General features: G+C 35.9%; 5 protein-coding genes and 5 long non-coding RNA genes across 10 annotated transcripts; 5 read left to right on the forward strand and 5 right to left on the reverse strand.

Moving 5' to 3' along the window:
- Positions 1-19068: 19068 nt before the first annotated feature.
- Positions 19069-82091, forward strand: LOC128230224 (dynein axonemal heavy chain 8-like). The gene is made up of 69 exons (XM_052942320.1): positions 19069-19152; positions 25913-26012; positions 26287-26437; positions 29545-29732; positions 30034-30160; positions 30644-30879; positions 31173-31277; positions 32433-32546; positions 32699-32761; positions 33048-33286; positions 33629-33749; positions 34005-34124; positions 34423-34622; positions 35332-35485; positions 35753-35916; positions 36277-36379; positions 36860-36964; positions 37315-37476; positions 37838-38062; positions 38385-38557; positions 38879-39057; positions 40378-40565; positions 40988-41074; positions 41196-41303; positions 42381-42515; positions 42937-43098; positions 46056-46302; positions 47168-47409; positions 47694-47834; positions 48365-48593; positions 48846-48988; positions 49333-49467; positions 49944-50066; positions 50640-50853; positions 51342-51448; positions 54970-55133; positions 55636-55828; positions 56818-56940; positions 57204-57334; positions 58193-58346; positions 58716-58880; positions 59221-59447; positions 59840-60062; positions 61019-61195; positions 62058-62225; positions 63059-63274; positions 64296-64433; positions 64619-64746; positions 66322-66490; positions 67417-67572; positions 67764-67919; positions 68725-68814; positions 69297-69389; positions 69624-69728; positions 70435-70573; positions 71703-71817; positions 72500-72690; positions 73290-73530; positions 74025-74227; positions 74714-74787; positions 75440-75592; positions 77399-77554; positions 77964-78080; positions 78455-78556; positions 79043-79203; positions 79564-79720; positions 80255-80407; positions 80978-81167; positions 81563-82091. The coding sequence occupies exons 1-69, from the start codon at positions 19130-19132 to the stop codon at positions 81970-81972; spliced, it is 10851 nt and encodes a 3616-aa protein (XP_052798280.1). The 5' UTR covers positions 19069-19129; the 3' UTR covers positions 81973-82091.
- LOC128230231 (uncharacterized) lies at positions 76292-77471 on the reverse strand. The gene is made up of 3 exons (XR_008260187.1): positions 76919-77471; positions 76534-76679; positions 76292-76421 (listed from the first exon to the last, which is right to left on the reverse strand). It is a non-coding gene; the product is annotated as an uncharacterized LOC128230231 (long non-coding RNA).
- A 1454-nt stretch (positions 82092-83545) lies between the features above and the next one.
- On the reverse strand, positions 83546-84425 carry LOC128238400 (uncharacterized). The gene is made up of 3 exons (XR_008261695.1): positions 84173-84425; positions 83788-83933; positions 83546-83675 (listed from the first exon to the last, which is right to left on the reverse strand). It is a non-coding gene; the product is annotated as an uncharacterized LOC128238400 (long non-coding RNA).
- A 250-nt stretch (positions 84426-84675) lies between these two features.
- LOC128238395 (dynein axonemal heavy chain 8-like) lies at positions 84676-89345 on the forward strand. The gene is made up of 8 exons (XM_052954289.1): positions 84676-84808; positions 85218-85334; positions 85709-85810; positions 86297-86457; positions 86818-86974; positions 87509-87661; positions 88232-88421; positions 88817-89345. Exons 1-8 carry the CDS (start codon positions 84752-84754, stop codon positions 89224-89226), a joined length of 1347 nt encoding a protein of 448 aa, XP_052810249.1. The 5' UTR covers positions 84676-84751; the 3' UTR covers positions 89227-89345.
- Positions 89346-90799: 1454 nt separating this feature from the next.
- LOC128238433 (uncharacterized) lies at positions 90800-91679 on the reverse strand. Its single transcript, XR_008261702.1, has 3 exons — positions 91427-91679; positions 91042-91187; positions 90800-90929 (listed from the first exon to the last, which is right to left on the reverse strand). It is a non-coding gene; the product is annotated as an uncharacterized LOC128238433 (long non-coding RNA).
- A 250-nt stretch (positions 91680-91929) lies between these two features.
- Positions 91930-96600, forward strand: LOC128238426 (dynein axonemal heavy chain 8-like). Its single transcript, XM_052954345.1, has 8 exons — positions 91930-92062; positions 92472-92588; positions 92963-93064; positions 93551-93711; positions 94072-94228; positions 94763-94915; positions 95486-95675; positions 96072-96600. The coding sequence occupies exons 1-8, from the start codon at positions 92006-92008 to the stop codon at positions 96479-96481; spliced, it is 1347 nt and encodes a 448-aa protein (XP_052810305.1). The 5' UTR covers positions 91930-92005; the 3' UTR covers positions 96482-96600.
- Positions 96601-98053: 1453 nt separating this feature from the next.
- On the reverse strand, positions 98054-99069 carry LOC128211879 (uncharacterized). Its single transcript, XR_008257353.1, has 3 exons — positions 98681-99069; positions 98296-98441; positions 98054-98183 (listed from the first exon to the last, which is right to left on the reverse strand). It is a non-coding gene; the product is annotated as an uncharacterized LOC128211879 (long non-coding RNA).
- A 61-nt stretch (positions 99070-99130) lies between these two features.
- Positions 99131-103852, forward strand: LOC128239260 (dynein axonemal heavy chain 8-like). Its single transcript, XM_052955827.1, has 8 exons — positions 99131-99315; positions 99725-99841; positions 100216-100317; positions 100804-100964; positions 101325-101481; positions 102016-102168; positions 102739-102928; positions 103324-103852. Exons 1-8 carry the CDS (start codon positions 99259-99261, stop codon positions 103731-103733), a joined length of 1347 nt encoding a protein of 448 aa, XP_052811787.1. The 5' UTR covers positions 99131-99258; the 3' UTR covers positions 103734-103852.
- A 1454-nt stretch (positions 103853-105306) lies between these two features.
- LOC128238455 (uncharacterized) lies at positions 105307-106186 on the reverse strand. Its single transcript, XR_008261707.1, has 3 exons — positions 105934-106186; positions 105549-105694; positions 105307-105436 (listed from the first exon to the last, which is right to left on the reverse strand). It is a non-coding gene; the product is annotated as an uncharacterized LOC128238455 (long non-coding RNA).
- Positions 106187-106436: 250 nt separating this feature from the next.
- Positions 106437-111106, forward strand: LOC128238447 (dynein axonemal heavy chain 8-like). Its single transcript, XM_052954378.1, has 8 exons — positions 106437-106569; positions 106979-107095; positions 107470-107571; positions 108058-108218; positions 108579-108735; positions 109270-109422; positions 109993-110182; positions 110578-111106. The coding sequence occupies exons 1-8, from the start codon at positions 106513-106515 to the stop codon at positions 110985-110987; spliced, it is 1347 nt and encodes a 448-aa protein (XP_052810338.1). The 5' UTR covers positions 106437-106512; the 3' UTR covers positions 110988-111106.
- The last annotated feature ends 29738 nt before the right edge of the window (positions 111107-140844 follow it).

The raw sequence follows: 140844 nt of genomic DNA on the forward strand, positions 1-140844 counted from the left end.
TTACTACAAATTAATTGATCACTTGTTGCAGGGGTCGACACTAACCATTTTCCCAAGGGATCCCGAAGGGACACCAACATCTGAAATCAGGTGTCCCTTCCTGAAATTAAGAGTCCCTTCCATTTTTTACATTTTTTTTCATTAATGAGCCTGTTTTAATATTAAATTGAACATACAAATCCAGTGCCTTTTACTTTTCAATTTGTAATTCAAGTATACACCATATTATACATGTTTTCAACAGCATGCAATGACAAGTTAGTTATAGCACAATGTCTCCCATGTGAACCTCTGGCAATGGCAGAGAGGAAGATTTGGGTCTTAAGTCGGTAGATTGGGTTCAAAAGTGGTAGAATGTCTAAGTCACACAATGGGTACATTGTAAACAAAAACTTGATGTTGTTACTATTTTTAGATTTTCGGAAAATACGCATTAAAAATGCCATGGTTCAGGGTCTTGTCAGATGTCATTGCTTTTGATTGAAAAACAGTAGGAATATTACATCTGGCTTGTGAATCAATCAGACTGCCCAACAAGTGTAGTGCATACTGGAAGAGCAGACAACTGGAAACTGTATGTTTATTTTCGCGCCAAAATGTCATAATTTTTTTATCCATTGATTAAAGATAAAACTTTGGGAATTTTATTTCTATAATGTTTTGATCAAGGCATAAAACAAAGAATGCTGAATAGTAGGATGGCTTCCCAGTAAACTAGTTCCGTAGGATGCCAGTCTTTTGTGCCGTAAATGTTACTGTAGCAACTTGATGGTTGCATCATTAAGGCATCAAAGTCAGCAGTTTTGGCATCTTTTTGGGCGGTTCTGACACGTGAGCAAACTAGTTCACCATAATTATTGTACCGATTATAAAAGTCCGTCACCTCTGACACCATAATTATTGTACCGAGTATTAAAGTCCGTCACCTCTGACCTTGTTGATAATGTAAACAACAAAGCGGAAGCGTTAACCCGCATGCGCACTGTGAAATGACCTGTTTATTTATAGATTAATGACGTAATTATAGTGAAAAGGTCAGCCATACTTTCGTTTTAGTGTGTGTGACGTATTAATATTAATATCTTTTTTACATGCACTGTCAAGAAAGTTAGGGGGACCCAAGTTTAGGTAATTAATTCATGAAACGCTATTTATTTATTGATATTTAGCTTTATCGGTCAAAATTTAAGTGTCCCGACGGAATACCGGACTTTGAAGTTCAGGTGTTCCTCCCGAAAAATTGGTGTCCTCGGGATCCCGGGACCCAGTTAGTGTCGAACACTGCTTGTTGTAAAAGTTTCCTTTTGGAGAGTTTCACTCACATACTGTGGTTTCACTTTGTCATTATTGCCTGATTTAAAATTAAAAAAAAAATATTTTTATTTTTTTTAATTCCGGGGGATTTTTATCTCCCGCCGGGAGATCGGGGGATGGATCGAAATTCCGGGGGATTTTTCCCCCCGCCGGGGGATATGGCATGTATGGGAGCACTCGCAAAATTTTGCGAGTGCATATGAAGGCAACTCGCAAAATGACAAATCAACTTGCAATTTTATTATTTGCTTTATTCCCTTATCATATTGTCTAATTAAAGTAGAAATTAACACCTAAGACATATTATGAATATTGAAAAGTATCAATCTTGAGTGACTCGACTACTAGAACTTGTTGATGGCTTATTCTATTTGGGGAGTATGGAAAGACTCGTCTGATGCTGGCAGCTTTTTGATAACAAAGCTGTCCAATAATTTGACATTGTTCACTTTGTATATTTACCCTCGCCATTGGGCAATTTAATACCCATTTGACAAGCACGCTACAGATTTCATTAAGTCTATAAGTATTGAAAACAATAAAAAAATAAATTTAAAATAAAAAAAGCAACAGTAAATGTAGCGTGGATACTTTGGACCATGAAATATATCGATCAACGAAGTCTATTCATTTTGACAGTTTGGCGGAAATATATTCAAAGGATGATGGGGTTTACATATAGTGCGCAAAAGCGCTTTATTTAGCCAATGATTGAGCTAGGTGATTACGTCATTCGTATTTACTTTGTATTATGCACGCCTCTGAGCATCCCGGAAAGATTCGAGAGAAAACTCAGCCTTTTCCGTATTTGTTCTATTTTTGAAAACCTACTTGAGCGTGACTCCGTACTGTCTTCTTTATACCGGTAGTGTAAACATGCCACTTATAGGCTGTTTACACTCGACTACATAGCGGAATTAAGTTCATGTTTATTCTACTTTCCTTTTAACATTTTGTGGTCTAGAAAAAGCCACTCGCAGAATTTTGCGAGCTTGAATAAAAGTCACTCGCAATTTCCAAAATGTCGCTCGCATTTTGCGAGTATGCGAGTCTAAATTCGAACCCTGTTAAATATGACCAACAGCTAAATGAAGGAGTTTGTATTAAACTATGTTTCTGTGTCAGATTGGCAGGAACCTGTGTTAGTAAAGCACCCTAGCACAGAGCTACTAATGACCAACTTTGACCCATACATATTTGAAGGAACCCATACATGATTAGTTTTGACCTAGATCTAAAAGAAACATTTTGCATTTATGCTCAGGGTTTGAATTTAGCACTCGCAAAATTTTGGGAATGCTTTCTGAGGCAACTGGCAAAATGAAAAATCAACTCGCAATTCTAATATTTGCTTTATTCCCTTGCTTAATCCCTTATTATAATGTCTGTTTACAAACAGGGATGGAAACTAACGGTTGCCCGTTCGCCCGAGGCGGGTTATTTTCAGATGGGGCGAGTTAATTGTAAGTTTTTTTGGGAACACGTTTTCTTTTTCATTTTGCAATTATTCCTGTCGTAAAAATGACAGATCAAAACAAACGGCAGACGATTGTTTTCGCTTTGAGCAAATGATCAATACATTCACCCCTCTAGGCGCTATTGTTATATCCAATGAAATCGCTCGATACTTATGCTCTGGCCCGAACAGCCAATGAAAGCGGTTGTTTTAGTTTTATTCTTTATTGTAAATGCGGCGCCCTAGTCGACCATTGTTGTGACATTTTATAAACAATGTGGCGTTTCCTAGATGGCGTGAGTCCTAATAAATGTCAACGGCAAACAGAAAATGATAAAAAAATCTACAATCATGAATACTATCAATCAAAACGTAACGTGAATTCCAAAACACCTGGAAGGAAAACAGACCATGGCTTCTTAACTCGCAAGAAAAAGGTATGCAGTGTGGAAAGTGTATTGCACAAGGATGTACAAACTCTTTTGTTTCGGGTGTTCTTCTCTGAAATTTGATAACTACTTTTTTTCAGTCGTGAATGATTAGTTATATGGTTTTAAGAAGGAAATAAAATTTAACATTGTTCTTTTCTTGCTAAAAAATATGGGCTCATAGATTTTAAGACGGGCAACCAAAACCCGATGGTTGGTTGCCCAGACGGGCAACCATGCTGTCAAAGTTAGTTTCCATCCCTGTCAAAGCGAGCATGTCATTCAGTTAACCATGCCTATTTCGATCGTAAGCTCCAAATCTATATTTAGGTCAAGCATTCACTTTTGTACAGTTTTTTTACTGTCAGCATATTTACTAGGAGCATTAGTGAATCTACTACTTGTGGATGGCTTATTCTTTTTGTGGGGTTTGAATGACTCATCAGGTGCGGCTGGCCGGTTTTGAGTAACAAAGCTGTCCATTGACATTGTTTACTTTGGTATTTGGGCGGAAATATTAAAAAGTTGATGGGGTTTACATATTGTACGCAAAAGCGCTTAATTTACCCAATGACTGAGCAAGGTGATTACGTCATTTGTACTTTCTTTGTAATCGGCACGCCTGGGAGCATCCCGGCAAGATTTTAGATTATACTCAGCCCTTTCTGTATTTGTTCTACTTTTGAAATCATTATTAGAGCATGACTCCGTACTGCCTACTATACTGGTAGTGTAAACATGTCATTTATAAGCTGAAACTCGTCTACATAGCAGAATTAAGTTCATGTTTATTCTTACTTTCTTTTAACATTTTGTCATCGAGAAAAAGCCACTCGCATTTTGCAAGTATGCGAGTCTAAATTCGAACCCTGATACTGTATATTAATATTTCTGTTTCAGATTTGCAGGTACCTGTGTTAGTAAAGCACCCAAGCACAGAGCAACTGATGACCAACTTTGACCCATACATATTTGAAGTGATCAAGGAGTCCGAGTATATGATCAAACGTGGCCTAGAGATACCTGAGGCTGCAAAAGTCCTAATTCACACCAGTGACCGACTCAGGTCTTTCTTTGAACAGATGAGGGTATGTTTGTTGTCTATGTTTAAATATAAGACCTAATTAAAAGAACATGAAGTGAAGTAAATAGTATAAAATTTTGGCTCATATTTTGAGATTTTAAAGCTAAACTCAAAAATATTGTAACATGCGACGTCAAACAAGCCCAACAGATCCCTTCAGAGAAAAACATGCTTGACACTGAAAGGGTCCGCTGGTCTTTATATACAGTAAATTCTCAATCCATACTATGAACGCACTTTCTCCACCTACAGCAGACCATTGCAATATATATCTCTAATTTAGCTCATAATTTGGGATATGTTCTTTAATTGAGATTTAAAAGCTATGTACTTCAAAATATATATCATATACTATCCTGAAAATTAGTCAAGGAATGATTTGGAATATGTCCAGAGAGTGTCATTTATCAACAATAAGTGATGTCAAAACTGTATGATTTTTGCAGATGCTCCTACTTGAGAACAGGCAGATCAGAAATTCTATTCCACCCATCTTTGCAACTCCATTGGGTCCCATTCTCAGGAAGGTAAGAACCAGCTATAATGGCATTTTGAATCTCTTGTATTTGCTGCACATGGTTAACATGAAGGGCTGTAAGATGCCTGTGGGATTTATGGACTTTAATAATAACTTCACCGGGAATGCTTATTGTCATTTCCTTTTTCAATGTGACTATTAATGCAGATTAAATGGTATTATTGTATAAGGCTTCAAAATTATTTTGTAAGTCTCAGTTTTCATGAGACATATTATAATTTGGCACAAACTCCTAGCTTTTGGAGAAGGGGAGTCCATCAGAATCCTAGTTCAGGCAAAACAAGACGGTTACAAAAAATAAATGTTATTTTGAATCTGTAAGTATCCTTGTGAGTTTCTTAAAAGAAGAACTTTGGAAGTGTATTAGCCTCGAACACTTCTCCCTCTTTGCTAATTCTCCCACTTCTTTCTTAATGATGTTTCCTTATTTTTCTTGAACTCCTAACATGTGTTATTTGGTAGTCCTTCGGACTTATGCTCCATAACCAGGTAGATTCTAACACTGCATGTACATCTTTTTTTCACAGGTTGACAATGCTCTTAGACCAGGCCTGTATGCCCACACATGGACATCTCTCAGTCTGCCAAACTTCTTCAGGGATGTCTCAGAGGAACTGAAAGACCTCCAGATTGTTGTCAAACAGGTATAAGCCTGTTTATATTCAAGCTGATCAATTACATGAAAAAATTGCTATTAAAGAACAATCACGAGAAAATCAATGTTGGAGAAATCCTGGTCAGGACCTCTTGGTTAAAATGTATGTAAATACTCACTGGTTTACCAATGCATTCACATCTTCAAACAGATTTCTTTAGTAGATTTTTCTACCTTGTTGTTTAAAAATAATGTTTTTCTGATCCATATTTGACAACAGCCATCTTTAAAAACAAGCTAAGACATGTTTCAATAAACAGAAATATGTATTTAAAAATCTTGTCTATATTTTCAAGACATTAAGGTAATTTAAGTAATGGCTGCATGCTGTAGGAGGTGAGTGAGATCATTCTGTTCGATCTGCCAAAAAAGTTTCCCTTGAAGTTTTCCCAATAAAAGGCATGTTCTTGGCATACATGGTGGTACATATTCATAGTAAATACTCATGTTAGTGTTGTTATCGTACAGGTAAATGACATCAAGGTGACTCGTATTGACTACATGCTGCAGGAAATCAGTGAGACCATGCTGTGTGATCTGCCAGAAAGGTCACCCTGGAGTGTGCCCACTTTCCTGGCTAACATGCAGGTACTATCATTTGCATATTAACTTGTCAGGATTCAAATAATTGATCTTTTGTGGGTTGGAGTAATTATTGCTTTTTTGACTGTTTGTATGCCCGAAAAAAGTATTGTGTATGAAATATACTTTGAAATGAAAACTATCCAGGCTCATCAAATGAACATTATTTGTTATTTCCTAAGGGCTATTCCAGTAAAACATATGTCCCACCCCAGGAAGGCACTTTCAAAATGGACCATCCCCATTTATCCCCATCCCCAGAAGTTTATTTGATGAGAAAAGAACCCCCTTTAGAATATTTTCTGAGCAAATTCGGACCCCCTTGAGAAGTTTATTTTTTTATACGTCTATATGCAAAGATTATTTGCAATTACTCTTTTGTAACTCTTTGATCAGGTGAGCTATATAGGACCTTATAGCTCACCCTAGTTTCTAAGCCAATCATCACCCAGAGATTTTCAAATCTTTGCTCGAATAGGTTTCATATAAGATCACATCTGCACCCAATAAGTTAATTATTATAACTAGGTCAACAGACATGGCGCGCGCCAAATGAACTTCGAGCAGCCAATGGGCACGCTGTTTACGGCCTTGTTCGATGATTGGCTTAGAAACTAGGGTGAACTATAAGTCGGTTACAGCTCATGTAATGGAAAATAACAAAACTTATTACTGGGCTTCGCTTGTAATAAATTTTGTTATTTTCCATTAATAAATTTGGTTATTTTCCATTATATGGACTATAACCTACACACCACGGTTCTCTTATTTCTTCATATGTTGCTATAAGTGCATATTAAGCCACATGAGGCTGCTTGTTTGTTCCCTTGAATCGGTGTATATTTCTTAAATAAAATTATTTGTTTTGGCCTTAACCTAACAATTGTTTCTTTTATATTCCTATCCAAGTATGGAAATAATTTTGTTATATTTAGCTCAAGGAACTGAAAATTTATATTGAATTAACACATGAACATGACCGACGAAAGATGTGATGTTCTTCCTGCATTTCCAGCTCATTTGTTGGACTAGAATGCTCGCAGGCTAAATGTGGATAACAGACACCTAATGATCCCAAAAGCTCACCATAAGCTAAAGTAATACCTATAAGTTTCATAGAACCATTCAAACATTAAACTATCAAGTGACAATCACTGCAATGTAGAGATGCCATTAAATGGGATCTATACTCCTGTATAACACTGATTTTCAACATCTTTGGTCATTTAAAGGCGGTCGGTTATCCTTACCCTCTGTTCCCGGGTGAACCAATACTAAGCCAAATCGCAGAGGTGGAGGCCTGACTCGAACTCGGAACCTTCAGGTTACTAACCTAGCATATTACCAGCTGTGTCATCGAGGCCTTCATTATTTAGATATTTCAAATTAAATTTGAACAAGAAAATGTGTCCATGGAACACGGATGCCTCGTTCGGCAGTCAGATGGATGGATGAACAGATGGACAAATGTAGGGTCACAAATACAAATATCTTTTTATATATTTAACAATTAAACAAAAGAACTTTAAACAAGTATAAAATCAAATAAACATTTAACAAAAATTATTTTTGAAGAGCATTAACATTTAATATCATATTAATAAAAGAGAATATTATACAATTAATTGTGTTTTTTGGCACATCAACTTAAATGTAGGTCATAATGTGTTTATGTGTATTGTATTGTACAATGTTTTCAAAGGTCATGTACTATAGAGACATGGAAGGCTTGATCGTATAGTAAAGTAAAACCTCAGGCACTTTTGTTCAGCAAATCTTACAAATACAATATCTAAGGCTATCGTAATTACTCAGTCTTTGGCCAGCCTGGCATTCACAAACAGTGTAGACCCTGATCAGACTGCTCCACCAGGAGCAGTCTGATCAGGGTCTTCACTGTTTTCCTCTCCTACAGATCATTTTGTCCAATTTTTAGCATAACAGTTTCCACAATCAATATCCAGAGTGGTCAAAGACTTTGAGTATTTACGGTAATCAAAAGACCAGTTCTATGTACCGCTGTGAGTAGATCATGAACTATTATATAAGAACTGCACCAAAGATGCACACATATTACATTTACCAGCCAACATACCAATACAGATTGACGCATCAAACCTGGTGAACATATCATCTGAGCAGCTCTGCTGTGGCTGATCTATTTGTTATGATTTGCTTAAAACTTTAAAAATATCAGTTTAAATCAAATTAACACTCGCAAATAATACAGAAATAAAATCACAGAAAAATAAATATTAAAAAGATATAAAACATAATGTAAATAAATTTCAATTCACACAATATAAATCACTTTAAAAATAATGATATGCAACCATTGGACTTTTTAATAAATATTATAAAGCAAAAAAAGAAAACCTTATGCTATGATTCTGGAATGAATAAATCAACAACCCAAATATAATTCCAACAATAAAATAATATCAATAGACCAATTATCATATGGATTTCATTGATGCTATAATAAATACAGATTACCAACGGACGGTGGGATACGAATCGTTGCATCGGACTCTCGGCGTACTTGGCGGAAACACCAGATCACACTTTCCGCGAGTGTGATCTGGTGTTTCCGCCAAGTACGCCGAGAGTCCGATGCAACGATTCGTATCCCACCGTCCGTTGGTAATCTGTTTATTATATGCCTCTATTCTGTGTCTAAGGGTTAAATTCACACAATAACATAAATTCTAACATGATACCTGACGTTGCCACTGTAAACAAAGAACAAATCTATTGTTGTTAATTCCGCAATGAATAACGGTTGACATTTTGACGTCATTGTTTACTTAACGACATCAATGGTTGCTATTTGACATGAGCTACAGTGGAATACGGAATCGGATTCCACTTGATGGAATACATGGTTCCATATTCCACTCTAGGAATACAAGGGAAAATACCCGATATCAGAGATAATAATAACCCTTTTAATACTCCATATACGCTTTCTTTCGACTTATCTACATGGAAAGTGTCAGATGAAAAGGATCTAGGCAAAAGGAAAGTGCCATTTTTCAATTGTATTAATAACATTGTAGGAAATGCTTCATTTTCCACAATATTTTCATTATAATAGTTGTCTACAGCAGAGGCGTCAAACGGCGTTTATGGAAAGTAAAAGGATAATAATATCTTTATCCCTTTACTTCATATACATGCCTTTTGACACCTCTGTAGCAGATGACCTTTGAAAACCTTTAAAATGGAAAATGGAGCATCCATAACTCCTACAATATTCTCAATACAATTAAAAAATGACACTTTCCTTTTTTCCTAGATCTATATTCGTCCGTTTCATCAGACAAGATACTTTCCTTGCAGATAAGTCAAAAATAGCACATGGAGTTAACGGTTAAAGCAATTCCTCAGGGTGACCGAAGTCTTAGAAATTGTGGTATTTAGGGTAGTTATTCCAATGAGTGTCTGAAGACTGAGTATAAATTATGGTGGTTCCATTTGACTGATAAGCACATTGTATAGCAGTGGTGTTCTGTCAAGTAATTCTAACTGCAATATTAGATCTGAATCAAATTATTTGGCACTAATATCCACTATCACCTGCTAAAATATAAAATAAATGCCTTCAGTTAACTCTTGAAATTGTTCCATTCGACAATACACAGCAAAACCTCTCTTCAGCGACCACTAAATGAAGGCGCATTGAAGCTTGTTTAATAGACTATTGCCTCCTTTGTGCAGCACAGACATCGTGCAGAAAGCTCCTCAGGGAGCTCTCTGCAAGACTTCTGTGCTACATGAAGCTTCCACCTGTCTTTAGAAATCACTATGCTTCTTCTTTTAGTGGTCTTTGTAGGATGATTCTACTGTATTTGCAGGCAACAATTAGCTTTGTGTGCTAAAGAATTAGTAAAACGGCAGAAACCTTGTTAATATGTTCAAGTTATGTGGACTAGTTGTATATTAATAAAACACAACTACATATTAATCCAAACAATCAAGGCATGTTTCAGCCATTTCCTTCAAAAACTGTTTATACAAGATATTTGTCAATCCTATCAGGTCAGTACTGTGGACTAATATTACAACATTCTGTGGCCATTTGTTTCAAATCCTTATCAGACAGTTTTCTGCTCTGAACTTCAGCTTCAATTGCCACGAGAATGTCTGCTTTGCCTGAAATACGACTATGCATAGGAACGCCTAATTTTACATGCAAAAGGTGCTTTAAATCCTTAACTAACATGTGCCCAATAAAAATATCTTTGAAGCGTTCAACTGTTTCCTTCTGTTTTAATTTTAGTCTTGCCTTTTCCTTTGTTTCCGTAATATATATTTGTATATCATCTGTACTCACTCCAATTAAATTACTAATATTATCCAATTCCGTTTGTAGCATGTCTGGTTCATTTTCCAACAGATGTTTTATATTCCTGGTCGGAAGAAAAAAGTCTTTCTCCGTTACCCATAGAGGTAAATCACCGGTTGTACTCTCAAGAGTTTCAATGGCATCAACAGTTTCATCATAAGACATATAATGGAATTCTGGGAGTCTTGCCATATTCAAAACAGGCTGGATTTCATATCTTTTAATTGGTTCACCTCGCCACTCGTCGTCAGGCCTGTAAGTCGCAAAGGCATAATGCATATTACTTGATGTTTTCGGATCTAAGGCATACATGTTCACATGAAATGCTGATATTGCTTTTTCCTTAGTCAAACTATACAAACTGCAAAGTCTGTCCCAGATTGGACCATTTGGTTTTATGACAAAGTTATTTTTTACATGGTGAGCAGAGGTGTCTTTCTCAAGAAACTGTTTTATCTGTGCTTCATAGTCCGGGTTAAATACCCATTCAGATATCTTTGGAGCAATCTCTGAAACTAAGGTATTGTTAGAATAAGGCACACCATCAAGACGATTTACTGCCTCAATTTGCGCAGCTTCCATATTACAACGAAATTTATCCATACTGAAATTTCCATCATCATCCTTCTCAAATTCATGGACCATCTTTGAAAATATAATGCCACTCATGCTTAAAGCTCTATTTGAAGCACAGTGCAAACGCTCTACGGAATGGTACTTTGATTGCCCTTCAGCCAAGCTGATACATTTGTATTTGTCTAAATTCAACAACCATCTTAAAAGAACAGAGCAGAACTTGGTAATTTTGTTCCTTGGTCGTTCATCACCACCCCCATCTACTGTTACAAGAAGCTTTGACACTAATTCACCATTTTGTAAAAAGTGGTGATTATGCTTGTCTAAAGATGCAATGAAAAGCAGTTCATTCATATGCCTAAATGCTGTTGAAGGTTCAAAATAATGCATTTTCACAACCGACACACCATTGCCCTTAACTCTTGTTTTTGTAACCCCCACCGTGCCAATAAAAGAAACTACTTCAGAATGTTCCGAAATTACTTCAACAAACTGGTATGTAGAGATTTGTAAAGTGTTTTCACAATTTTTCTCCCAGTCGTGATCAGAGTATCTTATTCTTGTCCATGATTTTGATGGTCGCTGGACAACCTCTACATCTGTGTGAACAAGAGCTTTATCATCCCTAGCTATTACACCACCAGTTCTACAAAATTCATTCAGAGCAAGCTGAAGGTCACACATAGCATAATGAGAGTTAATAGATGAATGTTTGTTCAAATCTCTAGTTGACTTTCTGAGACTTATATCTGGATTTATATTCATACCTTCATGATGTCTCTTTGCTTGGTTAGATTTGGATCTGTAGTTTTCAGTATAAGTATATGCAGCTGAAAGCAATATAGGAATTCCGAAAGTTTGTTGTAGTATTGACACAGCACGTGGCATATCCAGCCACGACTTTTTTTTCACAAACAATGTTTCACATATCAAACGTGGATGAGATTGCAATCCCTGTCCAGTACTGTCAAACAACATCAGCATACAAGATGCCAAATCTGGAAATTCTTCTCCAAACGACACACGCCCAGAGCCAGGCATACGACCTGCCCTTGAAAGCTCAATTTTCTCTTTCTTGCACTTGTACGAGGTATTGGATGATTGTCTCAATTCGACAAACTGATCTAATGATTTCTCCATTTTCAGCTCATTTATTCTCAAGCTTTTCTTTGAAAATTTTAATGAGGGGCAATGCCTTGACAAATATGTTGCACTTGTAAGTTTTGTCAAAAGAAATTTTAACAGATCCCTGTCTCTGTCAGATGTTGCAAACCCAAGAGCTGGGACTATGAGTGAACTAACCTTTTTAACAATTTCGGATTTTATAGAATTTGTATTCACAACTGGCCAGTTTAATTCTAGTATTAGTCTTTGCCATTGTACCCCTTCAAGTCTTCTAATAACAAAACTTACTGGCCCTTTTTCACTTGGTTGGTAAACAATTACAATGGGAAGGTTATTACAGAAGAAGTCTCTTGCACCATTTGAGATGTACTTTAGTCCTGGAATTTTATTTTCTTCAAAATTAACTTGCCTAAATTCAGTTTTACATGCATCTGCATAAATGTTCCAAAGTTCTTTAAGCTGTACACATTGATTGTATTCTATATATTCAGCTGCTAATAATATACCTATTGCTCTTATTCTGTTTTTCATATGTACTGTTTTATTTGAAACAGATTTCAAGTGATCCTTTAGAGCTTCTTCCCAACTTTTTTCACATGCTCTTGAGTCAAACCACATACTACTTTTATAAGCCATTGCTCTTTTGGCATCTCGGTTTATATTGAGGTTTTTTAACTTTCTTTTGGAATGCATAACGTCTTTCTCTGAATATCCAAGAGAAGACGAAACGTCTAGTAGTTTTTTGGAATGATAATCATGATTTCACTCTACTATAACTCCAGTCAGGGTCATGTGACCTGTACCAAATTCACAGAGGTGAAAGTTTACAACATGGCCATTAATTTCTGAAAGTTTGATAAAGATTTGTTGAATAATAACAAAGATGAATCCCGGACAGGGCTTATTTTGCCTACTTTAACACATCAAGGGGAGATAACTCTGGTCAGGGTCATGTGACCCGTACCAATTTCATAGAGGCGCAAGTTTACATCATGGCCATTAATATCTGAAAGTTTGAAAAAGATTTGTTCAATAACGACAAAGATGAATCCCGGACAAAAAAAACGGACGGACAGACGTGCTTACGAATGGACCCTTGTTGGGTACTTCCTTTGTCAAAAAATGTGTCAAGTACCCAACAAGGACAAAAGAATTTCTTGTTGGGTATGACGGAATGAATGCAATCTATTGTTCCCCATACCCAACAAGGGTATCCTCGTCAGCCCAGGCAGACAGACGGACGGACGGACAGACGGATAACCCGATTCCAGTATACCCCCCCATAACTTTGTTAAGGGGGGTATAATAATGGACAAACACTGTCAGATCACAAAAGCTTACTATGAGCACTTTGTGCTCAGGTGAGCTTAAAACAAATGTTCAAAAAAGATAAGATGAAGTTACCTATCGTGCATCTTTTCTACAGTACCAGCCGCACTGAGAAGGCGCTGAATCATAGTAGATTTAGCAGGAGTCTTTTCCACTTCCACTACCTACAATTGCACAAGGAAATTGCATGTTGTACAGTAAAACCTCTCTAAAGTGGCCACTCTTTAAACAGGTATGGATTGATTCAAAAACATGTGGTTGCTTAATGCAGGATGAAAGTAATGCAGAAATTTCTGCATTACTCTCAGCCTGCATGAAGCAGCTACCTGTCTTAAAATTATAAAATTAGTCGCCTTTTGGGTGGCCGCTATAGACAGGTTTGACTGTACTATAAATTAGGGCTGACTATTGAGGCCAATTTCAACTATCGCGATAGTATCACTATTGCTATATTACTGCTATTGCTGGATTACTATTGCAATACTATCGTGATAGTTGCAGACTTTAGAAATAACCAAATATTACAAGACACAAAATACAAAATGCTCAAACAGGTTTATTTTTACTGAAACTTCAGTACTCCAAATGCCCTGAACAAGTTATCATTATCATCGTCTGCCATGATCGCGAAATCACATTGCATGTATGTAAAATGGCATGGAATAAACTTCAGACTGGACTGCGAACATCGTGATATATTTCTAATGGATAACAGAAATTATACTGTCATGTACTTTAGACATTTAGAGACGTATTTCATTTCAAAATGTGTTTAATACAATATATTATTTGGTCTGCACCTACAATAAATAATTTCATGTTTCCGACAGCGTCCGGGTTTTAGTTGGACATTATTCGTTTATGGCTTGGCATTATAAAAACAAAACCGTGTTTGATGTGAACTGCAGTTGACATGACTGTTTGATATTTAAACAAAATAATGTAATGTTGAAAAGGTGCAAAACTAGTTTGTGATTTCAAAATAACATGAGTATTAAATAATCAAGTATTGCCCTATTTGTAAAATATTGACGACATGTATGAACGGGCTTAAGTCCGATAAGTAGCCAAGGATAGCAGCAATTGAAGCTATCGATAGTTTACACAACTATCGCGATAGTTATCGCCATTTTATCAACTATCGATATAGTAATCAACCCATGGAACTATCGCGATGCATCGATAGTTCGATCTATCGTTACACCCCTACTATTAATGCTAGATAATAAAGGTAAAATAGAGGATCTAGCAGGGCCAATCACATAAACACTCGCTAAACTGCGAGAAAAGCACAAACTGAACCAAAACGCCGACGTTTAACGCAAGTCACAAATGATATGCTAGTTGTCTCGTACAGTTGTTATACTAATGTTGCCGTGGAAATTCAAAAAACTCAAAAATACCTCAACTTCTTTTTGGGTTGATTCTTCTATTGCCGTTGTGTTTTCAGCCGGGTCTGAATTTTGACAGCTTGTCTGGAAGGTAACAAACAATCAACAATTAATATGAATTGAATTGGGTTTAAATACATTTTCAACACTTTTAGGTTTTTAATGACTTTTCCATTTTTATTGGTAAAAAAAGACCTCTGAATAATTCAGACTCTCAAAGTAGAACCACCATACTTCTGAAAGTAACTGGATTTTTTTTTACAAAAAGGTTTAACGAGCGAGCGGGCGTCAAACCCATGAGTTTAGCAGTGAGAGGCAAGTAATCTTGAGATTCATTTTAATAAAAGCAAAAAGCAATCCACCTGGCTATCACAATTATTTTCATATTTCTGTTGGCGACTAAAAACCACAGCTTGGATTTCATAAGAGACAAAAATTCTCACCAAGTTTGATGAAGATCGGACCATGAATGAGGTTATTAGTACAGTGAAACCCCTCAATACCCAACACCCTTCATTTAATAATGGGCTGAAAGTTCGGTTTTGAGTGGAATCAGGTTGTTGGTTGGGGTGTTGTTGTGGGATTATTTTTTTTGGGGGGGGGGGGGGGGAGAGGGAGAGGGGGGTCGCATACACTCTGACAGTTGCAGAAAGTTCTTGCTTCGATTGAGATATTTACTGCCAACAATCACTGCAGGGTGTATTTCTACAGCCTTGTTACTGGTTTTCAAAATTGCTAGTACCTCATTTTCCTTTTGCGAAGATGGCTGCTGAGGAGCTACAGTGTCTTCCTGTCTTGCTTCCTGTCTTGTGCTTTCTTGATTCTGACAAGTAACAAAAAGAAGTACTTACAATTTGAGATGTCCTTTTTTTTTTAAAGCAATCAATAACACTTTAATATTTCCATGAAACTTTAAAATCTCCAGCATGAAGGCTTGTGGAAAAATGATGTTTTGCCTATTAAAAAAAAAACATTCTTTCTTAAGATTAAACAAAGACACAGTTGTCACTGGCTAGGCTCAAACTCACTACCCTTATCATTCGGCAAATAGATCTACCTTTGAGATTCATTTTGACGAATAATATATCGTATTAAATAATCCTAAACCCTTTCACAGATAGGTATGTACCTGCCATATTGATTGAAAGTATATGTACCCACAGAATATTAGAATCTTTAAAAAGTAATATGCCTGGGTTTTTTTCAATATACCTTAGCTGATGAGATGAGAGCCCTTATTCGGGCTCTTGGTCCTATTTTGGGCACCAGCTCCTTCAGCTCATCGTCTGTAACGGACATCAGAGCTGGCCCATCAATATCTTCATCTGCATAATACAATTAAGTTTAATTAGTATAAATAGTCCAGGGTCTGGGAAAACAACAATATGAAACAAGCGGACCATAATGATCCTATATCGCTCACCTGACAAAAGACTCATTGCAAAAAAAAATACATAATAGTAAAGGCCTATGAGGAAAATTGGCACCGTCCCTGGTTGCCAATGCTTTTAAACATATCAGGATAACTTAAACTAATTTGGGAGAGGTCTCCCAAAAGATAATTTCAGTGAATTGTTTTTGTAATTGGACCAACAGTTTTATAGACGAAGATTTTCAAAGTTTTCAATATAGCCATATAAGGAAAACTCTATTCTGTGTCTAAGGGTTAAATTCACACAATAACATAAATTCTAACATGATACGTGGCGTTGCCACTGTAAACTAAGAATAAAACTATTGTTGTTAATTCCGCAATGAATAACGGTTGGCGTTTTGACGTCATTGTTTACATAACGACGTCATTGTTTACTTAACGACGTCAATGGTTGCTATTCGACGTGAGCTACAGTGGAATACGGAATCGGATTCCACTCAGTGGAATACAAGGTTCCGTATTCCACTCTAGGAATACAAGGGAAAATACCCGATATCAGAGAGAGGCATATAATAAATGTTTATATTAGTATTGAGCCTTTGCAAGTTAATCTAGCATCTATGTACAAAGATACATTAATACGGATCTATTCTATAAAGATTCACCACACCAGTTTATTACCTTTGATTCTCCAATTGGGAACACTTATAATTGAACGATCCCCAAAGTGCAACATAATGAAGTCAAAATGCCATTATTTGGGGACTATACTATAGCCACCACTATTCTATGTTTACCATTGATTGGGGATCGCTCAAGTACAAGCTACTCCTGCAGCTGTAATATATCATTTTCACAATTCAATAGCAGTATTTACGGAACATTTTTTTCAAAGTTCACAAAAAAAGAGAGTGAATTCTCATCATTTAATACATGGGTGAAAGTGTTTGAAACTTAAAAGCCCGAAATAGCCATGGGAAACTGCATGGATGAAAAACAAAATCATGTATTAATGCAACAAAGTCCACAAGTACAAAAAAAATCGGCAGCACTTCCCCATAGGACAGAGCCAAATTTGATTTATATAATACTGTTCCATGACTTTTAAATAGGAGTTGGACAAGACAGAAATAGAAAAGGCTTGGTCTAGTATCTCTGACTCATAATTGGCTAGTGCCCGTGTTCAGAAATACCACCTTTTCCCAGTTAGATAGACAATAAAACTCTGTTACCTGTTATCCCAGTCTTCTGATTAGATCATGCAAATTCTGATGTTCGCTTTATTGTTTAAATCCTAAGCATATATGCCTCTACAAATTCACTAGACATATACATTATTGACAGTCCGCAAGACACCATTCTCCGTTTCTGGTTAAAAAATTCTCTGTTATTCAGTCATTCTATAGTTATTTATAGCAACTTCCGAAACTTTGAAAAATCATTAAAAAATGACGGAAAAACTAAACAGATTGTGTTGACAGAACTTTTCCTATATAGATCTATATGTTGGAAAAAAGATGTGGACAGAAGATCGGAACTGACCGAGAATGTACGATTTACGATAACGGCAAGAACGGTGGATAACGGCAAGAAACTTTCACCCATGTAATTATATACAACCTAAAAATAACTTGTGGTCGAAATGTTAAGGGGACGAAACATTCGGATTTATAAAATTTACGCAATACGTACAAATTATGATTTCTAATAAAATTCTAGACAACTGTTGTCAATTTGGTATACATTCCAGGAAACGTATCCACACATGCGGCGCAACTATTGGTTTCTAGCCAATTTTGTAGGTTGGTCTTCGACCACGACTTTACAAATTCTGGCGCCTCCGCCATCTTGTTGTCAAGGGACGCAACTTCTTCTGATTTCCGGTACCGCGGAACCGACTCGTAATATCGCGAAAATTTGTATCCAAACCAATTCTGTACACGACGTTCGGTAAAATATGTTACATGGATTAAAAAAAACGGTATTTCACCATCGGGCAGTGAATATAAATGAGCAGATACGGTCAGAAGCAAAAAAGAAAATGACGCCCCCCTAAAGAAGCGAAATTGGACTTATCACCACCCCCTACAGTAGCAAATTAAGAAAAAGACCTACCCCCTACAGAATTTCTTTATTTTGCCGTCCTGGGGTGGGACATATGTTTAACTGGAATAGCCCTAATAAAAACCTTAATTTCAGGTCATTTATTTTTTCATGACCAATAAAATTTGTCCCTCTTTGACTTATGCTCTTAGTGAAAATACGGTTTACTTGAAGTATGTTAAGGTCATCATTTTGATGGCATATACTCTTTCTTTCAAAGTTGTACGTAGACACAGTTGCAAAGGACCTGAACAAGATGAACCAAGCTGTAGAAGATGCTGTCAAAGAGTTGGTCAACATCTTCATGCATCAGGCACTGGCTGGATCTGGGTCAGCAGATGAACACTCTATAGAAGCCAGCTTTTGTATGTATTCAATCAAAACTTGATTTCATTTTATATGTACTTATTCACTTATTTGTGAGACTGATGTCTTGTGATGTCATTATGTGTTGGGAACTGGCATGGTCCAAAGCCACTGACAAACATTATCTAGCTACTAGTTCTCATATGGGTGTTTTAATACCAGTTTTTACATGATAATTTACATATTTTTAAAAATAATGTCATCTGTGTCCATTGTGTAACTGAATGAGACAAACAAAAATTGTGAACTAATCATTGAAAGTAAACCTGTTTCTGATACTTTATAGCTGGAGCCACCACCAATGGCTCCATCCCATTGAGTACAGAGGTCGGGTCTACAGATGACAGTGAGCAGAGTGATGAACAGATGATCAGGGACGCATGTGTAGAGCTGACTGAGCACTTCAAACATCGCCTTGTGGAATCCCTTATCAGGGCTACAAGGATTTCACTGGATGTAATGAGGAAACGATTCTTCTCAAGGTATGTATGAGTTACATATTATATTGATATTAAAGTTTCACCCCAAACTTCCTCTGGTGATGTCTTTCCTCAGGGCTTCAAGGCTTTCAGTGGATGTGATGAGGAAACAATTCTTTTAATGTATGAAATAACATTTTTTATAATGCCCCCACAAAATTGGGAGGGGGGCCAGTGATTTTTTTAATAACAATTTGACTTTGAAGATTTTAGTCGAAATATTTACCGATCTGCGATTGCGAATTCGCATACATATAGAATACCGTATGACCGCTTTTATTGATACCCGATCAAGTAGACGCTCCCAAGTAAAGCGCTTGGTCATGCGGAGCAAATTGACATAGCAAAATTTGAAAACAAATCGATATTTATCGGCAAAATGTCAAGAAATGGCAAGTATTATCAGAAAAAGATCCATGCTGCCGGTACACCAACAATATTTTCCGCTTTTAAACAGATGACATTTAAAACAGACTAACTGAAAAAAAAATTTGATGCTATCATGCGTGTAACTAACATTCAACATGATCTAGATGACGAAACCTTATAACGTCTTGTTGACAGTTTCAAATCATACAGGAAAAGGAAGTTGAAAATCAAGAATCTACAAAGCTGTTATCTTAACATTTCATAAATATGCAATTATCAAAGTTTCATTGTTGTCTATTATTCTTTTAATGTCAATACAGACACTAAATCAGGCTATATGTTCGAGTATAACACTATTGTATTTCAGAATTAAGATTTTAACGTTTTGTTAATTTTTCACAATTTAAAACTTTAACGTGCTAAAATTTCACAAAAGAAAAGGCATGGGCTGTTTCACAAAAAAAGTGAAAAAAATCACTGGGGGCATTATAGATTTGCCTTAATCTGTCAGTGATTCTGTCTAAATATTATGCAAACTTGTGTCTCTCAAAATTCCCAAACTATTTAACCTAGAGTGAAGAAGCCTTGGCAGAATGTTATTTCAGTGATGAAGTTTTGAACCAGGGGTTTTCGTTTCCCACTGCATGTAGTAAAACCAGAGTTATGGTCATTGAATAAGCAAAAAATTGGCATTTTTGAACATGTGTCACTCAAAACATCAAAATTATAAGTCATACACTCATGAGATCTTTCAGGAGGGTATTTGATGTTATAAAGTTATGGAACTCATAATTTGATGCACATGCATGGAGAAGAGACAAAAAAAATGGCCAATGCTTCTGTGACAAACGCAACATATGGGGCCATCCTATGGACATATTTTGAGTTGATATTAAAGTTTCACTTCAAACATTATCTAGTGAAGTCTCCCTTAATGATATCCCTGGATGTGATGAGAAAACAATTGGTAACAATTCTCATGGTATTATGTATGACATAGATTTTGGAGTCTTTTTTGCAATTCAATCATGGCCTGGTAGAATCTCTCCACCTCATCCTGGTGTAAGGGTTACAAGGATATATCCCCTGATGTGCTAAGGAAATGGTTCATCTCAAGGTACAAGTCTCGGCTAAAACACGGTATTTGTCCACCTAAGTGTCTCACCAAGGTGGAAAAATGAACTTCCATGCAGGGCCATGAAATTTTGTCCATTTTTAGTTTAAAGTTTCAGTCATTGGAAATGATATTTGTTTTCCTACAGTCGCTTTTATAAATTTATTTTTTTGGCGACTTTTACATACAGGTCAGTGTAAGGTTACAGACACTACAACAGGCATATAACAACAAAGATTTTAATGGAAACAAGTCTGTATTATTCAGGTTAACACAGAAAACTAACAATTAGAATGTTAACAAACAAATGCATAAAATCTCTGCTTGAGATAAGCATAAAAAAAAACATATTTCATCCCAGTTGCGATGAACTCTAAAAATTGACAAAAATGATCACACAACTTTAACTGTAACTTTTAAAGTTTGTAGAACCAAGTGCCCCAAGCACATTGTTTTTTCTAAAATAAACACTTTTCCTATCAAGTATAGTCAGTTTCTGCTGTTTATATCAATAGAACATATTTTTTGTATGAGATAGAAATAGACTGCACTACGGTTACGGACTCTACACATTGTAAGAACCAACACATGCTCAACATTTTCTATTTGAAATACACATGTTTGTGTATTTTCAACAGATTAACTTTAACTTTGCTGAGTTCCTGTGTATTGAATTTAAAATGACCTCTTTCATTGACAAGTTCAGGAGCTTCTAGCTTTGAAATGATATGTTCTGTTGGCTCCTGAGAAACGTCTGACTTCTCAGGCCACACATATGCGTTTCCAGCTTTCTTCATATATTTAAGCCCATATTCTGTTTCAGATTTACTTGTAATTTCAGCAACGTAAACACTTATGGGTCCTTTTCTCGGTTTGAGCCCAACGGTAACAAAATCACCAGGTTGAAAGGCTGTATCTTGTTGGGATGTTGTTGCTGCTGTCTCTTCTATTTTTCTCCTCTTGGCTTTTGGTTGCTTGGTCTCCGATTTTCTTTTCAAAGTTATTTGTTTCTGTCCTTTTGTTTGTTCTTTGCAGGTTGCTTTAGGCTGCTCCTTGTTAGATGGTTGTTTCTTCTTTACATTTAGTTTTTCTTGGACTTTACTAATAACATCAAGGTTTCTTTTCTCCCACTTATTAACTATGTCTACATTCTCACATTTTGATGTTACACCATTCACACAAGCATCACAGTAACAACTAAGTTTCCTTGAGTTCAGCTCATAGTCTTTACCAACAGACTTAACAGAGTGCAGCTTCCGTGTTCCAGTTAATGTTTGTACATTTGTTTCTGGTCGGTTTCTATTCACATTTTCAACAAATACAAATTCTCTTCTCGACAGAGTGCTTTTTACAGTGTCCACTACTTCCATATTCAGAGTTTCTTGACAAAATTGGTAAACGTCTTCAGCATTACCAAGAACTTTCCTGTTACTTATTACAGCACGATAACAAGCATTCTTTACAGTTGCACCCAACCCATCACAGACATTCTTTCCATGAGACGTTTCAAAGTAGTTTCGAGTCATTTTGGGCTGCTTTCTGAGACTGATATCAGCAAACGCCTTTTTCCCCTTGTACTGGGCTGCACACCCATCAGTCCACTCGTGGAGTTCACCAATCTTCACCCCTCTGCTTTCTAGTAATTTAATGGCTTGATTCTCGAAGACAATTGCTAAATCCGCATCATGTTTGGTTTCTTCACTTATTCCAATGATGGCATGTTTTACTGTAACATCTTTGTCATCAAGACTTTCTTTATAGTAGCACATCATTGGATGTACAGTTACCTGGTTTCTATCAAAGAACCCTGACTGCACTTCACTTTGGAAGACACATGCATAGTTCTCACTGAAATCCATTACCATGGCTACAGATCCCTTTGTTAATTTCTCTACACATACACCCATTTGTTTCTGTTGCCAGGATGCTCTAAATGCATGCTCTGGGTACACCATCATGTCTTTCTCTAAAGCTGTCAAAAACACTTTGAAATCAGCTTCTTTGGGCACACAAGAAACGCAGCGCTTTACTTTGTCATATTTCTTTATTTCAATGCTTTCCCATTGATACCATGACACCATCCCATCTCTGTTCTTTTCTTCCATAGTTGCCAAATACTTTTGAAGGCCTTGTACTCCACATTTTTCACAATTTCTTGACACACATTTTAAAGATGGCTCTTGTTCATAGCTGCAGAATGTTGCATCACTCAGACTCTTCTTATCAATCTTAATGTCTTCTGTCATGTCAGTCTCTTTTACAACTCGTTTCAATGTTGTAAGTGCTTCTACTTTCAGGGCTACATTACAACAAGTCTGGCACAGGCATGACCGTCTGCTTGTCTCGGACACTTTCTTTACATTAACTGGTTTTAGTTTGCTGAATGATGTAAGTCCTATTTTATGATTGGGGTTTCTTGTTTTGTATAACTTGTGTGCTTCTTCTAGTGTCATTGTCATCACATGTTTCTGTAGTGTTTCTTTCATACCAGTCTGAGTTTTGATTCTAACAACATCACGTTTGGATGGCACCTCTCTGCTAATTTCAGCACTCAGGTAGAACTCTTTCACTGATTGTTTCACATGATCACTTATCACATCACATCTTGTTTTTCTCTGTTTCTTTTTCCACCATTCATTTCTCATCTTCCTTGTCTTGTAAGACACATTGAAACATTTACTGACTGTGATCTTTTTGTATTTCCTTAGTACTGATTCACGTATTACATCATATGCATGTTTCTTTTCTCTGTCTTTTCGAACACCAATGTTTACTTCGGAAATACTTTCTTTCAAGGAATTCACTATAGCATCTGCTACTTCAAGTTTCTTCTTACAAGCTGGTGTCATTGTTACTCCTTGGTCAGAAAGTACTGTGGATGTTGAAGGTGACTCAATAAGCTTCTTTAAAATGGCGGCTTTCTTCTTTGGTGTCCTAGGCAGAATGCCTTTCACCATTTGCGCTCGTCTGTATACTGTTGCACGGGATAAGTTACTTTTGTTCTGTCTGCTTTCTCCATGACTGTCATTTTCATCAACTGTGTTAACAATTGGAATTGTAGGAGACTTAAGTTTAATTCGCATTCTCCAGGCTTGTGTTCGCTTCACAGCTTTTTTCTTTTTTTCTTCCAGAGCCGGTTTCTTACTCTTTTTAACAACAGGATCTTCAGAAGAACATGTTGTTTTCATCTTTTTTCTCTGTCTGTATCTTTTCATTTCTTCAGCTTTTTTCTTTCTTAAGGAGGCTTTTAATTCAGGATCTGAATTGGCCATGAGTTTCACTTTCATTCGAGCTTCCTTCTTTCTTTCTGTGTCTTTCTTTTTGATTTCAGAATATTTTGTGGAGTTTTCTGTTTTCTGACGCATTCTCCATGCCTTGACTTTCAGCCTGTTTTTCTCCTTTTGCTTCTTTTCTATGTCTTCATTCTTTTCAGCATTCATTTCAGCATTTTTTTCAAGTTTCCGGGATCGCAGTGATGATTTTTGGCTCTCTTCTGTAAAAAGACATTCTGAATATTAATTAACCTTAAACGGTTGGGTTCAATGTATACCTTAGAATATTAATATATATGGTATATAAATCTTCATATAAAGACAGGTTTTGTGAAAAGAAAAACCTCAAAAGGTATAAATGTCCCTATATGGTTCAATTGTATTGTTTCTGTTCATAAAAATGTTTTTGAACATACTTACAGTAGACTTAGAAACAAGTGGCCGTATTTTGTAGAGTCTGTAACCTGAGTACAAGTACAAATCAAATATTACTTAAGCTTCAATTCTGTACATTTAACAAGTATCCACTGTGTCTGTGATCTGTATATTATAACACTGATTGTATTCATTGGCATACACGCCAATCTTTATGTAAAAATATTTCATCTCGGCTCCGTAATAGGCTACACAAAATGAAATTGTGTGTCATACTGTCATAGGATTTCCATTAAACAACCTGTTAAGACCATTTTAGTTTGTTATATGTTGGGCATGGCAATTTCAACAAATAAGCATCACAACATGTGCATTTCATGTGGACAATTGCATTAATTCAGGGCATCATGTACAGACATATGGTTTTGGTTACGGACCCTAGTAACATAGCATGGAATGTTTAGATAAGGATAATACATACCTAGAGCATCACTGGAACCAACGCCTTTAGTGTTTTCCATTTGAAAGGACTTCTTGCTGGAATCTGACCGACTATTACCCAAAATAAGCCATTTTCTTAGCTGATTCCATCATTACAGCTGGACTGTTGTATTTCTTAGAAAGGCGGTTGTTTTGGATGATGCAATAATTCATCACAAATATTGTTGCATCAGCCGTTTTATTGGTATTTTCCAATAGTTAAAAGATGATGCAATATTGCACAATAAAAAAATTGCTTTTACCATGAAAAAATATAAGGAAATATGCTATTGAAAACAATGGAAATTTCAAATCAAAATTTGAAGGCAGATTTTGTAGTGTCCGTAACATTAAATATGTAAAAAAATGCAACTTAAAATCAAAATATTCCAAAAATATTTCAGCCATTAAACATACTCATACAGAGGTTTTTATTTGTGGAATGCCACATTTCTGTCATTAATACATATGTAGATACAAACCCATGGTTACGGACTCTACAGATTTTTTAACCCTGAAAATCTTACAGGTGAACCTCCTTCTTTTTAAGAATGTGAATCATGAATGCCCAAAGCAACAAAAAGTTGGAAGTTTGATTAATAATCAGTCTTACAAAACAGTTATCACTTGTAAATGGGTGAATTTTCAATGTTTTTCATGCATATAACAAGGGATACTTATTGTGATTTTGAAAAATTGGCAAAAGCACCACTTTATGTTAATAAGTCATATTTTCTGTAATAATTTGTCTATTTTCTTGATTTACCCACCAAAATTTAGCACGCACTTGAAATTTTCTATAAGCTGAGGTAATGCATTTTTTCCAAATCATCATGCAAAATAGATATATAACAGTTTGAATATATAAAAAAATCAAATGAGACAGCATAACGCTTGAAAATGGCCATTTTTGGGATATGTTTTTTGCTGTTACTCAAATTTAAATTGATATTTTCACTTGAAATTTGGAGGCCAGCAGGAGTGGACTAGGTTACATGCTTTGGCTGCAAAGAATTAAGTTTGAAATCACACACTTTCCTTCAATCTATGTATAACAACCAAAAAATATAAAATGGACAAATACCGTGTTTTAGCCGAACTGCATGATGAGTTATGTGACAGATGATTGGGTAATTTGCATTACAATCTGTAGGGGCGGTGGAATGCTTCACTTTGAGGATGGTTCTGGAGGAACAAGTGATATCAGGATTCCATTCTTCACTGCTGACATCACACTGGCTATCCCAAATGTGGTAAGTGCATTACAGTAACTCTTCTTCACAAAGATATAGATATAGAAATGGAATTTCAAATGAAGTGTTTCTCTTGATCTAATTTGATATTTGTTCAGGAATCAGGATGAAGAATGTCTGAGGGAATAAAAAGTTGATAAATTTTCAAAGAATAATCACATTGTTCAACACTGATTACATCTTAAAAACATTTTGTCTTGAGCTGCCTTCTGGAGGCCACTTTAGTAATAAATCTTAAAGCCTGTTCTAAATACTTGTTGTTAATTAAATGCAGGTGATGCAGCCAAGCCTTGAGGACATACAGTCTACTCTGAACAAGGCCTGTCAGCTGGTTTTAGATGTCTCCAAGGGAGTTCTCCAGTGGGGTCAGGACAGGAACTCCATCGAAAACTTCTTTTCTTCTTCTAAGAAAAAATCTAGCACTGGTAAAGTTGGATACATTATCGAAAATACCAATATTTTTTTAATAATAAATGTAATTGTTTGCCTTTGCAATGTATATTATAATCTTCAAGAAAGTGAGAAATGTTTACAACAATGTAATTCACAATGATATTTACTTAACCCTTTAGCACATAGACAAGTGGCCAGATTACACCTCCCAGTCAATAGCCATCTTACTGATAAGCAGTCCTTATCTCTATAGGTACTTTTCAGGATATTTGAAAATGAGCAAATGAATACAGCAGTATGACCTTAAAATCAATATTACTCCAGATAATTGTTTCCAAATCTTTTTTATGTGAACACAATTTTTATAGATAATTAAATTATCTAATAAATGGTGTCAATGATGAAATATAAAATTATTTTATTTCATCTGTGAATGCATTTCCAAGATGGAATTTGTAACATTTCTTTGAAATGTCATAATAGCATTAAATCAAAGGGTAATAAAATGCTGGGATCGATCTAAATTTTATTACCCCTATCATAAAAAAGACCCATCTGGATTAAAAGCCGACAATTGATGTTCTTGTTTATAATACACAAAAATGTGGCAGGAATATCCGGTGTCGTCCAGCTGAGAGATCCAGTCCAGAGTGTCTGTTTAACTTTATTACCCTCTCATAAAATTCTTTACAAAAAGAATGCCGATAAATGTTTTCTAAGTAATGAATAAAATGAGCTAAATCACCAAACACTTGCACTAATTTGTTTACTTGACCTATTTTACGACCGGAACCATGCTGGCCATCGATTAGCTCAGTAGAAAATTTACTCATCATTTTCTCAGCTACTTATTGTTTCTATTGTTTGTAACACAAAATATTATCTACGCATCAATGTTTTGGGGGAATTTCCATACTGTACAGTACTGCTATTCCTCGAGGTTTTATTACGTCACAGTGGGATCTCACACCTGTGATTGGCAGTATAAATATTGACCTTCAAGTTTTAGCAGACGACATTTTCAGGGAAAATCAATACACAAAAGGTTAAGCTTCAGATTTTTAAACATCCAGGATATTGTTTACAAAAAGAAAGATGCAAAATGAAAGTATTGAAATGACCCTATTGAAATATGCGGGAGATGCGTATACATCCAGTAGTGTATAGGGTCGGCCAGATGCGTTTACATCTGCTAATGAGCTATGTCGGCCTATCTCGTATACATGCCCTAAAGGGTTAAACAGATGCAAGTTATCAGGGCTTCTAAATATGTGGAACCTCAGTCAAGCCGGGCCAGGCGACACCCCCCCCCCCCACACACACACACACACACAAAAGGAAAGAAGAAAGACCTGTTCAAAAGTCCGATTATATAGAAATGTCACATTTTAGCGACATATTTTCTGTCAATATTTTTTCACGATGTGGCAATTCGTAAGAGGGCTCTAGAGCCAGCATACCAGCATAGCCGATTTAGATAGTCATTGAAAAAAGCTTAATTCAAATGAGATTCTCATCGAGTTCTGCGGCGTTTTTAACAAGAAAGACTGCGATCATAATTAACTGCGGCCGGCAGGAAGCGATCAGACGACAAAAAGTGAAACAGTATTATGATTTATTTGCTTAATGCTTCTACAGTGGTTCAATATTCATTTGATAATCTTGAATAGTAATATATATCTAGATTTATAATCGGGGCTTCAAGCTATAAGTTTGATATCGACGAATATTTCATTACTGCGAATTAAAATGACGCAAGCGGCGCGCTCAGCTCACAGACTTTGTAGTTAATCAAGCGTGTCGCTGTTGATATAGGTTAATTAATTCGGAATTTTAATGCTTTCGCGAATTAACAATGACAATTGCATTTATCTTTAAAACCGTTTTTAACTAGCATTGCTTCTCTATTACAATTTAAATTTAACAGTTTGGTAATCAACAAACGGATATATCATATAATGATGACTACATAGCATATTGCCATGTGAAAATATGGACCGATTTCAACACTTAATCAGGATAGCTGCAAGCACATGATTAATACATAGTTTGTTTAATTGTGTCTTCTGCGACCTACTAATACATGTGATTGGACCGATTGCAAGAGTCTGTTAATTAAAAGATAGGCTTTAGAGTGTTCAGTGTAGTGGAAAAAGCAGCTGGTCGCATTGGTCTGATGGTAACTAAGACACTCTTATTGGGGGTAATTTTGAATGTGTGAATGACCCAAGAATGTTTGTGTATTACAATTTTTACTGACTTAGTCGTTTTGGACTGAAATTATAAAAAAAAATGAGAACATTTCAGACCGATTTTTTTTAACACTTTTTGAAACTCAAATCGGTCTGGCTTGGTCAAAATCGGTCCAGACCAGCAAATTGCCGGTTTTTAGAAGCCCTGCAAGTTATTGTATACTGTCCTTTACAGAATGCTTTAAAACTGTTACCACACCAATTACTCAATTGAAGGACTTTTATATAATTCCATAACTTGGGTAGTGGGTGCAGTAAATATTACTTAAATTTGTCCATAAGGCCCGAGCATGATTTTGTAAACATAGTCATTTCATACTGCAGCAGATATAATTTTGCCATTTGTCCATCTGTCAATACATAGTTTGTGCAGAATTCCCTGTTCTTAATAACTTTCAGAAGGTGTTCAGACTTCATGTTCTTAATCACTGGCTTTTAGACTGTGTTCAGTCTTCCATGTTCTTAATCCCTGGATTTCAGACTGTTCGGCACCATGTTCTTATTCCAGTGCCTATAGACTGTGTTTAGACTTCTATGTTCTTAATCCCTGGATTTCAGACTATGTGTTCAGCTTTCATGTTCTTAATCCCTGGCTTTTAGACTGTGCTTAGACTTCTTTGTTCTTAATCCCTGGATTTCAGACTGTCATCAGCTTCATGTTCTTATTTTAATGCCATTGGACTGTGTTCTGACTTTTATATTTTAATCCCTGGATTTCAGACTGTGTGTTTAGCTTCATGTTCTTATTTTAATGCCTTTGACCTGTGTTTAGACTTCCATGTTTTTAATCCCTGGCTTTCAGACTGTGTGTTTTGACTTCATGCTTTTACTGCCTGGCTTTCAGACTTAATGTTCTGATCTCCATGCCTTTAATCCATGGATTTCAGACTGTATTGTCCTAGAGCAGACAATCAGGACCTATTACAAGCCTGTTGCCGAGAATAAGGATGTGTCCAAATATGTAATGATGATGTCGTCAGCTGTCTCCTCGTTGAAAGGGTCGGTTTTGGAGGCTCTACAGAGATACTCGGACTACGCCTTTCTCTGGGAGAAAGACAGGCAGGAGGCTGTCACTGTGAGTAACCAAATGTTGATAATTTCTATAAACCTAAATATATGTATATATCTTTACATTTGTAATGCACAAAATTAACCCTAAGTTTAAACAACTTCAGGATATAGAACTTGGAGTTTATAAAGGAAATGTGTAAAAAAAATTGACTTGCAGATAAACATAATACCTACACTGTGAGTATGAAATGTTCATAATAATTTGTTGTAGAAACAACAAAGTCTTTTAGGCAAGCTGATCACTGGCTCAAATGTTGCTGTAAGTCTTTATATTAAAAGTGCTGATTTATATTTTATTTTTGAAGGAATTTACTGCTGAGAATCCTATCCTATCTGAGTACAAGGCCAAGGTTACCATGTTCAAGAAGCTGGAAACAAACATTGATGATATTGCTACATCTGAAATTGTCGGGCCAATAGAACTCTTTACAGGTATATTAAGAAATATATTAACATTGATTAAGGATACTGCTTTATGTATTTATAGTTCAGGGCAATTTCATTTTATCATACAACAAACCCAAGGAGACACATTCAAATTGGATTGTCCTTTAGAATTTTGTTTAAACTTTAAGAATCAAAAAACAAAACCTCCCCTTTTATAATTTTTTTTTCCCCTTATTTGGGTGGATTGTTTGTTTAAAAAGAATAGCCCTCAGCTATTGGCATTGTCATATTATAAGGCATAATTGGTATGAAAAGTAAAGACTAAGCGTAACTGGAAAGGGGGAGGATATCGTGCTATTGTGTCCAGTCCAAATGCAGGTTAGTATAATCTTGTGATGAGACTGATCTGACAGCCAATTTGCTATTTTGGATAAGTTTTAGACCAAATTTATATTACCCTAGATGCAACTTTATGTTAATATATATTTATACATCAATTTGAAAGCTCATAGGTATTGCATTTTTTAGAGTCCCTGAAGCTTGCCCTGCGTGTTGAAATCAAGCAGTGGAAGTTGATGTTTGGCCGAGAACTGAATGCCAACTACAAAATCAAGCTGGATGATCTGCTAATGTTTATTGACGACAACAGCAAGCGACTCAGTCGACCAATCAGAGACCTTGAAGATGTGAGACAGGCTATGACAGCTCTCGCTGATATTCGAGAGAATCAGATACATATGGACATGTCCCTTGGTCCCATCGAGGTATTTAAGTTTTTACATTTTTGAACCATAATTAGCTGTAATACACCTATTAGTAGTATCATTTATTTGACAAAAATAGTTGAGGCTCAACATTATAAGGGATACTTGTAGGTTATAACACTTGTAACGTTTAAATGTGGTTGCTGTAATTAATGTCTCAAGACTAACAGTGATTTAGGAGTTAATGTTATGTTTTTAGTTGGCAAATAGACAAACCTGAATATATTCATAGTAAATAAATGCAAAATAAGATTATACAATGTGTAGCAATTGCTCACAATCTTTACTTTCAGGAATCATATGCAATGCTGAATGACTTCGGTGTGACAATTCCTAAAGAGGAGCATGACAAAGTGGACACAATGAGATACTCCTTCCAGAAACTCATATTCATAGCTGTAAGTATATGTGCAAAATAGTTTTGGGGTACTCTTGTTGATAAATAACTGTTGGTATGTGTAATAAGTTTTATTAGTCAAAGTGCAGTCTTAATTATTTTTCACGGTAAGCATAGTCATGTTTTTAGCTCCACTGGCCAAAGGCCATGGAGCTTATGTCGTCACAGATTGTCCGTCGTGAGTGCGTGCGTGCGTGCGTGCGTAAACTTTTACTTTAAACGACATCTCCTCTGAAACTGATAAGCGGATTTTGACAAAACTTCACAGGAATGTTCCTTTGGTGGTCCTTTACCAAAATTGCTCAAATGGTTCCGGTCCATTGCACAATATGGCCGCCAGAGCTAAAAATAGCAAAATCTTTAAACGACATCTCCTCTGAAACGGTTTGGCAGATTTTGATGAAACTTGACAGTAATGTTCCTTGGGTGGTCCTTTATTAAAATTGCTCAAATGGTTCTGGTCCATTGCACAATATGGCCGCCACAGCTAAAAATAGCAAAATCTTTAAACGACATCTCCTCTGAAACGGATAGGCAGATTTTGATGAAACTTGACAGAATTGTTCCTTGGGTGGTCCTTAACCAAAATTGCTCAAATGGTTCCGGTCCGCTGCACAACATGGCTGCCAGGGCAAAAAAAATAGAAAAACCTTTAAAGAACATCTTCTCAGAAACCGATGATCAGATTTTGATGAAACTTGACAGAAATGTTCCTTGGGTGGTCATTAACCAAAATTTGTTAAATGGTTCCAGTCCACTGCACACCATGGCTGCCAGAGCTAAAAAATAAAAAAAACTTTATACGACTTGTCGTCGAAACCGATGACCTTTTTTCGATAAAACTTGACAGAAATGTTTGTTTGGTGCTCCTTTACTCAAATTGCCCAAATCATTTCGGTCCACTGCACAACATGGCAGCCAGAGCTATTAAAGTAAAAAAATTTTTTAAATAACTTCTCCTCAAAAATTGATGATTGTATTTCTATGAAACTTGACGAAAATGTTCGTTAGGTGGTCTTTGCTTGAACCTTTTGGCCAGTGGAGCACAGGCACTGATGTGCCTCTTGTTATACATGTTGCTGTTTATGCTTTATAAATACATTTCGTTCCTTTGCACATTTGAGTATAGCTCTGTGATCTTAACTCCACATTTCAGAATCAAACGCAAGATAACCTTGTGCGCCTACAACCAGGGTTTAAGAAGGAGTTGCTGTCATATGTGGAGGTTTTCCATAAAGATGTTGGGGACTACACACTCAATTATGACATAGTAAGTATATCTTACCATTGTTACAAGCCTTTAAAGAAGTTGTTTCGTAAAATTCAGTGTGCAATGTAAACTTGGCTGCTTGCTTGATTTGAAACACTGGCAAAAACCTAGCTTAATTACATGATTTAATGTTTTTCACAACCATATTTAAGGAGGGACCCATGGCAGAAGGCATCTCTCCAGTGGAGGCTAATGACAGACTTCAAGTGTTCCAGGTATAATGTTTTTTGGAAATCAAATGTTAGCTTTTAAAGTAATGTACTGTTTTCCCAGTAAAGAGGTAATTCCTACCAATATGATATGAAAAATAGAACATTTGAGATTTCAGCTTTTTCTATACAAATTCTTGAAATGTACGCTGTTGGTTGAACAAATTCTGTTATTTAAAAAAAAAAAAATTGTAGGCAATTGTTATATAGTTGAACACTTAATATTGAAACACTTAAACTCATAACTAAGTCATCTAAAGCTGCGTGTCATTTTTGTTTGTCCATCTTTCAGAGTCAGTTTGATGATCTATGGACCAAATTCAGTATCTACAGCGCTGGAGAGCAGCTCTTTGGCCTCACTGTTACAGACTACCCCACACTTGCCCGCATCAAAAAGGAACTAAACCTCCTACAGAAATTGTATGGCCTGTATGGAGCTGTAATGACCAGCATCAATGGATACTTTGACATTCTCTGGACTGAAGTGGACATTGAGAAGATCAACCAGGAACTAAGTGACCTTCAGAATAGGTATTGTTTTGCACAAAGGTATTTTATTTATGCTTTCACTGGGGCTGTTTCCTAAATAGCCTTATGAGCTGTTTTGTACCTAGAACAGATTTTTAGCTTGTCTTCCTTTTTGAAAAAGATAAATGAGGAATTGGCATAGCCTTTATCTTGTGCAAAAAGTTAAACCTTTACCATACAAGATATTCAAAAGAAACTTGATAGACGTGTTGCCTGAGACATTACACACTAGTCTAAATAGGCCCATAACTCTGGCTTAAATAGCTGTCACGAGTTATGTCCATTTTTCGACTACAAAACAACAACAGAAGAGTGTTTTTAAGTTAACATATTTGTATCTGTCAGATGTCGCAGGCTGCCTAAGGCCCTGAAGGAATGGCAGGCTTTTCAGGAGCTGAAGAAGAAGATCGATGACTTCAGTGAATCCTGTCCCCTCTTAGAATTGATGGCTAACAAGGCTATGAAGGTTTGTAAACCTGTCTCGGCTGTGTCAAAAATAGTGTTTAACTAAAACCCCTTTCAGAAGTACCACCATCCATCAAATGTGAGAAGAAGCATCTTTAAAGTAAAAAAAATGGTAGATGGTGATTCAATGGTTTTGTGGAGAATTACCAAACGCTTATAAAGTCTTGCCTTTGTAACTTAAATCTTGAAATCAGTTCACTTTATTTTTGATTTCTTATTGCCTTGTCTAGTTTAAAGCTTGTGATATTTTTTATAGGAGAGACATTGGGACAGGATGGCCAAGCTGACTGGTCACACATTTGACTTTGACTCAGAGAACTTCACTCTCAGAGACATCATGAAGGCTCCACTACTTAAGTATAAGGAAGATATTGAGGTATTGTACTTTGCAATAGAATTCCAATACACAAATAGTGTTAAAAGATTAATTTGCTAATCAATTTGAATTGTTTATTCTGCTTTATTAGCAAATGCATCAAATAACAATGACCAAATAATTCATATTGTGGACATTTTCTTTTATCATGCAAAATGTCACTAGAAAGACATCCTGTATTTGATAAACGAGAATGGCATATTGGGTAAGACTAAGAAACATACATTGCTGCGAATCTTGCTCATAATGTAAAAAAAATTTGGAATAATATTTCTGAAAACATTTCTTCATATTTCAGGACATCTGCATCTCGGCTGTAAAAGAGAAAGACATTGAAGCCAAGCTGTCCCAGGTTGTCACAGACTGGAATGCTAGGGAACTGAGCTTTGCCAATTTCAAAGTCAGGGGAGAACTTCTCCTGAAGGGAGGAGAGACTTCAGAAATTGTTGCACTACTAGAAGACTCACTCATGATTCTGAGCTCCTTACTCAGTAACAGGTACATCAATCATGGACCTTTGATGCTAGATGTTTTGTTTGACAAGTTCTTAAGTGTGTTGTAGAGTTGAAAAAGTTAAAATTGAAACTTGTTCTTAGTTTTGTTAACTTGTTTTTTAGTTACTTATTAAAAATTTGCTTTCCAGTTCTGTTTGGACCAGTATTATGATGCCCTAAATTCTGTTCTGGTGAGTATTCATACTCTTTAAACAAACTGTATTCATGTAGTGCATATCAAGTTGTTTATACATGGCTGGTGATAGGTTCATAGCTTTATATATATATATAAAATAGACCATACTTTTAGAAATAGTCTTGTTAAGGCCAATTTAAACAAATTGCTAGATTTTCATCATTTTTTTTTTTAAATGGGGGGGGGGGATGAACCATGAATATGTTGGTAACAATTTTCCTTTCATACATTTGAATGTTTTACGTCGACTCAGTAGGTATGATTTAACGTCATTCCTGGACAGAACTGGACTGATATGCAAATAGACACCCTAGTTCAACAATTTTATTTGTGTCATTAAAATCTAAGTGATGGGGAAAAAGAGGGAGATAAAAATATAGCAATTAATTTGAAGTCGCCTAAGGGGAGTAAAATCTTCCAAGGTAATTTCAAATGTTTTCAATTAAACTTTGGTAGGTGAAGACAACTGCTCCTGCTATGAAATGTAGGAAAACTGCATATTCACATTGTTTTACAGGTACAATGCCCCCTTCAAGAAGAAGATCCAGCAATGGGTTGGCAAGTTATCCAACACTACAGACATTCTGGAGAGCTGGCTTATTGTACAGAACCTTTGGGTCTATCTGGAAGCTGTGTTTGTGGGAGGAGATATCGCAAAACAGCTTCCACAGGTTTGAATTCTTAACGTCTATAAAAACTAGATTTGTATGAAGGCTGAAACTCATAAATGGAATGATACTTTCTTTGAAATCAAATACTTTCATATATACCTTATAAAGAGACATTTGGCCTTGCTTAAATATTGGATTCAATCATTTGTATTTCATAGGTTTAATGGTAGAGTATTGTCATTGGTCTTTAAAATTCTGATGTCTGATGTCCTCTAAAAAAAGGCTAAGAAAAGTACAATGCAAGTCCTGGTTGTTTTTCTACTGTAGGAAGCAAAGCGGTTCCAGAACATTGACAAATCCTGGGTGAAGATCATGGTGCGGGCTCATGAGATGCCAAATGTAGTAGCGTGCTGTACATCAGACGAAACCATGGGTCAGCTTCTGCCCCATCTTCTAGAACAACTTGAGCTCTGTCAGAAATCTCTCACTGGGTAGGTGGACGGCTTATTAGAACACACATTTGTTGTCAATACCATAAATTTATAGTGGGGATGTATACAGTGTTGGACACTTACTGTTTTTGTGTGGAAGTCTTTTCGATAACCTACTTACAAAGGTCTAAATCAAGGAGTCCATCCCCTGGAGAAATTTTCATTGTCAAACAAAAAATGGGGGAGCTACCAAGGTCTATCTATATAATCTATTTTGTGCAATTGCTTAGGGCTGTCACATAGCATTGTGCTTTCCCTACTTAATTTGCTACTGGTTAGTTTCCCTTAACAAAGGGTCTGGTATCTTTTACATGGGACTTAATTGTCTCCAGTTATGATCAAGAACTTTAACTATTTCAGGTACCTTGAGAAGAAGAGGCTGGTATTCCCTCGGTTTTTCTTCATTTCTGATCCATCCCTGCTAGAAATTCTTGGTCAGGCCAGTGACTCACATACAATCCAGGTAGGTTCTTAATTTGAGGATTTTTTTCAGAAAGACAAAGTATAAAAATATAGTTTAATCATTCAAATCATTGAAATTAGACTTTTGGATGAATAAGCCCAAATTCAAATACTATAGTTTGGCATCAAATTTTTGAACAAGCCCTGCTATATAAAATTCAGAATTTGAGCAAGTCCGAAAGACATTTTACCAGTGCAGGGCTTGTGGGCTTGTGTTAATTTCGATCACTGTCATTCTCTTTCCAATATATTTTACCTTGGTATAAATAATTTTTAAATCTCTGGACATGAATTCTCTTGACATTGATTGTGCATCTGTCAACAACCAACTCCATTGCCGTAAAGTATAAGTGGTTGTTGAAAAAAAACCTGAAAAGTATTTTTTACCTGTTTACACATTCTTTTATGAATTTGTACCCTGCAATGGAAGCATACATTGTTTTCAATGATACCCTTGTGATAACCCTTTTCCCCGCTTTAGGCTCACTTGCTGGGAGTGTTTGAGAATGTGAATAAGGTGGAGTTTCACGAGAAAGACTACGACAGGATACTGTCCGTCATTTCCAGGGAGGGAGAAAAAATTATAGTAGGTGTATTTTGCAAAAATTAGGTTGTAACACCCTATGGTTTAACTGAATCAATATCTGCATCATACTTGAATACATACAACATGATGCATTCAAAACTTTACACACAAGTTCCATGTAATTTTTACTCACTGCATTTTTGTAAATAGTGTCTGTATTCACAGTTCACTCTAAATTTTAAAAGACCATAGTTGTAGCTTAGTTCTTTTAGATGCTTTTGATTATTTGACAAAGTCTAATTTTATGCAAAACAAGTCATGTTGATGCTATTGATATGAGTCGATATATGTTGAAAAATCTTTGTTATAAAAGTTGACAGTTAAATCTAGGCCTCTGCTTCATTTGTCAGCTGGAGACGCCAGTGATGGCCAAGGGCAATGTTGAGCTATGGCTTGGAGAAATTCTCAGGGAACAGATGAAATCGCTACACGGTGTGATCAGGGACGCATTCAGGACCATTGGAAATCCGGACTTTGAACTTCTAGGCTTCCTGAACGACTTCCAAGCACAGGTATCTATGAGTCTTAAAATGAGAAGACACACAGTTGGAATAGGCTGAATGTAACAGAAATTAATTATAAAAATGTCTCATTAGCTTGCTAAGCTTTAGAAGTTGTAATTGTATCATATATCAGGACGGTTCTATGGACACCTCTCTGTATGTTCAAGCATTTCTTGTGAATGTTTGGATATTTTGTGGGCTTTTTCAATTGTTTAAAAGCACTTGGTATGCTCTTATATATTGCAGGTAAATGAAAATTGAACAAAAAAAAATTTTCATCTAAAATAAACTTGTATCAGCATAGTCATTAAATATTTTGAATGTCAGCAAAGTTTTGTTTTGGATAACAAACCCTTCATTGCATTTACAGGTTGGTTTGCTGGGCATCCAAATGATTTGGACACGTGATGCAGAAGAGGCCCTGACCCTGGCCCGGGCAGACAAGAAGATCATGCCAACCACAAACCAACGCTTCCTAGATATGCTGAACAAGCTTATTGATCAGACCACACATGACCTTACCAAGGTGGAGAGAATCAAGTTTGAAACACTTGTCACCATTCATGTGCATCAGAGGGATATCTTTGATGATCTAGTAAGTTAAAATGGTTTAGTTGGACATCTTAATGATAAAAAAAATAACATAAGTCCATTGCCTTGTTAAAATAAAAATACTACATTAGCTCGCTAAGCTAAATTGTAAAAAAATGCAAGGGGCTATAATAATGGTAGGCTTGTGTTTGTGCGTCCTGGCAATCTTGTCTGGAGCAGAACTTTAAGTCTTTTAGGGATTGACTTCAAACTTCATTAGTGTACAGAATCATCTCGCTTATTTACGGAATTATTCACCTTATCTTGAAGTCTTGATATGGTAAGTTCTCTCATACTTCATGACTCCTATTCTTTACCTCATCCAGACAAGAATGCACATCAAGTCTCCCACAGACTTTGAGTGGTTGAAGCAGGCCCGCTTCTACTTCAAGGAGGACACAGACACTTGTATTGTACAGATCACTGATGTCGACTTTATCTACCAGAACGAGTTCTTAGGCTGTACTGACCGGCTGGTCATTACACCACTGACTGACAGGTACCAAATCAAACATAGAGCCTATTTGGCCCTACTTGTATGTTACCATAGAAATATTTGCAACAAAGCATACTTTTAAAACATTTCTTTATTTTGCAAGGAACCATGTTCCTATTGTCAAGGTAGACATATTCATGCACTTAAAAAATAAATCAGAAATAAATTGTGCGCTGCAAAGCCATTGCTTTGAACAGTATTTAATTATAAGTTCTGCAGACTTTTTTTGAGTTGTGTATAATTTGACAATAAAGATATTGCTATTATCTTAGACTAATATTTTATAAGTAATTTGTGTAAGTGGACGTTTGACCTTCACTGCAGATGTTACATCACCCTGGCTCAGGCCCTAGGAATGTCCATGGGAGGAGCCCCTGCCGGCCCTGCTGGTACGGGCAAGACTGAAACCACAAAAGACATGGGCAAGGCACTGGGGAAGTATGTGGTTGTCTTCAACTGTTCCGATCAGATGGACTTCAGAGGACTGGGCAGGATCTACAAAGGTAGGCCCTAAAGGATTTTATGAAAGGGTATTGTTTATTGCTAGTAACTACAGCAAGAAGCAGATATGAAATATGCTTGAAACAGTTTTCTGAATAGTGCCAATTTGTATGAGCATTTTGAGAAGCATTGTGAATAGATTTACAGATTTTTAGATATGTATAATGAGAGAAAAAAGGAATGAATATGAGAGCACCCTATTGATCTTTATGCCCCCACAAAGTGGCGGCATATAGGGTTGCCCTTGTCCGTACGTACGTACGGACGTACGTACGTACGTCCCGAAGATTGTTTCCGATCTAATTCTTGAAAACCGTTTGTCCAATCCTCACCAAACTTTAAACACATGTTTGTGACCATAATATCTTGATCAAGTTCGATAGTCATGGAAATCGCTTTAGTCATTTAGGAGTTACGGCCCTTTTTTGCCAAAAATTCCCGAAGATTGTTTCCGATCTAATTCTTGAAAACCGTTTGTCCAATCCTCACCAAACTTTAAACACATGTTTGTGACCATAATATCTTGATCAAGTTCGATAGTCATGGAAATCGCTTTAGTCATTTAGGAGTTACGGCCCTTTTTTGCCAAAAATACTTCAAAAATATATGTTTCCAATCTAATTCTTGAAAAGTATGTGTCCAATCCTCACCAAACTTTACATACATGATTGTGACCATAATATCTTGATCAAGTTCGATAGCCATGGAAATCGCTTTTGTCATTTAGGAGTTACGGCCCTTTATTTGCAAAAAAAGACTTGAAAAATACGTCCCGAAGATTGTTTCCGATCTAATTCTTGAAAACTGTTTGTTCAATCCTCACCAAACTTTTAACACATGTTTGTGACCATAATATCTTGATCAAGTTCGATAGCCATGGAAATCGCTTTAATCATTTAGGAGTTAGGGCCCTCAGATTATCCTGAATAATCATTATGGCTTATTTTCTGTGACAAAAAATCGAAGTGGGGGCATCCGTGTCCTATGGACACATTTCTAGTTTAAAATATGCTATTGTTTCAAGCTGGTCAAAGTTTAAACATTTCAAATGTATTAACCCCAATGCACAGACTTAATTTTAAATACATGAAACAAAATTTAACTTCTATGCATTTGGAGAGTAGGGATGCTTGAGAAACAAGTGTTGCTTACCTTTGACCAGCCTTAGCCCAGTCTTTATCAAGGGGGTGATTTGATGAGTTTAACAGAATAGAACTGCCTGTATTCACAAAAACAGCCTATCAGATCTACATTGTGCTCGGTGATTGCCAAGAACATGAAAATGGAACTTTTTTAATTTCTGTGTTGCTTTATTCCTTCAGGACTGGCCCAATCCGGCTCATGGGGCTGTTTTGATGAGTTCAACAGAATAGAACTACCCGTTTTGTCAGTAGCAGCTCAGCAGATCTACATTGTGCTCACTGCCAAAAAGGATAGAAAGAAGGAGTTTGTGTTCACTGACGGAGACAATGTGGACCTTAACCCAGAGTTTGGGCTCTTTCTTACCATGGTATAAAACTGTTCTCAGTTAAGGGCCGTTCTATTTAAACATGAACTAACACAAAGAAAAACAAACAGGAACCTCCCTATAGAATTGATTTTTTTGGCCTTCCTGGGTTGGAGTGTATGCCCTTAATTTAAAGTTATCTCTTTAAGCTATTTTGTGGAAACAACTGTAAATTGATGTAGGTCCCTCTTCAGTCTGTTCTACTGGGTATATACCAATACCAAACTAGAATGTTTGCCAGGTGGGGCTTCAACCCGCAATATCTTTGGTGAGCTGTTTGATACCATTCCTCAAATCTTGCCATCAGAAATGGTAACCTTTCATTAAAAATGAGAATACAACTTTTGTGTCTCTACACAGATATTTAAGAACATGCCAACGTTTTACATGCTTATGTACCTCAATAAATACAATTTTGTTGACAGAACCCCGGTTATGCTGGAAGACAGGAGTTGCCTGAGAACTTGAAGGTTCAGTTCAGAACAGTGTCCATGATGGTGCCAGACAGACAGGTAAACAAACTATAACAATGTTATTGACTTTGTTAAGCAACGACTCCACAAAGATAGATATAACTTACTGTTACATATTTGTATGTTTTTGTTCTCCTTAATCATAGTATGACGTTCATAGATTATCATGAGAGTGAAGCTGGCTGCCTGTGGTTTCCTGGAAAACGTGCTCCTGGCCCAGAAGTTTTACACCTTATACAAGCTTTGTGAAGAACAGTTGTCCAAGCAAGTAAGTTTGTTTTATCTACCGTAAATGACTGGGTATAAGACGCAGACAAAAAAAATCCATGAAAAAACCGTTTGATCTATGTTTGGGGTTAAAGGACGCATAGAAAATATGTCAAAAACATCTGTCAATTTCGGCCACCATGTTTATTGACAGTGACAAAAAATATTTTTTTCGTGAAAATGTTGATGGTTATCTTTAAAACCATACAATGATAATGCAAAATGTGTTTCATTTTAATTCGTTTTATGTTAGGAAAGGCACTTAAAAGAACTGATTGTGACCATTTGTTTCTGGATAGCACTGAAAGGTGCCTTTTATGAAAATATGTATGATTTCTTTTTGACAGTATAAGATAACCTGTCGTGAATGAAGTTAAGTTATGCATAAACCTTATATTGTATGGATTTGTTCTCAAAATGTCAACACCTACAGAAAAGAATAAAGTTCGCGTAAATGTGAGAAAAAAACAAGACCATTATCGCATCAATTTGTAGTATTGGTATGTTAAACAGAACAAAAGGCAATGCGAGTTTTTCACACTTTATCGTTATCATACAACTGACAAAAAATATTTTGACAGTGCGAAACTTTGCTTTTTATATGCATGTTTAATTATTGTTCAATTCAATTTATTATTCAAAATAATATTGAATAACTTAAATATAAATATCGAAAAATATTTTTGTTTAAATTATTAACGTCATACGATATACCGTATCCCGATCTTCAACTGCCGTTTTAACCCGTATATACTTGATCAATATGACGTGAGTAACATCCCTTTCTACATAAAACTAAACAAACTCTCGGATTGAAATCGACCTCAGAAAAAAAGTTCAAAAAATTGTTACTAGGTATTATACGCAGGCATTTTTTACATCAAATTCTGAGAGAGAAAAGTGCGTCTAATACCCAGTCATTTACGGTACATATTACTGTATAGTTTTTTGTTACCAGGTCATTTTCATACATTCACTTTCAAAAGTCTCAAATATGGAGAAAAAAATCTTGGTTAGTTCATTTGAAACAACATTTTGATACCAAAGGTGCAGGTCATGGAATGTTTTGATTATATAGGTCCACTATGATTTTGGTCTGCGGAACATCTTGTCAGTACTGAGAACTCTTGGATCCAATAAGAGAGCCAGGCCCAATGATACAGAGAGCACAATTGTGATGAGAGTGTTGAGGGATATGAACCTCTCAAAACTGGTATGTATTTGTATGTTTTAGGGCTACATGAATATAAGACATCTGTGAGCAGTTAGACAAGTTTGAAAAAAAATCTCATGTTCTACCATAATGGACAGGAGTATGTACATGTTTCTATATAGGAAATCAAATCTAGCATGATTCTCTATACTGTCAACTCCGTAAAAAGATACTGGTTAAACTTAACTACAGTTAAATTTATAAAAATGGTGAAGTGCTACTTCTGATAGAAACAGAGCAGAATTCTAGTTTTTTAAATGCTTCTTTTGGAAATTTTAAGTAGATGGTTGGTGAAAAAGAGGTATTGAAAAACACTATTTCAGTTCTAATAAAAAAATTATATGGAATTTAAAAAAGGTATCAGTGAAATCTTCTGGGGTACTATTATTTTATAACCTTTAATTTCTTTGGCTTGCTATAGGTGGATGAAGATGAGCCATTGTTTATGAGCTTGATTGCTGACTTGTTCCCTGGTATCACCCTGGACTCAGCCACATACGCAGAGCTTCAAGTGGCAGTTGCTGGCCAAGTAGAGGCTGCAGGTCTTATAAACCACCCATCATGGAACCTCAAAGTGGTACAGGTAAGTGTACATTGGATTTGGGATTTTTTTAACTGTCACACTGTTAATGAATCTAATAGCCAACTTGTTCTCTGGGATCATTCTGAACTCTGCCATGTATACAGTACACGCCTCGCAAAACTACCACTTTCCTCGGTCACTCCGAGCATTTTTAGATTTATCACGGACATCCACCAAGTACCAAACTGCTTTCCTTGCTAAAATCCGCCGAGTTTCGCCAAGTTGCTCGTTTTCCGCTGAGGGTTTTATTGCCGGTATCGCCGGTGATCGTGTTGTTTTATTGGCCTCAAAGCGGAACTACGAGTTGTATGCTTTGCTACTACCTTGCTACTATTGAAAATAAATAATTATATTTGCAGTTATTTCCTTTATAAAAATCAATCATTTTCACATTTGTTAGCTTTTCCTCATAAAGAAAGAAAGAAGATATATTTAATAAAACAATACATCTATATCTCGTTTGATTATTAATTTACCTTTCAACTAATACTCGTGAATTGCCTGTTGATATCCACATGTTTAAGATATAACACCACGTGTTTGTTTGTTTATAATTATTATGTCATACTCTTTTTGTGTTAAATTGTTGAGAACTAAATTGGATTGGAGTTATGAAGGTGTTGAGTACCATGTACATGCAAGTGTGAATATTTATCCTGTCACTATTTCTTTTGTGATACATATCAGTCATTTTTCCTCATTCCAGAAAATATTTTAATTGCATTGTTAATTTATATATGGCGATATAAAAGTATGAAGGTATAACTCATGTTCTGTGGTTTAAAAAACGCCAATTTAATCTACATCTGTATGAATATATTTTCGTAATCTATTTCCTTCTCTAAATGAATATAATTCAGCTTTTGGTTATCTGGCATGTTTGTTATTGCGAAAAATGCATTTGTTTTTATCAAACTGGAGGTTTAAAATGTCTAATTAATTAATGAATAATAAAAAGAAATTAATGGAATATACGTAGCAAACAGAAGGTTTACATCACTTTAAGATACTGGGACAAAAGTCAAATGAGTAAAATATAATTAGAACTGGGTCAAAAATGAACATCATCATATATATTGAATTTTTACGCTGTTAAAAGATTACCAGTCATATTATGTGCAAGTTGAGTCTGAAACATATTGAAACAACACAATATAAGAATAGTGTTCAAATAAATTAACAAAATTAGATACATGAACAGTAGGAGATTCTTATCGGTTTCCTCAGAATTTCGCGGTGTTTTCACTCCGAGATAGCAGCCATTGTAATTATACAGTCTACTGATCAGCTTCGGAGTGTGAACGAGTGAAAAAGCCGAGGAGAGCAGATTTCGGTAAATTTGATGTCGTGTCCGCGATGACGAAAATTCGACGAGGAAAACGGAAAGTGGTAGTTCCACAAGGAATGTACTGTACATAGAGCTTCAAAAGCAGATATTAACAAAGTAGAGGCTGCCAGCCTTATTAACTGTGAATCCTTGATGTAACCTCAAATTCGTACAGGTAAGTATTATAGTACATGTATTGAGATATTTCTAATAACACACTGTATATGACTTCTATGACTTGTGGTAATATCAATTTTAAAGATTTGTCAGTTACTTCAATTAAATATTTTGACACCCTATAGTGGTGTATAATGTTTGTTGTTTCTTGTTGAGAAAGCATTTCTAGACTATCTTTGGTCATGTAAAGATTTATGTTAACCCTTTAGCACATAGACAAGTGGCCAGATTACACCTCCCAGTCAATAGCCAACTTACTGATAGCCAACTTTTTTTTGGCATTTTGATCCGCGAATTTTTTTTCAACGCCTTTCCGCTACTATTTTCTGTTTCTGCTCTTTTCTTCTGTTTCGGTTCTTTTCGATTTGTAGACACACTCGTAGAGCTTCGGTTTTTATCGCTGATCGCAATGAGCGTTTCGAAAACATGGCTGACTGCAAGTTTGTCGAATGTGAACCGAACGAAATTACGTTTTGTGTGACAATAAATTACTTAAATAAAAAAATTAAAAACAACTTTGTAAGAAAATTCAATGTCGACTACACATGGTACGATGTATTTGATATTTTAATGGAGAATGATGAAACAATCCCGGAGAGCTACTACGACAACTTCGAAAAAATGTCAAAAATAACGGTCTCGTCAAAGCCCTCAGAGACTGCAACAGTATGATTGTATGTAAACCAATTTGTTTCACATTTTCGTTTGCTTATCTTGAGTGTCATAAGTTTGTTTTGTTGAGTTCATCTCTGTGTCAGTCTTAAGTAGATTGAAATTCTTTGAAATTAAAAAAAATAAAGGATCAGAAGTTAAGATGTTTGTTGTTCAAAAGTTTATTACAATGCCTTGAATAACTAGTGTTATGTAGTGAATGTACTGTACACAAGATCCAGTTGTCGCTGGAGAAAAAAAAAAAAAAAAAAAAAACCTACCTACCTACCTACCTTAAAAAATCTGGGTAGGGTTACTCCAAACAAGATTTTTTTTAAGGTTGGCCTTATCTGCATAGGTACTTTTCAGGATATTTGAAAATGAGCAAATGAATACAGCAGTATGACCTTAAAATCATTATTGCTCCAAATAATTGTTTACAAATCTTTTTTATGTGAATACATTTTTATAGATAATTAAATTATCTAATAAATGGTGTCAATGATGAAATATAAAATTATTTTATTTCATCTGTGAATGCATTTTCAAGATGGAATTGTAACATTTCTTTGAAATGTCATAATATGCGGGAGATGCGTATACATCCAGTAGTGTATAGGGTCGGCCAGATGCGTTTACATCTGCTAATGAGCTATGTCGGCCTATCTCGTTTACATGCGCTAAAGGGTTAAACATTCTGAACTCACCGTGATAATGACAAATGCTTTATCAAGAATCAAGAAATTGTGTATATCCTTCAGACTTACAGACAAATAACAGGGAATTACATTAAACCTTTCAGCTGTACGAGACACAGTGTGTGCGTCACGGCATGATGACTCTGGGCCCTAGCGGAGCAGGCAAATCCTGCTGTATCCATGTACTGATGAAGGCTATGACTGATTGTGGGGCTCCACACAGGGAAATGAAAATGAACCCCAAGGCCATCACAGCCCCACAGATGTTTGGGCGACTCGATGTGGCGACTAATGATTGGACTGATGGAATCTTCTCAACACTCTGGAGAAGGACACTGAAGGCAAAAAAAGGTTAGGCATGGGCCAGTAAGGTAGTGGCATGTTGTTATTGATGCATACACAGTCTGCAGACTATAAGTATCTTCCATGGCCGAGAATGTAAGATAGGTTCATTCCGACCCGAGCGTAGGGTGTTTTGCGGAAACGAGGTTTACCGAGATGCTTTTTCTCCCACCTCAGTTTAACAGTTAAGTAAAAATATGTTTTTTGCTGGAACTCTTTTGTGCTTAGTGAAAATAATTGTGTATGGATATGCGATAATTCATGGTTATCTTGGATGTAAATAGTCAAATCGGTCTATAAATAGTTCTGAGGAGAGTGAAGCATTATTCATTGAAAGGTGCGTGAAAACTGTTTTATGGTGACATTTGAAGCAATAAGTAATTAATTAGCGTTCTAAATATTGCCACAAGACAAGGTTTCCATGATGCTGTAGACGACAGTCTTCAACAAGGGAGGTAATAACAATGTGGTGACCATTAAATAGGAGTTCCATACGGACATTTTATCTTTGCCCATGGCCAAGATAAGAATTTCTAGCATGGTTAAATTATTGGATCTACTTATCTGAGATGGGAGAAATTGAAATTATGATTTTGATTGAGATGACTGAATCCTTATATCACTTGTTGGCCTGAAAATTGTAAAACTCTTAGCGGCTTTATATTAAATCTTGAACAATATATTTTACTTAAATTAATTGTTGGGCTCTACACTTATCGCTGCCTGCAAAGTTTGAAGAACTGGTTATAAGTTTTTAAATGGAAATGTGTCTGTGATGGAAGATTATGTGATCTTGCATCATGACTAATATGTGATACATGCCATTGTGAACTAAGAAACTGCATATTCATTGATGGTTTGTATGTTTACTTAGGAGAACACATCTGGCTTGTCCTTGACGGACCAGTAGATGCTATCTGGATTGAGAACCTCAACTCTGTGTTGGACGACAACAAGACTCTCACCCTGGCCAATGGTGATCGTATCCCAATGGCGCCCAATTGTAAGATTGTGTTTGAAGTGCACAACATTGACAATGCCTCCCCTGCCACTGTGTCACGTAACGGTATGGTGTTCATGAGCAGCTCTGCATTGGACTGGAGGCCCATTCTTCAGGTATAAAAGAATAATCAATGACTTTGTTTTTGATTTGTCTTATAACTGTAAAAGGTGTGTCAGATTATTCATCTCGTAAAGATATTTGGTTCAATTTGAGAAAGAAGTCATCTTACACTTTCAATCAAATACAAAGGTTTCCCGTAACCTGAGTTTTACATTATTGCTATCAAATAAAATATAACAAATCGATCTACTCTACAAACTTGTGATCTTCTGAAATATATATATTTTCATGGTTTACTTATATCTTAAACTATCAACAATATGACTTGTACTGTCAGGGTTGGCTGAAGACGCGTACAGCTCAGGAGGGAGATCTGCTGTATGGCTTCTTTGACCGGGTATTTGATGATGTGTACCGATATGTGAACCTCACTCTCAACATGAAGATGGATATCTTGGAGTGTAACCAGATCAGACAGGTAAAGGATGGTGTACACTCTCCCAGATCAGGCAGGTAAAGGATACAGTACACTATACTCGATTGAGTTTAGCAGCCCTGTAATGTATGTATTTGTTGGGAATTTGGCGCGATGTAACGCGAGGAACGGAAGTGACGTAATACGCGGAATGTATGACACTAACAGAACGTAACTTCCTGTTTTGTTGTTATTCTATGTATGAACCTACACGACGTGTTTTACCGTGATCACTCCAAACAGTATTATCAATAACGTTTAATTTCCAAAATTTGAGTCACTGAAAAACAACAGTCACTGCTGCAATTTTCCTGTTAGGGACTCCATTGTTACAACATAGGTATTATCAATAAGAACATTTTATTTCAGAAATTAAAGTTACTGTTGAAAACAACAGACCATGATTCTGCCTTTTTTCAGGCTAGGGACACCCATTTCCATCTTTCTGTGCACCCCTAGGACATCCTAAACATAGTTGAATTGAGTATTGAAAAACTCCTAGAGAAATACCCTTAACATAAGTCCCATTTCAGGCCACTGACTTACTGGAGGGCCTAATACCTAAGAGAGATGACAAAGGCAATCTGCCAGCTCACCACCTGGAAAAACTATTCATATTTGCCATCATGTGGAGTCTCGGCGCACTTCTTGAGTTAGAAGACAGAGCTAAGATGGAGAGATTTATGGTGGATAATGAAGTAGCATCTCTTCCACCCATCAAGGATGATGAAACCATGTTTGAGTACCTTGTCAATGAGAAGGGTATGTCTGCTGCTATGTTGGAAGTTTTTTTTCTAAACTGTTAACTTGAGAAATTGCTGTACGCAAAATGGATTTGAAATCAACAAAGTAAACAGTTTTCTAAGGGTAATAATTTGTAATGGTTACATGCAAGGGGGAAGAAGCAAAAAGGTTCTGTGTGACATTAAATGGGAAAACATGGCAAAACCTCTTTATTTATTCCTGCAAAAATGCAACATTGTAAGGATAGAATCAGTTTGAAACATTTTCCAGGAGAATGGATCCACTGGATGCATCGTGTAGATGAATATCTCTATCCTGCTGACAGTGTACCAGATTTCAGCTCCATCCTCGTTCCCAATGTGGATAACGTCAGGACTAACTTCCTTATTGACACCATTGCCAAGCAATACAAGGTACACACATCATACAAGAGGTTGCAGTGTTTTGGTCTTTTGATTAACTGTCATACATTCCATTATATTTTGCTTCCACAAAATTTGATTGTCAAAGGGCCTGACTACACATCTGAAAATTTCTGAATGAGAAATGGTTTTGAGAAAGTGAAAATTATTTTGCTGGAAGTGAATGCGCTCATTTTTTGAAGAAAAGAAATTCAAGGATTGTGTCAGTTTTAGTGTCATTGGTTGACATGTTGTTTGTATGACATTGTCATTCTTGTATTCATGACATCATAAATGCTTGCCATAACTTGGAATGTGTTGACTGATAACAACTTCAAACAATTTTTGCATTGCAGGCTGTTTTGCTGATAGGAGAACCTGGTACAGCCAAAACAGTTATGATCAAGGGTAACATGGCAAAGTATAATCCAGATGTCCACCTTGGCAAGAGCTTCAACTTCTCTTCCGCATCAACTCCCTGCATGTTCCAGGTATAACCGTCAGTCTGCTTTAAATGGTTTATGAAGCACATGTCATTTGGGCTTCTGTTAATCATCAAATCTGGAAATTGCCTGTTTAAATGTTAACTACAGACAACACATAGCAGTCTTTCAATCAGAATTTGTATACAATCTAAGTTCTTTCATCACTACTTGGTTAAATGAAGCCAGAACAATGATATAAACTCTGTTTTGAGCAAGGCTGATTCCAGTTTAGCACAGTGGTTAGCGCCAATCTCACCATGGCTACTCAGCTTAGGGAGTTATGGGTTTGGTTTGTGGTCTGATCACCGAGCTGGACAAGTAAATAAATATTTCTTAACAATCATTGTTATATAACTTAAATTTAAAATAAGGATTTTACCAATGTATGCCTTGCTAGATTGTGTTAATTTCAACAAATGCATATTGGTTGACTTTCAAATGGTAATATATTCAGGTTTAACTATGTAAATAATTTCTTTTAGAGAACGATTGAAAGCTATGTTGACAAGCGTATGGGAAGTACATATGGCCCTCCAGGTGGAAGACGTATGACAGTGTTCGTAGATGATATTAACATGCCCATCATTAATGAATGGGGAGATCAGGTCAGTTAGAAAATATTTAGATGTTAATAAATGCTTACTCTAATTAGAGGAACCATTTAAACAACTACCTTAACCCAACTTCACTTCAATTAGGGTTAGAAGACCAAAAATTTCTATCAAAAATGTAATATGGGTTGACACTTTTATGAAGAAGGTGTATTGGAGTCACCATAGGTTTGGTTGGTTTGTTAGACAACGGACCAAAAATTAGAGTAGCGAACAAGTATTCTAGAAATTCAAAAATAGGGGGATCAGCTCCTATGTAGGTTATTATTCTATAGATGATGCTTTAATTATCAGCGTTGCTTTTATGAAGAAATATGTTACTCTTGTTTGACATGGCAGGGGGATTTTGTTGTCTTCTTTACATGCACACCTAACTGATCAATTTCTTTGAACAAAAATGATATATTTATATTGATAAGAGTTGCTTCTCCTTATCTTAAATGAAAACAATGATACTCGCGCAAAAATGTCAGCGATAATTAACACATTTTCCATCAGTTGTAGCTAATTCATTGAAGAGTTATGGCCCTTTATCATGACTTTCTGTTCATAGTACCATTATTCTAGGTGACCAATGAGATCACACGGCAGATGATGGAGATGCATGGCATGTACAGCCTGGACAAACCCGGAGACTTTATCTCCATAGTTGACCTACAATTTATAGCAGCCATGATCCATCCTGGAGGGGGCAGGAATGACATACCAGAGAGGCTCAAACGGCAGTTCTGTATCTTCAACTGTACACTTCCCTCCAACAACTCCATCGACAAGATCTTTGGTGAGCTCATTGTATTTATGAAATGAAAAAGACCTTCATGATTGTAGCTTTGCATAAAGTACTCAAATATTATGTGCTATTTTTGCGTTGAAAACTTTTACCTTTGCGTTAATCTAATATAACGAATCTCAACAATATTTATGAAAACTAATTGATTTTTTTCACCTGAATTTGTGAAAATTTATCTGCACTATTACTTAACTTGAAATATAAATTCAAGGACTAACAAGTCAAATTTAGGAATTCTGCATGGATTTGAGGAATTAACTATTTGGAATGGGTCAGAATATCTGACCATCAGATGCCTGGAAAAAAGCCTAAACTTATAAATACGATGTTTGAAACTAATATTTTGAACTCCTTTCATGATTCAGGTTAAAAAGAAATACTTGGTTTTGTTTCCAACCTGCTACTAAATGCTTCATAGAGATAAACATATGTCTAACAAGGCTGGAAGCATTTAGGAACTTTAAATTTTACCATTTCAGGAATAATTGGATGTGGCTACTTCTGTCCTACAAGGTTTGAACCAGAGGTGTGTGAGCTGACAAAACTCCTTGTTCCTGCTACTAGGAGCCTCTGGCAAGCTACAAAGGCAAGTTAAATACATGGACAAGTGAAATTACATACACACCATCCATCATAACTTTTTATTAACCAGGTTTTCAACGAAAACCAGGTTATTAGAATGAGATTGTCGTTGGGCGGGTGGGCAGGCGGGCGTCAAACATTGGTTTCTGTTCAATAACTTTAGTTAGCATTGATAGATATTGATTAAACTTGGGTGTGTAGAAGTAGCTTATGGGAAGTCAGCTAGCTTGGGATTGCTTTTGAGGGGGGGGGGGGGGCTAAGGTCAAGGTCACTGTTACTAAAAATAGAAAAATGGTTTCTGCCCAATAACTTTAGTTAGCATTGATAGATATTGACGAAACTTGGTGTGTAAGTTGCTTATGTGAAGAGCTAGCTTGGGATTGCTTTTGAGTGGGGAGGGGCTATGGTCAAGGTCACTATTACTTAAAATAGAAAAATGGTCAAGGTCACTGTTACTTAAAATAGAAAAATGGTTTCTGCCCAATAACTTTAGTTAGCATTGACCGATATTGATGAAACTTGGTGTGTAGGTAGCTTATGTACAGAGCTAGCTTGGGATTGCTTTTGAGGGGGATGGGGCTAAGGTCAAGGTAGTCTGTTACTAAAAATAGAAAAATGGTTTCTGCCCAATAACATAAGTTAGTATTGATAGATATTGATGAAACTTAGTGTGTAGGTACTAGTAGCTTATGTGAAAAGCAAACCTGGAATTTCTTTTGGGGGGGGGGGGTCAAGGTCACTGTTGCTAAAAATAGAAAAATGGTTTCTGCCCAATAACTTTAGTTAGAATTGATAGATATTGATGAAACTTCAAGCGAAGGTAGCTTATGTGAAGAGCTAACTTGGGAGGTGGGGTCAAAGTCACTGTTCCGAAAAATAGAAAAATGTTTTTCTGCCCAACAACTTAGTTAGAATTGATGGATAGTGATGAATCTTAGTGTGAATATAGCTTATATGAAGCTGCAAATTGAACTTGCTCATACAACAAATTAATTGGCTATAATTTCTGATTGCCCATAACAAAAACCTGGTTTTGTCACATTGCGGCGCTTCTAATTGTAGTTGTTTTCAAAAATAAAATTTAATGCAGCAGGAAGACATTTCAATTCAGTCCCCTTGCAAGCATTGTAAAAAAAGTTAGAGAAACTGTTGTAAGAATACTCTGAATTTAATATTCATGCTTTTGTCGAAACTTGTTATGTCAAAGTTGTTTGGACCTTCGGGAAAAAGTTGAGACAACAACAATTGCATACAAAATTCAAAAATAAAGCACCAAATGCAACACGTTGGATTTTAAATTCTGTTCACACTGATATTTACATCCGCCATTGAACAGGTCTTGTAATATGTTTCCGTCATGAAAACTGCAAAATTATTATTGAAATTGAAATTTGAATTTCTTTGTGACAACTTTATTTAAACAATAATAATGATAATAGTAACTCAAATAAAATACAAGCACATACATGATATAATGAACAGCAATATAGCACATTAAAAGATGATAGCCTAACATTCAAAAAAATACATTTAAGCACATTTTGTTAACATACAGTAGAATAAAATGCATGATTCGTTTACAATGGTTTTAAATTATAGGCTGTTTGTTTTCTACATGAGTTGTAGAAAAATTTCTTCGTAATTTCATTTTCACTTTTGGGAATTTTGATCAAATTTCTAAATCTTTCTATATACCGTAAATGACTGGGTATAAGACGATAGGGGGTATTAGACGCAGGGGAAAAAATCTGTGAAAAATCCGAGAAAAAAACTTTTAATCTATGTTTTTGGTTAAAAGACGCATAGAAAAAATGTCAAAATCGTCCGGCATTTTCAGCCACCATGTTTGTTGACAGTGACAAAAAAAAATATTTTCGTGAAAATGGCGATGGTTATCTTTAAAACCATACTGTCGAGAATGAAAAGTTATGTTAAGCAAAAAATATTTTGACAGTGCCCAACTTTGCCTTTTTATAATTATGTAAGTTTGATTATTGTTTAATTTAATTTATTATTCAAAATAATATTGAATACCGTAATTCACAAGAGTTCGGACACCATAAATTAATTATTTTTTTCGCTCTCCGAATACATAGAAAATTATCATTTTTACATTTTATTTACATGTTTGTTTAACCTGCCTTTTTTCTTCATGTTTGCTTTTTACCACTTATTAATTTATCCGTAGTAATCAATGGTCATAAACTTATTTATTACGCCTATAAGTGTAAATCCTTCATGAAGTTAATTAAAACACCATTTTATACATGCACTGAACTGAATAAACACATTCTATCGGCTTCAGATCAAAGAGTCACACTGTGTGACGTCACATAACTTACAGTTATGCCCACGAGGATCTCGTGGAGAGCATGGACATTGCTATGCAGGATTAATAAATAACTGTACGATTATTGCTTCATATAGTCTATAAGTGTGGTACAAGTTTGAAAGCTTGGCAGATCATTTTACAAACATGCCATGTCGATGTTTTTTTAATCCCTTGATTGCCCTTGTTGTTTGTTTAATCCTCAAATAAATATATCACACTTCCTTTTCAACAGGCAATAAATCGTTTAGGATGGGTAGTAACTAATTAAATTGTCACAGTGGTGTATACGGTTAGGTAATCTAGCCAGGCAGTGTAAAGATAAAAATCAATAATCTTCGTCTGTGAAACTTGGTAACTATGAAAGTTATGATTGATGTCCTTTGGGTGTCCGAAAATTAGGTACGCAAAATTAATTATTTTGGGAAATAATTATGGGTGTCCAAATATTTAGAGTGTCCAAACTCTTAGGTGAATTACGGTAACTTTAATCGAAAAATAGTTTTGTTGAAATTATAAACGTCTTACGATATACCGTATCCCGATCGTCAACTGCCGTTTTAACCCGTATATACTCGATCAATATGACGCGAGTAACATCCCTTTCTACATAAATCTAAACAAACTCTCGGCTTGAAATTGACCTCAGAAAAAAAGTTCAAAAAATTGTTACTGGGTATTATACGCAGACATTTTTTTGCATCAAAATCTGAGGGAAAAAAGTGCGTCTAATAACCAGTCATTTACGGTATTATATATAAGCCTAAAATCAGTCTTTTCTGACACTTGCTTGTGCAATAAATACATAAACAAACAAATTCAATCATTCACACCAATTATAACAATTTGCTAATACTAATTTAGTGACATTCTGTCAACCATCATGAAAACTTGGCACCTTCAGCTTGATTCTGCATTTGACATAAACTCTGTATATGTAGGAAATTTGTAAAATTGGACGGCTGGGAATTAAATATATTGATACAGCAAAGAAGTTTGACTCCACCTGAAAACCAAGATATCAAAGATTAACATAGCGAGTTTTGACTGAATTTTTTCATTTAAAATTGTTGAATTGCAAAAACTTTTCTCTTTTGTTTAAAAGTAGCTTACAAGGTTTAACATTACGAAAAGTATCTTAAAGTTTGATTCAAGGACTATCATTAAATGAAAAACTTATATTTGCCCATACCAGGTGAAGATGTTGCCTACACCAGCAAAGTTTCACTACATCTTCAACCTTCGAGATTTGTCTCGTATCTGGGAAGGCATGTTGAAAGTTAAAGGAGAGGAGTGTAGAGATGTGAGAACCACGTTGGGGCTGTGGAAGCATGAGTGTACCAGGGTCATTGCTGACAGGTAGAATGCAATGTATAGAATATACACATATATATATGTTACATAGTCTGCGAAATGAATCTTTGAAGTTGTCCACAAAGACTGATCTTGTGGAAGAATTCAGATCAAAATACAAAATTAAGCCAAGTGATAGGATTATAGAATAGATGGGTAAAACTGAATTAAAGAACTTTTTCAAAAACATTTAAAATGAACTGTGGTTGCCTGCTAATGATACTCAATTCCTTGTAACCATTCAACCTTCTTCCTCAGGACTCATTTTTTGCTATCATATAATAAGAAGAACTTATTTGCAGAGGTGCAAATTTCAAAAGTAACATGATTCTTACCTAGGTGAGCTCAAGTTTGATGGTTTTGGTTTAATCTTAAAGTAGATCAGTAGATTTGTGTGCAACCTGGCCTCTGAAAGTTTGTTGTCTAACAAAGAATAGCAAATGGTACTTTTCTCTAAATCACTAAAAACTAGCAATATTTTCATAAAAGTTTCATAACCGCTTCCCAGATTCACCAACGCTGAAGACAAGAAGTGGTTTGAGAAAGCGATGACCAGCATCTGCCAAAATAATGTTGGTGAGGAATACCTCTCCCAACTTCCAGAAGAGCCAATCTTTGTGGACTTTCTACGGGAGGCCCCTGAACCTACAGGAGAGGAGTCAGAGGATGCAGTACTTGAGGCTCCCAAGATCTATGAGACTGTATGTTGGTTTACAGTCTTCTTTTTTTTTCCATTCAACAGAAAAAATTTCCCATTAAAAAAACTTGGGGAATGTAAACTCAGTATTTTAACAGTTCTAATACTTACACAAATTTAATTGTCATTTTTCAAAATTATACCAAATTTTATAGAAAAAAAAAATAACGTCGTTGAATTCCAAAATTGATGCGAAACATCATAATTTTCCCAATTTTGAGTAGTGTCCTTTAACCAAAGTAGCTGGAAAAACTCCTGCCTTATTCTTGAAATTATCTTTTTCATATATATATATATGATACTGTAGCCTGCAAAGCATAGAAGACTCATGTATATACGTGTATCTTTATCCGGCATCCCATCATACTTCTGTTTCTGATCATTAACTTGAATGTGTTGTTGAAGAGTCTTCAAATTGAGTATGTTCATTGGTCATTGGAGGTATATTACACCTATTGGTTTTGAGGCCTGTATATAAAAGTTAATTGTTGATGTTACCTTTACTAGAAAAATAATAGACAATCAGGCGACACATCAGATATGACAGGGGAAAGCTGGTTCCTTGCATCTTTCTGTATCAGTGACGAAAGTACTAAGTTTATTTGATGAAACATCAGGGTTCTCAATAAATTTCGGTTGAACTGTCTCAAACAGTTCAGTAACCAACTAGCTCCTACTTATTCAACTTAATATTTATTTATTTTTCCAAATTTGAACTGACCAAAAATTGCCATTTGAACCTTCCTTTTTGGCCGGCAGCCTGAACACTGAACATGATCAGACTATTAATGTAAATCACCAATATCACTCACCACATTAATCACTGGAACAAGGTTAGGTACTTCATTTTTTATTATCAATTACCAGGTGTTAAAATTGAATTATCAATATAGAATTCAGGCTCAGGGTTATATCCATACATTTACTATTTTTATCAGTGAAAAAAGTAACCAAATATTATTTGTGTATTAGCTATCATTATTGATTTATCAGGTGTACAACCTTGAGATATTGAATGAGAAGTTGAAGATGAACATGATCCAGTATAATGAGACTGTGAGAGGAGGATCCATGGATCTTGTGTTCTTTAAAGATGCAATGGTGCATCTCATCAAGGTACTTTATGTGAATGAAGATTGTCATTTTTCATGAGACCACTGTTGTTTTAGGGAACCAATATACTAGCCAATTGTTTTGAAAAGAGAATAATTAAGCTTTTCAACAAGTCAGAAACTTACAATGCATGCAAACTAAATGTGCTCTTCCTACCCAATGTGTTTCAATGCTGTTTAACATGAATACATTTGTGGATACTGCCTTGTTAACTTGCACAGGAATATCATTATAGTGTTTAAATTTTCGTGTTTCATTTTCACTAGATCTCACGCATCATCCGGACACCTCGGGGAAATGCCTTGCTTGTTGGTGTGGGTGGTTCAGGCAAACAGTCCCTAACGAGGCTAGCTTCCTTTATAGCTAACTACAAGATGTTCCAGATTACACTTAGCAGGTATTCCTTTCTTGAAAAAGTATAATTAAAATGAACATTTCTATTGATGCCCACATGAAATCATGTTAGCGCATATCTCTGCAAGTATGAAAACTGAACAGAGAACAGAATTAAACAGCATGTAAAGTTGTGCACCTTGTATATCATGTGGCTGCCCTAAGTAAGAGAATAGTTATGACTCTTGACTGAAATAAATGGATAGTGTTGCAAATATTACGATTTATTAGTTGTATATGTATGATAAATGTTGTTGCTTCTTCGATATGCTTGTCTTATACATTGGAGCGTTAAGTTGCACCGTTCTTTGCAACGTTTTAATTTCCCCGCTCTTTTGAACGGTGCTGTTCGTGAAGAATGACTCAAATTTTACTGCTGCATATTTACACCATTTCTAAAGGTGCTCTGTTTGGTATATAAATGAATTTTTTGTACCAGGTGGACATTGATCTGGAACTTTATAAAACTAACCTTTGAATGTTAAACTCAATTTTGAATTATTATTATGAACAAAGTATTAAATGTTTGGAAAGTGATTCTTCTTCTTTTTAATTGCTAAACTCTGATAAATAGGAAAATAATTATCAGTGTGGAAAGGAAGCTAAAATTTTACTGTCCAATTAATAACAATGATAAATGTGTTTGCTTCACCACAGGATGAATGAGAGAAATCAGTCACTGACAGTCATTGGAATTAGACTATTGGATGCACAAATGAGTGCTTTGCATCCAAATCTAAACAACCCCTGCGATTTAAAATCATGAATTTCAGTGAAGCATTTTACCAGTGCAAGGGTGTACAAGCCTGTGCTAATTTTGACGATTGAACTGATAGAAGAATTTGAATGTGATATATTTCAGGACGTACAGTGTGAGCAATCTCATGGATGATCTCAAGTACCTGTACCGAGTTGCGGGTGGAGAGGGTAACGGAATCACCTTCATCTTCACAGACAATGAGATCAAGGACGAAGCCTTCCTAGAGTACCTCAACAATGTGCTCAGCTCTGGAGAGGTAGAGTTTCATAAGCATCTAGCTTGTTACTGACACATTTACATATTTTTTCAGTATCAATGCATTCACCATTTCAGTTATCAGAATTAGACTTATGTATAAACAAGCCCAAATTTTTACACTTGCACTGGGCATCAAAATGTTCAACAAGTCCTGTAGTATTGGCATTTGTGAGTGTTCTTCAGTAATTTATGAAGCTTGATTGCAGTCATGTGAGGATCTTACTGGAGACCTCTGAATAATCTGTAGAATTGCATTTTTGAAAAGGTGATTAATTCACTTTTCTTACACGCCACTTGAAAAAATTGTGCTGTTATGTATCTTCTTTCAATGTGTTTTTCCTAAAAAAAAACACCCATGTATTTTCAGGTGTCTAATCTGTTTGCCAAGGATGAGTTGGATGAGATTACCCAGGAGCTGATTCCGATCATGAAGAAGGAGTTTCCCCGCCGGCCTCCAACACCTGAAACCCTGTACGACTACTTCATCTCACGGGCTAGAAATAACCTACATTGTGTACTCTGCTTTTCACCAGTAAGACTTTCAGCAATTGTGTTACACTGTTTGACAATATTATTTTGATCTTTACAAACATAATTAATGCTAGGAGCACACTTGAACATTTTTAATGCTCAGTGGGTATGTTCCTGCATAAAGTCACGGAAGAAATAGGGATCCTTTATTTTGTCAGAGGAAGAATAAATATTAAAATGTATTCAAAATCTTGATCACATACAAAAATATTCCCCTTATTGCTACATAATACAGCATTCAATAATTTTAGTTAACACTGTCTTCTATTGCTGTTCCATGTTTTACTTAATTTTGTACAATCTCTTAAAAATAATTGGAAAATTTCTTATATTGTTCTCAGGTAGGAGAGAAGTTTCGAAACAGATCGCTCAAGTTCCCGGGTCTGATCTCCGGTTGTACGATGGACTGGTTTAGTAAATGGCCTCGTGACGCTCTTGTGGCTGTATCCAACCATTTCTTGTCCAACTTCGATGTGGTGTGCTCACCTGAGATCAAGCAACAACTAGTGAACAATATGGGGGTTGTGCATGACAACGTGGCTTCAGTGTGTGTAGAGTATTTCCAAAGGTAGGTCAAAACTAAGTTTTTTGTTGATTTATTTGGGAAGATTTTTTGAAGTAAAACACATGAACAATATTAAACTATGTCTGCATTCTTGTATGTCAAGGGTATAAGGTGCAACGTTGATGTATTGAGATTACCTTTATGCAAGTAGTTTTTAAAAAAAGTTCAATTGGTACTCAAAATAGGAATTTCAGAGTAACATCATTCCCTCTAAAGAATAACACAGTAAGTTTAGCTATTTAATACAAGAACAACAACAGCTACATTATGCAGACATCAAAAAAGCAATATCAGTCATATTTGTTCTGTCTATTGTAAATTTAGCAAAACTATCACCAGTAACCATGTGGCCAAACAGATTTTGCAAATCTGTCCATGACATTTGCCTTTGACAGGTTCCGGAGACAGACTCATGTGACCCCCAAATCCTACCTCTCTTTCTTGGATGGTTACATTACACTGTACAAACAGAAGCATGAGGAGATAGGAGAGCTAGCTCAACGTATGAACACCGGTCTGGAGAAGCTCATTGAGGCTAGCGTATCAGTGGACCAACTGTCTAAGGAGCTTGTGGTTAAAGAGAAAGATCTGGCTGTGGCTAATGTAAAGGCAGACAAGGTACATGAGTTATTTCAGAAAGGAATTTGATATACATGTAATATCAACCTAGTGAATTACATCCAATAATTGCATTTAAAGATACATGGTAACTGGAAACTAAATTATGGCAAACAATTTTGATTAAGAAAATATAAGTACTAGTTGCCGCTTAGTATGCTCTGCTGACACCAATCTTCTTCGTAGTGATCTCCCTTGACAAGCCGAATAAATCTCTGCCACCATGAGAGAGTAGCTGGATTTCAGCTGAATCAACTTTTTGGGGGGATTTTTTTTTTCTTCTCTTTTTTTGATTGTTTTATATAGATTGAATAGATCAAATTTCAATTATTTAATAATTTTTATTCATTATTGCTTTTGGGTTAAAATTTAAAAAAAAAAATGTTTAAAATTAAAGATTATTTACAATCTTGACCGATTAGATATTGTATCTGTGGTCACCTGATTTGCATGGTGGCAGTTATAACTGTACTGTGCAGTTTGCATTGGGACATCATGCAGAGCTTATGTTCAAACAACCTAATTTCAAGAAAATGTGCACATTTAGGGGTGGGAGTTTAAAGGGTAGCCATTTTCTATACATTCCTATTCCAAATAAGTTTGCACATATTATGCCCATCATATGTGTTAGACACAAACAATTTGGAAGGGCAAATTGGAATTTATTTTACTTTTTTAGGATTTTTGAGGTTTCTTACCAGAAAAAGGATATGATTTGTTTCTTTTTGATATGATGGGCATAATATGTGCAAACTTTATACATATGATATTAATGATCTCAAAATACTTGACACATATACTCTCTACATTGGACTTAAGTGTTGATGCTTCACCCTTTTTTTTGCCTTATTAAATTTATTTGATATTTTACATAAATCACTTGAAAAGGAATATTTGCTCTCCTTTCCAAATGTGTACCCCATCTGGGAGCATACACTTTGTTTATGCCGATGCAGGTGTTAGTGGAGGTGACAGCCAGTGCCACTGCAGCTGAGAAGGTGAAGGCCTCAGTACAGGTAGTGAAGGACAGGGCCCAGAACCTTGTAGACGAAATCAACGTTGAGAAAGATTATGCTGAAGGCAAGCTTGAGGCAGCCAAACCGGCCCTCGCAGAGGCCGAGAGAGCTCTACAGGTAGTTGATGAGGGTCGGTAATAGAGATTAAGCAATAGAGCAGTAAACTGTTGCTCAAGGTTTTTACTAAGCCTTGTCTTTTGAAAGTCTTAGGCACAGTAAGCTTGTTTGAAATGGGTTATGGTTTAAGCTGTCAATTATACATGATCCTTGTCCAATTATCAGAAAAGAGTGACATCAAGAGTTCTTGATGGCAATGATCAATGAACAAGCCTTATTATAAAACTTCATATGCTTTCAGCATCACTTAAAATTAAAGGGGCTGTCTCACAGATGATAAAATAGCGGGGAAAAAAAGAAAATGTCGAAAAATGACATAAACTTGGCATCGTTGTGTACAATGCATTGAAACTTACTAACTGAAGTACCACATAGTTTACAATTTATTTAAGTTTAGCAGTTATTTCGTATTTTTCCATTAAAAACGATTACTGGGTATGTCTACCAGGTAAAATTCATTCCTTATGCGTGATTGGCTAGTCGGTGTTATCACATGATATTACCGAGGAAGGTGTATAGTTAATTATGTCACCTGATTAGAGTAAGCCTTAATAGCTCAGTGAGTAAGATGCTGGGTTCCAATTTTGGCGACGCGGGTTTGAACCCGGTCTCCGACACAATTTGTTTTTACATTTTGGTACTTTTTTTACAATAATGATATCAAAGCGTAACACATTCTATTAAATAATTGTCCTAAGATTCGTTACAGAAAAAAACTTTTTTTGGTGCCAATCTGTGACACAGTCCCTTTAATATTATAATTTAATATTTATATGCATTTCATATAAATGACCATGCAGCATCAATGATAATTTCCAAACATTACTATTTTTGACAAAAATCTGTATTGGATTAATTTTAGACTATCAAATCGTCCGACATTGCAACAGTGAAAAAGCTTGGCAAGCCACCCCACCTTATCATGCGTATCATGGACTGTGTGCTGCTGCTGTTCCAGAAAAAGATTGATACAGTTACTCAGGATCCTGAGAGACCTTGTCCAAAACCTTCCTGGAGTGAATCTCTCAAGGTTTGGTGCTTCTTTTGCATTGATGAAAATTTACTTCTTTAACTGTCCATTGTTTTAAGGAATTTGGTTTGTTTATAGTTTTGCCGATCTTTATAAAGGTAAGATGTGGTTTGTGTAAGTTTGTTTAGTGTTGCAAACTGAGTTTCATGCAGTCTTTGAAAAACTCAATCAGACATCAGACAAATCCCCTTGAAGTCTTGAAGAAATTCAGTTCTTGAAACCACAGAATGGCTGATATTATTTACATACTTTTTGCTGAAATCATTTTGCGCATTTGTTTTTTCATGCATTACTCTCATTTTATTCGCCTGTTCATAGGATGGGACCAGGGCTTCTACACTTTGAAATCTCAATCAGTCTTGAGCCGTCAAACTGTTGTTTGTGTATTTCTTTTTCATTACCACGTTAAAAGAAAAAAAAGGGCAATATATGCTGCTTAAAAAGCCCTGCCTTCGTTTTATTACAGGGTATTGATTAGGTGATTAGTTTCCTCAAACACTTTGACACACCTGTTTCCAAAAAAAATGGTTTGACAGTGCTCCATCAGGTGGCGTTTTTGTGAAAAGATTTTTTTCGAAGTGTTTTAATGAACTGAACTCTCAATCAAACTCTGGTAAAAGACCGAAGGTGTGTGTGTGGGGGGGGGGGGTATGTAAGCGATGTAGACTGTGCCATGTTTCTTTTAAAATGGTGAATAAATAGTAAAGTTACCTTTGTTTAAGTTGCTTCATTTGAAGCAATATATTGCCTTCAGACATAGCATTTAAGACTTAATTTATAACATGGTTAACACACACTGTATCCTTTATATGCCTTTTTACTTCATGTTATAGCTGATGAGCGGTTCAGGATTTCTACAGAATTTGGTTGCCTTCCCTAAGGACACAATCAATGGTGAAACAGTGGAACTACTTGAGCCTTACTTGAGAATGGAGGATTTTAATCTTGAGACTGCCAAGAAAGTGTGTAGTAATGTGGCCGGTCTCCTATCGTGGGCAACTGCTATGGCTTTCTTCTATGGAATCAACAAGGAAGTCCTTCCCCTTAAGGTGAGTCATAAAGGTTTCTTTAATTCTTGATGGTAAACTGTCATTTCATTTGAACTGCATTGTGAATATCAATGTTGATAAGTTCAATGCTCTTATAGTTTTGGGTTCCCATACTGCTTAATAAAACTAAAAGAAGCATTCACTTTTGGCTGTTTTTTGTTGTTATTTTTTTTTAATAATTTCACCTAAATGACATTGTTTCTCATCTAAATTTCCAAGTAACTCCAATTAAATTGACATTTTCTAAGATTTTTGCACAGGATTAAAATTTGTTGTATTTGTTGAAAAATTACTCCTTCCCAGCGCTATATTTCACACTGCACTCACACAGATTGAACGTTTTGACAACTTTAATATGTTTTGTCTTGGAACGAGCATTTTTTTGGCAAAAATCCATGGAAACAAGTTAACCAGACTTCTGACAAAAAATTAGACCGCAGATTTTTATATTAAAGTTAAAAAACTGATGTTTTATGCATATTTCTTAAACCGTTGGTTTAGGCCATAAAACATTAATTTTCAAACGGAAATATGAAAATCTGCGATCTGATTTTTTGTCAGCATTCTTGTATCATTGGTCTGCAGATGTTTACGCAAAAAATTGCTCTTTCCAAGACAAAAAATAAAAAAAAGTTGTAAAAATGGTAAATCTGTGAGAGTGCAGCTTTCAAAGGGTGAATAGCTTGAAAGAACCAAAAATAGCTTGAAAGAACCAAACAAACTTATACAAACATTAACTGTCTTATAATGTGATTTCATACAGCACAAGAACTTGACAGAGCTTAGGCACATCTGTCAGTAATTAACATGATCGTATTTCAAGGTTGAACTGGTGGTACAAGAGGCGAAATTAGATGCAGCCCCTGTGGAACTTAACAAGGCTCAGGCCAATCTGGACGAAAAACTTAAAGACTTGTATTTGTTTTCAGAACCTTATGTTTATAGCCCAACCTTGCTGTACTTGAGGCGAAACTAGGTGCAGCCTCTGTGGAGCTTACTGGCAGAACCTTAATTTTTTTAGGCTAACCTGGCTGTACAAGAGGCAAAACTAGGTGCAGCCTCTGTTGAACTCAACAAAGCTCAGGCACAGCTGGACGAGAAACAGAAAGAACTGGATGCTGTACAAGCTCTCTATGATGGGGCAATGAAGGAAAAACAAGTATGTTTTTAATTTTTATTTTGGTCAGATTAACTCTGGACAAAGTTTGCAGTCCAACTGTTGTGCAAACCCAACAATGTATCGCATGTTCATGTGGTCACTTTTAACTTAACTATTTGCCAATCTAGACTAGGGGTCATTTAATATCACATTTAGGTATAGCTCTAGTTATGTTCTTTATCTAGGAACTGTTAGATGATGCAGAGTCTTGCAAGAGAAGAATGGTGGCAGCCTCGGCCCTGATTGGAGGACTTGGAGGGGAAAAGATTCGCTGGACAGAACAGAGCAAGCAGTTCAAGTCACAGATTGAACGGTTAGACCAGCTTACTTCTTTGTTCTGTGGAGATATTTATATTTTTTAATCAATTTAGTTTAATTTTGTCCAATATTAGAAATCTCTGCCTCTTACTAAAAAGGTTCTTGCCCACAATGTTTCGCGAGTATGCATAATTTGATAGAATATATTAACAGGGTTAGACACTAACATTTTTCACAAGGTAGTCCCTCGGACTACTGGATCTGAAATCCAGGTAGTCCAGCAAAAATTCTGGTAGTCCCAAAAAAAATGCAAGCCTGCAACAGATTCCTTTAGTGTTTTGTTAGTATTCCCATTAAAACATTGTCAGTATAACCCTTTGACTGGTCATGTTTCTTATCAGTGTCTCAATCTTAAAATTTCCACATTCTTCAAAACAATGTTTGGCCTTTAATTTTAAAACCTTAAAGTCTAAAAACCATGCTAAAATACCCAAGAATAAAAATCTAATAACCATGCTAAAATACCCCATAATCTGTCACTTTCAGGAAAATGGTCTTCAATAAATCAATTGACACCTCGACCGAGATCGTTGCTAACATACTGCACAAATGACAGACATCCTACTGATCAGCAATATTTGAAAATTGATATTGGCTTCAAACTATTCAGTAGTCTTTGTTAATCTATTAAAATGACATACAATAATGTTTTAAAAATATAATGAAATTAATTCCCAAATTTTTATTAATTTATTAGGAGTTAGAAAAAAATTGTTATTGGCCCTCACTTCAATGTTTAAAATGTTACGACATTTTGGCGCGAAAATTAACGCACACAATTTCTGCCGTCGTCTGGACTTACACTGAATTAGACCTTTTTGAGCAGTATGATTATTTTTTAAGCTGCTCTTCTAAAAGCCAGTTAAAATATTTCACAAGCCATACATTATGTTCCTTCTGTCTGCTATATCAAAACACCGACATTTGACAATACTCTAAACGATAAATAAATAACCATGACGTATTTTCAAAATATCTAAAAATAGTAACAACCATCAAGTTTTTGCTAACATCGTATCTATCATTGTTTCTGACTGAAAATGCAAGGGATCTAGAAATTCTACCTCATTTTTAATCCAAATCTACCTCGCTGACACTGGCAGAGTTTCATGTGACTAACGATTAAAATACACCATGTAACAGTGCAAAATGGTTTTTCCCTTTCTAAATAAAGACATTTTACAGACTGGTTTAAATATTGATCGAAAGGCTAAACAAACTGCGGGCGAAACTCGCTTAACAGTCCAGGTTGTCCAGAACTGCTCGGCCATCTTCGGCAAACTTTAGAATGAGTATTTATCGGTGATAGTCGGCTTTTTTAAAATTTTAGCAAAACGTTTTACGCAAGTTTAAGCGTAATAAAGATTTTATGCTCAATAACCTGATGTCATATTTACTTTTTCTAGTAGTCCGACGGACTATTGACTTAAATATTCTTGTAGTCCGAGCACAAAACTGGTAGTCTCGGACTACCGGACTATCGTTAGTGTCGAACCCTGTATTAATAACAATTTTTGTTAGTTATTTGGTGCTAAAAAACCTCTGGTTTTGAATATATTTCTCCCTTTAGGCTGGTAGGTGATGTTCTCCTGTGTACTGGGTTTCTGTCCTACTCCGGTCCATTCAACCAAGAGTTCAGGAACAAGCTCATCGGTAACTGGCAGAAGGAGATGTACCAGAGAAAAATACCCTTCACAACCGAGCTTAACCTTATCAACATGCTGGTGGACAATGCTACAGTAAGTCTGAAAAGACATCTTTCTTTTTCCTCCTGTTTGCCAAAACCTTCAATCTCTACATTTTAGTCAAAATATCTGACTCATAGCTCAGTGACCTTTATACCCTTGAGTAGTGTAATTTAAATGGGGTAAATTTGAGTCACCCTGTGGTTGGTCAGTCAGTCCATTGCAATTTTCCTTGTCCTGAGCAAGGGACAAACAACTACTAAATCTAAACTTAAAAACTGGATGAAATTGAATTTAACTTTATACAATGAAAGAACATAATAAGACAAAGTGCAGTGTACAAGAACCATAACTCTATTTAGGCTAATTACAGAGTTACTGTCCTTTGTTACTTTCTTCTAGTCCGGAGCATAATTGAAAAGTTGAGGACGGAATTTAATTGAACTTCAAATAATGGTAAAGCACATTAATGAAAGGAAGTGCAGTGTACAAGAACAATAACAATACTGTACAAAAATTACAGAGGTAATGCCATGTTCTGTTTTTTGTTTGTCAAACTTTTGTCCAGACAATAACTTGCAAACTGCTGAGTGGAATTTATTGAAACATCAAACAATGGTAAAGCACAATGAGAGAAAGCACAGTGTCCAAGTTATTTTCCTTTGTATTTTTTTCCCTCCCAGAGCATAATTTTTAAACTACCGGATTGAATTTTATAATTGGTAATGCACAATGAAAAAAGTATTGGAACCAAAACTCTGTCTTTACTTACTACAGATTTATTGCCCTTTGTTAATTTTTCTTGATGAACCAAAAAGACTTTCTTGTCTGGTAATGGTTTGATAAAAGATATTGAAAAAAGTTGTGTACACATTGAATTTTCTCTCTAGCAGTCTTCCATGATAGCCTGTTTGCTTGATACCACATGTAATCTATTGCAAAGAATGCTTTGAATTAAAACTGTTTTTCCTCCCCTCTAGATTGGAGATTGGAACATGCAAGGCCTGCCCAATGATGACTTGTCCATCCAGAATGGTATCATCACCACCAAGGCCACACGCTACCCTCTCCTCATTGACCCCCAGGGGCAGGGCAAGAGCTGGATTAAAAACAGGGAGAAAGATAGGGAATTACAGGTAAATGCTTCCAATTTGGAGTTTAAAACAAAAAAATTAATGTAGGAGGTCAAAGATTTTTACAGATACAGTTGATGCACTTACCAATATTTCATGCCACTGCAGATGTCATTTACAGTATGTGTATACCATGTGATAAAATACTTGATAAATAATTTTGCAGTCTGATAACTCCTTACCTCCATACACAGGTCACATCTCTGAACCACAAGTATTTCCGTACCCACCTGGAGGATGCTTTGTCTCTCGGTCGGCCTCTTCTTATTGAAGATGTAGGTGAAGAGTTGGATCCAGCTCTCGATAACGTGCTAGAGAAAAACTTTATCAAGTCGGGATCAACTTTTAAGGTATGTAGCTGTAACCTAAAAACAGGTAACATGCATTGCTTACATTTGTCATGGTTGTGTTCTTTAATGAAAACATATACACTCTTAAATACTAATGTTTTTAGATTTTCATTAGATAAATGTCAACCTTAAGTATATATATATACTTTGGGTCAAGGTCACACTTAGTGTTTATTCACAATGGAATGCTGCATATAAGGACATAGAGATTGTGAATAAACACCTAAGTGTGACCTTGACCTAAGAGGTAGGGACACGGTTCTTGCACGCGACACGTCGTCTTGGTATCCAGGACAGATTTGAAAATAACTTGACATATGTGTTTGACATACCAAGACAACGTGTCACGTGCAAGACCCATGTCCCTACCTCTAAGGTGAAAGATACACTTAGTGTTTATTCACAATGGAATGCTGAATATAAGGACATAAGAATGTAGATTGTCAAGTATGGGTGGTATTTTTTTTATGTTCAGAGGCAATTTAAAATAACTTGCCATACATATTTGTTTTATCTTTAACTTTTCATGTACTGACCTTGTTCATAGGTCAATGTCACATTCGGGGGCATTCGTCACATACTGTGACAGCTCTTGTTTTATTTAATTTTTTAGCCAGGGTAATAAAGGTTTTGGCTGATTGTAAATTTCTTTGAATTAGTTCTCGTCAATGACATATTAAGTTAAGTCATAGACAAAGTCTAAGATTGTAATACGTTATGAACATAGTCTTTGATAATGGATTATGACGTCTCATAACAACCGGTTATCATTTATAAAATGTGGGTGTGATTTCTGTGACTGTAGGTGAAGGTTGGAGACAAGGAGTGTGACATCATGAATGACTTCTACCTCTACATCACCACCAAACTGGCCAACCCTGCCTACACTCCAGAGGTGAGTACACTGATCTATAAGTCGTAAGTTTGTAAGTTTGTTGTACCATTTTCGATTTGGGGTTATTATTTGGGTTATTAGATTGTAAAATGTAGGTAGACGTCTGAAATGTCATCAACAATTTGTATCCGGTATATTAAGGTTAAAGCCACACTTAAGAATCATTGGTCAGAATGCTTTGTAATTTGGCTTGACTGGGTTGTATATAATTGGCCTTACAATTGGGGTATTTTGATATAATAAGGTACAAATATGCACCCTGACAAAATGGTGTGTGCGATGCATGACCCATGTCAGTAGGTCAAAGGTCAAGGTCACACTGAAGGGTCATTGGTCTAAATTCCTTGTATTTAACAGGGTTCCCATATTCAGGGAAAAGTGGAAGAGTTTTACTCTATTTTAACTTTAAGAAGTATAGTAAAACCACTATCCATTTCATTTTATCTCCAGTCTATCAACTCAGTTTGTATTGAACCTTCTAGGTGAGTGCGAGGACCTCCATTATTGACTTCACTGTCACCATCAAGGGTCTGGAAGATCAGCTGCTTGGAAGAGTCATCCTCACTGAAAAACAGGCATGTAGCCTTATTCAAACATTTACTATGAATCTCTTCTTAAACTTTTAGTAAAACTTGGGTATCAATAAGGATGAAAGAGATTTAAGGTAGTAAGACCCTAATGGGCATCATTCTACACTATGATCAGTTTCTTAATGTGTAGCATTTCTTAGATTTAAAAAACAAACTTTAAAAGGAAACAGTAACATCAAATATCAAGTCTAGCAAACTTGAGGTTCATTAATCTTGAAGGAATTGGAGGCTGAGCGCGTGAAGCTGATGGAAGATGTGACGGCAAACAAGCGTAAGATGAAGGAACTAGAAGATAACCTGCTCTACAAACTAACCAGTACAAAGGTCAGCAGTTGATTATACTTTTGCAACTATTTTTCAATTGGCAGATACATCAGGATTACCTTTTTTACACACAAAGTCTGAATTGGAAATATTAGATCTTAGTCTTTTACAGCATGTAACGCGTTTGGCATACATTGCCCACTAATGCATGCATGCAAGGATTTATCACATTTTTTCTTGCATTTATGCTGTATGAACACAGAAGGGCACACAAGGAAATTCCATGATGCTCTTCTTGGTCATTTGCTCGCTTGCCCTACTGCCATCATACAGCATAAACGCAAGAAAAAATGTGATCAATACTTATATTTACATTTTAAAAAATTATTCATTATGGTTAAAATTAACAGTATCTTCTGCATTTGAGTTTTTATTCTTAAAGATATGTAACCAACAACATATGTTTGTTTAAAAGAATAGCTAATTTTTGTAACGTTGTATATCAAAAGTTAAATAACGTCGCGCTAATCCATTCGGAGCGCATTATTGAAATAAACAATGACGTCATAACTCCTTGCATGTTATTCAATACGAATGTCAGGTTTTATCTATAAAGAAAAAAGGCGAATGTTAATATTCGTATATACCCATTCCTGCACACAATCAAATATGTTCGCATCTATCAATAATTAAATAAAAATGCATTTGACTGCGTTTTATATAGGTCATTTTAATATTCCAATTTTCCAATATGTTTGTTTCCCAGGGTTCTCTGGTAGATGATGAATCGCTTATTACTGTGCTGGGAGTGACCAAGGTAACGGCATCAGAGGTCAGTGAGAAACTGACAGTGGCTGCAGAGACTGAGATCAAAATCAATGAAGCCAGAGAAGAGTTCAGGCCAGGTAGGTGATCAAATCTGGACATATTTGAAACTAATGCAGGCAGTGTATCCACTCCAATTTAGAGGCTATATTTTTGCACAATATCAGGTCAAATCCTTCATATTTACACCTCAACTTCCATTCCTTAAATGAACTGCCTTTCGGCAATTACGTTTATCAATCGATGAACTCAACATCTTCGGATATGTTCAGATCAAATTTCATTGCATAACAATATACATGAAAACTATCGATCTTGTTATTGTTTGAATTGTGTCAGCAGGTCCCGTATCAACATTTTAGTAAGTGTTGATTTATTATATTTTAAATGTAGTGTTGCCATAAGTGTTTCAATTTTACATTTAAAAGTGATTTCAAGTGGCTGATCTTTTCCCGCGTTATTGTGACGTCATTTGAAAAAATGTTTCCGGTTACAGTCGGGTCGTTCTTTTTACAGAATGGGTAATACGTAATAAAGGATTACTGAAAGGTTTTCTTAAATGAAATGAAATATTTTTTAACAATTCTTGAATGAAATAATGAACTATTGGTGTACATATAAGGAATGAATTACCGGATATGAACGCAATTTGGCTGGTCAAAGTTTGCGTGGAGTACTTCGGACTCCATACTCTTAGACCTGCTCAATTGCGTTCATACCCCGATAATGACATCAACCCCGCAATTTATTCCTTAATTAAACTTAATCAGAATTATTGTCATGAAGAATTTGATATGTTTTATTAGCTTGAAACTGGGTAACATGGGGTCAAAAACAAGGTCAAATATAAATGCTTTACTATTGTATCATTCTTTTATTTCATACAATTGCAAACAAACTCATATCTCATAGTCATCTTTGATAAGACTCCATCACACTGCAGCAGTATTGCATGTTTCAGATGGAATATTTTATCATCACTTGATTAAATCCAACCCATCTTCTCTGCCTTACCAGCCACAGAGGATATCAAATCAGTTCAACAAATTTGCTTGTTTTCCCAATTTGAGGACCTAGTTCACTTATTTTTTTTTCCATTTGAAAAGGCACAAGCAGTTAAATTAATTTGAGAAAAAATAACCCTTTGATGTTGATTTTTTTTGAAAACCGGATCAAATTAAAAAAAAATTGCTTTCTGTTTTTTTCCAGTGGCAACTAGAGGCAGTATCCTGTATTTCCTGATCTGTGACATGACCATTGTGAACAAGATGTACCAGACCTCTCTCTTACAATTTCTTGGCATCTTTGACATCTCAATGGCAAGGTTGGATAAACTCTTTGTTTAACGATTGTAGCAAATCAGAAAACTACTAATAGAATCATGCCAAAGTCGCTGTTTCCTGGTTAGAAACAAGTACTGTTGTCTATTTGAAAGGCAGTTAGAAATTTTCATGATCGGGATCGAATCCTGAACTTTTTAGCGGAGAAGCTTGGGCTTATGATACGCCCGACAAACAAAGTTAAAAGGGGGTATATTGGAGTCCACTTGTTGTCTGATTAAGTTCTGCTTAATCAAAATGGTGGAGAAATTTATAGAGTATTAGTAAATTGGGGGGTTGGGGGTTCAAACCCCGGCCTCGGCATTTAAAGGGTAGTACTTGGAAAATGGTGTACTGGTTCAACCCAGGAAAGACTACAAATTGCTGTCACTTGTGGCACTCGAACACATTTTGAGTCATGATGGCGTCATGGGTGGTCAAGCCATAATGCAGCCAATGGGCCTCTGGAGGCAGACCTTGATAAACAAAATCCAAACACAGGTTAATTTAGGAGACTTCAACTTGTTCTTCAGGAAACTTTAACTTATAACCACAACAAAACATGTCTGCTTGTTAAGCAGGATACTGGCTACATGACAACATTCCCTGACAATGTAACATACATGTAGCCAATGTTGTCACTAATTTCTGTGGTGCCCTGAAAATATCATTTGACAACTATTTCAGATCTGATAAGAGCCCAGTACCTGCCAAGCGTATCCAAAACATCATTGACTACTTGACATTTGAGTCATTCCGCTACACGTGCCGAGGTCTTTATGAAGAACACAAATTCCTCTTTGTGTTGCTCATGACCTTCAAGATTGACATGCAGCAGGGCTGTGTTAAGCATGATGAATTCCAGACATTCATCAAAGGTGATATACTGGGTTTTGGAAAGATCATTTTTCAGTCCTGGAAAGCAGAATTTGAGATGTGACTCATTTTCTTGCTTACCGGTATCTTCAATGTGTCTTAAGAGAAGTTTTGAACATTAGCCTGACTTCATCATATTCAAATCTTGAATAAAGTTCTGTAGTCATTTTACGTGTGTCAGAGCTTGTGCTAATTTGATCACTGTTATATAATTGTTTATGGATAGATCTTGTCTAAAACAAATATTAGAACACAGAATGTTTTTGCCAAGATAGATCAAATTTACTATGGACTAGGATGAGGTGAAATTAACAAATGAAGTGTGTTCATGTTTTTTTTAGAAATGGTTAAGGTATAGCCTTGATTTCATCATTTGCTTATTTTCCGCTGCCATAGATGTCAAGCAAAAACCTAGTGTTAGCCATTGAAAATATTCACATGTAACATTGTACAAGTGTTAGCAATGATGACAATGTGTGTATGTGTTGCAAATCATACTATTTGAATTTGAGTGTTTCAAAACCAAGAAAAAACATATCTGCTTGGAGTGCATTTTTTAGTTATTCTGGTAATCATTTTATACCCTACAAATCATTCAAAGGTGGAGCGGCCCTTGACTTAAATGCCGTGACCCCAAAGCCATTCAGATGGATCTCAGACATAACCTGGCTAAATCTAGTCCAGCTGAGTGGCCTGGGCCAGTTCTCTGAGATTCTCAACCAGGTGACCCGCAATAACCAAGGCTGGAAGGCGTGGTTCGATACTGATGCACCTGAGGAGGAGATTATGCCTGATGGATACAATGCTGCACTCGACTCATTCAAGAAACTTCTCTTGATCAGGTTACCCCCTGTTGTTCAAACATGAGAACTTTACAAGTTAATTTAAAAGCTTAATTAAATTCATATTTTAGATGACATGAAGTTATGAATTACACATAGGTGCAGTCCCCATAATAACCAGTAGTCCTATAGTCTGAAACTACCAGGATATGACCCAAACTCATGCTTTTAAAAGTTTGTGAGTCCTTGAAAACATTCTGACCTTGAAATGACTTCTCAAATGGAAATATTTATTTTGCAGACTCTAATGGATATATCCTTCTAAAAGAAGTTTAGAAAATCCTGTTCATCTAAAACCATCAGTAAACAGAGAAAAATATCTTATCTTGTACCTAGTCTTACAGAAATTTGACTATAAAATAAGTTTTTTTGTTTTTTTTTATCTCAGCTTGTAAACCTGTACTACACTGATAAGCATAAAACTTATATTTTACTATTGATACCACTATAGTTGATGACATATTTGTCCTATGTTTATGTTCTATGCATTGTAGATGTTGGTGTCCGGACCGCACGGTCCCCCAGGCTAGGAAGTATATCAGTGACAGTATGGGCTCTGCATATGCTGAGGCTGTGTTGTTGAACCTTGAAGCCACCTGGGAAGAGAGTGACACTCGCACACCCCTGATTTGTTTCCTCTCGATGGGATCGGACCCAACTAACCAGATAGAAGGGCTCTGTAAGAAGAGACAGCTAGGTGAGTGAAGTTTTAAAGGGACTAGACACAAGATGGTCCAAAAATCGGTAAATACAGCATTTCCTCAAAACAAGTCTAGAATTGTCAATGCAAGCTAGTAGGAGGCTGATTATACATCACTTAACATGGTTAAAATAATAAACGCAACAATCATGTTGATGTCTCATCTGTGTTTCCCCATTTAAGATTGCACGTAATGGTTTCCCAATTTGAATATCAGTTTATGAGTAAAAATAAACTGACCCTACTTTTAAACTGGGCTTTACATGGTGAACAACCCTAGTAAATTTCAAATTGGAAAACTGCAAAAACTGTGAAAGATGCATGTGTTGTAAGCGATGTGATACATCAGTCAGTAAGATTCAATGTGTTGTGCACAACAATGTCAATTTTATGTATGGTTTTGACAATTTTCTTTTTATTTGCAAAACGATTGTATAATGTATAAGGGATTTTCAGACAAGCTGCTTTAATACCTATTTCCAGAGTTTAGAGCAATATCGATGGGCCAGGGACAGGAAGTCCATGCCAGAAAACTAATCCATGCTTTTATGCAGACTGTAAGTATTGTATTGTTTTATAACAATAATTTTATTAGCTCCCATGAGGACTACCTACTCCGGGTGAGTTTTTCTGTCTTTTGATGTCTGTCTTCTGTCTGTCAACAATTAAGCTTTCATTAGCAATTAGGCTATTAGGTTTGTTTTCTGCATGCATTATAGATATATTTCATTGTGACATTGCTGCTTCTGATAGGGTTGGTGAGATTTTGATCAAATCTGTAAAAAAAAATTCAACATTAACCACAAAATTGAGATAATAGAGTTCGACATAGCAAGTTTTGACTGTTTGTTTTATGTTGGATGAAAAAGGTCATAAGTAAATTATAGAAAGATGTTATGACCACAATGGCCAGACTCACATATCTCAGACGAGCACAGTAGAGCTCTCTAGAAATGTTTTTGGAACTTAATGAATGTCAGTCTACTGTCTGTACAGGTGTGTAAACAAAAGCTTAGTGCATATGAGTGGTTATATCTCCACTCTCCATCTCTCACACAAATTGTCAAGCCAAAAAGCCCCACTATAAGCAAAAAAGACTTCCATTAATTTTAACTGTTATTGTTTAAACATTATTTCTATATCAGTAGTAAATGAATGTTCACATGAATTGCAAAAAAATATGCTCTATTTGTTCTTGACGTATTCCAGGGTGGCTGGACACTGCTCCAGAACTGCCATCTGGGCCTTAACTTCATGGACGAGCTGCTAGATACGCTGGTACAGACCCCGCAGATACATGAGAACTTTCGTGTTTGGATTACAACTGAGCCTCATGACCAATTTCCCATAAGTCTATTACAGGTTTGTAACAATTGTCAGGACATGTCAAGTACTGAATCTCTCAGTCCACTTTTTGAGGCAATATGAGCAATGAATCTACACAAAATAGTATACTTTTATATAGTACAGTATAATTGAATTTATGGGATATGGCAATGTTACTTCTTCCTATACTTATAAATGCAAGGTTTTTTTTCTTTGCGTAATCATACTTCTCAAGACCTGCGTCTTTTACTAACACATCTTCAAAAAGGCAACCAGTGGTGTCGTAAACTGGTACTCCATTTCTAAAGAAATTGTTACCAGATGTCTCATCACATCACAGTGTAGGCCTCCATCGAGTTAACCAATTATCTATCCCGGGGAATCAAGGCAGGCTAAACTCTTGTAACAATGTATGTTAACCTCTTTACATCACAATGTAGGCCTCCATCAAGTTTACCAATGATCCATCCCGGGGAATCAAGGCTGGCTAAATACTTTCACTAATTTGAATATATTTTTTACCACTTTTCATCATAGTGTAGACCTCCATCAAGTTAACCAATAAGCAACCTCAATAAATAAAGGATGGCTACACATATCCAACTAGGCAGTCTGCGAAATAACTTTTCAGATGAACTTGCCCTTTCGGGCATCTCCCTGGCAATTTTAACTTGCCCGGACCAATTTTCACTTGCCCGAATAAATTTCAAATAAAATATAAAGCAAAGATCACATCAGAGTTGTTTTATTATTCTCTAAATGACAAAAGAAGAGAGAAAACAGTATCTTCTGTCATCTCGACATCATCATCATCATCATCATCGTCGTCTTTTTCACCAAAGAAGTCTTTCATGACACTCGTTTCCTGAAAAATTACAAGGCACATATTTACTCATGTAACGGTATAATAATTTTCTGAAATGAAATTTCATGCAATTACCTCTCAGCAACAACACAAGTTTTAGATATTTAAGTACCTGCTGTGCAATATCATCATCATCATCTATCCCTACTAGGTCCTCCGGCTCCTCATCTGTATCAGAAATGACAACTGTCTTGGAAGTTGTCGATTGATCCTCTTTGTGGCATTCAGTCGCCTACCCTGACCAGATGCTGTACTAGTCTATCAGAATAAAAAATAAAGGCCAATAAATTGCAGCACTGAATAGTTCATACCTAACCTTGCATGATATGCAGTAACAGGATTGCAGCAAAACATTTAACGAGGGACTGGGCATTAGGGATTGTAATGGTTTAAGTTCTAGAGTAGAATCAGTTTATTATATTATATATTATTTCAGCTGACTTAACATAGTTCACATAGCTATATATACTACAGTAATTAAAGAAAGGAGGTCTTACCATCCAATCAAGAATGGCTGGTTCAGGGTCAAATTTTTCAATATCTTCACTCTCAAGCTTAATAGTGAGCAAGTCATTTAGCCTGTCAGCCTTTAAATGACCCCTTCTCTTTGTTTTAAGCAGTTTCATTTGGCTGAATGTTGTTTCGTTTTTGACTGATGTAGGTGGCAGTGCATAGTTATAAGCGTCTGTTGATTCGGACTGCGGAGTAAGTGTACCAGTCGATACAGACCGCGTAAAACGTCATCAAATTTAGCGACTTTTACAAAGTCGAGTAATACGTCATCAAATTTAGCGTATTTACTTTGTTTGTTGATTTTCGGATAAACGATTTCGTTCTCTTTTTTCACTTGCCCGATCGGGCAAGCAAATACGATTTTTTACTTGCCCGGCGGGATTTTTACTTGCCCCGAGCATCGGGCACATGGGTTATTTCACAGACTGACTAGGTTCGTTTATTTTCTTTATGTCACATTGTAGGCCTCCATCAAGTTTACCAATGAGCCACCCCAGGGAATCAAGGCTGGCTTGAAGAGAACATATGCTGGAATCAGTCAGGACTATCTGGATGTCTGCTCCATGCCACAGTGGAAACCTATACTCTTCGGAGTCTCCTTCCTACATACTGTTGTACAGGTGAAATCAAATATTTCATAAGTTTTGGTTGGGCCTAGCCATCATGTACATTAGTGGTATTGTTATAGTGTATTAGAAAAACATATTTTGAAAAATCTTCAATTTTGCAGATTTTCAAGACGTGTTTGCAACATTTGAGCGTGTGGCTTTTGACCAAGCTTGTGTGTGCTTACAACACAAGCTGTATGATATAAGCTAAAATTTAAAGTGGTTAGACGATATTATTTCATGCTCTCCAGTGTTATATTTTATAACAATGGTGTATTATATCATGATCAGTTTTGGGTTTGAAACAGTCAGTTATATTTTATACAATTTCACTGTTTCTCTCATTTAAAATGTTCACTGTAAAACAAGAATGTAAATGTTTGTTCATAAATCTTCTTCACATTAATGGTATCAATTACAGGAAAGAAGAAAGTTTGGACCCCTTGGTTGGAACATTCCCTATGAATTCAATTCGTCCGATTGGCAGGCTAGCGTGCAGTTTTGCCAAAACCATCTTGATGATATGGACATGAAAAAGGTTTGGTGAAAACCAGTCACAAAGTTGTAAATTTGTTAGCCACATAATGGGATGATTTGTTTGGTCATTTTGCCTTTGAGGATACATTAATTTCATGAATGTATTAATACAATAATGAAATATAAAAAAGATCTTGCTGCAGTTTTAGCTGTCGTGTTATGTCCAGCAAAATGGGCTTAAAATGGTTTTCTCTCAAAACAGACCAATGTGTCATGAGTGTTGAACAAAACAAATGCACAAAGCAAAACAGACACTTAAGTGTAGGAAATCAAATTTAAAATCCAGAAATTAAAATATATAATGGGTGGCAAGAGTTTCAAGAAGAATGTGTAAGAAGACAGAGATGTCTGTGATACATGTGTTTGTATTTTCAGGGAGTGTCCTGGGTGACAGTTCGCTATATGCTTGGAGAGGTACAGTATGGAGGCAGAGTCACTGATGACTATGACAAGAGGCTTCTCAACACATTTGCCAGGGTAACTTAGAAAGATTATGCTTCATTTTGAGTGTCTGTCACCTGGTACCAGTCTTGATACATGTTTGGAGGGCATTTTTTTTACATATATTTCATTAAAATTTACATTATATAAGTACTACCATGGAATGCTAGTACAATTGTATATTAAACAAAAAAAGATTGACAACTGTTTTTATTAAAGTTTCGAATCAAAAAAAAGTGACAGTGTTAGCTGATGGATCCAATCCACATTGTTACTCAAGTGCAAAGCAATTGAAGCCTGACATTGTTTGTGTGTGTGTTTTGTGCATGTCGAACTGAGCACCAGAAATGACTGTAAAGCAAATGCACAATAAACATGCAGTAGTCTGTAACATGACTTCTTTATTGTTGCAAAATCATGCATTGGTTTAACTAATTTTTCATAGGCATGTTTCACATGGTAATTTTGAGAATGGTAGTAAAACTGACATTTCTTTGTTATTAACTGATATATTTGTCACAGGTGTGGTTTGGAGACTTCATGTTTGCAGACAGCTTTCAGTTCTACACTGGCTACAAGATCCCCAAGGTTAAGACGTATGACATGTTTATGCAGCACATAGAGCTTCTACCACTGGTCGACTCACCGGAGGCTTTTGGACTCCACCCAAATGCTGACATCACGTAAGTCTTCAGTTGCTTGCCCAAAACCTACAAGTTTTATTGGCCAATTTTCTGCCGGTGTGTTTTTCTGTCATGACTTGCAAATTCCCTTTTAAGATTTTTAACATAAAACTTCTGAGGTAATTCCCGTAAGGTTGCAGTTCTGTGGGTTTGTACAATATAAGTATATAAATTTATGATTTCAATAGGCTTATCAGGTGCCATGTTTTATATCAACTTTGGAGCTTAAAAACACATCAGCACAATACAGATGCATGTTATTACACAAAATGGGTCATGATATATTTAAGATTTTTACATTAGGATTTGGAAACGAAAACTATTGGTAGTTTGATAATGAAGTGCCATATCCACCATCAGGTACCAGACCAACATGGCAGCCAACATTTTGGACACCACTATGAGTATCCAACCCAAAGAAGGAGGAGCTGGAGCTGGTGAGAGCAGGGAAACGGTTGTGTTCCGTATGGCTGAGGACATGCTCGATAAACTTCCGGCAGATTACATTCCTCATGAGGTTTGTTCAGGGTGCTTGCTGGTGATTTCAGGCCATTTTCTGGTCTTAAAATAATGGCAAAACGAGGATGAAATTTGAATAATGTTGACTTACTTTTGTCCAAGCAAAACACACAAGTGGAATTTCATCACATTAAATGAAGAGAAGGACAGGAAAACTGGGATATTGGACAAAAGAAATATTTTGGGTTTGATTGGAAGGGAGTGCTAGACAGTGTGTTTTTTGTAATTTTCTAAGTTAGCACAATTGCCACTCGCAATATACTTAAATTTTATTCTTGGATTTACATGCAGTTCTGCCAAAAACATAACACATCTGTTTTGCAGTTGCTCAATAATGAACATTTTCTGATGTGTAATATTACTATTACAAAGTATGTAATCAAGCCAAGGAAAAGCCTTTTGATACAAAAATTGTCTGTGTTATAAAATGTTCAAAAAACCACATCTAATAAATACTAGTTTAGTCCAAGGGAACTGCAGTACCAAGTATTGAAATCAAGGATAGCTCACTATTGTTATATTCATTTAACAGGTAAAGGACAGGTTAAGGAAGATGGGCCATCTTCATCCCGTTAACATCTTCCTGAAGCAGGAGATTGATCGTATGCAGAGAGTGATCAATATTGTCCGCATAACCCTCAGTGATCTTAAACTGGCCATAGAGGGAACCATCATCATGTCAGAGGTATTGTATGCTTCTTTGTAAATGAATATAATCCAATTAATTATTAGACTCGTACTTGATATATATGTTTACCTGAGATATTGTGAAAATGAACACACTTTAAAGCATTATATTAAGTTCTCTTTTATTCAAAGAAAAAAGTGCAATTATTGTGGTAGCCTTGGTGTTGTCTGCAGCATTGGCTGTGCGTGCATTAACTTTAACCTTGGCCATGACACAGAAATGTTAAAAATATTTAAATAAAGTATATATTTACTGTTTTATTAATTATTGAGTTCTGCCCTTTCTTGGACTGGAAAAAAATTATGAATATATCGGTGGTGCTCTTGTTTGTTAAAGATTTGTTATCAAAGTTTTTTGTCAGTAAGCTAGGTGTTTGATCTGGTGCCTAATGTTCATTAGTTACTTATTACTTTTTCTAAAGCCAAGTTTTGGGCTTCCAAAAGTCTAAATCATTTCAAATACTTTTTCATATAAAATGCAGTGATTTTATTTCTTTTTCTTGAGCTATTGAACCTGAGACTTTTAAACTTGTAGTGTACATGACTGTATGATTCTGGTATCTTTCAGAACCTGCGTGATGCCCTGGACAACATGTTTGATGCCAAGGTTCCAAACCTGTGGCGTAAAATCTCCTGGCAGTCTTCCACTCTGGGATTCTGGTACACTGAACTGCTTGAGAGGAATGAACAGTTTAATCGCTGGATATTCCAGGGGAGGCCTGATGTATTCTGGATGACTGGGCTATTCAACCCACAAGGTATAAATCGTTTTCATTAATATTTCACAGCCTACTAGTAATGTTTGATTTTTACTCTGAAATGTTGATGTTCTTCCTTGTGTGTTGAAGTACTTTCTGGTGTATCTTGATGATTAATGATAAGTCCTTGATGTTTCAACTATCACTGGTATACTGCATACATGTACATTTAGTCTTGTAAATTAGGTACTTACAGAGAATAATTGTACCTAAAAAAAATAATTCTGGAAAAAAAGAAAATTAAAAACACTTACGAATAATATCTGCGGTCAAAAGTTAGAATCTAACTCCCAGATGATATGACCATTAGATATCAGATATTGCCATTGCTATCAAGAGTTGTTGCTGATAAATGAATGACAATTTTATTTCAACATACTGGTTTAAACTTTCAGGTTTCCTAACAGCTATGCGACAGGAGGTAACTCGAGCTCATAAAGGCTGGGCGCTGGACTCTGTCACCTTACACAATGATGTTCTCAAAGCAAGCAAGGAGGACATCACAAGTCCACCAGCGGAGGGCGTGTACATCTTCGGCCTGTACCTTGATGGAGCCTCCTGGGATAGGCGTAACTGTCGCCTTGCAGAGTCTCACCCCAAGGTGTTGTTCACGCTGCTCCCTGTGGTTCACATGTATGCCATCAACTCAACAGCGCCCAAAGACCCCAGGCTCTATCAGTGCCCCATTTACAAGAAGCCCCAAAGGACCGATCTCACCTATATATCGTTCATTGTTCTGAAAACCACACAAAGTCCTGATCACTGGACACTTCGAGGTGTAGGAGCCTTGTGTGACATCAAGTAACTTATTGACATTTTTTGAAGCAAACTAGGCTTCTATTTATTAATGCAGTTTTGTTTTAATTTATTTGTTCTTTCTCATTTATAATGTTAAGAATTACTGAAATAAACTACTTAGATTTACATTTTGTTATCGTACATTTTTATAATTTACCAAGGCAAAACAATATTTTGTGGATATGATATACATGTAGAAGAAAAAACATCAACAGGGTACAATGTAGTAGTACACTTTTTACAAGTTTGTCAAGTGTAAGAATCATAACTATGACAATATGTTTTGAATTGCATCTCTTCACATTTCAACGTTTGGCAGCATAATTTGACAAATAAGGTGGAAGCGAATTTATGACTAGATTGGTTGATTGTAATTTTTAATTGTGTGCAGTGCATGGTGCTATAATCTAAAGTCTGACACTCGCCCACATGTAATCAATTACCTTCCTTGATGTTCATTTTTTTATTTTACAAAGGAATTCAGATCGTAATGTGTTCTTACAAAAATGATAGATGTGACTACTTGACAACTTCTTTTATTATTGGTCAAATTTACTATGGACTAGGATGAGGTGAAATTAACAAATGAAGTGTGTTCATGTTTTTTTTAGAAATGGTTAAGGTATAGCCTTGATTTCATCATTTGCTTATTTTCCGCTGCCATAGATGTCAAGCAAAAACCTAGTGTTAGCCATTGAAAATATTCACATGTAACATTGTACAAGTGTTAGCAATGATGACAATGTGTGTATGTGTTGCAAATCATACTATTTGAATTTGAGTGTTTCAAAACCAAGAAAAAACATATCTGCTTGGAGTGCATTTTTTAGTTATTCTGGTAATCATTTTATACCCTACAAATCATTCAAAGGTGGAGCGGCCCTTGACTTAAATGCCGTGACCCCAAAGCCATTCAGATGGATCTCAGACATAACCTGGCTAAATCTAGTCCAGCTGAGTGGCCTGGGCCAGTTCTCTGAGATTCTCAACCAGGTGACCCGCAATAACCAAGGCTGGAAGGCGTGGTTCGATACTGATGCACCTGAGGAGGAGATTATGCCTGATGGATACAATGCTGCACTCGACTCATTCAAGAAACTTCTCTTGATCAGGTTACCCCCTGTTGTTCAAACATGAGAACTTTACAAGTTAATTTAAAAGCTTAATTGTCTCATCACATCACAGTGTAGGCCTCCATCGAGTTAACCAATTATCTATCCCGGGGAATCAAGGCAGGCTAAACTCTTGTAACAATGTATGTTAACCTCTTTACATCACAATGTAGGCCTCCATCAAGTTTACCAATGATCCATCCCGGGGAATCAAGGCTGGCTAAATACTTTCACTAATTTGAATATATTTTTTACCACTTTTCATCATAGTGTAGACCTCCATCAAGTTAACCAATAAGCAACCTCAATAAATAAAGGATGGCTACACATATCCAACTAGGCAGTCTGCGAAATAACTTTTCAGATGAACTTGCCCTTTCGGGCATCTCCCTGGCAATTTTAACTTGCCCGGACCAATTTTCACTTGCCCGAATAAATTTCAAATAAAATATAAAGCAAAGATCACATCAGAGTTGTTTTATTATTCTCTAAATGACAAAAGAAGAGAGAAAACAGTATCTTCTGTCATCTCGACATCATCATCATCATCATCATCGTCGTCTTTTTCACCAAAGAAGTCTTTCATGACACTCGTTTCCTGAAAAATTACAAGGCACATATTTACTCATGTAACGGTATAATAATTTTCTGAAATGAAATTTCATGCAATTACCTCTCAGCAACAACACAAGTTTTAGATATTTAAGTACCTGCTGTGCAATATCATCATCATCATCTATCCCTACTAGGTCCTCCGGCTCCTCATCTGTATCAGAAATGACAACTGTCTTGGAAGTTGTCGATTGATCCTCTTTGTGGCATTCAGTCGCCTACCCTGACCAGATGCTGTACTAGTCTATCAGAATAAAAAATAAAGGCCAATAAATTGCAGCACTGAATAGTTCATACCTAACCTTGCATGATATGCAGTAACAGGATTGCAGCAAAACATTTAACGAGGGACTGGGCATTAGGGATTGTAATGGTTTAAGTTCTAGAGTAGAATCAGTTTATTATATTATATATTATTTCAGCTGACTTAACATAGTTCACATAGCTATATATACTACAGTAATTAAAGAAAGGAGGTCTTACCATCCAATCAAGAATGGCTGGTTCAGGGTCAAATTTTTCAATATCTTCACTCTCAAGCTTAATAGTGAGCAAGTCATTTAGCCTGTCAGCCTTTAAATGACCCCTTCTCTTTGTTTTAAGCAGTTTCATTTGGCTGAATGTTGTTTCGTTTTTGACTGATGTAGGTGGCAGTGCATAGTTATAAGCGTCTGTTGATTCGGACTGCGGAGTAAGTGTACCAGTCGATACAGACCGCGTAAAACGTCATCAAATTTAGCGACTTTTACAAAGTCGAGTAATACGTCATCAAATTTAGCGTATTTACTTTGTTTGTTGATTTTCGGATAAACGATTTCGTTCTCTTTTTTCACTTGCCCGATCGGGCAAGCAAATACGATTTTTTACTTGCCCGGCGGGATTTTTACTTGCCCCGAGCATCGGGCACATGGGTTATTTCACAGACTGACTAGGTTCGTTTATTTTCTTTATGTCACATTGTAGGCCTCCATCAAGTTTACCAATGAGCCACCCCAGGGAATCAAGGCTGGCTTGAAGAGAACATATGCTGGAATCAGTCAGGACTATCTGGATGTCTGCTCCATGCCACAGTGGAAACCTATACTCTTCGGAGTCTCCTTCCTACATACTGTTGTACAGGTGAAATCAAATATTTCATAAGTTTTGGTTGGGCCTAGCCATCATGTACATTAGTGGTATTGTTATAGTGTATTAGAAAAACATATTTTGAAAAATCTTCAATTTTGCAGATTTTCAAGACGTGTTTGCAACATTTGAGCGTGTGGCTTTTGACCAAGCTTGTGTGTGCTTACAACACAAGCTGTATGATATAAGCTAAAATTTAAAGTGGTTAGACGATATTATTTCATGCTCTCCAGTGTTATATTTTATAACAATGGTGTATTATATCATGATCAGTTTTGGGTTTGAAACAGTCAGTTATATTTTATACAATTTCACTGTTTCTCTCATTTAAAATGTTCACTGTAAAACAAGAATGTAAATGTTTGTTCATAAATCTTCTTCACATTAATGGTATCAATTACAGGAAAGAAGAAAGTTTGGACCCCTTGGTTGGAACATTCCCTATGAATTCAATTCGTCCGATTGGCAGGCTAGCGTGCAGTTTTGCCAAAACCATCTTGATGATATGGACATGAAAAAGGTTTGGTGAAAACCAGTCACAAAGTTGTAAATTTGTTAGCCACATAATGGGATGATTTGTTTGGTCATTTTGCCTTTGAGGATACATTAATTTCATGAATGTATTAATACAATAATGAAATATAAAAAAGATCTTGCTGCAGTTTTAGCTGTCGTGTTATGTCCAGCAAAATGGGCTTAAAATGGTTTTCTCTCAAAACAGACCAATGTGTCATGAGTGTTGAACAAAACAAATGCACAAAGCAAAACAGACACTTAAGTGTAGGAAATCAAATTTAAAATCCAGAAATTAAAATATATAATGGGTGGCAAGAGTTTCAAGAAGAATGTGTAAGAAGACAGAGATGTCTGTGATACATGTGTTTGTATTTTCAGGGAGTGTCCTGGGTGACAGTTCGCTATATGCTTGGAGAGGTACAGTATGGAGGCAGAGTCACTGATGACTATGACAAGAGGCTTCTCAACACATTTGCCAGGGTAACTTAGAAAGATTATGCTTCATTTTGAGTGTCTGTCACCTGGTACCAGTCTTGATACATGTTTGGAGGGCATTTTTTTTACATATATTTCATTAAAATTTACATTATATAAGTACTACCATGGAATGCTAGTACAATTGTATATTAAACAAAAAAAGATTGACAACTGTTTTTATTAAAGTTTCGAATCAAAAAAAAGTGACAGTGTTAGCTGATGGATCCAATCCACATTGTTACTCAAGTGCAAAGCAATTGAAGCCTGACATTGTTTGTGTGTGTGTTTTGTGCATGTCGAACTGAGCACCAGAAATGACTGTAAAGCAAATGCACAATAAACATGCAGTAGTCTGTAACATGACTTCTTTATTGTTGCAAAATCATGCATTGGTTTAACTAATTTTTCATAGGCATGTTTCACATGGTAATTTTGAGAATGGTAGTAAAACTGACATTTCTTTGTTATTAACTGATATATTTGTCACAGGTGTGGTTTGGAGACTTCATGTTTGCAGACAGCTTTCAGTTCTACACTGGCTACAAGATCCCCAAGGTTAAGACGTATGACATGTTTATGCAGCACATAGAGCTTCTACCACTGGTCGACTCACCGGAGGCTTTTGGACTCCACCCAAATGCTGACATCACGTAAGTCTTCAGTTGCTTGCCCAAAACCTACAAGTTTTATTGGCCAATTTTCTGCCGGTGTGTTTTTCTGTCATGACTTGCAAATTCCCTTTTAAGATTTTTAACATAAAACTTCTGAGGTAATTCCCGTAAGGTTGCAGTTCTGTGGGTTTGTACAATATAAGTATATAAATTTATGATTTCAATAGGCTTATCAGGTGCCATGTTTTATATCAACTTTGGAGCTTAAAAACACATCAGCACAATACAGATGCATGTTATTACACAAAATGGGTCATGATATATTTAAGATTTTTACATTAGGATTTGGAAACGAAAACTATTGGTAGTTTGATAATGAAGTGCCATATCCACCATCAGGTACCAGACCAACATGGCAGCCAACATTTTGGACACCACTATGAGTATCCAACCCAAAGAAGGAGGAGCTGGAGCTGGTGAGAGCAGGGAAACGGTTGTGTTCCGTATGGCTGAGGACATGCTCGATAAACTTCCGGCAGATTACATTCCTCATGAGGTTTGTTCAGGGTGCTTGCTGGTGATTTCAGGCCATTTTCTGGTCTTAAAATAATGGCAAAACGAGGATGAAATTTGAATAATGTTGACTTACTTTTGTCCAAGCAAAACACACAAGTGGAATTTCATCACATTAAATGAAGAGAAGGACAGGAAAACTGGGATATTGGACAAAAGAAATATTTTGGGTTTGATTGGAAGGGAGTGCTAGACAGTGTGTTTTTTGTAATTTTCTAAGTTAGCACAATTGCCACTCGCAATATACTTAAATTTTATTCTTGGATTTACATGCAGTTCTGCCAAAAACATAACACATCTGTTTTGCAGTTGCTCAATAATGAACATTTTCTGATGTGTAATATTACTATTACAAAGTATGTAATCAAGCCAAGGAAAAGCCTTTTGATACAAAAATTGTCTGTGTTATAAAATGTTCAAAAAACCACATCTAATAAATACTAGTTTAGTCCAAGGGAACTGCAGTACCAAGTATTGAAATCAAGGATAGCTCACTATTGTTATATTCATTTAACAGGTAAAGGACAGGTTAAGGAAGATGGGCCATCTTCATCCCGTTAACATCTTCCTGAAGCAGGAGATTGATCGTATGCAGAGAGTGATCAATATTGTCCGCATAACCCTCAGTGATCTTAAACTGGCCATAGAGGGAACCATCATCATGTCAGAGGTATTGTATGCTTCTTTGTAAATGAATATAATCCAATTAATTATTAGACTCGTACTTGATATATATGTTTACCTGAGATATTGTGAAAATGAACACACTTTAAAGCATTATATTAAGTTCTCTTTTATTCAAAGAAAAAAGTGCAATTATTGTGGTAGCCTTGGTGTTGTCTGCAGCATTGGCTGTGCGTGCATTAACTTTAACCTTGGCCATGACACAGAAATGTTAAAAATATTTAAATAAAGTATATATTTACTGTTTTATTAATTATTGAGTTCTGCCCTTTCTTGGACTGGAAAAAAATTATGAATATATCGGTGGTGCTCTTGTTTGTTAAAGATTTGTTATCAAAGTTTTTTGTCAGTAAGCTAGGTGTTTGATCTGGTGCCTAATGTTCATTAGTTACTTATTACTTTTTCTAAAGCCAAGTTTTGGGCTTCCAAAAGTCTAAATCATTTCAAATACTTTTTCATATAAAATGCAGTGATTTTATTTCTTTTTCTTGAGCTATTGAACCTGAGACTTTTAAACTTGTAGTGTACATGACTGTATGATTCTGGTATCTTTCAGAACCTGCGTGATGCCCTGGACAACATGTTTGATGCCAAGGTTCCAAACCTGTGGCGTAAAATCTCCTGGCAGTCTTCCACTCTGGGATTCTGGTACACTGAACTGCTTGAGAGGAATGAACAGTTTAATCGCTGGATATTCCAGGGGAGGCCTGATGTATTCTGGATGACTGGGCTATTCAACCCACAAGGTATAAATCGTTTTCATTAATATTTCACAGCCTACTAGTAATGTTTGATTTTTACTCTGAAATGTTGATGTTCTTCCTTGTGTGTTGAAGTACTTTCTGGTGTATCTTGATGATTAATGATAAGTCCTTGATGTTTCAACTATCACTGGTATACTGCATACATGTACATTTAGTCTTGTAAATTAGGTACTTACAGAGAATAATTGTACCTAAAAAAAATAATTCTGGAAAAAAAGAAAATTAAAAACACTTACGAATAATATCTGCGGTCAAAAGTTAGAATCTAACTCCCAGATGATATGACCATTAGATATCAGATATTGCCATTGCTATCAAGAGTTGTTGCTGATAAATGAATGACAATTTTATTTCAACATACTGGTTTAAACTTTCAGGTTTCCTAACAGCTATGCGACAGGAGGTAACTCGAGCTCATAAAGGCTGGGCGCTGGACTCTGTCACCTTACACAATGATGTTCTCAAAGCAAGCAAGGAGGACATCACAAGTCCACCAGCGGAGGGCGTGTACATCTTCGGCCTGTACCTTGATGGAGCCTCCTGGGATAGGCGTAACTGTCGCCTTGCAGAGTCTCACCCCAAGGTGTTGTTCACGCTGCTCCCTGTGGTTCACATGTATGCCATCAACTCAACAGCGCCCAAAGACCCCAGGCTCTATCAGTGCCCCATTTACAAGAAGCCCCAAAGGACCGATCTCACCTATATATCGTTCATTGTTCTGAAAACCACACAAAGTCCTGATCACTGGACACTTCGAGGTGTAGGAGCCTTGTGTGACATCAAGTAACTTATTGACATTTTTTGAAGCAAACTAGGCTTCTATTTATTAATGCAGTTTTGTTTTAATTTATTTGTTCTTTCTCATTTATAATGTTAAGAATTACTGAAATAAACTACTTAGATTTACATTTTGTTATCGTACATTTTTATAATTTACCAAGGCAAAACAATATTTTGTGGATATGATATACATGTAGAAGAAAAAACATCAACAGGGTACAATGTAGTAGTACACTTTTTACAAGTTTGTCAAGTGTAAGAATCATAACTATGACAATATGTTTTGAATTGCATCTCTTCACATTTCAACGTTTGGCAGCATAATTTGACAAATAAGGTGGAAGCGAATTTATGACTAGATTGGTTGATTGTAATTTTTAATTGTGTGCAGTGCATGGTGCTATAATCTAAAGTCTGACACTCGCCCACATGTAATCAATTACCTTCCTTGATGTTCATTTTTTTATTTTACAAAGGAATTCAGATCGTAATGTGTTCTTACAAAAATGATAGATGTGACTACTTGACAACTTCTTTTATTATTGGTCAAATTTACTATGGACTAGGATGAGGTGAAATTAACAAATGAAGTGTGTTCATGTTTTTTTTAGAAATGGTTAAGGTATAGCCTTGATTTCATCATTTGCTTATTTTCCGCTGCCATAGATGTCAAGCAAAAACCTAGTGTTAGCCATTGAAAATATTCACATGTAACATTGTACAAGTGTTAGCAATGATGACAATGTGTGTATGTGTTGCAAATCATACTATTTGAATTTGAGTGTTTCAAAACCAAGAAAAAACATATCTGCTTGGAGTGCATTTTTTAGTTATTCTGGTAATCATTTTATACCCTACAAATCATTCAAAGGTGGAGCGGCCCTTGACTTAAATGCCGTGACCCCAAAGCCATTCAGATGGATCTCAGACATAACCTGGCTAAATCTAGTCCAGCTGAGTGGCCTGGGCCAGTTCTCTGAGATTCTCAACCAGGTGACCCGCAATAACCAAGGCTGGAAGGCGTGGTTCGATACTGATGCACCTGAGGAGGAGATTATGCCTGATGGATACAATGCTGCACTCGACTCATTCAAGAAACTTCTCTTGATCAGGTTACCCCCTGTTGTTCAAACATGAGAACTTTACAAGTTAATTTAAAAGCTTAATTGTCTCATCACATCACAGTGTAGGCCTCCATCGAGTTAACCAATTATCTATCCCGGGGAATCAAGGCAGGCTAAACTCTTGTAACAATGTATGTTAACCTCTTTACATCACAATGTAGGCCTCCATCAAGTTTACCAATGATCCATCCCGGGGAATCAAGGCTGGCTAAATACTTTCACTAATTTGAATATATTTTTTACCACTTTTCATCATAGTGTAGACCTCCATCAAGTTAACCAATAAGCAACCTCAATAAATAAAGGATGGCTACACATATCCAACTAGGCAGTCTGCGAAATAACTTTTCAGATGAACTTGCCCTTTCGGGCATCTCCCTGGCAATTTTAACTTGCCCGGACCAATTTTCACTTGCCCGAATAAATTTCAAATAAAATATAAAGCAAAGATCACATCAGAGTTGTTTTATTATTCTCTAAATGACAAAAGAAGAGAGAAAACAGTATCTTCTGTCATCTCGACATCATCATCATCATCATCATCGTCGTCTTTTTCACCAAAGAAGTCTTTCATGACACTCGTTTCCTGAAAAATTACAAGGCACATATTTACTCATGTAACGGTATAATAATTTTCTGAAATGAAATTTCATGCAATTACCTCTCAGCAACAACACAAGTTTTAGATATTTAAGTACCTGCTGTGCAATATCATCATCATCATCTATCCCTACTAGGTCCTCCGGCTCCTCATCTGTATCAGAAATGACAACTGTCTTGGAAGTTGTCGATTGATCCTCTTTGTGGCATTCAGTCGCCTACCCTGACCAGATGCTGTACTAGTCTATCAGAATAAAAAATAAAGGCCAATAAATTGCAGCACTGAATAGTTCATACCTAACCTTGCATGATATGCAGTAACAGGATTGCAGCAAAACATTTAACGAGGGACTGGGCATTAGGGATTGTAATGGTTTAAGTTCTAGAGTAGAATCAGTTTATTATATTATATATTATTTCAGCTGACTTAACATAGTTCACATAGCTATATATACTACAGTAATTAAAGAAAGGAGGTCTTACCATCCAATCAAGAATGGCTGGTTCAGGGTCAAATTTTTCAATATCTTCACTCTCAAGCTTAATAGTGAGCAAGTCATTTAGCCTGTCAGCCTTTAAATGACCCCTTCTCTTTGTTTTAAGCAGTTTCATTTGGCTGAATGTTGTTTCGTTTTTGACTGATGTAGGTGGCAGTGCATAGTTATAAGCGTCTGTTGATTCGGACTGCGGAGTAAGTGTACCAGTCGATACAGACCGCGTAAAACGTCATCAAATTTAGCGACTTTTACAAAGTCGAGTAATACGTCATCAAATTTAGCGTATTTACTTTGTTTGTTGATTTTCGGATAAACGATTTCGTTCTCTTTTTTCACTTGCCCGATCGGGCAAGCAAATACGATTTTTTACTTGCCCGGCGGGATTTTTACTTGCCCCGAGCATCGGGCACATGGGTTATTTCACAGACTGACTAGGTTCGTTTATTTTCTTTATGTCACATTGTAGGCCTCCATCAAGTTTACCAATGAGCCACCCCAGGGAATCAAGGCTGGCTTGAAGAGAACATATGCTGGAATCAGTCAGGACTATCTGGATGTCTGCTCCATGCCACAGTGGAAACCTATACTCTTCGGAGTCTCCTTCCTACATACTGTTGTACAGGTGAAATCAAATATTTCATAAGTTTTGGTTGGGCCTAGCCATCATGTACATTAGTGGTATTGTTATAGTGTATTAGAAAAACATATTTTGAAAAATCTTCAATTTTGCAGATTTTCAAGACGTGTTTGCAACATTTGAGCGTGTGGCTTTTGACCAAGCTTGTGTGTGCTTACAACACAAGCTGTATGATATAAGCTAAAATTTAAAGTGGTTAGACGATATTATTTCATGCTCTCCAGTGTTATATTTTATAACAATGGTGTATTATATCATGATCAGTTTTGGGTTTGAAACAGTCAGTTATATTTTATACAATTTCACTGTTTCTCTCATTTAAAATGTTCACTGTAAAACAAGAATGTAAATGTTTGTTCATAAATCTTCTTCACATTAATGGTATCAATTACAGGAAAGAAGAAAGTTTGGACCCCTTGGTTGGAACATTCCCTATGAATTCAATTCGTCCGATTGGCAGGCTAGCGTGCAGTTTTGCCAAAACCATCTTGATGATATGGACATGAAAAAGGTTTGGTGAAAACCAGTCACAAAGTTGTAAATTTGTTAGCCACATAATGGGATGATTTGTTTGGTCATTTTGCCTTTGAGGATACATTAATTTCATGAATGTATTAATACAATAATGAAATATAAAAAAGATCTTGCTGCAGTTTTAGCTGTCGTGTTATGTCCAGCAAAATGGGCTTAAAATGGTTTTCTCTCAAAACAGACCAATGTGTCATGAGTGTTGAACAAAACAAATGCACAAAGCAAAACAGACACTTAAGTGTAGGAAATCAAATTTAAAATCCAGAAATTAAAATATATAATGGGTGGCAAGAGTTTCAAGAAGAATGTGTAAGAAGACAGAGATGTCTGTGATACATGTGTTTGTATTTTCAGGGAGTGTCCTGGGTGACAGTTCGCTATATGCTTGGAGAGGTACAGTATGGAGGCAGAGTCACTGATGACTATGACAAGAGGCTTCTCAACACATTTGCCAGGGTAACTTAGAAAGATTATGCTTCATTTTGAGTGTCTGTCACCTGGTACCAGTCTTGATACATGTTTGGAGGGCATTTTTTTTACATATATTTCATTAAAATTTACATTATATAAGTACTACCATGGAATGCTAGTACAATTGTATATTAAACAAAAAAAGATTGACAACTGTTTTTATTAAAGTTTCGAATCAAAAAAAAGTGACAGTGTTAGCTGATGGATCCAATCCACATTGTTACTCAAGTGCAAAGCAATTGAAGCCTGACATTGTTTGTGTGTGTGTTTTGTGCATGTCGAACTGAGCACCAGAAATGACTGTAAAGCAAATGCACAATAAACATGCAGTAGTCTGTAACATGACTTCTTTATTGTTGCAAAATCATGCATTGGTTTAACTAATTTTTCATAGGCATGTTTCACATGGTAATTTTGAGAATGGTAGTAAAACTGACATTTCTTTGTTATTAACTGATATATTTGTCACAGGTGTGGTTTGGAGACTTCATGTTTGCAGACAGCTTTCAGTTCTACACTGGCTACAAGATCCCCAAGGTTAAGACGTATGACATGTTTATGCAGCACATAGAGCTTCTACCACTGGTCGACTCACCGGAGGCTTTTGGACTCCACCCAAATGCTGACATCACGTAAGTCTTCAGTTGCTTGCCCAAAACCTACAAGTTTTATTGGCCAATTTTCTGCCGGTGTGTTTTTCTGTCATGACTTGCAAATTCCCTTTTAAGATTTTTAACATAAAACTTCTGAGGTAATTCCCGTAAGGTTGCAGTTCTGTGGGTTTGTACAATATAAGTATATAAATTTATGATTTCAATAGGCTTATCAGGTGCCATGTTTTATATCAACTTTGGAGCTTAAAAACACATCAGCACAATACAGATGCATGTTATTACACAAAATGGGTCATGATATATTTAAGATTTTTACATTAGGATTTGGAAACGAAAACTATTGGTAGTTTGATAATGAAGTGCCATATCCACCATCAGGTACCAGACCAACATGGCAGCCAACATTTTGGACACCACTATGAGTATCCAACCCAAAGAAGGAGGAGCTGGAGCTGGTGAGAGCAGGGAAACGGTTGTGTTCCGTATGGCTGAGGACATGCTCGATAAACTTCCGGCAGATTACATTCCTCATGAGGTTTGTTCAGGGTGCTTGCTGGTGATTTCAGGCCATTTTCTGGTCTTAAAATAATGGCAAAACGAGGATGAAATTTGAATAATGTTGACTTACTTTTGTCCAAGCAAAACACACAAGTGGAATTTCATCACATTAAATGAAGAGAAGGACAGGAAAACTGGGATATTGGACAAAAGAAATATTTTGGGTTTGATTGGAAGGGAGTGCTAGACAGTGTGTTTTTTGTAATTTTCTAAGTTAGCACAATTGCCACTCGCAATATACTTAAATTTTATTCTTGGATTTACATGCAGTTCTGCCAAAAACATAACACATCTGTTTTGCAGTTGCTCAATAATGAACATTTTCTGATGTGTAATATTACTATTACAAAGTATGTAATCAAGCCAAGGAAAAGCCTTTTGATACAAAAATTGTCTGTGTTATAAAATGTTCAAAAAACCACATCTAATAAATACTAGTTTAGTCCAAGGGAACTGCAGTACCAAGTATTGAAATCAAGGATAGCTCACTATTGTTATATTCATTTAACAGGTAAAGGACAGGTTAAGGAAGATGGGCCATCTTCATCCCGTTAACATCTTCCTGAAGCAGGAGATTGATCGTATGCAGAGAGTGATCAATATTGTCCGCATAACCCTCAGTGATCTTAAACTGGCCATAGAGGGAACCATCATCATGTCAGAGGTATTGTATGCTTCTTTGTAAATGAATATAATCCAATTAATTATTAGACTCGTACTTGATATATATGTTTACCTGAGATATTGTGAAAATGAACACACTTTAAAGCATTATATTAAGTTCTCTTTTATTCAAAGAAAAAAGTGCAATTATTGTGGTAGCCTTGGTGTTGTCTGCAGCATTGGCTGTGCGTGCATTAACTTTAACCTTGGCCATGACACAGAAATGTTAAAAATATTTAAATAAAGTATATATTTACTGTTTTATTAATTATTGAGTTCTGCCCTTTCTTGGACTGGAAAAAAATTATGAATATATCGGTGGTGCTCTTGTTTGTTAAAGATTTGTTATCAAAGTTTTTTGTCAGTAAGCTAGGTGTTTGATCTGGTGCCTAATGTTCATTAGTTACTTATTACTTTTTCTAAAGCCAAGTTTTGGGCTTCCAAAAGTCTAAATCATTTCAAATACTTTTTCATATAAAATGCAGTGATTTTATTTCTTTTTCTTGAGCTATTGAACCTGAGACTTTTAAACTTGTAGTGTACATGACTGTATGATTCTGGTATCTTTCAGAACCTGCGTGATGCCCTGGACAACATGTTTGATGCCAAGGTTCCAAACCTGTGGCGTAAAATCTCCTGGCAGTCTTCCACTCTGGGATTCTGGTACACTGAACTGCTTGAGAGGAATGAACAGTTTAATCGCTGGATATTCCAGGGGAGGCCTGATGTATTCTGGATGACTGGGCTATTCAACCCACAAGGTATAAATCGTTTTCATTAATATTTCACAGCCTACTAGTAATGTTTGATTTTTACTCTGAAATGTTGATGTTCTTCCTTGTGTGTTGAAGTACTTTCTGGTGTATCTTGATGATTAATGATAAGTCCTTGATGTTTCAACTATCACTGGTATACTGCATACATGTACATTTAGTCTTGTAAATTAGGTACTTACAGAGAATAATTGTACCTAAAAAAAATAATTCTGGAAAAAAAAGAAAATTAAAAACACTTACGAATAATATCTGCGGTCAAAAGTTAGAATCTAACTCCCAGATGATATGACCATTAGATATCAGATATTGCCATTGCTATCAAGAGTTGTTGCTGATAAATGAATGACAATTTTATTTCAACATACTGGTTTAAACTTTCAGGTTTCCTAACAGCTATGCGACAGGAGGTAACTCGAGCTCATAAAGGCTGGGCGCTGGACTCTGTCACCTTACACAATGATGTTCTCAAAGCAAGCAAGGAGGACATCACAAGTCCACCAGCGGAGGGCGTGTACATCTTCGGCCTGTACCTTGATGGAGCCTCCTGGGATAGGCGTAACTGTCGCCTTGCAGAGTCTCACCCCAAGGTGTTGTTCACGCTGCTCCCTGTGGTTCACATGTATGCCATCAACTCAACAGCGCCCAAAGACCCCAGGCTCTATCAGTGCCCCATTTACAAGAAGCCCCAAAGGACCGATCTCACCTATATATCGTTCATTGTTCTGAAAACCACACAAAGTCCTGATCACTGGACACTTCGAGGTGTAGGAGCCTTGTGTGACATCAAGTAACTTATTGACATTTTTTGAAGCAAACTAGGCTTCTATTTATTAATGCAGTTTTGTTTTAATTTATTTGTTCTTTCTCATTTATAATGTTAAGAATTACTGAAATAAACTACTTAGATTTACATTTTGTTATCGTACATTTTTATAATTTACCAAGGCAAAACAATATTTTGTGGATATGATATACATGTAGAAGAAAAAACATCAACAGGGTACAATGTAGTAGTACACTTTTTACAAGTTTGTCAAGTGTAAGAATCATAACTATGACAATATGTTTTGAATTGCATCTCTTCACATTTCAACGTTTGGCAGCATAATTTGACAAATAAGGTGGAAGCGAATTTATGACTAGATTGGTTGATTGTAATTTTTAATTGTGTGCAGTGCATGGTGCTATAATCTAAAGTCTGACACTCGCCCACATGTAATCAATTACCTTCCTTGATGTTCATTTTTTTATTTTACAAAGGAATTCAGATCGTAATGTGTTCTTACAAAATGATAGATGTGACTACTTGACAACTTCTTTTATTATTGGTCAAATTTACTATGGACTAGGATGAGGTGAAATTAACAAATGAAGTGTGTTCATGTTTTTTTTAGAAATGGTTAAGGTATAGCCTTGATTTCATCATTTGCTTATTTTCCGCTGCCATAGATGTCAAGCAAAAACCTAGTGTTAGCCATTGAAAATATTCACATGTAACATTGTACAAGTGTTAGCAATGATGACAATGTGTGTATGTGTTGCAAATCATACTATTTGAATTTGAGTGTTTCAAAACCAAGAAAAAACATATCTGCTTGGAGTGCATTTTTTAGTTATTCTGGTAATCATTTTATACCCTACAAATCATTCAAAGGTGGAGCGGCCCTTGACTTAAATGCCGTGACCCCAAAGCCATTCAGATGGATCTCAGACATAACCTGGCTAAATCTAGTCCAGCTGAGTGGCCTGGGCCAGTTCTCTGAGATTCTCAACCAGGTGACCCGCAATAACCAAGGCTGGAAGGCGTGGTTCGATACTGATGCACCTGAGGAGGAGATTATGCCTGATGGATACAATGCTGCACTCGACTCATTCAAGAAACTTCTCTTGATCAGGTTACCCCCTGTTGTTCAAACATGAGAACTTTACAAGTTAATTTAAAAGCTTAATTGTCTCATCACATCACAGTGTAGGCCTCCATCGAGTTAACCAATTATCTATCCCGGGGAATCAAGGCAGGCTAAACTCTTGTAACAATGTATGTTAACCTCTTTACATCACAATGTAGGCCTCCATCAAGTTTACCAATGATCCATCCCGGGGAATCAAGGCTGGCTAAATACTTTCACTAATTTGAATATATTTTTTACCACTTTTCATCATAGTGTAGACCTCCATCAAGTTAACCAATAAGCAACCTCAATAAATAAAGGATGGCTACACATATCCAACTAGGCAGTCTGCGAAATAACTTTTCAGATGAACTTGCCCTTTCGGGCATCTCCCTGGCAATTTTAACTTGCCCGGACCAATTTTCACTTGCCCGAATAAATTTCAAATAAAATATAAAGCAAAGATCACATCAGAGTTGTTTTATTATTCTCTAAATGACAAAAGAAGAGAGAAAACAGTATCTTCTGTCATCTCGACATCATCATCATCATCATCATCGTCGTCTTTTTCACCAAAGAAGTCTTTCATGACACTCGTTTCCTGAAAAATTACAAGGCACATATTTACTCATGTAACGGTATAATAATTTTCTGAAATGAAATTTCATGCAATTACCTCTCAGCAACAACACAAGTTTTAGATATTTAAGTACCTGCTGTGCAATATCATCATCATCATCTATCCCTACTAGGTCCTCCGGCTCCTCATCTGTATCAGAAATGACAACTGTCTTGGAAGTTGTCGATTGATCCTCTTTGTGGCATTCAGTCGCCTACCCTGACCAGATGCTGTACTAGTCTATCAGAATAAAAAATAAAGGCCAATAAATTGCAGCACTGAATAGTTCATACCTAACCTTGCATGATATGCAGTAACAGGATTGCAGCAAAACATTTAACGAGGGACTGGGCATTAGGGATTGTAATGGTTTAAGTTCTAGAGTAGAATCAGTTTATTATATTATATATTATTTCAGCTGACTTAACATAGTTCACATAGCTATATATACTACAGTAATTAAAGAAAGGAGGTCTTACCATCCAATCAAGAATGGCTGGTTCAGGGTCAAATTTTTCAATATCTTCACTCTCAAGCTTAATAGTGAGCAAGTCATTTAGCCTGTCAGCCTTTAAATGACCCCTTCTCTTTGTTTTAAGCAGTTTCATTTGGCTGAATGTTGTTTCGTTTTTGACTGATGTAGGTGGCAGTGCATAGTTATAAGCGTCTGTTGATTCGGACTGCGGAGTAAGTGTACCAGTCGATACAGACCGCGTAAAACGTCATCAAATTTAGCGACTTTTACAAAGTCGAGTAATACGTCATCAAATTTAGCGTATTTACTTTGTTTGTTGATTTTCGGATAAACGATTTCGTTCTCTTTTTTCACTTGCCCGATCGGGCAAGCAAATACGATTTTTTACTTGCCCGGCGGGATTTTACTTGCCCCGAGCATCGGGCACATGGGTTATTTCACAGACTGACTAGGTTCGTTTATTTTCTTTATGTCACATTGTAGGCCTCCATCAAGTTTACCAATGAGCCACCCCAGGGAATCAAGGCTGGCTTGAAGAGAACATATGCTGGAATCAGTCAGGACTATCTGGATGTCTGCTCCATGCCACAGTGGAAACCTATACTCTTCGGAGTCTCCTTCCTACATACTGTTGTACAGGTGAAATCAAATATTTCATAAGTTTTGGTTGGGCCTAGCCATCATGTACATTAGTGGTATTGTTATAGTGTATTAGAAAAACATATTTTGAAAAATCTTCAATTTTGCAGATTTTCAAGACGTGTTTGCAACATTTGAGCGTGTGGCTTTTGACCAAGCTTGTGTGTGCTTACAACACAAGCTGTATGATATAAGCTAAAATTTAAAGTGGTTAGACGATATTATTTCATGCTCTCCAGTGTTATATTTTATAACAATGGTGTATTATATCATGATCAGTTTTGGGTTTGAAACAGTCAGTTATATTTTATACAATTTCACTGTTTCTCTCATTTAAAATGTTCACTGTAAAACAAGAATGTAAATGTTTGTTCATAAATCTTCTTCACATTAATGGTATCAATTACAGGAAAGAAGAAAGTTTGGACCCCTTGGTTGGAACATTCCCTATGAATTCAATTCGTCCGATTGGCAGGCTAGCGTGCAGTTTTGCCAAAACCATCTTGATGATATGGACATGAAAAAGGTTTGGTGAAAACCAGTCACAAAGTTGTAAATTTGTTAGCCACATAATGGGATGATTTGTTTGGTCATTTTGCCTTTGAGGATACATTAATTTCATGAATGTATTAATACAATAATGAAATATAAAAAAGATCTTGCTGCAGTTTTAGCTGTCGTGTTATGTCCAGCAAAATGGGCTTAAAATGGTTTTCTCTCAAAACAGACCAATGTGTCATGAGTGTTGAACAAAACAAATGCACAAAGCAAAACAGACACTTAAGTGTAGGAAATCAAATTTAAAATCCAGAAATTAAAATATATAATGGGTGGCAAGAGTTTCAAGAAGAATGTGTAAGAAGACAGAGATGTCTGTGATACATGTGTTTGTATTTTCAGGGAGTGTCCTGGGTGACAGTTCGCTATATGCTTGGAGAGGTACAGTATGGAGGCAGAGTCACTGATGACTATGACAAGAGGCTTCTCAACACATTTGCCAGGGTAACTTAGAAAGATTATGCTTCATTTTGAGTGTCTGTCACCTGGTACCAGTCTTGATACATGTTTGGAGGGCATTTTTTTTACATATATTTCATTAAAATTTACATTATATAAGTACTACCATGGAATGCTAGTACAATTGTATATTAAACAAAAAAAGATTGACAACTGTTTTTATTAAAGTTTCGAATCAAAAAAAAGTGACAGTGTTAGCTGATGGATCCAATCCACATTGTTACTCAAGTGCAAAGCAATTGAAGCCTGACATTGTTTGTGTGTGTGTTTTGTGCATGTCGAACTGAGCACCAGAAATGACTGTAAAGCAAATGCACAATAAACATGCAGTAGTCTGTAACATGACTTCTTTATTGTTGCAAAATCATGCATTGGTTTAACTAATTTTTCATAGGCATGTTTCACATGGTAATTTTGAGAATGGTAGTAAAACTGACATTTCTTTGTTATTAACTGATATATTTGTCACAGGTGTGGTTTGGAGACTTCATGTTTGCAGACAGCTTTCAGTTCTACACTGGCTACAAGATCCCCAAGGTTAAGACGTATGACATGTTTATGCAGCACATAGAGCTTCTACCACTGGTCGACTCACCGGAGGCTTTTGGACTCCACCCAAATGCTGACATCACGTAAGTCTTCAGTTGCTTGCCCAAAACCTACAAGTTTTATTGGCCAATTTTCTGCCGGTGTGTTTTTCTGTCATGACTTGCAAATTCCCTTTTAAGATTTTTAACATAAAACTTCTGAGGTAATTCCCGTAAGGTTGCAGTTCTGTGGGTTTGTACAATATAAGTATATAAATTTATGATTTCAATAGGCTTATCAGGTGCCATGTTTTATATCAACTTTGGAGCTTAAAAACACATCAGCACAATACAGATGCATGTTATTACACAAAATGGGTCATGATATATTTAAGATTTTTACATTAGGATTTGGAAACGAAAACTATTGGTAGTTTGATAATGAAGTGCCATATCCACCATCAGGTACCAGACCAACATGGCAGCCAACATTTTGGACACCACTATGAGTATCCAACCCAAAGAAGGAGGAGCTGGAGCTGGTGAGAGCAGGGAAACGGTTGTGTTCCGTATGGCTGAGGACATGCTCGATAAACTTCCGGCAGATTACATTCCTCATGAGGTTTGTTCAGGGTGCTTGCTGGTGATTTCAGGCCATTTTCTGGTCTTAAAATAATGGCAAAACGAGGATGAAATTTGAATAATGTTGACTTACTTTTGTCCAAGCAAAACACACAAGTGGAATTTCATCACATTAAATGAAGAGAAGGACAGGAAAACTGGGATATTGGACAAAAGAAATATTTTGGGTTTGATTGGAAGGGAGTGCTAGACAGTGTGTTTTTTGTAATTTTCTAAGTTAGCACAATTGCCACTCGCAATATACTTAAATTTTATTCTTGGATTTACATGCAGTTCTGCCAAAAACATAACACATCTGTTTTGCAGTTGCTCAATAATGAACATTTTCTGATGTGTAATATTACTATTACAAAGTATGTAATCAAGCCAAGGAAAAGCCTTTTGATACAAAAATTGTCTGTGTTATAAAATGTTCAAAAAACCACATCTAATAAATACTAGTTTAGTCCAAGGGAACTGCAGTACCAAGTATTGAAATCAAGGATAGCTCACTATTGTTATATTCATTTAACAGGTAAAGGACAGGTTAAGGAAGATGGGCCATCTTCATCCCGTTAACATCTTCCTGAAGCAGGAGATTGATCGTATGCAGAGAGTGATCAATATTGTCCGCATAACCCTCAGTGATCTTAAACTGGCCATAGAGGGAACCATCATCATGTCAGAGGTATTGTATGCTTCTTTGTAAATGAATATAATCCAATTAATTATTAGACTCGTACTTGATATATATGTTTACCTGAGATATTGTGAAAATGAACACACTTTAAAGCATTATATTAAGTTCTCTTTTATTCAAAGAAAAAAGTGCAATTATTGTGGTAGCCTTGGTGTTGTCTGCAGCATTGGCTGTGCGTGCATTAACTTTAACCTTGGCCATGACACAGAAATGTTAAAAATATTTAAATAAAGTATATATTTACTGTTTTATTAATTATTGAGTTCTGCCCTTTCTTGGACTGGAAAAAAATTATGAATATATCGGTGGTGCTCTTGTTTGTTAAAGATTTGTTATCAAAGTTTTTTGTCAGTAAGCTAGGTGTTTGATCTGGTGCCTAATGTTCATTAGTTACTTATTACTTTTTCTAAAGCCAAGTTTTGGGCTTCCAAAAGTCTAAATCATTTCAAATACTTTTTCATATAAAATGCAGTGATTTTATTTCTTTTTCTTGAGCTATTGAACCTGAGACTTTTAAACTTGTAGTGTACATGACTGTATGATTCTGGTATCTTTCAGAACCTGCGTGATGCCCTGGACAACATGTTTGATGCCAAGGTTCCAAACCTGTGGCGTAAAATCTCCTGGCAGTCTTCCACTCTGGGATTCTGGTACACTGAACTGCTTGAGAGGAATGAACAGTTTAATCGCTGGATATTCCAGGGGAGGCCTGATGTATTCTGGATGACTGGGCTATTCAACCCACAAGGTATAAATCGTTTTCATTAATATTTCACAGCCTACTAGTAATGTTTGATTTTTACTCTGAAATGTTGATGTTCTTCCTTGTGTGTTGAAGTACTTTCTGGTGTATCTTGATGATTAATGATAAGTCCTTGATGTTTCAACTATCACTGGTATACTGCATACATGTACATTTAGTCTTGTAAATTAGGTACTTACAGAGAATAATTGTACCTAAAAAAAATAATTCTGGAAAAAAAGAAAATTAAAAACACTTACGAATAATATCTGCGGTCAAAAGTTAGAATCTAACTCCCAGATGATATGACCATTAGATATCAGATATTGCCATTGCTATCAAGAGTTGTTGCTGATAAATGAATGACAATTTTATTTCAACATACTGGTTTAAACTTTCAGGTTTCCTAACAGCTATGCGACAGGAGGTAACTCGAGCTCATAAAGGCTGGGCGCTGGACTCTGTCACCTTACACAATGATGTTCTCAAAGCAAGCAAGGAGGACATCACAAGTCCACCAGCGGAGGGCGTGTACATCTTCGGCCTGTACCTTGATGGAGCCTCCTGGGATAGGCGTAACTGTCGCCTTGCAGAGTCTCACCCCAAGGTGTTGTTCACGCTGCTCCCTGTGGTTCACATGTATGCCATCAACTCAACAGCGCCCAAAGACCCCAGGCTCTATCAGTGCCCCATTTACAAGAAGCCCCAAAGGACCGATCTCACCTATATATCGTTCATTGTTCTGAAAACCACACAAAGTCCTGATCACTGGACACTTCGAGGTGTAGGAGCCTTGTGTGACATCAAGTAACTTATTGACATTTTTTGAAGCAAACTAGGCTTCTATTTATTAATGCAGTTTTGTTTTAATTTATTTGTTCTTTCTCATTTATAATGTTAAGAATTACTGAAATAAACTACTTAGATTTACATTTTGTTATCGTACATTTTTATAATTTACCAAGGCAAAACAATATTTTGTGGATATGATATACATGTAGAAGAAAAAACATCAACAGGGTACAATGTAGTAGTACACTTTTTACAAGTTTGTCAAGTGTAAGAATCATAACTATGACAATATGTTTTGAATTGCATCTCTTCACATTTCAACGTTTGGCAGCATAATTTGACAAATAAGGTGGAAGCGAATTTATGACTAGATTGGTTGATTGTAATTTTTAATTGTGTGCAGTGCATGGTGCTATAATCTAAAGTCTGACACTCGCCCACATGTAATCAATTACCTTCCTTGATGTTCATTTTTTTATTTTACAAAGGAATTCAGATCGTAATGTGTTCTTACAAAAATGATAGATGTGACTACTTGACAACTTCTTTTATTATTGGTCAAATTTACTATGGACTAGGATGAGGTGAAATTAACAAATGAAGTGTGTTCATGTTTTTTTTAGAAATGGTTAAGGTATAGCCTTGATTTCATCATTTGCTTATTTTCCGCTGCCATAGATGTCAAGCAAAAACCTAGTGTTAGCCATTGAAAATATTCACATGTAACATTGTACAAGTGTTAGCAATGATGACAATGTGTGTATGTGTTGCAAATCATACTATTTGAATTTGAGTGTTTCAAAACCAAGAAAAAACATATCTGCTTGGAGTGCATTTTTTAGTTATTCTGGTAATCATTTTATACCCTACAAATCATTCAAAGGTGGAGCGGCCCTTGACTTAAATGCCGTGACCCCAAAGCCATTCAGATGGATCTCAGACATAACCTGGCTAAATCTAGTCCAGCTGAGTGGCCTGGGCCAGTTCTCTGAGATTCTCAACCAGGTGACCCGCAATAACCAAGGCTGGAAGGCGTGGTTCGATACTGATGCACCTGAGGAGGAGATTATGCCTGATGGATACAATGCTGCACTCGACTCATTCAAGAAACTTCTCTTGATCAGGTTACCCCCTGTTGTTCAAACATGAGAACTTTACAAGTTAATTTAAAAGCTTAATTGTCTCATCACATCACAGTGTAGGCCTCCATCGAGTTAACCAATTATCTATCCCGGGGAATCAAGGCAGGCTAAACTCTTGTAACAATGTATGTTAACCTCTTTACATCACAATGTAGGCCTCCATCAAGTTTACCAATGATCCATCCCGGGGAATCAAGGCTGGCTAAATACTTTCACTAATTTGAATATATTTTTTACCACTTTTCATCATAGTGTAGACCTCCATCAAGTTAACCAATAAGCAACCTCAATAAATAAAGGATGGCTACACATATCCAACTAGGCAGTCTGCGAAATAACTTTTCAGATGAACTTGCCCTTTCGGGCATCTCCCTGGCAATTTTAACTTGCCCGGACCAATTTTCACTTGCCCGAATAAATTTCAAATAAAATATAAAGCAAAGATCACATCAGAGTTGTTTTATTATTCTCTAAATGACAAAAGAAGAGAGAAAACAGTATCTTCTGTCATCTCGACATCATCATCATCATCATCATCGTCGTCTTTTTCACCAAAGAAGTCTTTCATGACACTCGTTTCCTGAAAAATTACAAGGCACATATTTACTCATGTAACGGTATAATAATTTTCTGAAATGAAATTTCATGCAATTACCTCTCAGCAACAACACAAGTTTTAGATATTTAAGTACCTGCTGTGCAATATCATCATCATCATCTATCCCTACTAGGTCCTCCGGCTCCTCATCTGTATCAGAAATGACAACTGTCTTGGAAGTTGTCGATTGATCCTCTTTGTGGCATTCAGTCGCCTACCCTGACCAGATGCTGTACTAGTCTATCAGAATAAAAAATAAAGGCCAATAAATTGCAGCACTGAATAGTTCATACCTAACCTTGCATGATATGCAGTAACAGGATTGCAGCAAAACATTTAACGAGGGACTGGGCATTAGGGATTGTAATGGTTTAAGTTCTAGAGTAGAATCAGTTTATTATATTATATATTATTTCAGCTGACTTAACATAGTTCACATAGCTATATATACTACAGTAATTAAAGAAAGGAGGTCTTACCATCCAATCAAGAATGGCTGGTTCAGGGTCAAATTTTTCAATATCTTCACTCTCAAGCTTAATAGTGAGCAAGTCATTTAGCCTGTCAGCCTTTAAATGACCCCTTCTCTTTGTTTTAAGCAGTTTCATTTGGCTGAATGTTGTTTCGTTTTTGACTGATGTAGGTGGCAGTGCATAGTTATAAGCGTCTGTTGATTCGGACTGCGGAGTAAGTGTACCAGTCGATACAGACCGCGTAAAACGTCATCAAATTTAGCGACTTTTACAAAGTCGAGTAATACGTCATCAAATTTAGCGTATTTACTTTGTTTGTTGATTTTCGGATAAACGATTTCGTTCTCTTTTTTCACTTGCCCGATCGGGCAAGCAAATACGATTTTTTACTTGCCCGGCGGGATTTTTACTTGCCCCGAGCATCGGGCACATGGGTTATTTCACAGACTGACTAGGTTCGTTTATTTTCTTTATGTCACATTGTAGGCCTCCATCAAGTTTACCAATGAGCCACCCCAGGGAATCAAGGCTGGCTTGAAGAGAACATATGCTGGAATCAGTCAGGACTATCTGGATGTCTGCTCCATGCCACAGTGGAAACCTATACTCTTCGGAGTCTCCTTCCTACATACTGTTGTACAGGTGAAATCAAATATTTCATAAGTTTTGGTTGGGCCTAGCCATCATGTACATTAGTGGTATTGTTATAGTGTATTAGAAAAACATATTTTGAAAAATCTTCAATTTTGCAGATTTTCAAGACGTGTTTGCAACATTTGAGCGTGTGGCTTTTGACCAAGCTTGTGTGTGCTTACAACACAAGCTGTATGATATAAGCTAAAATTTAAAGTGGTTAGACGATATTATTTCATGCTCTCCAGTGTTATATTTTATAACAATGGTGTATTATATCATGATCAGTTTTGGGTTTGAAACAGTCAGTTATATTTTATACAATTTCACTGTTTCTCTCATTTAAAATGTTCACTGTAAAACAAGAATGTAAATGTTTGTTCATAAATCTTCTTCACATTAATGGTATCAATTACAGGAAAGAAGAAAGTTTGGACCCCTTGGTTGGAACATTCCCTATGAATTCAATTCGTCCGATTGGCAGGCTAGCGTGCAGTTTTGCCAAAACCATCTTGATGATATGGACATGAAAAAGGTTTGGTGAAAACCAGTCACAAAGTTGTAAATTTGTTAGCCACATAATGGGATGATTTGTTTGGTCATTTTGCCTTTGAGGATACATTAATTTCATGAATGTATTAATACAATAATGAAATATAAAAAAGATCTTGCTGCAGTTTTAGCTGTCGTGTTATGTCCAGCAAAATGGGCTTAAAATGGTTTTCTCTCAAAACAGACCAATGTGTCATGAGTGTTGAACAAAACAAATGCACAAAGCAAAACAGACACTTAAGTGTAGGAAATCAAATTTAAAATCCAGAAATTAAAATATATAATGGGTGGCAAGAGTTTCAAGAAGAATGTGTAAGAAGACAGAGATGTCTGTGATACATGTGTTTGTATTTTCAGGGAGTGTCCTGGGTGACAGTTCGCTATATGCTTGGAGAGGTACAGTATGGAGGCAGAGTCACTGATGACTATGACAAGAGGCTTCTCAACACATTTGCCAGGGTAACTTAGAAAGATTATGCTTCATTTTGAGTGTCTGTCACCTGGTACCAGTCTTGATACATGTTTGGAGGGCATTTTTTTTACATATATTTCATTAAAATTTACATTATATAAGTACTACCATGGAATGCTAGTACAATTGTATATTAAACAAAAAAAGATTGACAACTGTTTTTATTAAAGTTTCGAATCAAAAAAAAGTGACAGTGTTAGCTGATGGATCCAATCCACATTGTTACTCAAGTGCAAAGCAATTGAAGCCTGACATTGTTTGTGTGTGTGTTTTGTGCATGTCGAACTGAGCACCAGAAATGACTGTAAAGCAAATGCACAATAAACATGCAGTAGTCTGTAACATGACTTCTTTATTGTTGCAAAATCATGCATTGGTTTAACTAATTTTTCATAGGCATGTTTCACATGGTAATTTTGAGAATGGTAGTAAAACTGACATTTCTTTGTTATTAACTGATATATTTGTCACAGGTGTGGTTTGGAGACTTCATGTTTGCAGACAGCTTTCAGTTCTACACTGGCTACAAGATCCCCAAGGTTAAGACGTATGACATGTTTATGCAGCACATAGAGCTTCTACCACTGGTCGACTCACCGGAGGCTTTTGGACTCCACCCAAATGCTGACATCACGTAAGTCTTCAGTTGCTTGCCCAAAACCTACAAGTTTTATTGGCCAATTTTCTGCCGGTGTGTTTTTCTGTCATGACTTGCAAATTCCCTTTTAAGATTTTTAACATAAAACTTCTGAGGTAATTCCCGTAAGGTTGCAGTTCTGTGGGTTTGTACAATATAAGTATATAAATTTATGATTTCAATAGGCTTATCAGGTGCCATGTTTTATATCAACTTTGGAGCTTAAAAACACATCAGCACAATACAGATGCATGTTATTACACAAAATGGGTCATGATATATTTAAGATTTTTACATTAGGATTTGGAAACGAAAACTATTGGTAGTTTGATAATGAAGTGCCATATCCACCATCAGGTACCAGACCAACATGGCAGCCAACATTTTGGACACCACTATGAGTATCCAACCCAAAGAAGGAGGAGCTGGAGCTGGTGAGAGCAGGGAAACGGTTGTGTTCCGTATGGCTGAGGACATGCTCGATAAACTTCCGGCAGATTACATTCCTCATGAGGTTTGTTCAGGGTGCTTGCTGGTGATTTCAGGCCATTTTCTGGTCTTAAAATAATGGCAAAACGAGGATGAAATTTGAATAATGTTGACTTACTTTTGTCCAAGCAAAACACACAAGTGGAATTTCATCACATTAAATGAAGAGAAGGACAGGAAAACTGGGATATTGGACAAAAGAAATATTTTGGGTTTGATTGGAAGGGAGTGCTAGACAGTGTGTTTTTTGTAATTTTCTAAGTTAGCACAATTGCCACTCGCAATATACTTAAATTTTATTCTTGGATTTACATGCAGTTCTGCCAAAAACATAACACATCTGTTTTGCAGTTGCTCAATAATGAACATTTTCTGATGTGTAATATTACTATTACAAAGTATGTAATCAAGCCAAGGAAAAGCCTTTTGATACAAAAATTGTCTGTGTTATAAAATGTTCAAAAAACCACATCTAATAAATACTAGTTTAGTCCAAGGGAACTGCAGTACCAAGTATTGAAATCAAGGATAGCTCACTATTGTTATATTCATTTAACAGGTAAAGGACAGGTTAAGGAAGATGGGCCATCTTCATCCCGTTAACATCTTCCTGAAGCAGGAGATTGATCGTATGCAGAGAGTGATCAATATTGTCCGCATAACCCTCAGTGATCTTAAACTGGCCATAGAGGGAACCATCATCATGTCAGAGGTATTGTATGCTTCTTTGTAAATGAATATAATCCAATTAATTATTAGACTCGTACTTGATATATATGTTTACCTGAGATATTGTGAAAATGAACACACTTTAAAGCATTATATTAAGTTCTCTTTTATTCAAAGAAAAAAGTGCAATTATTGTGGTAGCCTTGGTGTTGTCTGCAGCATTGGCTGTGCGTGCATTAACTTTAACCTTGGCCATGACACAGAAATGTTAAAAATATTTAAATAAAGTATATATTTACTGTTTTATTAATTATTGAGTTCTGCCCTTTCTTGGACTGGAAAAAAATTATGAATATATCGGTGGTGCTCTTGTTTGTTAAAGATTTGTTATCAAAGTTTTTTGTCAGTAAGCTAGGTGTTTGATCTGGTGCCTAATGTTCATTAGTTACTTATTACTTTTTCTAAAGCCAAGTTTTGGGCTTCCAAAAGTCTAAATCATTTCAAATACTTTTTCATATAAAATGCAGTGATTTTATTTCTTTTTCTTGAGCTATTGAACCTGAGACTTTTAAACTTGTAGTGTACATGACTGTATGATTCTGGTATCTTTCAGAACCTGCGTGATGCCCTGGACAACATGTTTGATGCCAAGGTTCCAAACCTGTGGCGTAAAATCTCCTGGCAGTCTTCCACTCTGGGATTCTGGTACACTGAACTGCTTGAGAGGAATGAACAGTTTAATCGCTGGATATTCCAGGGGAGGCCTGATGTATTCTGGATGACTGGGCTATTCAACCCACAAGGTATAAATCGTTTTCATTAATATTTCACAGCCTACTAGTAATGTTTGATTTTTACTCTGAAATGTTGATGTTCTTCCTTGTGTGTTGAAGTACTTTCTGGTGTATCTTGATGATTAATGATAAGTCCTTGATGTTTCAACTATCACTGGTATACTGCATACATGTACATTTAGTCTTGTAAATTAGGTACTTACAGAGAATAATTGTACCTAAAAAAAATAATTCTGGAAAAAAAGAAAATTAAAAACACTTACGAATAATATCTGCGGTCAAAAGTTAGAATCTAACTCCCAGATGATATGACCATTAGATATCAGATATTGCCATTGCTATCAAGAGTTGTTGCTGATAAATGAATGACAATTTTATTTCAACATACTGGTTTAAACTTTCAGGTTTCCTAACAGCTATGCGACAGGAGGTAACTCGAGCTCATAAAGGCTGGGCGCTGGACTCTGTCACCTTACACAATGATGTTCTCAAAGCAAGCAAGGAGGACATCACAAGTCCACCAGCGGAGGGCGTGTACATCTTCGGCCTGTACCTTGATGGAGCCTCCTGGGATAGGCGTAACTGTCGCCTTGCAGAGTCTCACCCCAAGGTGTTGTTCACGCTGCTCCCTGTGGTTCACATGTATGCCATCAACTCAACAGCGCCCAAAGACCCCAGGCTCTATCAGTGCCCCATTTACAAGAAGCCCCAAAGGACCGATCTCACCTATATATCGTTCATTGTTCTGAAAACCACACAAAGTCCTGATCACTGGACACTTCGAGGTGTAGGAGCCTTGTGTGACATCAAGTAACTTATTGACATTTTTTGAAGCAAACTAGGCTTCTATTTATTAATGCAGTTTTGTTTTAATTTATTTGTTCTTTCTCATTTATAATGTTAAGAATTACTGAAATAAACTACTTAGATTTACATTTTGTTATCGTACATTTTTATAATTTACCAAGGCAAAACAATATTTTGTGGATATGATATACATGTAGAAGAAAAAACATCAACAGGGTACAATGTAGTAGTACACTTTTTACAAGTTTGTCAAGTGTAAGAATCATAACTATGACAATATGTTTTGAATTGCATCTCTTCACATTTCAACGTTTGGCAGCATAATTTGACAAATAAGGTGGAAGCGAATTTATGACTAGATTGGTTGATTGTAATTTTTAATTGTGTGCAGTGCATGGTGCTATAATCTAAAGTCTGACACTCGCCCACATGTAATCAATTACCTTCCTTGATGTTCATTTTTTTATTTTACAAAGGAATTCAGATCGTAATGTGTTCTTACAAAAATGATAGATGTGACTACTTGACAACTTCTTTTATTATTGGTCCAGCTTTTGAGGCCCACATCGTAGAGGACATTCCCTTTGCCAATTGAAGAACCTGTGACCAGCAGTTATTAAATAAATGCTCGAGATCTATACCTTTGAATTATGATAATCACTTCGACCGTGAACATTTCACCTCAAAATCTATACGAGTCCTCAACATGTATTTTTCTAAGGCAATTTTGTTATGAACGTTGATGACTATGCATTTTAGTTATTTTATTGCTAAAAGTTGCTGTGACCTTTGACATTAAGATCAATAGGGTAATACACATGTACACGTACCCTCAACGAACAACCTTCTTGTGGAGTTTGAGGACCATTATAAGAACCATAGACAAAGTCGTTTTGAATTTTATTCTGAAACAAGGACACTGACGGCATTCGCGTCGACATGAACATTACATCTATCTAAAGACAGTGCACGGCTTCAGACGCAACAGATACAAGCATGCTCGACGCAGAAGTGGTCGACTTCTCTTATATATATATATATATATATATATATATATATATATATATATATATATATATATATATATATATAGGCCCTGAACCTCCACACGGAGAACTAATTCTGCCAATTTGCATATTACCAACCAAGTACATTAACGTACTATGAATGCACTTACGCCTACAGCGAAACGTTACACATGTTTACGTTTAGTATCCATATTGATAGGTTCAGTTGTTAAAATATAACCGTATCTTAGCAATGACATCATAATAAAGCTACAGTTGCATTTTCTTTCAAATACTATTTTGTTTACTCATGACTAGTCTAGTCCCTAGAGGTATTTGTGCGCATTTTTTGTCCAGAACGTTTCTTGGTTTATTTGTGGCGGGGCATGTCTGAAGTTCATTTTTAGCGAGGGTGGACAGCGGCATCCCCAAAGTTACCATGGTAACCAAGACAACAGCCAAGATGGATGCCGTTTTCTTAGCCCATACAATACAATACAATACAATAAGTTTTATTTCAAGTCGGCAAGACACAAACATATGCAACATAAGCTCTGATGAGCTTTTTAACCGACCGTTAACAAGTGTATATGAGATCAACACGAGTAAAAATAGCTATAAAAGGAAAAAGTATTAGATATTTCTACATTATATATCATCTAAAAGCACACATATTAAGCATATCTAAAGCTGTGGAAAACGCTGCTGATCCTGACCAGTGGCCTAAAAACTGCTATAAGAACTTATGTAAATAAAACACTGAATTATCAATACCAGCACAAAAGTGCGACTGCAAAGAAAAATGGTTTTAAGAAATCAATTATCCCCCCAAATCAGATTTGAGAAGAACTGATCAGCAACTTTCTCACAGAGGGTAACTACATTAGCTAAACATTCTCAGTAACATATTAAAACATTTAATGAAATCAGAAATGAGATTATACGACACATGTAAAACAGAATGGATGTTATGATGTCCTAAACAGTATTACATGCATGGAACAAAAGCAGAAATATTGACTGCAAAGATGCAACAACTTTGTCACAAGCAAGCACAACTCAAAAATAATAAGCACAAGTTGACATGCAAACATACAAAGGCAAGCATAACGCATAAACTGAATAAGGCAGAAAGCAAACAAAATATTATTTGGGTATACGCACCTGTGCTGTGATTAAGTTAGAAAAAGAGAAAACAATAATTTAATTTGATGAGGAATTACAGGCAATGCATCTACAGTTTTGACCATTCCAGGAAGCCATAAGAGATTTAAATTGATTAAAGTTTGAACATGTTCTGTAGTTTTCTGGTAGTGAGTTCCACAGCACAGGGGCAGCATATCTGAAGGAATTCTTACCAAATTTAGTTGTTTTCACTCTAGGGATTTCCAAAATATTTGTGTATCTGAAATTATATTTAGATTTTCTTTTATGTACTAATTCTGATAAGACAGGAGGTGCTAAGTTATTTAGTATTCTGAAAGTTTCTATTGCCATGGTTTTCATTCTTCTTATATGTAAGCTTGGTAAGTTAACTTTAGCTAGTAGGTTATTGTACGATGATTCATAGTCATTGTAGACAAATCTTAGAGCTCTTTCCTGATTTTTTTCCATTTTTTTAGTATTATCTTCAGAACAGAAATGCCATGACATTGGACAGAAGTTAAAATTTGAAATTATAAATGTATGGAATATAGTAAGCTTATTTAATTTACTTAAATTAGACCCAATTCTTTTCAAAACATTAAGTTGTCTTGCTGCCTTTTTACAAATATTACTTATATGAACATTAAAATTTAACTGATAATCTATGTCTACACCGAGCAGCTTAACAACTTCATCGCAGGTAATATCAGCTGGACCAATATTAAAAGTTGGGTTTTTTTCAAAAGTTCTTTTTCCAACAGCTATAGCCTGAAATTTATCTGGATTAGCTTGCATACAATTAAAATTAAACCATTCAATGAGAATTTGACTTTCTTGTTCTAAAACGTTTTTAACTTCATTAAAATCAGGTGAACTAAAAGATAGTGTGTTGTCATCTGCGTAATTATAAAGTGTTCCTTTCTGTATGAAATAGAAAATATCGTTAATAAATACATTAAAAAGTAAGGGACCTAGTATGGAGCCTTGAGGCACACCTTTCTTTATATTTTTCCATGAGCTGACGACATTACCAATTTTGATTTGCTGTTTGCGTCCAGTGAGATACGATTGAAGAAGAGTTGTTGCTGATTCGGATAAGCCATATGCAGATAGTTTACTTAATAAAATGTTATGAGGTAGGCAGTCAAATGCTTTTGATAAATCCATTAGGATAGCTGCTAAGTATAAATTTTGGTCTAAGGCATTTTTCCAATCTTCTAGTAATTTTAAAAGTGTAGATTGGCAACCATGGCCTTTCCTAAATGCACATAAAAAGTTATCAAAGATACTGTCAAAATAGTCAGAAAGCTGTAAGGACATAACTTTTTCAAATATTTTAGATGGAATTGGTAAGATACTGACTGGTCTATAATTTGATTTTGTCATTGTGTCGTTTTTCTTATGTAGAGGAGTAACCTGGGCTTGCTTAAGTTTATCTGGGAATACTTGTGTTGATATTGAAAGATTGACCAGGTCTGTTATTGGTTCAACAAGTGACTGCTTACCTAATTTTAATAATTTTACTGATATTTTGTCTGCTCCTGTGGCTTTTTTCACATTAAACTTGTCAATAATTTTAGAGACAGTCCCTGAGTCAGTACTCTTAAAGCTAAAATTACTATCTATGTTTTCTTGTTTTATTTTATTTAAACTTGGATGGTTATTCTTATCAAAAATATAATCCTTCCCTATACTATCTGCTACATTTACAAAATAGTCATTAAAAATATTTGCAACTTCCCTATTTTCAGACACTATTTTTTCATTTTCAGTTAAAATTATTTTGGGTTGTGAAGTACTTGATTTATTTGACAAGTAAGGTTTAATTGTATCCCAAAAATCATTTTCCTTACAACCACCTATACAACGTTCTTGGAAGTAGATGTTGATCGATTTCTTTTTTAGTTTATTTACATAATTTCTCTGTTTTCTATATTTTTCGAGGTAAATAACCATGACTAGTCTTACAGTATTTATTATAACTATTTAACATAAACATTAATTGACTTAAATGTTTGAACTAAGTTATGTACATATGCTAAGCTTTCTAACACGCTGACCATCAAGGTCAGCAAAGGTCAAGGTCATGTCAAGGTCGAAATGTGAAAAAGTGCTAAAATATCAGTTATTTACCTCAAATTGTTTTTAATCATTCGCAAACTAATGCAATATTGCATTTAAAGATTATATTTAAATAATATGTTATCATTTCCCATAATTATAATCCAAAAGTGAACCGCATAGGATATTTTGGTAAGATACACCAGACCATTACTTACCACCTCCTTATATCGACTTTTCTGAACAATTTCTAATCGTATTTTTAATCAACAAACAAATAATATTCATTTTTTTTTTTTGGGGGGGGGGGGGGCAATTAAATGATTTAATTTATATGTTTACATCAATACTTTAAATTCTTATAAATGAATTACCTGTGGCAATGTATCATGTATGAAACATTTAACTTGAGAATAAATTACAGTTAATTTCCTTTAAAGGTTACACACCACCTGTATTGGCATTAATAGTTTAGTGACAATCAGTGGATTTTGGAAACAAAAGTAAAACAAGCAATGGTATATACCCAAATGAAAAGTCTCAAGTATATGGAGCTGGTGTGATTAATTGCAAACAAGTGTTGAAGATCGAGAAATCCAAGATGGCCGCCATAACTTGCAATTACAGTTAAAACCTTATATTGGAATGGGGCAGTAATCAATAAAATATAGGGGTGACATTTTCACATCGATATAATACTTCTCCTATACTGAATTAGCTGTTGTCTTGGTTACCATGGTAACCTGGGGGATGCCAGCTGTCCTACCTCGCTAAAAATGAAATTCAGACATCCCCCCCCCCACACACACACAAATATACCAAGAATCGCTCTGGACAAAAAAAATGCACACAAATACCTCTAGGGACTGTACTAGGCGTAGTGAATATATAATCATCATAATTACATAGCACAATAACCGTTTTCAAGAGTAGTTGATTTCATTTAATACCACGACCCCACATGAAGGTTATCACGGTTGAATAGAATCCTATGTACATAAGATAAAATAAAATGGCAAACACCAGAGCGACTTTCTTATTACAACATGTTAAGACGTCGTCACTGACGCTCTCTGACATCAATGTAATTTCACTCACTGGAGCTCGTGGTTCAGCATCGCCGTCAGATGATGACGCAAATGTTACGTAATTATGCGACGCATTACTAGCCATATCGTTACAGCAGCATTTAGGCAAGATAGGTCGAAATAACAAAATTATGAAGAAGAAAAGATATACACATCCAATTAAACCGTCTATAACATCCATCGTGATTCTCAGGTTTGTATGCGCACTTCTCGATGAATTCATATAAAACGACGCTAAGAACAGCATACTCCCATACATATATAACAACTGCTGAAACACGTACAGAAGATAGACTCGAATGAACCATTGCTTGAACCACACACGGTCATTCCATATCTCCTTTACCACACAGAACACCTGAATCGGCAGAATAAGTAGGCTAATCACTGGGAAAGGGATATAGTTAATCCAATAGGTAATGTCGTACAAACGGTCCTCATCTTGTGGCGGATCGTGCTTCAGGCTTTGAGCGCTTGTGTAGTTTATTGCCAGCCTAAGCCATCCGAGTAATTGTTGGGCCAGAAGGCCGAACAGGCAAACATATTTTATAACTAAAAGTTTTTTATTCACTTCCATTTCCTCGGTCTAGTACAACTTCAACTTTCACAAAATGCTAGACAATTACAAACAACACTCAACAAAGAGACTTCAATCTTCTTACAAATGTTGTATATTTTGAGCTGCTGGTCTCCCTTTATGCTACTTTTTATAAATTGACATTTAGGTCAGGTATTTACTGAAACACCAATATTTCCAGGTAAAGAACAACAACGTAACAGTCTCTAACATGGATGTGCATTTCCAAAGTATGTTCCAGTTCCTTTTTAGATAAGTATGTATATACAGTAACTACTATCCCACATTTGCACCATTTAGTATTCTCATTCTATGTAAAATCAGCTTTATAACTATCAGTATGTTAAAGTATGTATGAATAAAAGTTATTTTCGGCCTTGTCTCTAAATATGCTGTGACGTAGGCATCATTATTCTGCAGCAGTGTTGTGAGAAGTACGCGGGTAACTGCCAAAACGCGGATCTGGTTAGATTACACAATATTCTAAAACACTATTTATTTATTTTGAAACGAACTTTTATTGATGCTGTTGTTTTTTGGCCGATTTAGTCACCCTTAAAGCTGCACTCTCACAGATTAAACGTTTGGACAATTTTTTTTTTTTGTATATTATTCATATGAAACATGCATATATGTTAAGGTATATGCGATTACAGTAGACTGTGTGTAAGTCAAGTTTCCAAAACGTATGGATCTCCTTTGTTGAATATTTGGAAGTGCTCATGTAGAAAAAATCATATTCCAACATATTATCGATATAACCTAAAATATAACATAATTTTTTAAGCCCGTGCCCGTGAATACTGTTGTTTTTTTTAATCTTGCCTAATATTGAGCATTGTCACTTAAAGGGACTCACTTGCATTTTTTAAAATAAAGTCGTAATATAACGTTCCTGAATTGGATGACATACATCAATGTAAATGGTTGATTGTTCTGAATTGATATCACCAAATCAGAATAATTTATCAATCAACCTTTAAAAAACTAGTATTTAATTATACATATACAAATATGCATTCACAACAAAAGCCTGAATTGAAGTATACAATGAAATAAAGAATCCAAATAACTGCAAAATATGTAATAATCGCTCAAATGAAACTATCTACTTATCAGCCGACTCAAAAAATATCAATACAGAAATGAAAAAAAAACAACATCTGACCGTAAAATACATGTACATTGTTTTTGTTTTAAGGCTGTAGGCCGCTAGGCCGCAGACTTAAAAAACCGTATATCGGAATCTTCCATCGGCAAATTCGACATACCATTTTCAACATTTGCCGAAAACATGTGCATATGGGGTGTCAACCCCAGCGCTCTTAGAATTGACCTTACGCCAGGAATTTGATTGACGAGTCAATTGACCAATCAGATAGCCGCGCTGATAAGCCCGCATCGGGTTTGTTACTATCCGCCATTTTGTCCGACAAACAAGTTATATCCGTCAATAGTCGTCAATGTTTTTTCCGCTGTAAAAATGGTTAAAAGATGCAGTTATGGAACCTGCAACACTGACAGCAGATACACTGAAAGACTTGAGAACAATATAAAGTGTGTTAAATATTAATTTTAAAATGATATAACATGTATATTGAAGTTGATGTTTTATATTTTATAAGAGCGTTTAGCTGCAATCATAAGCAACTAGCTTACTACCTTCAAGTTCGATCATTATAGTCTAAACGACGTTCTCAATACCTCAATTCTTGTTGGTCATATATATTGACGCCCTAAAATAAATCTAAAATTATATTGCATACAACACATGGCATCTCATTACCCTTTTAAGGGTGAAAACATTTCTGTATTGTGAAATAACACGTGTTTATGCAAACATTGCAATACTCTGTTATACTGTGCATGATCATGATTCAACAAGCCACACTGACTCAGGAATTATGTAACAACAATTTAACCAAAGACAATCTATGTTACATGTCGAACAGTCAAACCATTAGTTCATAGTCATCCCGCTGGTTAACCACGGCCGAAAGTATCTTCTTTGACGACTCCTCTTGTTTCTGGATAGCTAGACAGGCTTTCGTACTAAGGGTTGACGCTAAACATTTGGTATGGCCTAAGATTGTTCAAAGGAGCAGTTTTATTTACGACGGTATTTATAGTCAGAGGAAAATATACATTTAAATGTATGCATCCATCGTTCCTGAAAGGTTAACATTTTAATTTAAAAGTAATGACACAATTGTATCTGTAAATAACAGATAACTCGATCTTAAAAAAAATAAAAAAAATATTCACTTAGTGTACAGCGTCATTTGTTTCAAGAGGGAAGATTTTAATAGTCTTAAATGGTTATTATACTTACGATAAATGAAAAAAACAACATACCCTTGCTGACACTTGCAGTGGGCGTCTAGTAGGCGTTTTTTCAAAGTGTCAACTTCCAGATTAACTACATGGCAAGGATTAGATTTCCGCTGACTCGGGTGTACTTCACCTCGAATCAGGTCCGAATTCTCACTCCCCTCAAATACTTGTATTTCTCTAATGTAGCTTCCGGATAAAAAAGCAGAAGCTTTCTGTTTTTTTCTTTAGCGATATTTGTTCTTTTACGTATTCTAAGCTGATATTGTCAGGAATATCCCGGAGACCGAGACGCCTTTGTTTATCCGCCATCTTTGGTCAGTGTCGGACATAAGCGGAGTAACTTCCCCTGATTATCGGGGGCGTGGCCTATCGAGCCATGGCGTAAGGTCAATTGCAAAGGTCAAAACACAAATTTACATTACCTGTCTGGTAAAAGCTAGCTACGGAGTTGCGTTCTGCATTTTAAGTAGCTTGCTAAAAGGAGCGCTGTAATTCATAATATTTGCGGTTAATTTAGTGCGAATAAGCTGCGTTTTTTGCGTAATTACGCGATTTATTAAATGATTTATTAAATGCCCCGAGACACAACTAATGATATAATTGTGTTATCATATTGGCATGTGCAGTTTTTTTCGATAGGTCTTTTTCCCATTGATAATGTAGACCATACAACCATTACTTTTTTAATACATACTAACAATATGTTACCATGACTAATTGAGAATTTAGATCACACCAGACTACATAAGTTATCGTCGCCCTCACCTAGTTTACGGTGTAGGCTGTAGCATAGGAAAAATAACATGTCCAAATAACTCAAAATATACAAATCACAGAAATAAGCGTATAATACTAGAGCAACCTTTTTATTACAACTGTTCTAGACGTCTTTAAATGCAATCTTTTTCACGCTGTGGCTTAAACATTTCAATTTGGTGTTCGGCCATACAGCGAAAACAAGGAGACAGAGATTGACAGTTTTGACAGTATAAATATGAGGCACAAACCACCAGTAAGGCCGTCTACGACATCCATTGTGTATATGACCGTTTCAGCATCTCTGTCTGCGGTAACCACATAAAACATTGACGTGTGTCCAATACTCCCGTACATGCTATACAAGGGGGGGGGTCACAAAAATTCTACACACTGGTAAAGCAATGTTTAATGAGAAATATGTCATACCGTACGCCGTATGGAGAAAGAGAACTCTTGTAGGCAGTAAAACTATTGCAATGGCTGGAAAGGACATGTAGGTTTTCCAAATGATGTCCTGATATTGCCTCCAGCGACAGGTTGTGCTTGTGTATTTGTACAATCGTGAAGTTGAGAGCAACACGAACCGAACACGAACAACATCTCAAGGCCCTTATAGATGTGAACTAAATATCGGATATTGGAACACAAAAGGACTAGCCTCAAAGTGTAATTCTCTTGATATATTTGCCCTTGCGGAGACATATAGGGAGGAAAGTAATACAGAGTTTAAATATTAAGCAAGCTCAGCGACTGCATTTCTGACGGTTTGGGCGTGATACAGGTGTTGACATCTTAATGTTTATATCCCAAATAAGATGTAGTGTTATTACTACTGGATTTGCTCAACAAATATATTATCTATAATATGTCGATGTAATAATATTCGACACGCTGCTATGTATTGTATTGTATTACGATAACACTAGAAACATTCGACAGATAAAGAAAAGGGTATCGTGGTTTATAACTAAAATTAATAGATAACTATAACTTTTTAAAGATTCAATTTTTATCGAATATTCGAATATTCGATCGAAAGAATTACCGAATATTCGAATATCGATTTTACCATTCGTTTGCATCCCTAATAATAACGGACATCAGCATGAGAGATGTGAATCACTGTGACAACATTTTCCGATATATATGCAGAATAAAGGTACAATAATTCAGACATTTATGCAAAAAAACTACAGAAACAAGCTCAGTGGCAAAAAGTTTAAGTTTACGTAAACCCGGTTTAATGGCACTGGGCAAACGCCAAAGACATAGAACATAAAAACAAAATATCACAAACAAGAAACATGCTATAAAGAAAACTGAGACTGAAGAACGTAAAAAAATACTATGTACCAAAACATGAATAAGTTTCAAGACCAAATGAGCACTACCCTTACTGCCGAAGTATTAACCAATACTTGTGATTTAATAAATGACTTATGACATGATATAAATGATATAATAGACTGTGTAACTGCAAATTTGAAAACTGTAGGGAAATGTTCATAAAATGTTCTTTCATAAACCCAACATGGTTTGATGCTGAATGCCATAACTTGAAAAGGGAAAAATAGTCTTGCGCGAGTACCGTCAGAACGGAACAGAGTGAACTTGAAACAAATGTAAAAATGCACGAATAACGTTTACCCCCCCCCCCCCCCCCTAAATCTCAATTGCATTATAGCGAACAGTAAGATTAAAATAGAAGTTGTCTTTATCATTCAACGTCATTTTGGACAAAAGTTAAACGCCTATCAATAAGGTGTCGAGTAATCCATAACATCATGTCTACCAAAGAATGGGTTAGGCACTTTGATTATTTATTGAATATACTATAGCGGCGGACAGAGATAAACCTTTGATAGTTGTTGAAACAGATGAAGACTTGGACGAGATAGAAGAATTTATAGTAAAAACAGACAATAGAGAAGAATAATGATAAGTGAGACTTTCCATTTAACACCTAAAAGCCGGAAAAGCAGCGGGACCTGATGCCATTGTATCAGAGCTTTTGTATGTATGCAATTGATTTAATATGTGTTATACTTGTTCATTTATTTAGTAGCCTGTTTAAAAACGTACAATATCCAAACTGTTTGTGTGAGTCAAAATCGAAACAATCTATTAAAAGAATTATATAAATAACGCTAATAATTATAGAGGAGTTTCCTTGCAAAATGTACTGTGGTATATTAGTGTCCCCTCTAAACTTCTTTGTGCAAGTGTTCGTAAAATTTCTGAAAATCAAGCTGGTTAAAGCACCGTGGATAATACCTTTATATAAAATTATACTATTTAACGCATGGTTAATATACAGAAAGGCAAATTGGATGTGGCTTTTGTTGACTTTCAAAAATGTTTTGATACTATTAATAGAAGCCATATATGGTATATTTTAAATCGGAAAGGAGTCAAAGGGAAATATTTATTAATATCGATGTTATGGATATCGTGGTAACTATTTACAAAGCTATATTGGTTTAAATCATGGTTGTTTAGCAAGTCCAAAATTGTTTTCCTTTTTTATTGACGAATTAAGTACTTTCTTAGAAAGTAATAATGTATATGGAATACAGATGCATCCATGCATATACCCTTATTCTGTCTCAATGGGCGTATCTTTACTATGTTCATCACTATTGATTGGCGGATGTCTTTAGTTGAAAATTATCCACATTAAACAGCATCCGGATTAAGTTTGCAAATCCGGATTTTTCGCAAACTTAATGTCTTTGTTTTTCACCAAATTTTGTTTTTGTATTATTGAAACCGGTTTGGTAATACTACTTAGAGATATTATCTTATTCCTGATATTTTATTTAGACCTTTGCTATGTTCATCACTATTGTTTGGTGGATGTCTTTAATTGAGAATTATCTACAGTTATTTATTCAATGAAGTAAACAAAATCATTACTCGTTCTACTCTCAATTCCGAGTCGAGCGAATAATAAATAATTCTGAACTTAGCCACATCTGTAGAATTGCACATTTATTAACCTTTTCTATTTACTTTCTTATAATTAAACCTTTTATTTTCCTTCATTTGTTCAAAGTGATGTACTGCGTCTGTGTATATAAATATTATAAAAAACATTCAGTATTTTTTAAAATGAAGATTTAATTTTGTATTGGCAACTTAAAGACATGAATAAGGGGTAAAAAACTAGAAAGATTGTGAATTCTCCCAAAATACTCAATCCACTTAGAAGGGCTTAGCATTGAAATGAAATTTAAAAATGGGAGCAAAACCTAAATCATATTCAATATAATATAGGATTGCATACAGATGGCTCTGTTATTACTGGACAAATATTAAATATAAAATTAAGGGACATGTTGATCAAAACTGAAAGTTACTGGAATTATACTTGTTTGCATTTTATGGAGTCAGACATGAAAAGAGTTTTTATGTGTGATCAGTGATCTAAAGGCTTATTATTCAAAATAGGTCTCTTGTTAAGTATTATTGAAAAAAGTTCTACTATACATTGCTGAAAAGCTTAGTAACCTGGCTAAATATTTTGTTTAAGGCTTTTATTTACATTTTTTTTTTTCAATTGAGTTTTGTGAAATCGTGTAGTTGAGCGCAACATGAACCCATTCCAGTACGTGTTGTATAAGAAGACCAAACAGGCATAGGTATTTCACCACCACGTACCTCAATGTCTTCGCCATATTCTCGTCATATTGCGTTATGGAAAACTGCTAGAATGATCACCAATCAATCGACAAACAGCTCCCGGAATTTATTTGCACGAATTATTGAAATAAATATAAGCCGCATCCGTTCACAGCAACAACAACGATTAGAATAAAGTAATTAAGTCAAAATAATATTTTATTATTATAAACATTCGTCTCATTTTAGTTTGCAATAGAGTAGAATGAGAAAACATTTCCTCGCCTATATTAATACGACCCTGTAAAACGTGCATTCATTTTATTATTGTTAACATCCGTCTCATTTTAGTTTGAAATGCAATCAAATTAGTAAACACTTCTTCACCTATATTAATACGACCCTGTGTAACGTGCATTCAGCCTTGCAAAACGTCACTGACTAATAGACGATCGATGTGCCTGAGGTTACGAAGCTGAACCAAATATAGGGCAGACGTGCAATCCATCAAGACAAAAATGCATGAACATGTAAATTTATGAAAATTGCAGAGACTAGCCAAACACATTAGAACTATAAAAAGTATACGACCCAAGGTCAAACAAACGAACGAGAGTCGCACAACGTTTAACGTCACCTATACAACAAACACAGAACACATGTACATTAAGATACATTTCGTATTAAATACAGGTTGGTAGTTCCACATATAACTGCCACCAAAACAATAGTTCACTGAATTTGAACTCATTTTGAAAGCTTTGATAATGGTGGTGCCCATTATTGATAAAATGGGAGACTGCCCGTTTACTAATGCAACAACATTTATACGATGTATTGTGTCCCTTGCTGATTGTTGATCAAAACACATGCATCACATTTTGAATATACTTTGAATGCACTTTAATGATGATGATGAAGATGATGATGATGATGATGATGATGATGATGATGATGATGATGATGATGATGATGATGATGATGATGATGATGATGATGATGATGATGATGATGATGGTGGTGATGGTGGTGGTGGTTGGGGTTGAGGTTGTGGTGGTGATGATGATGATGATGATGATGATGATGATGATGATGATGATGATGATGATGATGATGATGATGATGATGATGATGATGATGATGATGATGATGATGACGACGACGACGACGACGATGATGATGATGATGATGATGATGATGGTGGTGGTGGTGGTGGTGGTGGTTGTGGTTGAGATGGTGGTGATGGTGGTGATGATGATGATGATGATGATGATGCCATCTTTCTGTTCGTCCATCTGCATGCTTACCGAATAAAACCGCTAAGTTCAAGGCAGTTCAAGACGGTTTGTTACGACAATCTAATGATCTCTTTTGTTTTCTAAGAGAAAAAATCAACCTGATTTAAAGACGTAAGTACTATGTGTATTTGCCACGTGCCCTGTCTATCTCTTCGTTCGTGTTGATTACGAATATTTTGTCATAAATAAATAATTGGCATACTAGACCCTCTTATTTCAAGTGTAGTATTAATATGAACTTACCGCTGCCTCAATGTGCTTGAAGTAGTATTGCCGCAAACGTTATACATGAAGTGAGACATACCAGGAGTGAAAGGCAAACCTTTGTCATGCGTTAATGCAACTCGGTAGTATTTCACTATGCGGTTCTGATGCAGTTGGGTGACATTATTGTTCAATTGTATTTTGCAAAATATATGTTAAATATGCGCTTCTTTTTATTTTCTTCTTCGTTCTTTCTCATACTATATTTTTTCTACCTCAATACAGTTGATTAATTTAGAATAAAGTTGTTTTTTTTTCTACAATAAATGTTTTTGCATTTAACGTCTATCATTCAATTGCCTAAATTTTAAACATCATTTAATATGAGCTTGTATATTAATAATAATATGATTATAACTCCATCACTAGTATCCGCCTCAAATGCTAATTGTAATTTATCATAACAGGGAAAGGAACTCTATTAGTTTATTTCTACCGTTCCAATCCTGAAATTTGATTATGTATTTGTATTGAAATGTTGATAAATTTTGCTCAATAAAATATGTTTAAACCAAATATGCGCTGTTAAGATTTAAATAAAATATACAAATACTACTTTTATAAAGACCAATAAAGCGGAAGAATCTATACTATTTATTTTTTAATAGTATTTCAAATGATGAATAAATTCAACATCTATCATGTAAACACTAATGATTAAAATAACCTGCATTTTAATTGATGTATTTTTGCACAGCCTTGCTAAAATCAGGTTTAAACAAACAAAGAAATGAAGTAGACATTTTGCAGTGAATCTGAAAAGGTTGCAAAATATATATTAAATATGCGCTGTTAAGATTTAAATAAAATATACACATACTGCTTTCATAAAGACCAATAAAGCAGAAGAATCTAAACTATTTATTTTTAAAAGCATTTCAAATGATGAATTAATTCAACAATTGGTGAGAACAAATATAAAATCATTGATGAACTATAACGGGGAAAAATCCAACCCAATATATGTTTGCGTCGATATAGGGTATAGTTAAGATGAATAATGTAAATGGTTTGTTACATTATAAGAGAGAAAACAAATGTGGTATCTCCTTTTGTGAAATCTTAAGATAACATTTTTCTCAGATATTATTTTTATCACTTGTTGAAACTTATCTGGAGTTTCACCTTAAAACAGTCTCAATTGAAAGACAAGGAACTGGCAGCTGTAGAACAATTTAAGACACATAATTTAATCAAAAGAAAACATAATGTAGACCATCAATTTCCACTGGCTATGATTTTTCCAATATTTACGTTTGAAACTTAAATGTTTTTCAAGACAGCGTAAAAGTATGCTAAGTCATATGCAAAAGAGTTTCTACTCTTTTATTCAACAAAAATATATGGATTCTTGAACACAAGCCCTTTTTTCGTATGGAGGGAAAAGACTCTAGTCTAAATGTAACCGGCACACTTTTTATCCCCTTTCTCTTGAGAAATTTGAAGTTATTCAATGTAAAATAAACTGAATGAATGAATGTATATAGATGAGTTATTAAATATGTATGAATAAATGAATGAAAGGCAATATTTCTTGAAAAATGACATTGTTATTATTTGTGTTGTTCGGATTGTTAAAGTAGATGTTTATCTTGTCCATAAGCTGAATTCAACTGCACACTAAATAAAGCAGTATTCTACATCATATCTGTAGTAAAACTGCTAATAGCATTTTTTTTGCATTGAATACAATTCTCGCTTAAGAAAGCGAACAGAATTTGTGAATATATTCACAACTCAGACCAATGACCAATACTAAGAGGTTTCTTCATTAGTCTCATTACAAAATGATACAACCACGAAGCCGTGGCCACAACCGATCGACAAAAGGCACGAAATAAAGTCATTTAAGAAACAAACAAACACTTGAAATTAACTTAAAGGACCAAACGTACCTCACATAATGGTTCAGTTTGGTCACATCTCCATAACGTGATTTTGATTGACTTAAACGGACCGCGTCATGCCGTACACCAATAAATGATTGGCTGGCGGGTATCTCTTAACCCCCCCCCCCCCCACCCCGGCGTTTTTTAAACAATAGATACATAAAAGGCAGGGATATTTAATGCCAAAATATATACCATCACTTACCTCCTTATGGCCTGAACAACCGAACCAGATAACACAGAAGCTCAAGATTAGCCTCCCTATAAAACTGTTTATCAACTAATTGTTTTACAGGGTTGTGGTCTTTGGGACGCGCCCCCTCCAAACAAGTGGTTATATGGTAATATACCGAATTTCAGATAAATAAATAAAGCCCAAGGCATAAATCAGGTCTCAATACAGATGCAGAAAATTACTTTTTACAACTGTAGAACTATTTATTCAATTTTGAATTAACGGGGGATGGCTCCGGGGGGGGGGGGGTGATTCCTTGTGTTGTGTGTGGATGTGTGGATGGGTTAGATCAAGCATGTCGGTTATTTCACTTAGATAGAAAGCCTACTTACCTTCCTACCTTCCTGTCGTGGATTTAAGCCCTACGCCAGGCAAACTTTTTTCTCCAAAATTTCCTTTACTCGTATCACAAGTAGAAGACTTTAGTGCTAAATCGGCCTAAATCGGCCGGAATCGGCCTGAAATGCTAATGAGGGGAGGAGTGTAGTGTTTGTGGGAAATAATAATCAGTGCGGTTTTCACAGTCTGTTACATCGCAGTGCTAGTGTTCGGCAGTTTTCGGTTCGACCTCATCACTAGTCGCTCTTTCTCTTATTACGTTTAAAGACCAGCTTTCAAACTTAAAAAGCCAAAGTCATGAATTGAGGCTGAAGACATGTGCAGAATATCTCTTTTACTAATGAAAACTAAGGTAATCGCAAGCTACTTCTATGAACTTTGACTTAGTAAAATACAGTACAATACAATTTCTAACTGAAGTTATAGACAACAGAAATTGATTTTCTGTTGTTTAAGCAACAGCGATCCCGATCGTACAAACTTTTTGTACGATCCCAACCTATGTCTTCACATGCCATCCCTAAGTAAAATATATAATCCTTATACTTCATGCCTAAGTTATTGATTTGTAATCAAATTCTATTGCCAGTAATAGTTAGAGTGACATTCTCTTCATAATCTAAAATGCGATTCAAATGTACGCCTTTACATGTGTTGTTTTTATATTCCAAGTTATATAACTTGTTGTTAGTCTTTACTTAAAGCGACAGTCCGCAAAAGTAACCGTATTTCAAAAGTTTTTAATAAGTTCCACATTGTTTCATTTAAATTATTTTTTAAAAAATCGCTTTAATAACTTAGATTTAACAAATTGAAAATTGCCGAAAGTTGCTATTTTTAGACGGCAAAAGAGAAAGTAGGTCTACGGTTTTTCCGACTACTCTTGGGGGCGATACTATTTCCCGGTCCCGGTCTCATCCGGTCCCGGTCTCCTCCGGTCTCTGTTTTATAGTAGCTATCGGGCGTGATCAAAAAGGTGTTAATGACCGCGGGGGGTAATAGGATTACAAAAGATTACAGTTGATTAAAACATTAGATATTTGATGATAATTATGTCACTATTTATTTCAAATTTTATATCAATAAAACATAAAATAAATTTAGGCAAAGATAAAAACATGAAATATGCACATGTACTGAAATTAATGTCATGAATAACAAACACATTGAGTGTGTGTTTTTTTTCATAATAAATTCAGTTATAAGTATACTATTGATAATAGTAATACAAAAAATAACAATGCTTGACTACATGTAAATCAAATTTGTAAGTTATCTCAGTACTTCAGGAATTCTATTATCCTTCTTTTGTTTAACTATTGATTTTGTTGCAGCAGATGCGCTTCCACGACCAGTTGCCTTATGTATTTCTGCCAACTGATCGTCTAATTTTATTTTTTATGCCGACGCATTTCATGTGGAATCTTAAACGATAGAGTACCAGTAGATAAAGCTGTTATGTATATGCAGCTTGCGTGGAAATCGTGGCTATCGTGAGGAAACGTGTTGGAGCGTGTCAGAGCGTATCAGAACGTGAACGACAATCGGGGATACCGTAGGAGAGCGTGACGCAACGTGGAGCAATAAATGGTAGAAAAGTGTATATCGTAACAGATCGTGGTAGATCGTAGCAGAGCGTGGAGCTATCGTGAGACGTCGCAGCGAAGCGGGATGAAAAAATTTGTCCACGCTGGTCCCGATCTGTTGCGATTGTACTCCACGTTCTGTTACGCTTCGTTACGTTCCGTTACGTTTTGTTACGAAGGCCACGCTATGTCACGATTAGAAAATGAATCGGGGCAATCGTGGTGAAATTTAAGTTTGATTTAAAATCCGTCCCGATGCCCAAGATGTCCCCGATTCAACCACGTTCCGTTACGCTCCCCCACGATCACCCCGATTCGACTCCACGCTCTGTTACGTTCGCCACGATGCTCTGGAATCGGGGACATCGTGGTAATCGTGGCCTAATATAAACCTAGCATTAGCGAATAGCACAAAATTATAAACGAAAAATGGAGACATAATGTGTTGATTACTTCAGAATGGCGCAACTTCAAAGAAACACTCTTCATCTAGTAGCTTTAATGTCTAAGCACACGCATAATTACTATAATAGGATGTTATAACATTGCAACTTTTAGCTCCAGAAAATGTGTTTGTGTACTTTTTCTCCATTCATTGATTTACTTGTTTACATGCGATGAACATTGTATAATGTTTTACGCAATAAACATATCGTATCGTATCGATATGAGTCGGATATGCAAACATGGAATTTTTCAATTGTAATCATTTATGCTTAAAAATTTTTATGTCGGGGGGGGGGGCGGTAAACATAAAAGGAAGAACAATAACATAACATAACATAATTTAAAAGGTGCAATTCTAAGTTACTTCATACTCTAGCCGTCCTCAATCTTTTATGCAAAAAACATGAGCATTTGTACTGCATCGCATCTTTCTCTACACCTTTAACACGAATTGCATAAATAGTGTATACCTATAACAAATTGCATAAATTAAGACATAATGTTTATATATTTTATACCATTTTGTTACATATAAAAACAAATAAGATTGTCAAAATCGTGTTATAAACATCAGCAACACAATCCGTTGCCTGGGGCCATAAGTTATGAACCGGGAATTATGAGACCGGATGAGACCGGATTTTACGAGGAGAGACCGGGAAATAGTATCGCCCTGCGCATGCGCAAGAACTTTGGAATCCCACTGTTTTTTCTATTTATATAACCGTTAACTCTCGGGGGCCGATAGTTAAGAAGAGATATTGAAAATGACACGAAAAACTCATTTCTAGGTCGATTTGAACCAAAAATTTTTTGGATTCGTCAGTCAGGAATGCTTATCAACACATAGATGATTTTTTTTTTTTCATGGCTAATTTGCCCGATTTGCGGACTGTCGCTTTAAGTTATTATGATGAAACCGTTTTTTTAAATGACTTTGACCCAAATTGACACATTACTCCAATCCAATGGAACCTACTTACTTAAAACATCTGACTCAAAACAAACAATCACCAGATATATCTTCGCATAAGCCCCTTAAACAAGTAGCATCATTATCTCTCAATATTTGTAACAGTGACCTTGATCTTGATACAACTATCTCCTAAATCTGTCCTTAGCTAAACCTTTCATTAAACAACCTACACATACAGTTTCATCACAACAGCTGAAATCAATCGAAACTGTTGCGCTATTATCATTTTTTTATTCGGAGCGAGGAGTTCCGAATGTATCATTTTCCTGCTTTAACTAACAGCGAAAAGCATATGTTTGACACCCGCCTTCCTGCCCGTTCATTCAACCAACAACGTACCCAAATCTAATAAGAAGGATTTTCCTTCGATTAATTAGATTAGAGTAAGCATGGTGTTAGGTAAGTTGGATTCGATAATAATTGGATTCAACAGCAACTTTTCTAAAAAAATAATAATTTGTTCTTTTCAACCGAGGATGAAAATATTAATATGTAATCGCTTTACTAAAGCCACAATGAAAGGATCAAGTTATCACCCATCAATATTTCTCACTCATTATTACGGCATTTTATAAATATGCATTAACCTGAAGTGGCGGATCCGTGGTCTACTGGTAACACACTTGTCTGCTATACCAGGATCGCAGGTTCGATTCCCTGCCGCACCTCTAAAAATAATACTAATCGTCTTCCGGGTGGATGAGTTGCTCATTTAAGGTACGACACAATAGTTGTAAGTGGAGGCAATTTATTAAAACTATTAAAATGTATTCACTGATGATTAACCATGTTTCACAACAAGCATGTCCGCGACTAATTCTGTAATGAAAAATGCACCAGCTATTTAAAAATGGCAGTGTCAAAGGCCACATGCAGTAGTAACGCTACATGCACCGGCTTTAAAGGTTTTAAGGTAGTATTCAATGATCATTTATTGGAATTTTGGATGCATGGTAAGCGAATATTATTTCAGTATTATTGAACCGGGTTTTGTGAATAGGAAAAGAAAGTGAAATAAATATAACGAGCACAATTTTACAAAATCATGTGTTTTACCTTGTATGATTACAAAATAGAGCAAGTTGCACTCGATCTTAGTTGAATTTAAGAACATGACTTGATGTGATGAAACACTTATTTGTACATCGAACACCTTAAATGGCTACGAGTGCTAGGTCATTTACCGCATGACACATGTGGGGGTAGGGTGGGGTTGAGGGGGGGGGGGTAGTTGGTTTGTAGTGGTCGGTAAAAAGTGTAATGCTATAATGGTGCGGCCAATAGCTTTAATGTCAAATTTTCAACACTTATGTCAAATAAGGAAATGTTCACTGTTTTGAAAAACACTCGTACTTTATAATATACCACTTTTGCATTTCAGTGAATGAATATGGTGGTTCATCAACATGATGAAGCGATATCGACCGAATGCGTAGCCCGTGACTTATATGACTGTCTAGGGTATGCACGGGAACCCGGGTGCCCGCGGGCCGGCCACGTTTTAGCGGAAACCAAGAGAGAGAGAGAGAGAGAGAGAGAGAGAGAGAGAGAGAGAGAGAGAGAGAAAGAGTGAGAGGGAGAGAGAGAGAGAGAGAGAGAGAGAGGGGGAGAGAGAGAAAGAGAGAGAGAGAACGAGGGAGACATTCTTTATTCATTATTTTCTGCATGACTATTAGATATAAATTGATGTCAAGACATATACAAAAAAGAATAGTTTTCATGTTAATCAAATACGGCAAATGTAAAATACAACGAATACCACATACATACGATACTGAGAGCGACATGTTGTAAGGGTATAAAAACTATAAACCGACAAGAAAAATTGATGTTGTTCATAAACTTCATAAGAAGTTTGGGGCGACGTTCTAGGGCCTTCACTTAATTCACGCCATCTTTATTGTAGTTACCAAGTACAAACCGCAGAAAAAACATGTTTATTACAAAGTTGATACATGCATTCACAAAACATACCGTTCACAGATTTGTTCCATTAACGCTCTAAATGCAAATTTCACTGTTTCCACACAGCACACTATATTGCTGTACCTTATGGACATGGATGTTTATTTTATCATAATACATATTTCACCTGGGGATGAACTGTTACTGTGCATGTACTTTAATTTGGTTATTAGGAAACTATTTTTCTATCAGGACCATACTTCTCGTACTTCATTTTCTTCATCCTGTAAATAAAGATTAGAACATGAACATGATGAACATAATTTTATTCGACGTATACCAACAAGGTACATAGTCATACAATATAAATACATTTATATAACGTGAATTCAACATGTCACATAATACAGATTCGATAATAATTAGATTAGTTTTACAAAATAGGAATTCACTATGAAATTACAACCTATAAACATCACCAACATAATACCCATATACCTTCTGACATAAAGCAGACAATATTAAGGCTTCGCCTTTCTTCACAGTTGTTTAACAAGAAAATATTGAATAGTCAATATTATCGCAGTGATAAAATTTTGAGGTTCCAAATTTTAAAGGCATCAAATTAGTTCTGCTATATGAAGGAATGCAGCAACAATAGGTTTTGGGACTAATAATAATGAAAGTCACTAAAACTTTAAGATCCGTTCACACTCACACATAACATCTACACTGTGATAAAAGGTGCCTCATTGGCCTGACCAATACTAATTGGAGCATATTACGAGATTGTGTTACCAACTGTTGCTTTGAAGAACTATTAATGAAGCACCATTTAAACTTTGAGGTTTCTGTTTCCGTAACGGAACATAGTTGTAACTCGTAATTGTAGTTAACCAATTTAAGAAGAAAATCAGAGATGAGTACAAATACATATTGAATACTTTCTTCAACTTTATATTCAATTTATAGGCCAGCAAGCATCAACTCACACAGTATATAGCAAAATAACGAAATTATGACACCATGAACAGATTGTTCAACTTAAAACTTTTTAATGAAAGGACTCCCTGGTCACGAAATTATAAAACATGACAGCCAAAACGAAAATCATTCATTCCGAAAAACATTTCAGTACTCCCTGTTTACAAGAAGGTGTATGTCTATAAGCTGCTACTTTTACATGTCTTACATCGATAAAGAATTATACACATTGTCACGTTTTAAAAAGAATCAAAACAAGACGTATAAGGCTCTTACAAAACTAAACGGTAAGGAATGCTATGTTAATTTTGAATTATGAAGGTGCTATTTAAAAGGCCGAATGGCAGCCCTTTATTGATTTTGTATACGATTACATCTTAGTGTTCATACCTGAGATTAATTGCCAGGGCAATAAAAACAATGGCCACTAGACTAATCACGGAACCTATAACGACTGCTATTATCCAAAGTTGAGGATCTTTGCTAGCTTCACTGAAACTTCTGGGCGTTATAGTTTCTGTTAGTTCCTGGCCTGCCAAGGTACTTGAGGAGCCTGTTGGTATTTCATTTGTCGGTTCTTGGCTTGTCGAGGTACCCAGGGAGATAGCCGGGGTATCCTGTGTCGGGTCCGGGCCTCTCAATGTACTTAAGGTGTAAGACGCGATTTCTGTTGTTGTGTGTTTGCTTGCCGATGTCCTTAAGGTGTTGGACGGAATTTCTTTTATTGGTTCATTGCTTGCCATGGTACTTAAGATTCTACTTGTCATCGAATTTAGGATGTAAGAAGGGAATTTTTCTGTTGGATCTTTCTTTGCCGCTGTACTTAAGATGCTTTTTGGGTTTCCCGTTTTCGTATTATTGCTTTCAAATATACCTAAGTCACTAGATGGTATTCTTGTTGTGGTTAGTTCATTGTTTGCCGCTGTACTTAAGGTGCTTGACGGTGTTCCAATTGTCGGTTCAATGTTTGCCGCTATACTTAAAGTGCTAGAAGGGATTTCCGTTGTCAATTCATTGCTTGCTGTTGTACTTAAGGTGCTAGACGGGATTTCCGTTGTCGGTTTTGTGCTTGCCGCTGTACTAAGGTCGCTGAATGAGAATTTTGCTGTTGGTTCAATGCTTGCCGAAAAACTAAAAATGCTTGACGAATTTTGTACAGGAGGTTCCATTGTAGTATTTATACAGTCTGGAATAAGAACATGTTTTAGCTTTAGGTTTGTATTGAAATGTTATCCCTTTGAATTACAGAATACGTTCAAAGTACTAAAAGAGCAATATCGGATGACTGGCTTTTTATTGACAGTAATTTTAATGCGATATTCTATCTTTACTGATACTTTAGATTAAATAAATAATCCCGAAGGATCAGATGATGAGAAACTAGACTGTAAACGATGTAGGCACAAACAATACAATTACCATTCATGTTCGTCTCATTTGCACGATACATGTAACTGACTTAAAGCTTAAGACATGTTAAGTTCCAGTTCTGATTCTTAATTTATGTCAGAAGGTTGAAGCTCAATTTCAACAAAAACCATACTTTATAGCAACTTTTGATCTTTGATAATATAGTGAAAACTACATGAACAACAATAGAATAACGTAATAAAATATGATAAATTAAGAAAGTCAATTCAAGTACACAATATCAAGATACAGATATGGTACCAACTCATTTTAAGCTCCGATACAAAGATTTTAAGACAACTGTCCAAAATAGCGTGAGCTGTAGTCATTTCAATGTGTAAAACTATGTTTTCATAAAGTCCCATTGTGAAATAATCATTGCGCTTACGACGAAGATCAAACGAACAAATGAGCATAACCAGTACATAAGTAAACAAATATGCTGTCAAATATTATTCGAGCTGTTCCGGCTTAAAGCCGAAAGCCAAAAACAACTAGATTCCCAAAACATATGATTAAATCCACCAACAGATGAAGCATGGTTGTCGCACTGAAGATGGTTTTCAACGTAACTCAGTTTCGATAAGAAAAAACCTAAAATAGTATATAAATATGTTTACCAGATTGAGATTTCCATGATGCTTCTGTAACATTGCCCAAGCATGTATAACAGCCCATACTGTCGCCAACATTGTAACATTGTCCATTACTTACACAATATCCGGGCTGAAATGTTATAAGTAGTGAACGTCACACATATATCTTAAAAGTATAGCATACCTCAGACTTAATACAATGCATACACATGCTTGATTTAAATAAAGTGCTCATATAATTTTAATGTACACGACACTATGTAAAAGACAGGAGTACTAATTGGCGCGAACTAAACAATTTATCAACGTAAATGGATTAGGCCGCAATAGAAGATATGAATGATTATTTGTCATTCAACCTACCATTTGCAAGCATTTCAGATCTCCACTTTTCCTTTTACAATCGACACAGTCAGAGTCGTAATAAACAAAAGCGTCCTCTTCACTGAACTGTTTACCGTCATTACTTAGAGCAATCATGTATCCTTTCGCAATTATATCGTCAGGCTTAACAACTTCTGCGTTTCTTTTTTCGCGGCGGTGCTCTATTAAATTGCATGAAACTTCCATGAATGTTTCTAGTTCACCCTTCACGAATAACGCTGACGTATTTATTACATTCGAATTTGTAATCTGAAAAAGGTTTTCATGATCTTTATTTCAAACTTTTCATAGCAAATGATAATTCCATATCTCAATATGGATGTTGTTAATGAAAAGTACTTAATGTTATATTTTATATCATAATATAAATATTGTTTTAGAAATACCTTTATTGGCACTACTTTGCAAGTCAACTGTGGCACATCTGCAATATGTCTTCCAATTACATAAGCCGTTTCACATGTTCTCTTTTGCAAATCACACAAGCCTTCATCAGGTATTCCTATCATTTCTGGAGGCTGAGATGAATCAACAGCGCAATCCGTACCAATGAATGGCTCATTGCAAACGCACGAACCTAAAAGGCATTTAGATTGCTGACAGTTTTGAAATGATAAGTTTGCATCATGAATGCATTAATCGTGAGATGAACAAATATGCTAAAGATATTGATTAAATGTTATGCTTTGACATTTTCTTAAATAAAAAAACTGAAGAGGTTGAGTGAATATAACTTAATTTTGTCATTTTTCTGATTGATAATGAAAACTGCTGGCCCACTCGTCCAAGATTAAATGTGCAACATTATGAAACAAATCAATAACAGCCGTTATTAAATACCGTTGATGCATTTCCCGTTTCCACTGCATTCGTTCAGGCAAATTGTGTCTTTAAGCTCTAAAAGACTCTCTTTAGAAAACGCATGAGCCACTGGCAATGTGTAGTTGCTTTCGGAGATGTTCGAATATAACGTTCCATTTATTTCTACAGTTACTCCAGCAAGAGCTTCGGGTGGTGGAATTTGTTCAGCTTTGACCTCATACAAGCATTTAGATTTTATTGATTCTAAATGGGAAACCGTCCAAACCATTGAGTTGGTTGCCTGTACAAAATGAGTTTTGTTTTGTTTCCATTAATGCAATGGGAACTATAAGTACACGACTAACAGCCACGAATTAACAGTATCATAATGATCATTTACAAATGCCCACATACAGTCATCAAGAGACACAAAAGACAACAACTACGATCCATATTGATATTTAAATATCGTTAACAAAACATGTTGGGACTATCGTTCTTTTTGGGAAAGGGCGCAAGTTTCTAGCGCCCACACTTAGTGTTCCACTGTTAATTAATATAAGTAAAATAAACCTTTTACGTTTTTGTGAGCCAGCATTAAATTGACGACATTACCTTGGCGACAGTTTTGCTAGTTTTTCGCATAAACTTTTATCCATGTGCCGTCAAACAAGATATTGGGCAAATATTGGGCTATTTAGCTTGTCCCTGTAGTTTAAATTGCTTTAAAAATACTAACCAGAGCGTCCAGCACACATTCGTCTATAAATGAGTCAAACTTTAATTCTGGTATACTGGAGCATTTTCTGTACGCTGGTGTATCGATTATGCGCATGCATGCCTCCCGTGCAGTTGCGTTTGAATAAATAATCTCCGATTCTCTCTAAAGCATAAAACGTTATAGAATTACTTACATACGTAAAACACTATTATTTTTTGTGAAAGAAGGTTACCAAATAATAAGATCGGTTTAAAACTGCAACCTTGCACACAAATTACGTAAACACTGAGCTGCTTACAGTACCCACCTTTTGAAGCTTATGCATATCTTTAAATGATCCAGCTTTAGGTACAAACGCAGTTTTTGGACTTTTATAGAAGTCTGTATGCATCTTAAATGAGTATCTCCCATCTCTCTTCCTTCTCTGCTTAGAAGAAGAACATCTCGTGTTTGTCGTTCGGTTAAACTCACATGTTTTCTCTGTGTTAGCATTACATGATGCAGTTGCTTCAGGGCCTTGGACTGATAGTTTCCTTGTACATTCACAAAGGTGCTGTGTCTCTATCCATGGTTTTAGATTTACATCATTGTCTTCGTTGAAAAGGTCATCAGCAGGGAGTACCCTAATAATATATGCGTACAATTAAAGCAAGTAGAAGACTTTTTTCATTAAAGGACAGCAAATAAATTAATAAACAATACTACTACTACTACTACTACTACTACTACTACTACTACTACTACTACTACTACTACTACTACTACTACTACTACTACTACTACTACTACTACAACTACTACTACTACTACAACAACTACTACTACTACTACTACTACTACTACTACTACTACTACTACTACTACTACTACTACTACTATTACTACTACTACTACTACTACTACTACTACTACTACTACTACTACTACTACTACTACTACTACTACAACTACTACTACTACTACAACAACTACTACTACTACTACTACTACTACTACTACTACTACTACTACTACTACTACTACTACTACTACTACTACTACTATTACTACTACTACTACTACTACTACTACTACTACTACTACTACTACTACTACTACTACTACTACTACTACTACTACTACTACAACTACTACTACGACTACTTCAACTACTACTACTTCTACTGCTACTACTACTGCTACTGCTACTGCTGCTTCTACTGCTACTGCTACTGCTACTGCTACTACTGCTACTGCTACTGCTAATGATACTACCTCTACTTATAATAATATAAGTACTTCCAACTCAGGTTAGGGTCACGTTGTGTTGAATTTAGCCGAATGGCTCGGTCGTTGCTTGTCAATCCGTCAAATCTTCCACATAAGCCTTCGCTGTTTTCGTAATCTCCCATCGACGGATTTATTCGTATGTTTAAGAGGTTATTTCCGGTGAAGAATATGCCAACCCGTGTACCAGTTGGAAGTTTTATCTAGGATAAGGGAAAAAATCAATCATTTGTACTGATAATAACTAACAAAGCATTAACGCTTTAGAATTTTACAAGGGTTAATTCGGAAACGGCATAAAAGCCGGATTCTTCATTTTGACAAATGAATTCATTTCAACATCAAAGGTCTTGTAATACTTCTTTGAATTTTAATCTCAAAATCAAGATGAATTAAGGCCAGAACCGTTGGATTTTGCGTATCTCTAAATGAATAAAAAAACTTTAGAATGACAACATGTATCACGTTATTCACGCTTACATTAACTAGTACGTACAAACGTGTTATGCTTCATTCTACAATCAAACAGTGTTAAGTAATTAAAGTCCATCAAAATCGTATACGTAACCTTTATGGCGTATTAGATTAAAGAAATGATTACATACGATGAATATTTTGGAATTCTGATATTTGGATTTCCTGCGCTTTTATATCAATGATGTTTTGAAGATAATTTGTAATGTTGATGATAGCAATGTCAACGCGTGATTGCAAGTCGTTTATAGATACACCTACATACTAAACTCACCTCCAATTCAGAAGAGCTCTTTTTCGTAAATTTCCCATCTAATGTTCTGTCTTTACATTCTCTAAACCTCCCTGAGTCGTATTGACCATCACAAAGATTGACAACAAATAGATCTCGTCCAGCTCGAACCGTGACACCACAGTTACAAAATATATTGTATCCATAGCAATTTGTCGTCTTTATTTGAACCTGGTTTCCAAAAAAGAGTTGGTGAAGTTAATTCTTTATCAACTCAGTAAGTCACGTGATTAGTGCTGCGGACCATTTAAAAATAAATTCATATATTTGTAGTATCATTTTCTTTCAACAGGAAGAAATGCACACTTTAAATAATTTTTTCGCGAGGTTTCGATGCACACTTGCGTAATCATTATGAAAGGCTGATATCAGATTTTTTGGCAATGCATTTTCGGATCGGATTATCACATGATCGTCATCTGATCGCTCTAATAACATCGATCATGGTTCCGGAAACCGCAGGTGCGCTTTTTACAATTATTAATACGCCGGTCGCAATATGGTGTTTTCTGCTCAATAAAGCATATGTTATAGACAAGCTACTTACTATAAGCATCATTTTAGTTTTATGAACAGTTTGCAAGTGACAAAACTTCCGACGATGCAGTAATAATCTAAACGCTAACGTACATGTATGTAGTTTCAAAACGCCAACATATATACGTCGTGTTACATCTCGACACTTATAGTATATTTGTGTTTAAGCTGTACTCTCAAAGAATGACCGTTTTGACAACTTATTTTTTTTTGTTCTTGTCTAGCAATGAGCCATTTTTTGCCTAAATGTCTAAAAACCAGTAAATATAGAAAGCTGAACGCACGGTTCACGATAAACGTCGGTAGTCACAACATCAATTCCTTCACATTAACGTCACTCTTTACCGAAATACTTGGCATTATGATTGCAACTTTTCATGGCATTTTATCCTTTTGCTTTCATATCGCGGTACCACTGTTCGTCTAAAGTCGTGTTAAAATTACTTAAGGCGTATGTTATGTCGTCACACTCCTGAAATGCCCCTCTCCCCCCCCCCCCTTCAACTATAATTTCCATTATAATTTCCATTTCGGGAAATAGGCAGTCTCATGGCGCCAGATCTGGTGAACCTGGCGGATGTTTTACACGCTGAGATCCAAATACCTTCAAGTAAAGTCAGTTATATGTCAGTGCTTTGTCTTGATACATGATGGTATTTTCGAAGTCAATGCGGCCGCTTTTTACACACCCAATGAAGCAGATCACGTAGCACAGCTTGACGACGCAATTGAACATATCCTGGTTCTTATGTCTCTCTGCTTTTGGAATTTCAACATTTTGTACTATCAACCCATATTTTTTTATTAATTTGAAATGTGAGGAGAAATATTGCAATTATTTATATGCTTTTAATAAGCATAACATAT

Source organism: Mya arenaria, chromosome 1 (assembly GCF_026914265.1).
Source record: "Mya arenaria isolate MELC-2E11 chromosome 1, ASM2691426v1".
Taxonomy (NCBI): Eukaryota; Metazoa; Mollusca; class Bivalvia; order Myida; family Myidae; genus Mya; species Mya arenaria.

Bases quoted from the DNA above. Each gene is read 5' to 3' on its own strand.
- LOC128230224 (XM_052942320.1), top strand. From the start codon at position 19,130: ATGAGGAAACGATTCTTCTCAAG. The intron at 58,347-58,715 runs GTAGAGTTTCAT...ATGTATTTTCAG, and splicing joins ATGTGCTCAGCTCTGGAGAG to GTGTCTAATCTGTTTGCCAA. The intron at 60,063-61,018 runs GTACATGAGTTA...ATGCCGATGCAG, and splicing joins CTAATGTAAAGGCAGACAAG to GTGTTAGTGGAGGTGACAGC.
- LOC128238426 (XM_052954345.1), top strand. From the start codon at position 92,006: ATGCCACAGTGGAAACCTATACTCTTCGGAGTCTCCTTCCTACATACT. The intron at 92,063-92,471 runs GTGAAATCAAAT...TATCAATTACAG, and splicing joins TCCTACATACTGTTGTACAG to GAAAGAAGAAAGTTTGGACC. The intron at 93,712-94,071 runs GTAAGTCTTCAG...ATCCACCATCAG, and splicing joins CACCCAAATGCTGACATCAC to GTACCAGACCAACATGGCAG.
- LOC128238447 (XM_052954378.1), top strand. From the start codon at position 106,513: ATGCCACAGTGGAAACCTATACTCTTCGGAGTCTCCTTCCTACATACT. The intron at 108,219-108,578 runs GTAAGTCTTCAG...ATCCACCATCAG, and splicing joins CACCCAAATGCTGACATCAC to GTACCAGACCAACATGGCAG. The intron at 110,183-110,577 runs GTATAAATCGTT...TTAAACTTTCAG, and splicing joins TGGGCTATTCAACCCACAAG to GTTTCCTAACAGCTATGCGA.
- LOC128239260 (XM_052955827.1), top strand. From the start codon at position 99,259: ATGCCACAGTGGAAACCTATACTCTTCGGAGTCTCCTTCCTACATACT. The intron at 100,318-100,803 runs GTAACTTAGAAA...TATTTGTCACAG, and splicing joins TTCTCAACACATTTGCCAGG to GTGTGGTTTGGAGACTTCAT. The intron at 102,929-103,323 runs GTATAAATCGTT...TTAAACTTTCAG, and splicing joins TGGGCTATTCAACCCACAAG to GTTTCCTAACAGCTATGCGA.
- LOC128238395 (XM_052954289.1), top strand. From the start codon at position 84,752: ATGCCACAGTGGAAACCTATACTCTTCGGAGTCTCCTTCCTACATACT. The intron at 85,811-86,296 runs GTAACTTAGAAA...TATTTGTCACAG, and splicing joins TTCTCAACACATTTGCCAGG to GTGTGGTTTGGAGACTTCAT. The intron at 86,458-86,817 runs GTAAGTCTTCAG...ATCCACCATCAG, and splicing joins CACCCAAATGCTGACATCAC to GTACCAGACCAACATGGCAG.